The following is a 135,083-nucleotide window of genomic DNA, read 5'->3' on the forward strand; positions in this document are numbered from 1 at the left end:
GGGGGGATGCATTTGGGGCAACACTAGAATCTATGTAAACATAATAAACTAAAATCAATTAAAAAAAAACACATCGCTGCAGACAATGACTGCAGACGGCCTCTCCAGCCGCTTCACTCGTGTGAGGCTGGCACCGCTGTGATTTTAAATAACACTTTAATTTCTTCATCCCACCGTGAGAGAAGTATGCGTTTATGTCTGAAGATTCTTTATGACATTATGTTCTCAGAATTAGATGTGAATCAGGAACAAGTCTGCCCCAGAGCTGCTCCATTGGCTTGCTATTACCAAGTGAAAAATCTCACCTCTAATAATACATGTCTGAGTGGTACTGTTTGGTAAAGCTCGGAGACAAAAAAAACCTTTTGAAAGAAAGAAAAAATTTTAAAATCTCACTTTTAGAGGGCAAAGTAATACCAGAAGAATGTTAAGGGCAGGATTCTGAACTTTGTTTTTGACTCTTACCGTAGCGCTAAAATACACTCTTTTTTTAAAAAATATTTTATTTATTGATTTTTTAGAGAGAGAGGAGTGAGAGAGAGAGACAGAGAGAGAGAAGGGGGAGGAGCAGGAAGTTTCAATTCCCATATGTGCCTTGACCGGGCAAGCCCAAGGTTTCGAACAGGCGACCTCAGTGTCCCAGATCGACGCTTTATCCCACTGCGCCACCACAGGTCAGGCTAAAATACACTCTTGACGGGAAGGGGAAGTCATGATTTAAGGGAGCAAAGAAGGAAGCCCCCTGCTGATCGGCAGGGTGCTGGGAGGAGGGGAGGCAGGGTTGTGACTGCCTGACGTTTAAGCTGTCTATCTGTATTACACAGTTTTCTGAGTTTGTGTTATATTTAACAACTTTTAAAAGTCAGTCTGAGAGAGACCTACTATGGACAAGGCAGGGCGCCTACTCCATGGGTTGAAGATCCCTTGTATCTGCTTTTTCACTGATGAGATTCAGCATCTAGCACAGTCCTTGGCCCACAGCAGGGACCTGATGAACACTTGCTGAAGAAGACTGCACAGATGACGGAAAGGAAGTTCGTTCCCCCATTCCTTCACTGAGATGGAATACTTGATAAAATACAGATACCAATGAGAAGTTAAGGCTCCTTTGGCAGGTCTGGTTGGGGGCGTAGAAATAAGAATTATTTTTAGCTTTCTACACTGCTCACAAAAATTAGGGGATATTTTATTGCTTCATATTCATTTTGACATATCCCTTAATTTTTGCGAGCAGTATAGTAGGCATATTTTCAAACATATGAAAAAAGAGTGTAATGACCACCCATATACCCCTCATCCAGATTAATAGTTGTTAACATTTTTACCTCGTCTGACTCATCAACTGTTTTGCTAAAGTTTTTTAAGTAAATTACCATATTTTTTGCTCCATAAGATGCACCTGACCATAAGACACACCTAGGGTTTTAAGGAGGAAAATCAGAAAAAAAGTATTATGAACCAAATGTTATGTTAAAATATTTACTAAAATACTGTATTTTGGATTAGAAGATGGCAGTGGAGTAGGCGGATGCCCAGACACCCAGCTCTCACCACCAAACTAGAATACAAATCAATTTAGGAAAAACCAGCATGTAAAACCAACTCTGGACTATAAGAACAGCTCTCAAAAACCAAGGAGCAAAGAAGAAGACACAACAAACCTGGTAGGGAGCGCCTGAATCTCCCCTGTTTACAGGAATGGAGGGGAGGGAGAGGCTGAAAGCCCAGAGGGGATCACACCCCAAGGAAAAGAGCAGAAAATACTGCTCACAGCCACCTGCCTGGTGACCAGGGAGTGAGGTGTGTTCAAAAGACCAGCTTATCTCCCAAGTGGAAAGGACAGAGAGAGGGACAGACTGTGAGGGGCTAGGAATGCAAGAGATGAACTAAAAAAGCTGACTCATCCATGCTGGAGGCGGCCATAGCTGGGGGAGGGACTGAACCTTCCACAAAACAGTACTGAATTGCTTCCAGATCAGAGATCTCCAGACATCTCTCCAGCTCCAATCAGTGCAACAAGTCACAGCTGAAAACAAGAAGTGGGGAGGAGAGGCAGTAACTCAGGTCTCCATGGAGATCTGAGATACACTTCCCCCTACTGAAGCTAAGGAAACACCATGCCCCCAGAGAGATTAGTTGGTGGAAGAGGCCTTCAGAGTCTCAGGTTATACCCATCGCATTCCTGGATACAGTTTCAAGGAAGCCCCCTGCTGAGATCAATAAACAAGACTATCACCTGTTAAGAAAACAAACAAATCAAGACTTCAAAGCTGCCCAAATCTGAAACAGGATTACAAATAATAGCTGATACCATCCCAAGAAGACCTAGATATAACACAACTGAAAACTGGAGGCAGACAACACCAAGACTAGACTCAACCAACTCTACAAATAAAACACCCAAACACAATGAGAAGACAAAAAAGTGTAATCCAAATGAAACCACAAGAGATACTTTCAGGAGATGAACTGAGTGATATGGAAATAATCAAACTTCCAGATGCGGAGTTCAAAATAATGATTGTAAGGATGCTTAGGGATCTTAGAACAACAATGGATGGTCATTATGAACATCTAAATAAAGAAATAGCAAGTATAAAAAAGAATCAGTCAGAGATGACAAATACAATATCAGAAACAAAGACCACAATGGAAGGACTTAAAAACGGGATAGATAGAGCTGAGGATCGAATCAGCGAGTTGGAGGACAACTGGAATGAAGGCATGAAAGCAGAGAAGAAAAGAGAAAAGAGACTCAAAAAGTCTGAGGAAACTCTTAGAGAGCTCTGTGACAACATGAAGAGAAATAACATCCGCATCATAGAAGTTCCTGAAGAAGAAGAGAAAGAACAAGGGATAGAGACTTTGTTCAATCATATCATAGCTGAAAACTTCCCTAAATTAATGCAGGAGAAACTCTCACAAGTTCAAGAAGCACAGAGGACTCCATTAAAGAGAAACCCAAAGAAACCTACACCAAGACACATCATAATTAAAATACCAAAGCTAAGCAATAAAGAGAAAATATTAAAAGCTGCAAGAGAGGCCCTGGCCGGTTGGCTCAGCGGTAGAGCGTCGGCCTGGCGTGCGGGGGACCTGGGTTCGATTCCTGGCCAGGGCACATAGGAGAAGCGCCCATCTGCTTCTCCACCCCCCCCTTCCTCTCTGTCTCTCTCTTCCCCTCCCGCAGCCAAGGCTCCATTGGAGCAAAGATGGCCCAGGCTCTGGGAATGGCTCCTTGGCCGCTGCCCCAGGCGCTAGAGTGGCTCTGGTCGCAACAGAGCGACGCCCAGGAGGGGCAGAGAATTGCCCCCTGGTGGGCAGAGCGTCACCCCTGGTGGGCGTTCCAGGTGGATCCCGGTCGGGCGCATGTGGGAGTCTGTCTGACTGTCTTTCCCCATTTCCAGCTTCAGAAAAATACAAAAAAAAAAAAAAAAGCTGCAAGAGAGGCCCTGGCCGGTTGGCTCAGTGGTAGAGCATCGGCCTGGCATGCAGGAGAGGCGCCTATCTGCTTCTCCACCCCTCCCCCTCTCCTTCCTCTCTGTCTCTCTCTTCCCCTCCCGCAGCGAGGCTCCATTGGAGCAAAGATGGCCCGGGCGCTGGGAATGGCCCTTGGCCTCTGCCCCAGGTGCTAGAGTGGCTCTGGTCGCAACAGAGCGACGCCCCGGAGGGGCAGAGCATCGCCCCCTGGTGGGCAAAGCATCGCCCCTGGTGGGCATGCCGGGTGGATCCCGGTCGGGCATATGCGGGAGTCTGTCTGACTGTGTCTCCCCATTTCCAGCTTTGGAAAAATACAAAAAAAAAAAAAAAAAAAGCTGCAAGAGAAAAAAAAGCTATCACCTACAAAGGAGCCCCCATAAGGATGACATCCGACTTCTCAACAGAAACACTTGAGGCCAGAAGGGAATGGCAAGAAATATTCAAAGTAATGCAGAACAAGAACCTACAACCAAGACTACTTTATCCAGCAAGGCTATCATTTAAAATCGAACGAAAAATAAAAAGCTTCCCAGACAGGCCCTGGCCGGTAGGCTCAGTGGTAGAGCATCGGCCTAGCGTGCGGAGGACCCGGGTTCAATTCCCGGCCAGGGCACACAGGAGAAGCGCCCATTTGCTTCTCCACCCCTCTGCCACGTGCCTTCCTCTCTCTCTCTCTCTTCCCCTCCCGCAGCCGAGGCTCCATTAGAGCAAAGATGGCCCGGGCACTGGGGATGGCTCTGTGGCCTCTGCCCCAAGGCGCTAGAGTGGCTCTGGTCACAACATGGCGACGCCCAGGATGGACAGAGCATCGCCTCCTGGTGGGCAGAGCGTCGCCCCATGGTGGGCGTGCCGGGTGGATCCCGGTCGGGCGCATGCGGGAGTCTGTCTGACTGTCTCTCCCTGTTTCCAGCTTCAGAAAAATGCAAAAAAAAAAAAAAAAAAAAAAGCTTCCCAGACAAAAAACAACTCAAGGAATTCATTACAACCAAACCAATGCTTCAGGAAATGTTAAGAGGCCTGTTGTAAACAGATCAAAGTGGGAAAAGAATATAGCAAAAAAGGAATACAGCTTTAAAGAATAAAATGGCAATAAACAACTACATATCAATAACCATAAATGTAAATGGATTAAATGATCCAATCAAAAGACATAGGGTAGCTGCATGGATAAGAAAACAGGACCCGTACATATGCTGTTTACAAGAGACACACCTTAGAACAAAAGATACACATAGGTTGAAGGTAAAAGGATGGAAAAAAAACATTTCATGCAAATGGAAATGAAAAAAAAGCTGGGGTAGCAATACTTATATCAGACAAATTGGACTTTAAAACAAAGGATATAGTAAGAGATAAAGAAGGCCACTACATAATGATAAAGGGAGTAATCCAACAGGAAGATATAACTATTTTAAATATCTATGCACCTAATATAGGAGCACCTAAATATATAAAGCAGACTTTGATGGATTTAAAGGGCAAGATCAACAGCAATACTATAGTAGTAGGGGATTTCAATACTCCACTAACATCACTAGATAGATCCCCTCAAGAAAGAAACTTAACAAAGAAACAGCAGACTTATTGGACACACTAGGTCAACTCAATTTAATAGATATCTTCAAAACCTTTCACTCTAAAGCAGCAGAATATACATTCTTTTCAAGTGCTCATGGTACATTCTCTAGGATAGACCACATGTTGGGGCACAAAAGTGCTCTCAACAAATTTAAGAAGATTGAAATCATATCAAGCACTTTCTCCGATCACAATGGCATGAAACTATTATAGAAATGAACCACAACAGAAAAGCTCAAAAATTCTCAAACACATAGAAACTAAATAGCAGGTTGTTAAATAACAAATGGATAAAAAATGAGATCAAAGAAGAAATTAAAAAATTCCTAGAAACGAATGACAATGAGCATACAACAACTCAAAATTTATGCGACACAGCAAAAGCAGTACTGAGAGGGAAGTTCATAGAACTACAGGCACATTTTAAGAAGATAGAAAAAGCTCAAATAAACAACTTAACCCTGCATCTAAAAGAACTAGAAAAAGAACAGCAAGTAAAGCCCAAATGTAGTAGAAGGAAGGAAATAATAAAGATCAGAGCAGAAATAAATGACATAGAGGCTAAAGAAACAATACAGAGGATTAATGAAACTAGGAGCTGGTTCTTTGAAAAGGTAAACAAGATTGATGAACCTTTAACTAGACTCACCAAGAAAAAGAGAAAGAGGACTCAAATAAATAAAATTAGAAATGAGAGTGGAGAAATAACAACTGACACAACAGAAATACAAAATATTGTAAGAAAATACTATGAAGAACTGTATGCCAAAAAAATAGACAACCTAGATAAAATGGACAAATTCCTTGAAACATACAACCTTCCAAAAATCAATCTGGAAGAATCAGAAAACCTAAACAGACCGATTACAACAAATGAGATCGAAACAGTTATCAAAAAACTCCCAACAAAGAAAAGTCCGGGGCCTGATGGCTTCACAACTGAATTCTACCAAATATTCAAAGAAGAACTAACTCCTATTCTTCTCAAACTATTTCAAAAAATTCAAGAGGAAGGAAGACTTCCAAGCTCCTTTTATGAGGCGAGCATAATTCTGATTCCAAAACCAGGCAAAGACAACACAAAGAAAGAAAATTATAGGCCAATATTTCTGATGAATATAGATGCTAAAATCCTCAACAAAATATTAGCAAACCAGATCCAACAATATATGGAAAAAATCATACACCATGATCAAGTGGGATTTATTCTTGGGAGGCAAGGCTGGTACAATATTCGTAAATCAATCAATGTGATTCATCACATAAACAAAAAGAAGGAGAAAAACCATATGATAATTTCAATAGATGCAGAAAAAGCATTTGATAAAATCCAGCACCCATTCATGATCAAAACTCTCAGCAAAGTGGGAATACAGGGAACATACCTCAACATGATAAAAGCCATCTATGACAAACCCACAGCCAACATCATGCTCAATGGGCAAAAATTAAAAGCAATCCCCTTAAGACCAGGAACAAGGCAGGGATGCCCCCTTTCACCACTCTTATTTAACATAGTCCTGGAAATCCTAGCCACAGCAATCAGACAAAAAGAAGAAATAAAAGGCATTCAAGTTGGAAAAGAAGAAGTAAAACTATCATTATTTGCAGATGATATGATTTTGTATATAGAAAACCCCAAAGTCTCAGTCAAAAAACTACTGGACCTGATAAATGAATTCAGCAAAGTGGCAGGATATAAAATCAATACTCAGAAATCAGAGGCATTTTTATACGCCAACAATGAACAGTCAGAAATTAAGGATACAATCCCCTTCACAATTACAACCAAAAAAATAAAGTACCTAGGAGTAAACTTAACCAAGGATACTAAAGACTTGTACTCGGAAAATTACAAAGCATTGATAAAAGAAATCAAGGAAGATACAAACAAGTGGAAGCATATACTGTGCTCATGGATAAGAAGAATAAACATCATTAAAATGTCAATATTACCCAAAGCAATCTATAAATTCAATGCAATGACAATTAAAATACCAATGACATACTTCAAAGATATAGATCACATATTCCAAAAATTTATATGGAACCAAAAAAGAACACGAATAGCCTCAGCAATCTTATGAAAGAAGAGTAAAGTGGGAGGTATCACACTTCCTGATATCAAGTTATACTACAAGGCCGTTGTACTCAAAACAGCCTGGTACTGGCATAAGAGCAGGCATATATATCAATGGAACAGAACAGAGAACCCAGAAATAAACCCACAGCTCTATGGACAACTGATATTTGACAAAGGAGGTAAGGAAATACAATGGAGTAAAGACAGCCTCTTTAACAAATGGTGTTGGGAAAACTGGGCAGTTACCTACAAAAAAATGAAACTAGATCACCAGCTTACACCACTCACAAAAATAAACTCAAAATGGATAAAAGACTTAAATGTAGGCCGTGAAACCATAAGCATCTTAGAAGAAAACGTAGGTAGTAAGCTCTCCAACATCTCTCGGAGCAATATATTTGCTGATTTATCTCCACGGGGAAGTGAAATAAAAGACAGGATAAACAAATGGGACTATATCAAACCAGAAAGCTTTTGCACAGCTAAAGACAACAAGAACAAAATAAAAAGACAATGGGAGAACATATTTGACAATACGTCTGATAAGGGGTTAATAACCAAAATTTATGAAGAACTTGTGAATCTCAACAGCAGGAAGACAAACAATCCAATCCAAAAATGGGCAAAAGAAATGAATAGACACTTCTCCAAAGAGGACATACAGATGGCCAACAGGCATATGAAAAAATGCTCAACATCACTAATCATTAGAGAAATGCAAATTAAAACCACAATGACATATCACCTCACACCAGCCAGAATGGCGCTCATCAACAAAACAACACAGAATAAGTGCTGGCGAGGATGTGGAGAAAAGGGAACCCTCCTGCACTGCTGGTGGGAATGCAGACTGGTGCAGCCACTGTGGAAAACAGCATGGAGATTCCTCAAAAAATTGAAAATCGAACTGCCTTTTGACCCAGCTATCCCACTTTTAGGAATATACCCCAAGAACACCATAGAACGGCTCCAAAAGGAGAAATGCACCCCCATGTTTGTGGCAGCATTGTTCACAATAGCGAAGATCTGGAAACAGCCCAAGTGTCCATCAGAGGACAAGTGGATAAAAAAGCTTTGGTACATATATACTATGGAATACTACTCAGCCATAAGAAATGATGACATCGGATCATTTACAATAACTTGGATGGACCTTGATAACATTATACGGAGTGAAATAAGTAAATCAGAAAAAAACTAAGAACTATATGAATCCATACATAGATGGGACATAAAAATGAGACTCAGAGACATGAACAAGAATGTGATGGCAACGGGGGTGAGGGGGTGGGGGAGGGGGGATGGGGCAAGGAAGGAGAGAGGGGTTGGGGGAGGGGAGGGGCACAAAGAAAACCAGATAGAAGGTGACAGAAGACAATTTGACTTTGGGGGAGGGGTATACAGCACAATCAAATGTCAAAATAATCTGGAGATATTTTCTCTCAACATATGTATCCTGATTTATCAATGTCACTGCATTAAATTTAATAAATAAATTTTAAAAAAAATACCGTATTTTTTGCTCCGTAAGATGCATGGGCATTTTCCCCTCCACTTTTGGGGGGGAAAAGTGCATCTTATGGAGCAAAAAATACAGTATATGGACACCATGAAAATAAGAACATTGTTCATCTTAAAATCAATACCATTATAGAGCTAACAAAATTAATGATAATTTTTATCATTATCTAATGCCTGATCTATGTGTAAATTTTGCCAATTGCTCCCAATTGTGTGCTACTGACAGTGCAGTTCTACCAGGATTCTGCCCACATTTCGTTTGTCTCCTAAGTCACTTACAACTAGAACAGAGCGCCTCCTGCCCCTTTCTTTGGCATGACGTTAACTAGGCGAAGAGACCAACCAGTCTGGCTGTCCTGCAGAACAGCCTTCTCTCGGAATTTGTTCCACTGCTAAATTTGTAGTGTCATTACACCTATTCCACTCTCCCATGCAGTCTCAGTAACATAGAGTTTGGATCTAGAGACTGGATTACATTCTCTAGTAGGTTTAAATGTTTTAGGTCAGATATGATTACTGAGGCTGTATGATACTGCAACAAATCACAAGGTACATTATATCTAATTGACCCACTATCAGTAAGGCAAAGGCAGCTTTATTGCTCCATTGTAAAGTTCCATTTTTCTTTTTAAACCATTAGGTAATCTGTGGAGTAATACTTCAGCAGCACTAAAGTATCCAAGTGTTCATTACCTAATAGCTTTATCATCTACTAGCTATTCTTGCCTCAAAATGGTGACTTTTCTATTTCTATCATTCCTTCTACATTTACTGACTGACAATCTTTATAAGACAAAGAGCAAGATAAGGGGGTGATTTTATCTCATCAACTGCTACTGGAAAAGCAAGATAAATAATTATATTGAGTCACCTCTTTTCAGAGTAAGAAATAAGTAACATGGTGGTTTTTTGTTTTGTTTAGTTTGTCTTTGGGGTTTTTTCTGATGATTACTTTATAGATTTACAGAGTTGTATGTATTCACTGTGTTTCATTCCATTGCAGTCATCCTTTTTGAAGCTCAAATTGTCCCATTTTTGGCTCTTATTAGAGTCCCTTCAAACTGGCTCTTTTTCAAGCACAGCAAGATGTCCCAGCTCACCTTATACACTTGCTCACCCAGACCCAGAATCAGCCATTTCTTTAAGGAGCCCTGATTCCTTCCAGTGGGAATGGTACTTAGAGATCTAAATCAGGATGCTAAGGGTACTCACACATACTGGATTGTCAATGCTTTCAGGTCCTTCAATAGACAGGGTTGGGAGATATATACATGTATATATTTTTAAATAATTTGTTCTTATTGAAATTTTCAATTTATATTTAACAATATGAAGGTTTTACTTTAACATTTTTTAATATTTTTACTAACATTGCTTTTCTCTTACACGAATATCTTAGTTGTTAAGAACATTAACATATCGCTTATATGTGTTTTATCTTATAGTATACAGGGATGGGCAAAGGTGGTTTTATATGTGTTCATATGGAAAAAGACATGCAGGTTATGAGTATTACAACAGCTTCATTAACTCTGTTTCGTGTACTCACAACTGTAAATCTACTTTTGCCTGTATATTAGTTTCAAAATAAAAATATCATTATTACAACTTGCTTTAAATTCCTCAATTAAATTTGAAATTTCTTTTATCTTGAGAACGAATTCCATTAAGCATGTTAAAATAGAGTCTTCTAAAGCATTTGAAATAATTATTTCATTGGTATGTTTGTTACCAATTTGATATAATTACATTTATTTGTTTTCAGTTCTGGGAACTCTCTTTTTAAATACTAAAATATTTGTCAAAAACAAATCAGGCCCTGGCTGGTCAGCTCAGCACTACAGCATCAACCCAGCATGTGGAAGCCCTGAGTTCAATTCCTGGTCAGAGCACAGAAGTAACCATCTGCTTCTCCACCCCTCCCTCTTCTCTCTCTCTCTCTCTTTCTCTCTCTCTCCTTCTCTCCTGCATCCATGGCTCGAATAGTTTGAACAATCTGGCCCTGGGCACTGAGGATGGCTCCATGGTCTCTGCCTCATGTGCTGAAATAGCTCGGTTGCCGAGCAACAAAGCAGCGGCCCCAGATGGGCAGAGCATCACTCTGTAGTGGGTTTGCTGGGTGGATCCTAGCAGGGCACGTGCAACCCCCCACCTCCCCACCTCTCACTTAATAATAATAAAAAAAATCAAAATTATATAAAAATGTACATGAGTTTTGATTACATTTCTGTCTTCTAAGTCTTATAAATTTTTTTTGTGACAGAGACACACAGGAAGGGAGATAGATGAGAAGCATCAGTTCATCATGGCAACACCCCAGTTACTCACTGACCACTCTCCCATATGTGCCCTGACTGGGGGCTACAGCAGACCCAGCGACCCCTTACTCAAGCCAGCGATCTTGGGCTCAAGCTGAGGAGCCTTGCTCAAACCAGATGAGCCCACACTCAAGCTGATGACCTCGGGGTTTCGAACCTGGGTCCTCTGCATCCCAGTTTGATGCTCTATCCACTGCGCCACTGCCTGGTCAGGCTCTATCTTGTAATTTTTAAAAATGTTTACAAGCTTCTACTTTCTCACTTTCTTCCTTCTTCCCTTGCCTTTCTGAACTATTTAGTCCTAAAGCTCTCATGCAGGTCAGAGTAAAAGTAAGCAGCTATGGCAGAAGGTAGGGATTGCTGTAATCCAAAGTAAGGAGCCAGAGCCCAAGCCTAGTAAGGACAGATCCACAGGGGCAGCAGCCTGGCATGTGTCATCAGGGCCGGAGAAGGAGCAGGAGGGCATTCACCTTCAAGGGCTGTCAGAAACCCCAGCAAGGCTAGTGCTGATGCAAGAATCAGATGGAGTGAGGAGGGCCTCTGAATGGGGAAACGGAACAGGCAGTGATGGAGATTGGTTACATACAGGTAGATTGAATAAATAAGTGACTATATTAAGAAAAATTGGGGCCTGGTTTCTCAGTGTCAGAAAAAGATTATAAATAATAGAAAGGAGCATATTAGAATGAATCCTGTGGTGTTAGATAGGAATTGGAGATATCAAGGTAACTCGGTTTTCAAGATATATTCTAGACATGGAAGTCAATAGCCTGACCAGGAAGTGGCACAACGAATAGATTGTCAGACTGAGATGCAGAAGACCCAGGTTCAAAACCTCAAGGTTGCCGGCTTGAGTGCAGGCTCATCTGGTTTGAGCACAGCTCACCAGCTTGAACCCAAGGTCTCTGGAACCCAAGGTCACTGGCTTGAGCAAGGGGTCAGTTGCTTTGCTGTAACCCTCCCCCACCCCCATCAAGGCACACATGAGAAAGCAATCAATGAACAACTAAGGTGCTGCAATAAAGAATTGATGCTTCTCATCTCTCTCCGTTCCTGTCTGTCTATCCCTATCTGTCCCTCTCTCTGACTCTCTCTGTCTCTGTCACAAAAAAAGGAAATATAGATGTATACTTATATGCACATAAACACATACATATATTCATCTGTCCACTGAGATCTCCTGAAGATGAGAGCAGTAACACCTCAATTGTATTGAGCACAGCTAGCACATAGTCTGAGGTTTTTGTTTTTTTTTAATTTATTTATTTATTTATTTATTTATTTATTACAGAGACAGAGAGTGAGCCAGAGAGAGGGATAGACAGAGACAGACAGAAATGGAGAGAGATGAGAAGCATCAATCATTAGTTTTTCACTGAGCATTGCAACACCTTAGTTGTCCATTGATTGCTTTCTCACATGTGCCTTGACCGCAGGCCTTCAGCAGACCGAGTAACCCCTTGCTGGAGCCAGTGACCCTGGCTTCAAGCTGGTGGGCTTTTGCTCAAACCAGATGAGCTCGTGCTCAAGCTGGTGACCTCGGGTTCTCGAACCTGGGTCCTCTGCATCCCAGTTCGACGCTCCATCCACTGTGCCACCGCCTGGTCAGGCTAGTCTGAATTTCTAAACACCATTCTCCATTAAAAAGAACCAAGGATCCTTGGAGAAATGGTTGATTACAGGGTTGAAGCAGGGAAAGTTTAACATTAGAACATCTTGTGCCAGAAAGCAAGGATGTACTCTAGGAATAATGAAAACATTTCAAAAGGGCACAGAAACCAACTTGAAGATACTCCCACTAATTCAATCTGGGACAATTTGAGTCTCCAAATAAATGATTATTCATGATAATCCATGAATAAAATAGAAAATTATAATATTAATTAATTAAAATGTGTTCAGAAACAGAATATCTACATAGTTTCAACAGCCCTTCCCACAAATAGTTATTAATTACAAGGGAAAAAGAGTAACTACAGTGGACCACTTAATCAAATCAATCATCAATAATGAAACCAGGAAGAATTATGCGCCATCTGATAAGATGTAACAAGAACATGTATCATTTGTATGAATTATGTGCCATCTGATAAGATGTAACAAGAACATGTATCATTTGTATGATATTTTTGCAAAAACCACACAGTCATGAATGTCATAGGGAGGAAACACCAGACAAACCCAAACCAAGGGACATTCTTCAACATAGCAGGACTGCAATATTTAAAATCCTCAAAAGGTCCTGAAGTGAAGAGGAAAAAAAGCGAACAAATCAGAATACTCCCAAGGGGCATCTCATATGTCAGTTCAGACTACATAGCTTTATGGATATAAATCTGTTTTTATATCCATCACGTGCTATAAACAGATTTAGATTCACTTTTTCACTCCACTCCACACCCTAGCATATTAGTTCAGAGAAAAAATAACTATTTGGTTAATTAAACCAACCAACTGTTAAAAAATGACACAAAGCAGCAACTTGGAGATTGGATTGTAAAAGCTTTAAAATAAAGATGAGAAAGAAAAAAGAGGGAGAGCAGCTTACAGAAACCTGCAGCTCATGTTGTGTGTGGGGTGGGGGGATGCTCAGGGGCCATGGGGAAGGGGCTGGGGAGGAAGTCAGGGCTTCTGGTGACCTGAGGCCACACAGTCTAATGACTTCCTCACTTGCTTTTCTGTTCACTTTTCCGTTAATCTCTGAAGTTCCTGAAAAAGTCAACACTGATAGTACATAAGATGCAACTAAACAAATATTCATGGTTTTTTGTTTTGTTTTGTTTTGCATTTTTCTGAAGCTGGAAACAGGGAGAGACAGTCAGACAGACTCCCGCATGCGTCCGACCGGGATCCACCCGGCACGCCCACCAGGGGGCAATGCTCTGCCCATCCTGGGCGTCGCCAGGTTGCGACCAGAGCCACTCTAGCGCCTGGGGCAGAGGCCACAGAGCCATCCCCAGCGCCCGGGCCATCTTTGCTCCAATGGAGCCTTGGCTGCGGGAGGGGAAGAGAGAGACAGAGAGGAAGGCGCGGCGGAGGGGTGGAGAAGCAAATGGGCGCTTCTCCTGTGTGCCCTGGCCGGGAATTGAACCCGGGTCCTCCGCATGCTAGGCCGCAAATATTCATGGTTTTTGAACAAGCTCAAAAATTTTTTTAAATTGATGCTGCTGCCACCAATATCTAGTTTCTATTTCTACATTTCTGTTTGGTTACACTTTAACGTTTTCTTATAATAAAAGATATCCCAGCCTCCCCTGAAACTTCCCTGATAGGGGTTCTACTTGAATAATTCTTTTCTTCTCCCTCTGTGCTCAGGGATCTAGAGAAATCAGAGAAAGCCAGCTCACCATTCGCTAATACTGTGACCCAGAGCAGGCCTTTTTTATTTAATGAGCAGGAAGAGTTTTAGTCTCTGGCTAGCAATCCATGTAAGGCTGCAGTGAACTGGCATTTTGCCAAGGGTGAAATGTGAGCATCAGCTGTTGTGTTCTTCTGAGTTTGTAGAATGAATTTAGATTCAGAAAAAAATTTTAGTGTTTTCAAAATGCTCACCAAAGTGTTACTTCTGTAAGGTTCTTCCTCAGATAAACTTGGCAATTTCTGTCCCCTTTTGGTACAACTAATGGAAGAAGAAGATACAGCCCGTCCACCCTGAGTGTAGAGATAGCACTCAATGAACTGTGTTTGGTTCAATGCCTTGTTCCCAAGTCTCCTCCATTCACTTTGATAATGTTACATCATATCCGCACAACTGCGGTAGTAACTAAGTAGTATTTATTGAGCACTTACTACGTACCATGTTTAGCACTAAGTGCTTTACATTCATTAACTCATGGAAGTCTCATGAGATGCTGTTGGTCAAATAAGTTTGTAAATATGATATACAGGTTTGCTCGCTTATAGTTTGCATTGGGTGTGGGGACAGGCTGTAAGCAGGCAGTGTTGTTATAGCCTAAGGCTTAGTTTTAAGACTAAGCCTTTCCCACCCTAAGTGACTTTGTATCAGAGACTTCCTTGTTTGTATATTGGATTAAAGGTTTTGATTTCCACACTATAAAGTGGGGTAGACCGGAAGCTTGCTCTCTCTCAGTTCCTGAGATTAGCATTAGAGGAGAGAGCAGAGAAAGGCCATGTGGAGGAGAGAAGAAGCAACCAAGATGGTGGAGTGCTGAAGGAGAAGCCAGTTTGCACAGAGTTGGTACAGACAGAAGGAGATGGGAAACAGAGATGAATAAGGTTGGTGAGGTTAGAAACCTTTGATTCTAGGAAACTCAGATAAGTCAGTGGCTTTGGGAGCCCTGAATGGAAAGGGAAGTGTTTTCCCACTGTGTGTATTTCTTGCCCGCCAGGTGCAAGCTAGGATTAAAAGGTAATGGCCCACCAGTTCTTGGCTCCATTGTTTCATTACCATCTGTCCAAATCCAATGCGAACCTGCATGGGCCAGGCAGCTCTGATGGTGGCCGTGCCTACTGGCTTTACAGATGCTACAAGGTAGATATCATTATTATCTCATCCTATGGATATCCAAGAACACACATCTATTAAGCAGAAGAATTAAACCTGGATTTGCTGGCCCTGGCCGGTTGGCTCAGCGGTGGAGCGTCGGCCTAGCGTGCGGAGGACCCGGGTTAGATTCCCGGCCAGGGCACACAGGAGAAGCGCCCATTTGCTTCTCCACCCCTCCGCCGCACTTTCCTCTCTGTCTCTCTCTTCCCCTCCCGCAGCCGAGGCTCCATTGGAGCAAGGATGGCCCGGGAGCTGGGGATGGCTCTGTGGCCTCTGCCTCAGGCGCTAGAGTGGCTCTGGTCGCAATATGGCGACGCCCAGGATGGGCAGAGCATCGCCCCCTGGTGGGCAGAGCGTCGCCCCATGGTGGGCGTGCCGGGTGGATCCCGGTCGGGCGCATGCGGGAGTCTGTCTGACTGTCTCTCCCCGTTTCCAGCTTCAGAAAAATGAAAAAAAAAAAAACAAAAAAACCTGGATTTGCTGTACTTTACACATATTTAACTCTTATGGAACTAACTATTCCAGGAGTGCGCAGGACTACAGATTCTAAATCATTTTAACCATTGTAATAATGGAGTTCAGGACATGCTACCCAAGAATATGGCACCTTGGCATATTGACTATTTTGGCATATTGACTATTTTAAGCTGAAGGAGTGTGAGAAAACCAAAGATGCAAAAAGGTCACTTTAAGCCTGACCTGTGGTGGCACAGTGGGATAAAGTGTTGACCTAGAACACTGAGGTCACCAGTTCGAAACCCTGGGCTTGCCTGGTCAAGGCACATATGGGAGTTGATGCTTCCTGCTCCTCCCCCTTCTCTCTCTCTCTCTCTCTCTCTCTCTCCCCCCCTTTTTCCCCTCTCTCTTCCTCTCTCTCTCCTCTCTGAAAACTGAATAAAATCTTTAAAAAAAAAAGGTCACTTTAACACTCTTCCCTGAAATAAGTCATTAAACCCTCATGTAAGAGATGTCCTCCCTATAATGCAGGAGAAAGGCGCATCCTTATCTCAAAGACAAGGGACATGGAGAAGAACCCTAACAAACAGGCGGGGCTAAGCTCCCCCAGTTCATCCACTTACCGCCGCTTCCTTACCGCCAGCCCTCTGCGTCAGCCCAGCGTGAACATACTCGATTTGATTTCTCCTGGTCTTCAATTCCCCATGGAGGCTTGCATGTCATGTAAAACTTATACAGAATAAATTTGTATGCCTTTCTCTTGTTAATCATTGTCAGTTTAATTTTCAGACCCAGCAGAGACCCGAAAAGGGTGGAGGAAAACCAGCCTCATCCTGCCGTGACCCCCACTGGAGCAGGCACAGCCTCTAAGGTGTGTATCATTCCGCCTGTCTTTCCCATGAGAAAATGGAAGTTCTAAGAATTTAAGTAATTTAAAGTAGGGTTGCCACTGCAGGCTAAGAGGGGGAAAGTACAGGATACGCAGTTCAGTTTGGATTTCAGATTAAGTTTTAGACAATGTTTTAGAAGGAGTATGTCCCAGTTATTATTCATTACGCACAATTCAAATCTAAATGGGGGCCCTCTGTTTACCTGGCAGCCTTTGCTCAGTGCCACCATGGTGTGAGGCCATGTGGACTGTAAGATAGGGCTTCCCCTGGCCCAGAGCTCTTTCAGTCACCCCGGGGAAAGGAGCCTAAACTCCCCACCCAGATTTTAAATGGACGGTGACAGAAAACGGCTTCTATCAGATACTCAAATAGCTGTGTACACTACCATTTCTATCACTAACTCCACCTTGTAACAGGTATGAACCTCAAGCCATACACCCTGGTATCAAAAATGATAGCTTTCCAGTGATAAGAGGGAAGTTCATATCACTTCAGGCCTATATGAATAAACAAGAGAGAGCCCAAGTGAACCACTTAACTTCACACCTTAAGGAACTGGAAAAAGTAGAACAAAAACAACCCAAAACCAGCCGAAGAAAGGAGATAATAAAAATCAGAGCAGAAATAAATGAAATAGAGAACAGAAAAACTATAGAAAAAATTAATAGAACAGGGAGCTGGTTCTTTGAAAAGATCAACAAAATTGACAACCCCCTGGCAAGACTTACCAAGGAAAAAAGAGAAAGAACTCATATAAACAAAATCCAAAATGAAAGAGGAGAAATCACCACAGACATCATAGATATACAAAGAATTATTGTAGAATACTATGAAAAACTATATGCCACCAAATTCAACAACCTAGAAGAAATGGATAAATTCCTAGAACAATACAACCTTCCTAGACTGAGTCAAGAAGAAGCAGAAAGCCTAAACAGACCTATTAGTAGAGAAGAAATAGAAAAAACCATTAAAAACCTCCCCAAAAATAAAAGTCCAGGCCCAGACGGTTATACTAATGAATTCTATCAAACATTCAAAGAAGACTTGGTTCCTATTCTACTCAAAGTCTTCCAAAAAATTGAAGAAGAAGCAATACTTCCAAACACATTTTATGAGGCCAACATAACCCTCATACTGAAACCTGGCAAGGACAGCACACACAAAAAAAACTACAGACCAATATCTCTAATGAATACAGATGCTGAAATACTAAACAAAATACTGGCAAATCGAATACAACAACATATTAAAAAATAATACATCATGATCAAGTGGGATTCATCCCAGAATCTCAAGGATGGTTCAACATACGTAAAACGGGTAACGTAATACACCATATCAACAAAACAAAGAACAAAAACCACATGATCTTATCAATAGATGCAGAAAAGGCATTCGATAAAATACAACACAATTTTATGTTTAAGACTCTCAACAAAATGGGTATAGAAGAAAAATATCTCAACATGATAAAGGCCATATATGATAAACCATCAGCCAACATCATATTAAATGGCATAAAACTGAGGACTTTTCACCTTAAATCAGGAACAAGACAGGGTTGTCCACTCTCTCCACTCTTATTTAACGTGGTGCTAGAAGTTCTGGCCAGAGCAATCAGACAAGAGAAAGAAATAAAAGGCATCCATATTGGAAAAGAAGAAGTAAAGGTATCACTTTTTGCAGATGATATGATCCTATACATCGAAAACCCCAAAGACTCCACAAAAAGATTATTAGAAACAATAAACCAATACAGTAAGGTCGCAGGATACAAAATTAACATACAAAAGTCCATAGCCTTTCTATATGCCAACAATGAAATATTAGAAAATGAACTCGGCCCTGGCCGGTTGGCTCAGCGGTAGAGCGTCGGCCTGGCGTGCGGGGGACCTGGGTTCGATTCCCGGCCAGGACACATAGGAGAAGCGCCCATTTGCTTCTCCACCCCCGCGCCCCCCTCCTTCCTCTCTGTCTCTCTCTTCCCCTCCCGCAGCCAAGGCTCCATTGGAGCAAAGATGGCCCGGGCGCTGGGGATGGCTCCTTGGCCTCTGCCCCAGGCGCTAGAGTGGCTCTGGTCGCGGCAGAGCGACACCCCGGAGGGGCAGAGCATCGCCCTCTGGTGGGCAGAGCGTCGCCCCTGGTGGGCGTGCCAGGTGGATCCCGATCGGGCGCATGCGGGAGTCTGTCTGATTGTCTCTCCCCGTTTCCAGCTTCAGAAAAATACAAAAAAAAAAAAAAAAAATTAAAAAAAAAAAGAAAGAAAATGAACTAAAAAAAATAATTCCCTTCACAATTGCAACAAAAAAAATAAAATACCTAAGAATAAACATAACAAAGAATGTAAAGGACCTATATAATGAAAACTACAAAGCATTGTTAAGGGAAATCGAAAAAGATACAATGAGATGGAAGAATATTCCTTGTTCGTGGATAGGAGGAATAAATATAATCAAAATGGCCATATTACCCAAAGCAATATATAAATTTAATGCAATTCCCATCAAAATTCCTATGGCATTCTTTAAAGAAATGGAACAAAAAATCATCAGATTTATATGGAACTATAAAAAACCCTGATTAGCCAAAGCAATCCTAAGGAAAAAGAATGAAGCTGGGGGCATTACAATACCTGACTTCAAACTATATTATAGGGCCACGACAATCAAAACAGCATGGTGTTGGCAGAAAAACAGACACTCAGACCAATGGAACAGAATAGAAAGTCCAGAAATAAAACCACATATATATGGTCAAATAATTTTTGATAAAAGGGCCAACAACACACAATGGAGAAAAGAAAGCCTCTTCAACAAATGGTGCTGGGAAAACTGGAAAGCCACATGCAAAAGAATGAAACTCGACTACAGTCTGTCCCCTTGTACTAAAATTAATTCAAAATGGATCAAAGACCTAAATATAAGACCTGAAACAATAAAGTACATAGAAGAAGACATTGGTTCTGAACTCATGGACCTGGGTTTTAAAGAGCATTTTATGAATTTGACTCCAAAGGCAAGAGAAGTGAAGGCAAAGATAAATGAATGGGACTACATCAGACTAAAAAGTTTTTGCTCAGCAAGAGAAACTGATAACAAAATAAACAGACAGCCAACTAAATGGGAAATGATATTTTCAAACAACAGCTCAGATAAGGGCCTAATATCCAAAATTTACAAAGAACTCATAAAACTCAACAACAAACAAACAAACAATCCAATAGAAAAATGGGAAGAGGACATGAACAGACACTTCTCCCAGGAAGAAATACAAATGGCCAATAGATATATCATCTTCATTAGTTATTAGAGAAATGCAAAACAAAACTACAATGCAATACCACCTCACACCTGTTAGATTAGCTATTATCAACAAGACAGGTAATAGCAAATGCTGGAGAGGCTGTGGAGAAAAAGGAACCCTCATTCACTGTTGGTGGGACTGTAAAGTAGTGCAACCATTATGGAAGAAAGTATGGTGGTTCCTCAAAAAACTGAAAATAGAACTACCTTATGACCCAGCAATCCCTCTACTGGGTATATACCCCAAAAACTCAGAAACATTGATACGTAAAGACATATGTAGCCCCATGTTCATTGCAGCATTGTTCACAGTGGCCAAGACATGGAAACAACCAAAAAGCCCTTCAATAGAAGACTGGATAAAGAAGTAGTGGCACATATACACTATGGAATACTACTCAGTCATAAGAAATGATGACATTGGATCATTTACAACAAAATGGTGGGATCTTGATAACATTATACAGAGTGAAATTAGTAAATCAGAAAAAAACAAGAACTACATGATTCCATACATTGGTGGGACATAAAAATGAGACTAAGAGACATGGACAAGAGTGTGGTGGTTACCGGGGGTGGGGGGGAGGGGGGGAGGGGGAGGGAAGGAGGAGAGGGGGAGGGGGAGGGGGGCAAAGAAAACTAGATAAAAGGTGACGGAGGACAATCTGACTTTGTGTGATGGGTATGCAACATAATTGAATGACAAGATAATCTGGACATGTTTTCTTTGAATATATGTACCCTGATTTATTGATGTCACTCCATTAACATTAATAAAAATTTATTTTAAAAATTATAGCTTTTTTCTTTCTTTCCTTTCTTTTTCTTTCTTTCTTTCTCTCTCTCTCTCTCTCTCTCTTTCAACTCAGATTACTTTCTATTTTAAATCCTCTTTCTGCTGGGAGCTTAGAAACACTGCTTCCCGATCCTCTTCCTGGAATTTGCCTCGGAGCAATAATAGGAAATCTATGTATCAGTCTCTGTGGCTGGTTCCTGGCACAGAGCTCCTAATATCCTTGTAATCTCCTAAGTGATAAGAGCACTAGGAGCATCTTTTGTCCTAATATTGGTCGTTGACCCAGGTTCTTGACACAGAGCTCCAAAATATCTTACAATTTCCTGGATGATAGGAGAGTTTTCTGTGCTGATGAGTAACTCTGGCGGCTCCTGGATGAGGGCTGGTCACCAGGAAGACCAAGCCATGATTAGCAACTTGGAATTTTCAGCCGCATTCTCCCATTCTCCAGGTAGAGGGAGCAGGGCCGGAAGTGGAGTTGATAACACTGGAGAACAAAATTTTTGTTGCATCCACAAAAACACTTGTTCTTACCTAAGTCGAGTGTGCTAATCTCAAATCTGACATTAGTTTTTCTCTGTAAACTACAGGGTTTTTTGCAATTCAAGATTTTAGGTTTTCATCTTGTAAAATTTTCAACATTTAGTTTAACATAATGAAGTAGAATGTCTTCTTGGGCATCATCTTTGTGAAGATATAATCATTTATATAAAGCAGTAAATACACTAATACACTAAAAGATATGATTGCATTAGAATTTGTCTACAATTTCAAAATAGAACATATTAAAACACTTATTTTAATGATAAAATTTGCGCAAAACTTATTTAAATTCTATTCGGGCAAAAATTTGCATTTGTAGCTCTTGCGTTTGTGTACTTGTTGAGGACAATCTCGTTTGATGCTCCAGCAGTAGTCTGCTCATCACTAATAGCTCCAAGATTTATGGGAAACTTATCAGGTGACTGCTCAGGAAGTGAATCTTTTTTTTTTTTAATTTTTTGTTTGTTTTTAATTTATTCATTTTAGAAAGGAGAGAGAGAGGGAGAGGAGAGAGAGACAGAGAGAGAGAAGTGGGAGGAGCAGGAAGCATCAACTTCCATATGTGCCTTGACCAGGCAAGCCCAGGGTTTCGAACCGGCGACCTCAGCATTTCCAGGTCAACGCTTTATCCACTGCGCCACCACAGGTCAGGCCAGGAAGTGAATCTTAACGCTCATTATACATCCAATGTCGCGGAAAGCCAACAGCATCCTTTGAACCAGAAGTTCATAGTTTTCTACTTTTTTGTTGCCAAGGAAGTTCTTTGTCACTGACACAAAAGATTGCCATGCTGCTTTCTCCTCCTTATTCATCTTCCTTGCAAATTCTTTGTCACGTATGAGGGTTTGAATTTGAGGTCCATCAAATACACCTGCTTTTATCTTCTCGAAAGACAAGGCAAGAAAAGCAGAAATAATATGTTGAAAGCATTCACTTTCTCTATTCAAAGCCTGAAGAAACTGTTTCATTAAGCCAAGTTTGATGTGAAGTGGGGAAAAAATGATCCTGTCTCAATTAACTACAGGTTCATTCACAATATTTTGCATCCCTACTTCCAGAGCTTCACGTTTTGGCCACTTCCTCTGTGTCCAGTGTTTCTCCCAAGCTCGGCTGTCCCACAAACACAGAAAACAAGGATACTTTGTGAAACCTCTCTGTTGTCCTAGCAGGAAATTTACCATTTTAAGATCCACACAAATGATCCAGTTATGCTCCTCATACTTCAGAAAGTTGAGGACAATTTTTATGTCATTATAATCTTCTCGCAGATGAGTTGAATAACCAATTGGAACCACTGCATAAACATTACCATTGTGTAGGAGAACACATTTCAGACTCTGTTTAGAGCTGTTAAGAAATAGCCACCATTCTATTGGACTGTAAGTGGTAACACCTAGCTGGCTGAGAAGACTACTGATATCATGACAGTAAACAAAGTGTTTGTCTTTGGAAAGAAAGTCCACAAAAAAATTTTTCACGCTTCCTGAAATGGGATATGTTAGCTGACTGGTGAAGTATTGATATATTCTTTTCATGAAGCTGGAGGCTAATAACTCAGTTGCTTTCTTTGATAGGCCCAAACCTCTTACTAAGTCATTCAATTCAGGTTGGCTAAATTGCTGAGGGGTTAATGACTGCTTGGCATCAGAAGAAGACTCTTCAGATTCTACAACCATTTCCTCATGCATCTTATCAAAATACACTTGATCACCATGTTCACTTTCTTTGTCCTTAGAAGAAATAAAACCATTGAAAACTGGAACCGGGAGTGTCTCAGAGTGTGGGATAGGTCGTATTGCTGAAGGAATATTAGGACGTGTGATCATATGCCATTTTTTCTTGCCAATGCCCTTTGTATGGATCAGACAAAAATAACAGTCACTGCTGTGGTCCTTAAGTTCACGCCAAACCATGGGAATACCAAAAGGCATTTCTTTGCGTTTTCCTTTTGTTCAGTCATGAAGCATTTCCTCACAATTATGACACTCAATATGAGAAGCTCAATTCTTGTCTTGATTGCCAAGGGGAACTTGAATATAGGCAATATATGCACGTGTCACAAATGATGAAATATTGCACTTTTGACGTTGAAGTGTATAACAGCCACATGTATAACAGGTGTCAGGACTATTCTTACATTTACACCTACTTGAAGAAGCAATGATTCAATCTTAAAACAAAATAAGAGGGTGTTTTATCAGATAGTAATTTTTTTACATTTAACAACAACTACAATTATGTAAAAGTGATGTTTGTAAAATATTAATTGCCTTGTGATTATGTTCAATCCAAGAGTCATTGCCCTTTAACTCCAATTTAAAAACCAATGCATGCCATTAATTGTAACAAAAAGAAATTAAAATTGCATTAAAACTAGAGCATACAGCAAAAAAACGAATTTCAGATTTGGAATCAGCGATGCAGAAATAAATAGAAACAGTTCTAAAACCTCATACAACAGAAAATGAAAAAAAAATTGTTCCCCGGTGCATTGATCGTGCCTATGTGAGGAAGCCTCCAGGGAGAGCACAATTGTAGAGCATTTGGGAGCTTCTAGGTGGGTGAGCATATCAACATGAGAGGGTGCTGCATCCCAACTCCACAGGGACAGAAGCTCCTGCACTCAGAACCTCCCAGACCCCTGTGTATGCGTGTATGCTTTCATCTGCCTGTTCATCTGTATCCTTTATCATATCCTTTATTATAACTTTTTTTTTTTTTTTTTTTTTTTTTTTTTTTTTTTTTTTACAGAGGCAGAGATAGACAGGGACAGACAGACAGGAACGGAGAGAGATGAGAAGCATCAATCATCAGTTTCTCGTTACGCGTTGCGACTTCTTAATTGTTCATTGATTGCTTGCTCACATGTGCCTTGACCGTGGGCCTTCAGCAGACCGAGTAACCCCCTGCTGGAGCCAGCGACCTTGGGTCCAAGCTGGTGAGCTCTTTGCTCAAGCCAGATGAGCCCGCGCTCAAGCTGGCGACCTCGGGGTCTCAAACCTGGGTCCTTCCTATCCCAGTCCGATGCTCTATCCACTGCGCCACCACCTGGTCAGGCATATCCTTTATTATAAATTAACCAGGTAAAAACATGTTTCTCCAAGTTCTGGGAGCTGTTCTAGAATAATAGAATCCAAGGAGGAGGTCATGGGAACTCCGGATTTGTAGCCAAGTCAGACATAAGTGTGAATAGTCTGAGGACCTACTACTTGTGATTGGCATCTGAAGTGGAGGCAGTCACGTGGGACTGCTATCTCCAGGTAGATAGGGTCAGAATTGAGTTAAATAGTAGGACACCCAGCTGGTATCACAGAAAACTGCTTGGCATGGGAAATACTGCCATACATCCAAGGTCAGGAGTGTTGTGAGAGTAACAGAGAGACACACAAAAGTGTATGTTTCCAGCCACAATTCTGGAACCTTACCCAGTGCCGGGTGCTATGGGGACAGGGTTTCCTCTGGTGACCATGTCATTTGCTCATATTGGGTACTGTCCATGAAGCCCTTCAAGTCCCAGCCTTTTTTTTGGAGAGGGATGCCGAAGGCCAGTTTCCAGGAGACTCGCTGCCTCCGTGGGGCTGACTGGGGGGTTCCAGCTGGAAAGTAGGGTACACTCACCGTCTCCCTACCCTTGAGGACAAGATGGAGACTTCTTTTTCTAGCCTTGAAAAATGACACTTCCCTTCAGTTTCTGGCCAGAAACTTTTATCTATTCTTCATAATCTTTTTCCTGTTCCTTGTGGTTTTGACTTTTGAAAACAGAAATCTCTACCACATCCCTTTCCCTGTAGTAAGGAGCACAGGACCAACTAATTGCTTAAATGAGGAAGAGACAGAAGGAAATTCAGGGAGGGAAAAAAGTATCCGTTAGTATCTGAAAATATTCTCCTGCCACAACATCATGTAAAAATTATGCTTTTTATAAATAAAATAGTTGTATGTTATGGTTTCTTTATTCAATGCACTGCTGTCTACAACTCAGCAATTAAAATTAATGCAATCATCTTACACATCGTAGTCAAACCAATTTCCTAACGGCAGCCTCATTAGATTACTTCTGAGCTCAGATCCCTCTAACACCTCCTCAGCTTGGTGCTTGAGTGTATCCAGACCTGCCCCATTTCAATTCCGTCTTCCATCACTCCTCAACACAGACAGTCAGAGCCCTGCCTTATCCTGCCTGCAGTGCCCCTGTCTTCCCACTGCCTCTTCAAACTCATCACACCTAACTGTTGAGTTCAAGTTCCAGCACCCACAACTCCTCCACCCCATGCCAACAAGTTTCAGTTTATATAACCAACTCCTCCTTCAGCCACCTTACTTGGTGTCCCTTTAAGAAGGATACATTGCTATTTTATTTATTTATTAATCTTTATTTAAGTGAGAAGAGAGGAGATAGAGAGATAGACTCTTGCATGCACTCCAACCAGGATTCACCTGGTGACCCCCCTGTCTGGGGCCAATGCTTTGCCCATCTGGGATCATGCTGGAAACTGAGCTATTTTTAGTGCCTGAAGCAGAGGTTCCATGGAACCATCCTCAGCGTCCGAGGCCAACACACTTGAATGAATCAAGCAATGGCTGCAGGAGAGGAAGAGAGAGAGAGACATGGAGAGAAGGGGGATGGCAGAAGGGAGAAGCAGATGTTCACTTCTGTGTGTCCTGACCAGGAATTGAACTTGGGACTTCCACATGCCAGGTCAACACTCTGCCACTAAGCCAGTGGACAAGGCCACATTGCTATTTTAAAACATGAATAAAAATCACAAGTGCTAACACAGCGTAGCTAGCTATAACTAATATATCCAAGATTCCTTGCTTTGCACTGGAATCACCACCTCAATGTAATAACACTGGTTATGTGAACAAATAAATGGCTGACAAAGACCTGGATCAAAAAATAAAGTAACCACCATACTGTTGTCTCTATCTGAGTTTCAGTTTTATATTCCAAATATGAGTGAAATCACATAATTCTCAGCTTTTCCTGACTGACTTATTTTGCTTAGCATAATATTCTCAAGATACAGCCATGTTGTCACAAATGGCAGAATTTCATCTTTTCTTATGGCTGAATAGTATTCCATAATATATATGTACCAAACCTTCTTTATCCAATCCTCTATCAAAGGACACTTTGTCTCTGTGTCTTGGTGACTGTGGGTAGTGGACACACAATGCAATAAATAGATCATGTATCATAAAAATGTACACTTAAAATCTATGTGATCTTGGCCCTGGCCTGTTGGCTCAGTGGTAGAGCGTCGGCCTGGCATGCGGGGGACCTGGGTTCGATTCCCGGCCAGGGCACATAGGAGAGGCGTCCATTTGCTTCTCCACCCCCGCGCCCCCCTCCTTCCTCTCTGTCTCTCTCTTCCCCTCCTGCAGCCAAGGCTCCATTGGAGCAAAGTTGGCCCGGGCGCTGGGGATGGCTCCTTGGCCTCTGCCCCAGGCGCTAGAGTGGCTCTGGTCTCGGCAGAGTGATGCCCCGGAGGGGCAGAGCATCGCCTCCTGGTGGGCAGAGCATCACCCCTGGTAGGTGTGCCGGGTGGATCCCGGTCGGGCGCATGCGGGAGTCTGTCTGACTGTCTCTCCCCGTTTCCAGTTTCAGAAGAAAGAAAAAAGAAAAAGAAAAAAAAATCTATGTGATCTTATTAACTAAGGTCACCCCAATAAATTCAAATTTTTTAAAAAGTGAGAAAGTTGGCCCTGGCTCGTTGGCTCAGTAGTAGAGCATTGGCCCAGTGTGTGGATGTCTTAGGTTCAATTTCTGGTCAGGGCACACAGGAGAAGTGACCATTTGTTTCTCTACCACTCCTCCTCCCCCTTCTCTCTCTCTCTCTTTCCCTTCCACAGCCATGGCTCAATTGATTCTAGTGCATTGGCCCCGGGTGCTGAGGATGGCTCCATGGAGCCTCCACCTCAGGTGTTAAAAATACCTCGGTTGCAAACATGGCCCCAGATGGGCAGAGCATTGGTCCCAGACAAGGGGTCCCTGGGTGAATACCAGTCTGGGCACATGTGGGATTCTGTCTCTCTATCTCCCCTCCTTTCACTTGGAAAATAGAAAAAAAAAGAAAAAAAGTGAGAAAGTCATCTAAAACTTGTATAAAATAATACTGAATGTCAGCTGTAATTGAAAAATAATTTTTTTTAAAGAAAAAAGTGAGAAAGCAAACATTTTATTTAATGCAGTGTGTCTGGTAGAAAGACAATGGGCTCACTGAGATATGAAAGGTATAAAAGTCACTTTTAGGGGTAAAAATGCAGAAACCATCCTGGTCAGTGCACCCTTCATCTGAGGGTGAAGAAAGTACTTCCCCACCCTCTTATTCCCCAGAGACAGGATCCCACCCCCTGCAATGAAGGTGATATTTCTCACATGCCACACAAGGTGGAAAACCCACCTGCTGAGACGCTTATAAAAGCTCGAAGGCATAATTAGTGACAGAAATGTATTAAATGTGTGCATGTCATGAATGACACCAAAACAAAGACATGCTGAGAAGGATGTTGAGGAAAAGGGAAAGTGCTCCAAACTGTGTCTTTCTAAGCCTTCACTCTCTAAATTTCCCCCATTTAAATTTGCATTATTTATCAGAAATTCCTCCATGAAGCTTGGTGGGCAGTCCTTGAATGAATATTTTTTTAATTTGTTGTGTTTACATAGTTACAAGTGCTCCCCCAAATATATCTCCCTACCTCCCCCACTGTGTTCTCCTTAATACCCCCTTTGCCCCCTCCCCCACCACCTTCTCCCCTTCCCTCCATGATTTACTATCCTGCCCTCTATCTCTCTGTGTTATGTGTATATACTTTCACTAATGTCTTTCCTTTCTTTGATCCCCTCCCCTCACCCCCTTTCCCTCTGTCCGCTTTCCCTCTGGACTCTTTGACCCCTTCTCTGCCTCTCTTCCATTCCTCAGTTTACAATGTTCATTGGATTCCTCATATGACTGAGATCATATGATTTTTTTTTCTCTGCCTGGCTTATTTCACATAGCATAATAGTTTCCAGGTCCATCCATGTTGTTGCAAAGGGTAAGACTTTCTTTTTTTTCACAGCCGCATAGTATTCCCTTGTGTAAATGTACCACAGATTTTATTTATTTATTTATTTATTTATTTATTTATTTATTTATTTATTTATTTATTTGACTGTTTTTACATAGATTCTAGGGTCACCCCAAATGCATCCCCTACATATTCCCCTCAATATCTTTCTTGCCCCCCTCCCTATGGTGCCCCTGCCCCCTTCCCTTCAGGTTTATCCCATCCTATCATCCCCTTTCCCTCTGGCCTCTTTCCCTCTGGTCCCTTTGATCCCTCCTCTGTCTCAATTCCATTCCTCAGTTCTCATTATTCCTTGGATTCCTCAAATGAGTCAGATCATATGATATTTTTCTTTCTCTGCCTGGCTTATTTCACTCAACATAATAGTTTTCAGGTCCCTCCATATTGTTGCAAAAGGTGATATTTCCTTCTTTTTCATAGCCCCATAGTATTCCATTGTATATATGTACCACAGCTTTTTAATCCACTCATCCACTGATGAACACTTGGGCTGTTTCCAGATCTTTGCTATTGTGAAGAATGCTGCCATAAACATGGGGGTGCATTTCCTTTTTTCAGTTGGTGATATGGTGTCCTTGGGATATATTCTTATAAATGGGATGGCTGGGTCAAAGGGCAGTTCCATTTCTAATTTCTTCAGGAATCTTCAAACTGTTTTCCACAGTGGCTGCACCAGTCTGCATTCCCACCAGCAGTGCAGGAGGGTTCCCTTTTCTCCACATCCTTGCCAGTACCTATCGTGTGTTGTTTTGTTAATGAGAGCCATTCTGACTGGTGTGAGGTGGTATCTCATTGTGGTCTTAATTTACATTTCTCTAATGATTAGTGATGTTGAACATCTTTTCATCTGGTTATTGGCCATCTGTATGTCCTCTTTGGAGAAGTGTCTATTCATTTCTTTTGCCCATTTTTTTATTGGATTGTTTGTCTTCCTGGTGTTGAGTTTTACAAGTTCTTTATAAATTTTGGTTATTAACCCCCTATCAGATGTATTGTCGAATATGTTCTCCCATTGTGTGGTTTGTCTTTTTATTCTGTTCATATTGTCTTTAGCTGTGCAAAAGTTTTCTGGTTTGATATAGTCCCATTTGTTATCCTGTCTTTTATTTCATTTGTCCATGGAGATAAATCAGCAAATATATTTCTGTGATAGATGTCGGTGAGCTTACTGCCTATGTTTTCTTCTAGGATGCTTATGGTTTCATGATTTACATTTAAGTTCTTTATTCATTTTGAGTTTATTTTTGTGCATGGTGTAAGTTGGTGGTCTAGTTTCATTTTTTTACAGGTAACTGTCCAGTTTTCCCAACACCATTTGTTAAAGAGACTGTCTTTACTCCACTGTATGCTCTTAACTCCTTTGTCAAATATCAATTGTCCATAATGATGTGGGTTTATTTCTGGGTCCTCTGTTCTGTTCCATTGATCTATATGCCTGTTCTTATGCCAGTACCAAGCTGTTTTGAGTACAATGGCCTTGTAGTATAACTTCCGAGATCAAACGAGATCGGGTGCGTTCAGGGTGGTATGGCCGTAGACATTGTATTATAACTTGATATCAGGAAGTGTAATATCTCATACTTTATTCTTCTTTTTCAATATTGCTGAGGCTATTCGTGTTCTTTTTTGGTTCCATATACATTTTTGGAATATGTGTTCTGTATCTTTGAAGTATGTCATTGGTATTTTAATTGGTATTGCATTGAATTTATAAATTGCTTTGGGTGATATAGACATTTTAATGATGTTTATTCTTCCTAACCATGAGCACGGTATATGCTTCCACTTGTTTGTGTCTTCCTTGATTGCTTTTATCAATGTTTTATAATTTTATGAGTATAAGTCTTTAACCTCCTTGGTTAACTTTACTCCTAGGTATTTTATTTTTTTTTGTTGTTGCAATACTGAAAGGGATTGTTTCCTTAATTTCTCTTTCTGACAGTTCATTGTTCATGTATAAAAATGCCTTTGATTTCTGTGTATTAATTTTATATCCTGCCACCTTGCTGAATTCATTTATTAGGTCCAGTAGTTTTTTGACTGAGACTTTAGGGTTTTCTATGTACAGTATCCTATCATCTGCAAATAATGATAGTTTTACTTCTTCTTTTCCAATTTGGATGTCTTTTATTTCTTCTTCTTGTCTAATTGCTGTAACTAGGACTTCCAGTACTATGTTGAATAAGAGTGGTGAAAGGGGGCACCCCAGCCTTGTTCCTGATTTTAGGGGAATTGCTCTTAATTTTTGTCCATTAATTATGATGTTGGCTGTGGGTTTGTCATAGATGGCCTTTATCATGTTGAGGTATGTTCCCGGTATTCCCACTTTGCTAAGAATTTTGATCATAAATGGGTGCTGGATTTTATCAAATGCTTTTTTTCTGCATCTATTGAAATTATCATGTGGTTTTTCTCCTTCCTTTTGATTATGTGGTGAATCACATTAATTGATTTAGTTAGGAGTTAGTTCTTCTTTGAATATTTGGTAGAAATCACCAGTGAAGCCATCGGGCCCATGGGGTTTTGTTTTGGGGGAACTTTTGATAACTGTTTTGATCTCTTTTGTTGTAATTGATCTGTTTAGGTTTTTTGATTCTTCCAGATTAATTTTTGGAAGATTATATGTTTCAAGGAATTTGTCCATTTCATCTAGGTTGTTTAATTTTTTGGCATACAGTACTTCATAGTACTTTCTTACAATATTTTGTATTTCTGTTGTGTCGGTTGTTATTTCTCCACTCTCATTTTTTTTTTTTTTTTTTTTTTTTTTTTTTTCATTTTTCTGAAGCTGGAAACAGGGAGAGACAGTCAGACAGACTCCCGCATGCGCCGGACCGGGATCCACCCGGCACGCCCACCATGGGGCGACGCTCTGCCCACCAGGGGGCGATGCTCTGCCCATCCTGGGCGTCGCCATATTGCGACCAGAGCCACTCTAGCGCCTGAGGCAGAGGCCACAGAGCCATCCCCAGCGCCCGGGCCATCTTTGCTCCAATGGAGCCTTGGCTGCGGGAGGGGAAGAGAGAGACAGAGAGGAAAGCGCGGCGGAGGGGTGGAGAAGCAAATGGGCGCTTCTCCTGTGTGCCCTGGCCGGGAATCGAACCCGGGTCCTCCGCACGCTAGGCCGACGCTCTACCGCTGAGCCAACCAGCCAGGGCTCCACTCTCATTTTTAATTTTATTTATTTGAGTCCTCTCTCTTCTTTTCTTGGTGAGTCTTGTTAAAGGTTCATAGATCTTGTTTACCCTTTTAAAGAACCAGCCCTTGGTTTCATTGATCCTTTGTATTGTTCCTTTAGACTCTATGTCATTTATCTCTGCTCTGATCTTTATTATTTCCTTCCTTCAACTACCTCTGGGCCTTACTTGCTGTTATTTTTCTAATTCTTTAAGTTGAAGGGTTGGGTTGTTTATTTGAGCTTTTTCAAGCTTCTTAAGGAATGCCTGTAGTGCTATGAACTTTCCTTTCAGGACTGCTTTTGCTGTGTCTCATAAATTTTGAGTTGTTGTATGCTCATTATCATTCATTTCTAGGAAATTTTTATTTCTTCTTTGATCTCATTGTTAACCCATTCATTATTTAATAACATGCTATTTAGTTTCCATGCGTTTGAGTATTTTTCAGTTTTTCTGTTGTGGTTGATTTCTAGTTTCATGCCATTATGATCAGAGAAAATGCTTGATATGATTTCAATCTTCTTAAATTTGTTGAGACCGCTTTTGTTCCCTAACATGTGGTCTATCCTAGGGACTGTACCATGAGCACTTGAAAAGAATGTATATTCTGCTGCCTTAGAATGAAAGGTTCTAAAGATATTAAATCAAGTTGATCTAGTGTGTCTTTTAAGTCTGCTGATTCTTTGTTAATTTTCTTTCTTGAGGATCTATCTAGTGATGTTAGTGGGGTATTGAAATCTCCTACTATTATAGTATTGCTGTTGATCTCGCCCTTTATATTCATCAAACTCTGCTTTATATATTTAGGTGCTCCTATATTAGGTGCATAGATATTTATGATGCTTATATCTTCCTGTTGGATTGCTCCCTTTATCATTATGTAGTGACCTTCTTTATCTCTTACTATAGCCTTGGTTTTAAAGTCCATTTTGTCTGATATAAGTATTGCTACCCCAGCCTTTTTTTCATTTCCATTTGCATGAAATATTTTTTTTCATCCTTTTACCTTCAGTCTATGTGCATCTTTTGTTTTAAGGTGTGTCCCTTGTAGACAGCATATGTATGGGTGCTGTTTTCTTATCCAAGCGGCTACCTTATGTCTTTTGATTGGATCATATAATGCATTTACATTTAAGGTTATTATTGATATGTAGTTGTTTATTGCCATTTTATTCTTTAAAGCTGTATTCCTCTTTTGCTATATTCTTTTCCCACTTTGATTTTAATCTTCTTAAATTTGTTGAGACCACTTTTGTGCCCTAACATGTGGTGTATCCTAGAGAATGGGGACCTTTACAACAGGTGCTTAATATTTCCTGTAGCATTGGTTAGGTTGTAATGAATTCCTTGAGTTGTTTGTTTGTTTTTTTGTCTGGGAAGCTTTTTATTTCTCCTTTGATTTTAAATGATAGCCTTGCTGGATAAAGTAGTCTTTTTTGTCGGCTCTTGTTCTGCATTACTTTGAATATTTCTTGCCATTCCCTTCTGGCCTCAAGTGTTTCTGTTGAGAAGTCTAATGTCATCCTTATGGGGGCTCCTTTGTAGGTGATAGCCTTTTTTTCTCTAGCAGCTTTTGATATTTTCTCTTTATTGCTTAGTTTTGGTATTTTAATTATGATGTGTCTTGGTGTAGGTTTCTTTGGGTTTCTCTTTAATGAAGTTCTCTGTGCTTCTTGAACTTGTGAGACCCTTCCTTGCATCAATTTAGAGAAGTTTTCAGCTACAATTTGATTGAATAAAGTTTCTATCCCTTGTTCTTTCTCTTCTTCTTCAGGAACCCCTATGATGCAGATGTTATTTCTCTTCATGTTGTCACAGAGCTCTCTTAGAGTTTCTTCAGACTTTTTGAGTCTCTTTTCTTTTTTCTGCTCTGCTTCCACGCCTTCGTTCATCTTGTTCTCCAACTTGCTGATTCGAACCTCAGCTTCATCCATCCTGCTTTTAATTCCTTCCATTGTGGTCTTCATTTCTGATATTATATTTGTCACCTCTGACTGACTCTTTTTAAATATTTCAATGTCCTTTTTTATACTTGCTATCTATTTATTTAGGTGTTCATAATGACCATCCATTGTTGTTCTAAGATCCCTAAGTATCCTAACAATCATTATTTTAAACTCTACATCTGGTAGTTTGGTTATTTCCATATCACTCAGTTTATTTTCTGGAGGTTTCTCTTGTGGTTTCATTTGGATTGCACTTCTCTGTCTTCTCATTATGTCTGTATGTTTGGGTGTGTTGTTTGTAGGGCTGGTTGAGTCTAGGCTTGGTGTTGTCTGCCTCCAATTTTCAGTTGTGTTATTTCTAGGTCTTCTTGGGTTGGCATCAGCTGTTGTTTGTAATCCACTGTCCAGTTTGGCTTTTCTAGTAGAGTGCTTGGAAATCTTGATTTGTTTTTTTTTTCTTCTCAGTTATCTTTTCTCAGTGATAGTCTTGTTTACTGATCTCAGCAGGGGCTTATTTGAAACTGTATCTAGGAATGTGCTGGGTATAACCTGACACTCTGATGGCCTGATCTGCCAGTTATTCTCTCTGAGGGCGGGGTGCTTTCTCTGCATCAGTAGGGGGAGGTTTATCTCAGATCTCCATGGAGACCTGAGTTACTGCCCCTCCTCCCTATTTCTTGTTTTCAGCTGTGTCTTCTTGCGCTGATTGGAGCTAGAGAGATATTTTGAGATGAGTCTGTACCACAGCTTTTTAATCCACTTGTCTACTGATGGACACTTGGGCTGTTTTCTGATCTTGGCTATTGTAAACAATGCTGCAATAAACATGGGGGTGCATTTCTTCTTTTGAATCAGTGACTTGTTATTCTTAAAATATATTCCTAAAAGTGGGATAGCTGGGTCAAAGATAGTTCCATTTTTAATTTTTTGAGGAATCTCCATACTGTTTTCCACAGTTGGCTGTACCAGTCTGCATTCCCACCAGCAGTGCAGGAGGGTCCCTTTTTCTCCACACCCTCGCCAGCACTTATTATGTGTTGTTTTGTTAATGAGTGCTACTCTGACAGGTATGAGGTGGTATTTCATTGTAGTTTTAATTTGCATTTCTTTAATGATTAGTAATGTTGAACATTTTGAATGAATATTCTTAATTATTCCTTCATCGTTGGACATGTTAAGGACAATCCTGCTTTCTTTAAGCAGAGAAAGGATTGCACCTGAAATGCACCATCCTTTTGGGTGGCTAGAGAAAGATCCATCTAATTCAGACAAGCATTTAAAACTCAGTGAGCAGTCCTTACATGAGAGGCAGAATTAGCATTTTTCCTTGGCCTTGGCCTTGACCTTGAAGAACTGGAAGTGTGAGGGAAGCCAAGCGCTGACATCTGGGAAACCAGATTCTGGCTAAGGGAAGCATGAATGTGCTCTCCACATGGAGGCAGTCTAGGAGCTGAGACCAGGGGACACTGGACTGAATGGTGCAGACTACTCATTGACATAGGGACCTGAACCATGTGAGCTAAACTTTTTATTCCTCTAGTATCATCTTCAGTTATAGTCTGTTCTCTCTTAGAGCTTGATAAAATCCTCTTGAAAATGCCAGTTTGTCCATGTTCTGCTGAGGGGAACCAAAGTAATGAGTTTGCATCTGTTTGTGGGCCTCAGTTTTCAAGTTTAATCCCTTGACCCTGGGAGCCAGGCCTAGTGGTAGCAGTGGTTATTCTAGGATAAGTGCTCCAAGGGAAAACCAAGCCATAGCCCCGTGGTCCCACCACACTTCCCCGTCTGACAGGTCCCTTCAGCCCTGTAAGAGAGACCTCCATATACTTGGCCCACAGTAGCACCATCAGTTACCCTCATCCCCACCCCCAGCTCTACCCAGAAGTGTTACTGAAAAGAGCAACAGTGCCCAGGACTGTTCACAGCTGGCCTTCGGCAGTGTTCTCAATCCAGTACGGAAGTCTGAGCTTCCAGGTTCACTTCCTTGACCTGTAGATCTCTAGCTTGCTATTTCATGTCACTTTTTCCCTGGGAGTCTATCTGTTCATCCAAAAAAAGAGCCAGGCAAGCATGAGAGGCAGAACCTCAATGCTGTCGTTGGGACTCTGACTTCAGAGCCTGTGAGGGACGTTCTGGAACTGGTGGACAAGGACCTGACTTCATGATAACACTAGTGTCACTGGCTGACAATTTCCCAGTGGCAGAAATAAAAGGAAGCACTAACCTTTAGAGCAGGGGTCCCCAGACTACGGCCCGCGGGCCACATGCGGCCCCCTTAGGCCATTTATCCGGCCCCCGCCGCACTTCTGGAAGGGTACCTCTTTCATTGGTGGTCAGTGAGAGGAGCATAGTTCCCACTGAAATATTGGTCAGTTTGTTGACTTAAATTTACTTGTTCTTTATTTTAAATATTGTATTTGTTCCCGTTTTCTTTTTTTTTACTTTAAAATAAGATATGTGCAGTGTGCATAGGAATTTGTTCATAGTTTTTTTTATAGTCCGGCCCTCCAATGGTCTGAAGGACAGTGAACTGGCCCCCTGTGTAAAAAGTTTGGGGACCCCTGCTTTAGAGCCACTGTGGTCTGGCTGAGTATGCAGAACAGTCAGCAGGGAGCCCAGACTAAAGTAGGAGCCCTAGGGGCACTTGTTTTTGGAGATGCAAGTCTTGACTACTGTTTCAAAAATAAAAGCTGATAGCCAAAGGGCTCCCCAGTGAAACAGAGATTTAATTTAGATAAAACATGCAGAGGGAAACATGAAATCTGAACAGACAACAGATAAAGGCCTAATATGTTTCTTTCAATACATGACCCCAACTCTAAATGAGAGAAAGGGATCTCAAACACATCCGATTATTCAGGTCGCTCATTGGCACCCCTAACCACAGAGTGTTGCTGGAGGGCTGCTGCCTCCACCATGATGAAGACCTCGATTCTTGGGCTAGTGTCGAATGGACAAGAGCCAGCAAGGGCCAAAAAAACCTTGGGTATAATTCCTCCAGTACTAGGATGCCAACGAGGATTCTCAACAAAGTGGTTTGTTGGTTTGGGTTATGGGCATTACCAGCTGGATATGGCTCTTTAATGAAATTCACTGGGGGCAAGCCTGCCCTCTACCTCCTCTCATCCTATTTACTACCGTTTCTTACATGCTGCTACATTTTATTGTATTATCATTAGATTCACTCCCAGTAATAACAAAACATAAATTTATTGTCACTATGTTGCACACCCAATGCCAAGCACTTTAGATGAAAATTCTTATTTAATGATCAAACCAACTCTGTGAAGTAGATGTTTTATTATCTCCATTTTAAAGATGCAGAATCTGAAGCTCAGAGACTTTGGATCATTAAACTCAGAGCTGGTATTCAAACCCCTGGCTGTCTGACTCTTATTTTTAAGTTCTCTACACTGTAAGCACATAGGCAGGAACAGTGCCATTCACTCATTCATTCATTCATTCATTCATGCAACAGAATTTATTGAACAACTACTCTAGATGCTTCTGAGCTATTCAAAGTGCCAGCAGTATAGTAAACAGGCAAGTTTCCTGTTTGCAAGAAGCTAAGATTCTAGAGGTTAGAAAACAAATAAGAAACAAGTAACATATAAATAAAAAAGATAAATCAGGTAGTGATCGATAGTAAGACTGCAATAAAAGAAGCAGATATGCTGGCTAGAGAATGACCAGTGTAGGTATGTGGCTGCAGAGAGAGTGTAGCTTCAGTCTGGATGATTGAAGAGGACTCTCTTAGGAGGCAACTTTTTGAGCTGAGACTTTCAAGATGAGGAGGGAAGAGAATCTCAAAGAAAGGTCTCAGGCATGTTCAAGAAATAGAAAAGACTATACTGGCTGGGCAGCTCAGTTGGTTAGAGCATCATCCTAATAGACCAGGTTGTGGGTTTGATCCCTGCTCAGGACACATACAAGAATCAACCAATGAATGCATAAAATAAGGTAACAGCCTGACCAGGCAGTGGTGCAGTGGATAGAGTGTAGGCTGGGGATGCTGAAGACCCAGGTTCAAAACCCCAAGGTTGCCAGCTTGAGCACGGGCTCACCAGCTTGAGCCCAAGGTCACCAGCTTGAGCAAGGGGTCACTGGCTTGGCTGGAGCCCCCCCCCCCCATCAAGGCACATATGAGAAAGCAATCAATAAACAACTAAGGTGCCACAATTAAGAGTTGATGCTTCTCATCTCTCTCCCTTCCTGTTTGTCTCTGTCCCTGTCTGTATCTCTCTTTCTCAGGAAAAAAGAAAAATAAGTAGAACAAATTGAGTTCTCTCTCTCTCTCTCTCCCCCTTGCTCCCTCCCCTCCCCCAAAGTCAATCCATTAAAAAAGAAAAAGAAATAGAAAGGAGTGTCTGGAGTAAAATAAATGAGGAGAGTCAACCTGATACTGCAGGTGAGATTTTATTGTTATTGTAATAAAGAGCCACACTGTCTCCTTTACCACAGAATTTAGTGATGTGTTCAAGCTAAAGGTAAGAGTCACTGAATAAAATATTTGTTAACTAAAGGCATAAAAGAGTGAACAATATCCAGCTTCCAGCTGTAAGGAAGAAGGTACAGAACAATGTGTCCTACAGGGGACTGAGTCTGACAGTGACCCAAGGTGCACAGGGAGAGCCTGCCTCACTTGGTGGCATTTTGTTGCACACCTATACTATAAGGAGTAGGAGATGGGTGGGCCATTTGTGTGTGTGTATGGTGTGCCCCTACTCACAACAATCACAATAGCTTCCTTGTTTGGCTGTGTGTACAATCACCTTTAATCAGTGCTGGGATTCATATAATTTAACAACTGGTTCTCTGCCCTAATAACTGTTTTAAGTATAAAAAAATAAAATACTGAAAGGTAGGTTATTATTTCACGCATTTAATACTTAAATAAGAACAATAAAATAGGTACACAAAACTAGATAAGAGATTTAAAATATTAATGAAAAAAATATTAAATAATACCTGACAAAAAACAATACAATTGTTATTTAAGATATTTCCATATTGCTTCTTGATTGGCATCCGCACTTGCAACTTTTTTCACCTGTGGACGGAATGAACATTATTACTACAGGCACTTAGAATATGCTGTTGTGCAGATGAGTGTTAAAAAAGAGTAAGGAATATAAATTTGTGATTTCCATATTGGGCGGCTGCCCAGGAACCCACCTTAGAGAGAACTCTGATTACAAGTGCCATTTTAACAACCAGTTCACTGAACTCAACATAAAATAGATACTAGTTCTGACAAACTGGTGTGAACTGGCTGAATCCCACTACTGCATTTGATCGTCATCCTTGTTCTCTCGTCACTCCCCCACAACCAAGGACCCATTCCCTTGCCATTCTCCTGAAGATGTTAATATCCAATATTATTTTTATGTGTTTCCTTTCCTGGTGATATTTGTGCTCCAACCAGTAAGATGAGTTCCACAGCAAAAATTTCTAGTTAAGGATTTCATGCTATGTGGACATATTGGCAAGGTTAGTAAGAGAGCCTTCCCTCAAGCCAGCACGTCCCCCTGAACAAGACCGGGCTATTGGTGAGCTGACCATACCCTTATCCCCACTTCTACATGGTGCAACCTAGTCCATTCAAACAGCAGAGGCCAATTGAAGAAAAACTATATAGAGCTTTAAAAAATACTTACACAAAGCAAACTTTAATTGACTCTAGGAGACAGGTCAAAGGTCATTCACTCAGAAGAATGAAAGTCCATTCATAGTTTTTCAGCCAGAATTCACTTTAATGCTGACTTTAATAAAAGTGTGAAAGTCCAGTCTGCTTTCAAATCATTAACTAGCTGGGATGAGCTCTTTCAAGCCTCTCTGCTTTCACATCTCCTCTTTCTACCTGGAAGCTCTTATCACCCCTTCTGCACTCGGCAAAATCCTACTCCTTTTTGAAGGCCTAGCTCAACTGCCATCTTCTCTGTAAAGCTTTTTAAAATCCACATCCAACCATCTCGCAAAATTAGCCACACAATTCTTTATCTTTTAATGCTTTGTTCCTACCTTTTGAATAAGGTTTACCACTGGCTGGTTCACACATCACCTTGTAGTACGATGAGTGGTTTGTGCTCAGACTCCCACGCCAGATTGAGCAATCAGAGGGCAGGAGCCTGGCTTCATTCCCCTCTGTATTCCTGGTCTCATGCTCTGTGCCTGGCATATAGTGTGCCCTCAGTAAGTGTCAGTAGAATTGAATTCATTAACATCAGGGGAGGTACAGAATCTCCCCAAGCCTCAGTTTCCTCCTTAATAAGAAGTGAGAATGATATTTGTAACAAAAGGTCAATGTTCAGGTTCAATGATATGTCAGATATGAAATTCTGTCTTGCATCCAACATAGACCCTTATATATAATTCACTCAATACTTGATTAAATTCATTCTTTCAGTAAAAATGATTTAGATACTGTGTCCCCCAGTGCATCTCAGTAGACAGAGTAGGTAATGACCCTGATCTCATAAAGTTTATATGTCAGAGGGAAAAGAGAGTTGATGAGTAGTAAGCAAATAAACAGACCAGAGATATTAGTGATAGATACTTTGTAGAAAATTAAGCAGGGTGTTGATACAAAGTTATTTGAGTAAGGAAGGTGGTAGGGAAGGCTTCTCAGAAGAGGTTGTGTTTAAGCTGGAATTCACACGAGCAAAAGGAACCCCGTGAAGAGCTGAGAGAGCACTCAGGGCTCTGTAATAACAAGTGCAAAGGCCCTAGGGCAGGTACAAGATAGAACTTGGGAGAGAAAAATGAGGTAAATATTATGGGAACATTTTGATTTAAGGAAGGAATAGAGGAGATGCAGTTGGAGACATAGGCAAGGGGTAGATAGATTATTTTGAGGCTCTCATAAGGTGCTCCGGCACCCAGAGGAGATATAAGTGAAGTCCTGTAGGGAGCCAGGAATTTTATCCCCACTGGCCAGTAACTAGCATGCCTTCCCTTCCTGGTACCACTGGAGACCACTGGACTTTGTCCCCACCCAGCAATAAAGACATGCCCATCCCCCTCCCTGCTGGGGTGGGGTCAAAGGAGGCCTCATGGAGAGTCAGGGCTTATACCATTGGCTGATATGGTTCTAAATATGTTTAAAAAAAATGTTTAAGACTTACAAACATAAAAATCTCCATGCCCAGATTGTTTCACTGGAGAACTTAATTTGATATTTGAAAAATAATTAGTACCAATTGTACACAATCTCTTCCAGAAAATAGGAAGTAACATTTCCAAATTCATCTGATGAAGCCAATATTACTCTGGTACCAAAATCAGACAAAGACAGCCTCAAAGAAGAAAACTAAAAACCAGTAGCCCCATGGATATAGATGTAAAAAAATCCTTAACAAAATATTATCAAAAAATTCAGCATTATATTAAAAAAAAATCTATACCTTGACCTGGGTATATTCCCTGGTATAAGATCCTGGGGCTTATTCCAGGGGTGTAATCCTAGTTTATTATTTGGATATCAATCAGTGTAACCCACCATGTTAAAAAGCTAATGGAGAAAAAAAATCACATGATCTTATCATGTACAGAAAAAGCTTTTGAAAAAATTTAACATTCATTCTTAATATTTTTTTAAAACTCTCAGAAAAAGCTTGACCAGGTGGTGATGCAGTGGATAGAGCGTTGGACTGGGATGTGGAGGACCCAGGTTCAAAACCCCGAAGTCACCAGCTTGAGCATGGGCTCATAGACATGACCCCACGGTCGCTGGCTTGAGCCCAAAGTCGCTGGCTTGAGCAAGGGGTCACTCGCTTTGCTGCAGCCTCCCAGTCAAGGCACATATGAGAAAGCAATCAATGAACAACTAAGATGCTGCAACAAAGAATTGATACTTCTCATCTCTCTTCCTGTCTGTCCCTCCCTCTCTCTGACTCTTTCTGTCTCTGTCAAAAAAACCCCAAAAACAAAACCAAAAAATCTCTCAGAAAAATAAAAATAGAAGGACCTTTACTCGACTTAATAAAGAGCACTTACAAAACAAAGAAACAAAAAACTCCAACCAGTATTATACTTAATGGTGAATGACTGCTTTCCCTGAGACTGGGGGCAAGGCAAGGATGTCTGCTCTTCTTCAGCATAAGATGGAAGATCTGGCCACAGCAGTTTTCACAAAAATCAACTCGAAATGAATCACAGATCTAAATGTAGAACACAAAACTTCCAAAACTGAAATGCAAAGAGAAAAAAATATAAAGACAGAATAGAATATTCAAGAACTGTGGGACAATTACAAAAGGTATAACATACATATAATAGGAATACCAGAAGAAAGAGCGAAAGAAATTTTGAAGCAATAATGACTAAGAACTTCCTAACATTAATGATAGACACCTATTGAACCTGGTATCCCGTAGTCCAGAGCCTCTCAAATGTTCAAAGTAGAGTACCTTCTGTATTAGCTTGCTAGGGCTGCCACAGATAAGTACACAGACCATGACTTAAACAGTAGAAATGTATTTTCTCACAGTTCTGTCAGCTAGAAGACTGAGATCAGTTAAAAGGGTTGGTTTCTTCTGGATGCCTTAGCTTACAGATGGCCCTTCTTCCCAGTATTCATGTGCTCTTCCCTCAGTGTATGTTGTTTCTTTTTTTTTTTTAGATCTAGAAGTTTCCAAACCTGTCTTATGAGGACAACAATTATCTTGGATTAGAGTTGTCTTAATTACCTCTTGAAGGACCCTATCTCCAAATACAGTCACATTATGAGGTGCTGGGGGTTAGGGCTTCAACATATAAATTTTGGGGGTGGAGCCCAATTCAACCTGTAACACCTTCCTAATGCTCCTTCATGCAAATCCTTTCTAGAACTAACTCCACCATCATACCAAAATTTGTTATCTCATTTCCTAATGTTCTATTGCCTTTCTGCTGTTGATAATTTTCTCATTTTTAATCCTGTACTATTACTTTAGTGGGATCTGAGGAGAAAAGAGGAATAAATGTGCTTACTCCCCCATCTTTATCCAGAAGTCTCTATCCATCCTTCAACTTACCACCTCCCTCTGAGAAGTCTCTTGCCAGTGTCAGGCCATAGCAATCTCCCCTTTCGGTTAATGCCTAACTTAATATAAAACTGCTTTGTTTCATTTGTGAGTTCACAAATTCCTATTTTACCCAGAGTATCCAGTACATTATTAAGTGTTCACTATTTGATTGATAAAGAGGTAATTTTATAAATCTATAATATAACCCCATTCTTATCATTGAGATTCAATTTTTTATTAATGTTTTAATGTAGATCAATGAACACATTACATCATGATTTAACAATGTCATCCTATCATACAGGACATCTTACAGGAGTTTCACGTCCAAATTCTAAAATAAAAGGTATACCGCCATCTCCTGGATCAAAGCTAATAAAGCAGCCCTTTAAAGGACAATAAACCAGGTAGGTCCAAGTCAAAAACAGGTCTAAGAAAATTATACACATGAACTCTTTGCTTTCCTTCTAACAAATTCTGGAGGTAATGTAACTAAAATCAATATTGATCTCTATAGTAATGAAAACCTTAGACCTGAATGCAAGTGATTTACAGAAAATTAAGTTGACCTGTTAACAAGTTCATCTAAGGAGCCTCACTCCCCTATGTGATTTTCTGAATTTCTTTCAGGCCTGTATTCATAATTCTCTGGTGGTTAATGTTTTTGCTTGCCTGGTTAGCGAGAACTTTGTTCTGCTTTGCTCAATCAAATGCAGTGACAAATCAAGTATGGTGAAAACTGAGGTAGTAAACACGCCGCGCAGCCCGAGATCATCACATTTCAGACTTGGGCTGGAGTCAGCCCGATAGATGATACACCCATGGTGAGGATTTTGACTGACTGACTCTTATTCTCCAAATCAGGCTTTTCTAGCTGGAAAAGAAGGGAGAGGCTACGTAAAAAGGGCAAAGTCAAATCCCACCTATCGAATATAACAGACATGAAACAAACAAAAAGTTCAAGTCACCTTTGGGGAATCACAGCACCTTCTCCCTTGGAAGATTCTCCCACTGTTCTGAAAACACAATTTATGTTTTGGTCAAGCATGTCTAAAGTTAAGTGCCCACTCATTCTTTGAGGGAAGTCCTGACAGCAGGAGCGATTCAAGTGCAAGAGCAGAGGCTGCAGACTGAGATGCTGAGGAGTTTCTAATGAAGCCCATCTCCACGGAGCTCAGTGAGCCTCTGCGGGGACTCGGGACGGTAGCTGGCTTTTGCTTCCTCTGCCTTAGGCCAGCTGGTGGAGAATTCAGGACTGGAGGCAGGAGGGACATGAAAAGAAGCAGGGGAGCACAGACGCCTTTCCTCTTCTCTGTCCCATAATCGGACAGCATCAAGTATTTGGTTATGCTGCATCAGACTCTGCCTTCCAGTATAACCTGTGAATGGGAGGCGAGCGGCGAGTCCTGCGCCCATGGCTGGGGTTAACAGGTCTGTGCAGGCGCACAAGCAGGGAGAAAATAATACCCGGTGGCCACGGCAGGGAAGCCTGCAACAGCAGTCCAGAGAGCAGACAAGGGACAGTCAGGATGAATTTGTGCCCTGGAATCGGTGCTTCTGGGACCCAGTGAGACTGATCTTCCAAGGACACAGGAAGGAGGTTCAGGTTGTTTTGTGCCACCAAAGGGATGAAAGACCCCTAGAGCTGGAGTCCTGGAGGCTGCCAGGTGACAGTTATATATGTATATAAGTCAACCTGAATCTGATGCTCTCTGGAGTCTGCATAATGGGGGCTTCAGACAGCTTTGCTATTTGGTTTACAGAAAGGTCGAAGGCAGTGGAGACCACCCCACCTTTCCCCTCAATCTAGTCATTATCGAGTTAATAATAACCAGAGCTCTAAGTTAAGAGTGCCTGGCTCTGAATCAACTCAGAAGGCTCGCCCTAGAGAGCCACAGATACTCTCTTATCAAGTTGTGAACCTGAATTCTCAGCATCACAGGCCCCACTCATGCAAAACTCAGCCTGTGGGAAGGGGAACAGGATTTACCTTCCTCTTCTGTTTTCTCAGATCACTCCGCTTTCGCTCTGGATTACGGTAAACTCCACTTTGGCTTTGGCCTCCCACAGCCTGCTATGAACTCCTTCAGAACTTCTTCTCCAAAGCATGAAGGCGGCATGGGCGTTATCAGATAAAATGACCTCTGCTGACCAATTAGCTCATGTTATTACTTCTCACATAATCATATTATTTAATAGTAGTAATTTGCCCGGGCCAAGGTAAATCTGTTGTCTCCAAGTGGTCTACAATAGGTTTTCAGGCACTGCAGCCTGCCAGAGGGAGGATATAACTGGCAAGGGGGTGTCTGATCCAGGACCGGAGAACAGGATGTGGTCAGGTCTAGAACACAGCAGAGCTTCCAGCCAAACTTCCAGGATAACACTGACCTGAATTTTGAATTGAAGGCTTTAAGGATAAACTCAGGTCAGCAGCTAGAGAACCAGAATAACATGTCAGTTGTCTCTATTTATTGCTGGGTAATAAATAGATGAGTCCTTTCCTTTGGTCCTCTCGCCATCCTAATAAGCTACCACCTGCCCAATGAGCAGTAACTAATCAGAAAAAATTCAAGGATGTTTAGCACTCACAAAAGCTCAGTACAAAAAGTAGAAAAGAGAGGATTGAACATGGCATAATCTTTAGAGTATCAAACCAATGACCACAGAACTATGACAACTTCTTGGTCTCAATCTGGCCTTGTGCCATTGCAAATGCACTATTTTACCCTAATTTAGGATCTGCCTTGACGTCATACTTTTTGCTCTGATGTTATATGCATAGTCAATTATCCCACTGAGAATAAACACCAAAATCTCCATATTTTATTACTTAAATGGATTTCATAAGGTAAACATTAAAACAATTTATTGATGATGTAAATAGGGAAGACACAGGAAGTAGGAGAGAAACAGACCCATGTATCCTGTCCAGGCTCTTAGCCATTTTCCTCCGACATAACCACAAGCCTGTGGACAAGCACACATGCCACCGCACACCTCCTCTCTGCAAGGAAGAACTTGTGCAGTCTTTTGTGACTGCCTTTCTGTGGCCTCTCTTCCTCTTCAAACTCCAGTCTGACATTTACTTTAGATCTAGTAAAGTACTCAAGGAAGAACTTCCCTCACACACACCCTCCAAGTCCCGGTGATGCACCAGAAAAGGGGCCTCTGCTTGGTGTAGGAAGATGGACTTTCTGATGTGGCCATGGCTCGGCACTGACTTTGAGGGGTCCTCCCTGCCTTTGAGGTGACATCCCATAGTGATCTCAAAGCCTCCCAGTGTGCCCGAAGGCACAGAAATCAGGCAACTATGGCAGGACAGAGTGAATGAGACTGAGAATAGAGCCCAGATAAACACTAATTCCTTTCCCATGTTCCAACTACCAATCCAACCACTGCAGTGATGGGCATGGGCAGAGGCCTCCAGGACCTGTGATTGAATGGACTACAGAACTCTTTCTTGCAGGACTGTCAGCCACACTCCCTCCTCTCACCATCTTTTCTTCTCAGGTGTCAATATTGGACAACAGGACCAAAGATTACACCTTCAAGTTTGCTGGATGCACTGGAAGAATTCTACAGACACGGAACAGCCTTGCTAAGAAAATTCACTTTCACTTTCTAATCAGCATGCTTTCAGCCATGTACATTCTATTTTCAAAAAAGCCAGTGGGTGGCAGTAATACCAAAGACATGCCAGCTGCCAGCCTGCTTCTGTTACCATGACTTACTTGTAGGAGAGCCTGAGAGTCTGCAGACTCCTCTGCCTGACTCCCAGCTTTGCAGGACAACTTACCTCTCAGAGCCTGTTTCTAGGACTGAGATGATACATGCAAAGCCCCTGGCACAATGCCTAGCACACAACAGGGTACATATAAGTTAAGTGGCAGCTACATTAATCACTAAGCTTATTTGAACTATGACCAATAAGAGAAATAGAAAATTCCCATTCCCTTTAAAAGCCATGGGGGGGAGGGGGGAGGAACACAATCCTGTAAAAGAATTAAATTACTCCCCAGTGATGATGAAAGTCTTCAATATTCAGGCAAGTTCTTTGGGCCAAATTTTGTTTGGAGACTTCCATCTTTCTTTTGTGCTTGAACTCATTCATTCATGTATTCAGCAGATATTAACTTTGTATTATATGCCAAGTAACATGCTCTGGAAAGTCATCTGGTGAAAACGCACTGTTTATAATTCCACTGCTGATATGAAGACTTATCCTAGTTCCCACTGAATCCACTCAGGTCATCCATGCATACAACCTTCAGGACAACTTGCTTGTTGTAGGACAGTGACAGTCTTTAGAACTTAATCTTGGAATACATGATGGTATGACAAAGGTCTTTCAGATTTGTGGACTGAATTTTAAATTCAGCAACATATATTATACACCAGGCACTGTGCAAACTGTTGCAAATATAAAAATTAAAAAGCTATAGCCTCTGCCTTCGAGGATCTCAGGGCCCAGAGGGGAATCAGCAACTATGATAAAGGGTGACAAATGCAATGACAGAAGCCCAAGATGCAGGACACAAAGCTCACCTGATAGGATGGAGGAAGGCATCCCCAAAGAGGAGACATCTAAGTTCAGACATGGAGATTTAGAGAAAATAGTCCAGGTGAATATGTATTATGCTCTGCATGGTCCAGGCAGAGAACAGCCTGAAATGGAGGGGCATGTAATAGGACACAAGCAGGGATTTGCGGGCAGCAGGATGCTTGTGGGGACTTGGCAGTGGGGAGATGGGGGAGCCAGATCATGAAGGGTCTTCTATGTAGTAACAAAGCCAGAAGTGACATATAATTTGAGTCTTAAGATCATTCTGGTAGCGATGGTGATGGGTGGGTGAGCTGGGAACAGAGACCATATACAGCAGGAATGGAGGAGTTAACTAACGCACATTTTAACTAGCAATAATGAAAAATAGACTAACATTAAAAAAATTTTTAATGCAAATTCTAAAGCAAGTCTTAGAATTTATTCTTCTTCAGGCCAGTCCCTACACAGTAACACAACATAAATAATGTAACTGGATTAGTTAAAAAAGCTGTGGATGGCCTGACCAGGCAGTGGCGCAGTGGCTAGAGCATCGAACTGGGATGCAGAGGACCTGGGTTCGAGACCCCGAGGTCGCCAGCTTGAGCGTGGGCTCATCTGGTTTGAGCAAAAAGCTCACCAGCTTGGACCCAAGATCGCTAGTTCCAGCAAGGGGTTACTCAGTCTGCTGAAGACCCACGGTCAAGGCACATATGAGAAAGCAATCAATGAATAACTAAGGTGTTGCAATGTGCAACAAAAAACTAATGATTGATGCTTCTCATTCTCTATTCCTGTCTGTCTGTCCCTATCTATCCCTCTCTCTGACTCTGTCTCTGTAAAAAAACAAAACAAAAACAACAACAACAAAAAAACTGTGGATGAAGAGTTAGAAGATAGCATGTTCTGAACCTGCTGTGTCTTTTTAAAATTTATTTTTACTAATTTTTAGAGAGAGAAGAAGGAAAAAGGAGAAGGAGGGAAAGAAAAAGAGAAACATTGATTTCTTGTTCCTTTTATTTATGCATTCACTGGTTCTTCTATGTGCCCTGACCAGGGATTGAACCAACAATCTCAGTGTATCTGAATGACACTCTTAACTAAATGAGCTACCCAGTCAGAACCATGCTCTGCTATTTTTAAGCTTCGTAATCATGGAAACATTTACTCTAAAGCTTTTCTGACATTAAAAATGGCAATAACACTACTATCCTATCTTATAAGTTTATTAGAAGGATCACATATGAAAATATAAGAACTTTTTTGCCTTTGGGGTACTTTTCTATTCATCTAAATCAGCAATTGTCCAACCAATGGGCCACAAGAGTTTTTAAAACATGCAATACCTGACTATTTAGTCAAGGGTTCTGACCTTTTTTTCCTTAGAATGTCAAATTAAAAAATGACAACAGCCAACACAACAGCCACGCAGTGTGACTGAATTATACCTATTTTTTTGCCAGATAGAGAAAAATATATATTTTTGGTGTGCCACAGAATTTTAGTAATTAGTTTGTGTACCATGAGATAAAAAAGGTTGAAAATCACCTATCTAAATCAATTTCTTATTAATGACTTGAGAAAAATTCATGTAATTCAAAATTCAATACACATGTAGAAGCTACATATAAAAGGCTAAATAAAAGGACAATACATTTAGCAATGTATAACATTAATAAATTCTATCTTAAATGTATTGCAAAACACTGAGGCTATAGAAATTATGATCATTTCAATAATTTATACCTGGAGAAATTATCTTTGTAAATAGATTTTGATTGTTCAGGCAATTGTAAGCATAGTAATTTATAATACAACAAAAATTATCAACAGTATAAAATAAAGTTTTAAATTTGATTGTATTATTGATGCTGAAAACAGTTATAAGATGGTGATGCAGTATTTTTTTTTTTTTCTGAAGCCAGAAACGGGGAGACAGACAGACTCCCGCATGCGCCCAACCGGGATCCACCCGGCACGCCCACCAGGGGCGAAGCTCTGCCCACCAGGGGCGAAGCTCTGCCCACCAGGGGGCGATGCTCTGCCCCTCCGGGGCGTCGCTCTGCCGCGACCAGAGCCACTCTAGCGCCTGGGGCAGAGGCCAAGGAGCCATCCCCAGTGCCCGGGCCATCTTTGCTCCAATGTGAGCCTTGGCTGTGGGAGGGGAAGAGAGAGACAGAGAGGAAGGAGGAGGAGGGGTGGAGAAGCAAATGGGCACTTCTCCTATGTGCCCTGGCCGGGAATCGAACCCGGGTCCCCTGCACACCAGGCCGACACTCTGCCGCTGAGCCAACCGGCCAGGGCCGGTGATACAGTATATTTTAACAACTTGAATTAAGTTGATTTTAACATATAGGATGCCCAATTTGCTAGGCTGCTACTTTAAACATTTACTAAAATTAATTCTTGCTGTCAAATTAAATTAAATCATAAATATCAACTGAGCACCTAAGCACATAAAATGGACTATGCCAGGTACTGTACAGAACAAGGGAGATTAGAACCAGCTTTGCTTTCACAGGCTCAGAGATGCCACACTCACACATAACACATGTGTGCAAGCTATATGCTAATTACTATTTACACTTACGGGACACTGAAAAATGTGTACATATCTAACACAATGACTTATAAAATACTGATCTTTACACGTATACCTCATTATTTATATTTTTATTTTCAGTAGAAGACATAAATACTACAGTTCACTTGAATACATTTCTCACTAGTTAAATCACAAGTCACTTTGTAATTAACTGATATAAGATAGTACTTTTCCCTGCATTTCACTTTCTTAAAAGCAAAACAAAACACTTTTATTTCAATAGGAAAAAATTTACATGTAAAAGTCAAAGACAGTAATTTCAGTAAAAATGGAAATCAACCACCATATCTTTTCTTGAGTTCTTCAACAGAATTACCCTTCAATCCTGATTTCTCTAAGTGATTGAATAATACATGTGCAACTGAAAAAGAAAAAAAAAAAGTATTCATTTTTAATCTCAATTTTTAAAAATTTAGTGAAACAAAAATTAAAGGGAGTAATTTGATTTGACAGATAAAACTTCACATATGAAAGCAATAATCATTAAGAAGATTCTTAATAAATTCTAACTCAAATGTTTAAAAAGCCAACCCAAGAACAGAAAATTATACAGCAATCCAACGATGTTTCTTACCAAAATATTTTGCTTCAGAGGTAAAACATTTCCCCTATACCAGTGGTCCCCAACCTTTTTTGGGTCACGGACAGGTTTAATGTCAGAAAATATTTTCACGAACCAGACTTTAGGGTGGGACGGATAAATGTATCACATGACCGAGACAAGCGTCAAGAGTCTTAAGACGGATGTAACAGAGGGAATCTGGTCATTTTTTAAAAATAAAACATCGTTCAGACTTAAATATAAATAAAACGGAAAAAATGTAAGTTATTTATTCTTTCTCTGCGGACCAGTACCAAATGGCCCACGGACAGGTACAGGTCCACGGCCCAGGGGTTGGGGACCACTGCCCTATACCCTCAATGACATTAATCTTGCAGAATAAACTTAACTCATTCTGAGCTTCCAAATTTTTTTACTCTATTTAAAAAGTAGACTTTTAATTATTATAAATTAACTGTTTTTCAAACTTGTCATTTTATTTTAGAAAAATTTTATTACTCTAAATTGAAAATTAGCAATAACATCTACAAAATCATGTTTGATGGCTAAAAATACACTTTATAGTATATAATAAAATAAAATATATATTGAGTTAAAAGATCTTTCTATGAACCATGTAAAATCTCCCTAGGCCCTGGCCAGTGGCTCAGTGGATAGATGGCTGGCCTGGCATATGGACATCCTGGGTTCGATTCCCAGTCAGGACACATAGGAGAAGCGATCATCTGCTCCTCCATCCCCGTCATCTCCTCCTCTCGCAGCCAGTGGATTAAATGGTTCAAGTGTGGCCCCAGGCACTGAGGATACCTCCATTGGAGCATTCAAGCCTCAGGCACTAAAAATAGCTCATTACTCCAGTATCAGCCCTAGATAGGGGTTGCCTGGTGGATCCCGGTTGGGGTATATGTGGGAGTCTGCCTATCTCCCCTCCTCTCATCTAAAAACAAAACAAAACAAAAACAAAAAACACTCTCTAAATTGCCTGACCTGTAGTGGAGCACTAGATATAGCATCAGCCTGGAATGCTGAGTTCACTGGTTTGAAATTCCAGCCTTGCCCGGTCAAGGCACATATGAAAAGCAATCAATGAACAACTAAAGTGAAGCAACTATGATCTTGCCTGCCTGCCCCGAAAATCAATAAATAAAATCTTAAAAAAAAAAACAACTCTCTAAATTATATATTTACTTGCCTAAGTACAACATAAATTTAGTTTTTTTAGTTACTGAGACTCATTCAATGTCACTGCTAGAAACATAAAAAAGAAGTAAGAATAGGAGTCCAAAGTATGTTTCTTCTAGGAGGCCTGAAAATGGTGTGAGTTTTTGCTATCTTTAAAACAAAAAGAAAGGCCCTAGCCAGTAGCTCAGTGGATAGAGCATCAGCCTAGTGTATGGATGTTCCAAGTTAGATCCCTGGTTAGGACACACAGGAGAAGCAACCATCTCCTTCTCCCCCTGTCCTCTCCTCCTTCTCTCTTTCTTCCCTTCTCTCACAGCCAGTGGCTCAACTGGTTTGAGCACTGGCCCTAGGCGCTGAGGATAGCTCAGTTGATTCTAGCATTGGCCCCAGACAAGAGTTGCCAGGTGGATCTCGGCTGAGACACAGGCGGGAGTCTGCTTCACTACCTTCCTTCCTCTCACCTAAAAAAAAACCAACAAATAAAAACAACAAAAATACCTGGTACTCTGGTATTCTAATGATTTTCCCCCCTAAAACTACAGCATAACCCAAAACTCTTAAGTGAATGAAATTTCTGCAGAGTTCGATCTTACTTATACTAGGGTTTCCCTCCCCAAAAACGGGCATTCTGCCAAAGACTGAGGGAGATACAGAAGTAAGGGTCTAATTCTTCAGGCTCATCACCTGCCACTCTTTCCCCCTAACTCTACAATCCAGCCACACTGCACTTCTTTTATTCTCTAAACTCAATTGGCTTTCCGGCCTCAGAGCCTCAGAACACATCACTTCCTCAGTCTTAAACTCTTCCCTAACCCCTTCATCTAATTGAATCCTGCATTTGAGCTTAAATCAAACAAACTCCAGGAAATTAGTTCTCTCAGAACCAGTTAGATTTCCAGTGTACCCATGCCCAGTTCCACGCCCCTTGTGGCAGAGGGAACCTTTATAAGTTCCATGATGGAAGGAGCACACAAATTCTGTATTACTGCATTTTCAAGTACAGCAGCCTAGACCCCAGAGCAGGACTGCCTGATTTAAATCCTGCGTCTGACTCCTAGCTATATAAAATTGATCACATTACTTATCTCCCTTTGCCTCAGTTTCCTCCTTTGTAACAGCTGAATGTCATCATACCAATACCTCAAATTGTCATTGTCAGGATTAAAAATTTTAATTTTATTTAATTTTATAATTAATTTAAATTTAATCATATGTACTTTGGACATAATAAACATTCAACAAATGTTTATCATTTGATTAAAAAATAAACAATGTAAGAATAAAGAGATATGGAAAAGCTCTCTACACAGAACTTACTCTTTTTCTCAGGTTCTGACATAAACATTACTGCCATTTCAAACCTTTTCAGTTCAGAAAGCCTTTGTAAAACTTCCAAGATGAGTGATGGCTTTTCTCGCCTGAAATAAACCAAATGTGAAACAAATGGCCCATTAAAAGTAGCTCATTTAATTCTTTACTAACACAATATTACTAGTTATATATAAATAAGGTCTTTGTCTTCTTCCTGAATACTATCTTTAAGTGCCCAAATGAAGAAATGTATCAAGTCAACTAAAGAAATTATAATATTCTCATATGTGGGGCTTAGCACAGATGTTATTAATCTGCTCTACCACTTGCCACTTACATACCCTACTTTTTTCCAAAAAAAAAATATCAAAGTTCGCCCTGGCCGGTTGGCTCAGCGGTAGAGCGTCGGCCTAGCATGCGGAGGACCCGGGTTCGATTCCCGGCCAGGGCACACAGGAGAAGCGCCCATTTGCTTCTCCACCCCTCCACCGCGCTTTCCTCTCTCTCTCTTCCCCTTCCGCAGCCAAGGCTCCATTGGAGCAAAGATGGCCCGGGCGCTGGGGATGGCTCTGTGGCCTCTGCCTCAGGCGCTAGAGTGGCTCTGATCGCAACATAGCGACGCCCAGGGTGGGCAGAGCATCGCCCCCCTGGTGGGCAGAGCATCGCCCCATGGTGGGCATGCCGGGTGGATCCCGGTCGGGCGCATGCGGGAGTCTGACTGTCTCTCCCTGTTTCCAGCTTCAGAAAAATGAAAAAAAAAAAAATATCAAAGTTCTTTTTCCTCCTAATCATTTCCCTTATTACTGCTTGCATGCATCATCTCTTTCCAACTTCTGCAACTGTAAAATTTACTAGAGAGCTAATTTTGCTATATAGAAAGTAGTAATAAAATGAATTTCCCATACCACTAGAAATAGAATAGCACAACAAAATGAAAGTATAACTAAAAAATTCAACTTACTCAATGTAAAAGTCATGCAGAATTTTAATGATTTGGTTGAATACATCTGGATCTAAATTTTTCTGAAACAACTTAGGATACAAGGATGGTTCAATTTTCTTGGAAAAAATAAGAGTTAGAAAATTAAATTATGGCAACATTCACCTATAAATTACTTATATAATAATTGCTTAGGTGAATAGTAATGAATAACAATAAGCATTAGTACATAATGAATAGGGGGAGGGCCACACCGAAATGTAATTGACAGAAGAAAGAAGGTTCAAAGAACTACAAGATAATCACTCTGTACAAGTCAGAAAAAAACCTCATGAACAGATAGATAGTGGTCCACCGCCCTAAGAAAGACTGGAAACTTGAGAGCTCTCAAGGAGCAATAAAAATAGAGTTTAAAAAGTAAAATTACATAAGATACTGTATTTGGAAATAACTGTATACTGCATAATTATAAAGGATTATTACTATAATTATTCCAGAGAAAAACTATGTTAATTCATTATTTGGTAAATTTCATATGATTTGATTCTTAAAGCAAATGAAAGCTCATTTTCAGAATGACTGCCTAAATATTGCAAGCATTACTTGACACAAAGAAGGCAGTCAATGTATTTTAACTTCTTTCCCCATCTTCTTTTCCCCATCTTGAAGAGGAAAAATTAAGTTGAGGCCCTGGCAGGTTGGCTCAGTGGTAGAGCGTCGGCCTGGCGTGCAGAAGTCCCAGGTACAATTCCCGGCCAGGGCACATAGGAGAAGCGCCCATCTGCTTCTCCACCCCTCCCCCTCTCCGTCCTCTCTGTCTCTCTCTTCCCCTCCCGCAGCGAGGCTCCATTGGAGCAAAGATGGCCCAGGCGCTGGGGATGGCTCCTTGGCCTCTGCTCCAGGCGCTAGAGTGGCTCTGGTCACAACAGAGCGACACCCCGGAGGGGCATCGCCCCCTGGTGGGCAGAGCGTCGCCCCCTGGTGGGCGTGCTGGGTGGATCCCGGTCGGGCGCATGCGGAAGTCTGCCTGACTGTCTCTCCCCGTTTCCAGCTTCAGAAAAATACAAAAAAAAAAAAAAAAAATTAAGTTGAAGTTATGATATATGAAACCAGGTAAATTATCTTTAGAGAAGAGAATTTAAAACAGAATCTATTTACACAGGTTCCCTGGCTGTAAATATTTAAAATGTTCTGGCTAGGCTGATATATGTGTCAGGCAAAGGATAAGAGCATTTTCTATAATCATAATATACAAAAAAACAAGTAAAACACTATTATCACATAATGACAAAGATGTTCTTTAACCTTTTATTTACAATAGAACTACTAGCTTCCTCTTTCTTACCTTCAAATACTGATATAACATATCAGGACAACTTTTCAGTTGTCTGAAGTCAGATTCAAGCTGGAATGAGTTGGCAGGAACTAGAGGAAGAGCAGTTGGCATAAACTGAGCAGGTGTTCTGTCTACCTCTATAGAAATCTTCTCACTGAAATACTGACATACATCCTGTTTCAAATTAACTTGAGGGCTGAAATATTTCAGAGACATCAGTCAAACAACTGAAAAGAACCAAAATCAGTCAAAGCTTACATAAGACAACATCAATGGAGATTTTTACTTTTCTGATTTTACTAATGTTGTATTATCTATTTATATTGAAAACAACAGGTTTATAAAAAAAACAATATACACATATGTGTATTTCACAAGACAGATTATGTATGCCTCTGTAAATTTTCACATGCTACACATGACTATTCTCATCTGTGGGCTATTAACCTGGCCACATTTTGAGCACACTATTTCTATACCAGGGGTTCCCAAACTTTTTACACAGGGGGCCAGTTCACTGCCCCTCAGACCGTTGGAGGGCCGGACTATAAAAAAAAACATGAACAAATCCCTATGCACACTGCACATATCTTATTTTAAAGTAAAAAAACCAAAATGGGAACAAATACAATATTTAAAATAAAGAACAAGTAAATTTAAATCAACAAACTGACCAGTATTTCAATAGGAACTATGCTCCTCTCACTGACCACCAATGAAAGAGGTGCCCCTTCCGGAAGGGCGGCGGGGGCCGGATAAACGGCCTCAGGGGGCCGCATGTGGCCCGCGGGCCGTAGTTTGGGGACCCCTGTTCTATACACTGCATTTACATCACATATACTTCCAATTCAGCCTTTCAGAAATCTCAATTATGAATTTCAAGAAAGATATTCTGAGAAGGAAGAAATGCTTCCTCCTTAAAAATAAAACCAAAACAGCCTGCCTGACCAGGTGGTGGCAGTGGACAGTGTCGGCCTGGGATGCTGAGGACCCAGGTTTGAAACCCCGAGGTTGCTAGCTCAAGCACAGGCTCACTGGCTTGAATGTGGGATCATAGATATAACCCCAAGGTTGCTGGCTTGAGCAAAGGGTCATTGACTTGGCTGGAGCCTTTCCCCACACCCAAAACAAGGCATATATGAAAAGACAATCAAGGAACAATTAAGGTGCTGCAACTACAAGGTGATGCTTCTCATTTCTTTCCCTTCCTGTCTGTCTGTCCCTGTCTGTTCCCTCCCTCAAAAAATAAATAAAAACAAAACAAAACAAAAAAACTACAACCTAGTTTCCCACAATCCATACTAACACTTTAAACAGAACTACTAAAATTCAAAAATTTTTTAAAACTACCTAATAGGATTATTGAGTGCAATGCAAGAATATATGAATCAAGTTTCAATACTCTAAAATAAAATCTAGTCAATATCTTTTATATTCTCATCATTAAGAAAATATGTGAATATTTTTTAAAATTCCAAATAAATTTAAACAGCCCACAAATCATCTTAAATATGAATGACTGGAATAATGTTAATGTCTGAATTCTACATTTTTAGATGCTTCCTTTTAAAAAATCTTTTTTTGCCAAATTAACAATGAAACAATACACTGATGTTCTAAGAAACTGAACAAAATCAGTTTGTTAAAGACAATGTCTTATCCTCTTTCAATTCCCTCTATGGTAAAGAATTATCATTTCTTATGTAAAACATCTCTGAAGAGTAAGAATAAATAAAATAGAAAAATTAGAATATGAAGGTTGACAATTCAAAAAAATTATAGTGATAAATACAAACCCAAACTCTCATTGATAATAACAATTTTCTAGTGGAATTAACAAATCCTACTTACTGCAGGGCTGAAGTATCACTGGTTTCTTCTATTTTCAACACTTTTGCTTTTGGAATATCACTTGTAGGCAAAAAGTCATCCTGGCTTGAATTCTTCTTACTTGCAGTGCCTGCGGTTGCTATGGCATTTGCCAGATTAACAGGATTACTCTCCGGGGCAGCAACAGTAGTGCTATCTGGCACATCAATAGTCTGTATCAAATTACCAGTTTCTTCAATAATAACCTTCTTGAGTGGTTTCTAAAATAATTAAAATCAATTCCTTAAATCAACACATACAGGTTTTCTATTTTAGGGTTGCAAATTAAAAGATTGCAGTGTTCTTACAGCCAATATTCCATTTACAAGTAAAGTCAATTTGACGGCTAGACAGACTTAGGAGTTGTACTCAGAGAATACAAATAGAAAGATGCATAGTACTTAGTGTATGCAGTTCTAAATGGGGGGAGAGAAGATGTACATATATATAAATAAATACAAGGCAATGGGATACACACCACAAAAGGGGAAAGCACAGAACTGTAAGAGAACACGGAGGAAGGTAGATCATCACTGGCCTCAGCAGACTTCCCAGAAAGAGCACACAAAGATGGCAGTGTGGAAGAATGATTATGGTCAGTGAAAAGCAGGTGAGTCCAGTGGGGCTGGTGCAAGGGGAGAAGTGATAGAGACAAAGCCTAAAAGGCTCCTTAAAAACAGCGTGTAAAGGCACCTGTGAGCCAGGTCAAGGAGTCTGGACTTTGTCCTAGAGGCAATCAAGCCAAAAAAAAAAAAAACAAAAACGACCAAACTTACTACAATATTGTGGGCTGACTGAAGGCAAGAAGAACAAGGTCAGGTAATAACCAAAGTTCAGTATGAAACAGACCAACATTCAAACCTAAGTATGTTTTCTATATAAATAGTAACTGGATAAAACCAGCCCAGGATTAAAGGTTTGCCAAACAATATTCACAAACTCAGTAAGTACTTGGCCAAAATAATGGTTTATAATTTAATAAAATAAATTGCATCCCCATTTCAATCATTACAAGTGTCAAACATTTTCAATTTCTTCTAAACTTTATATATAGATAGTACTCTTATTTTTAATGAAAAACTTTCTTCAGTATGCTCTAAGTGTTCAATTCAGTTGTAGAGCTGAAGTGTAAATCAGAAAGTTATAAATATAAAAACTTTTGATATATATGAAATTCAGTGTTAAAACCAGACATTCTATTGGCATAGCTAACATCCGTTGGGAACAATTGTTACTGGATCAGTACACATAAATAAGAAAGCCATTAGCAAATTTGTTAAAAGAATCCTGTTAGCAGTTGTATTTTAAAGGACAGTCATATTAAGCTAAGACCTCTACTTTGTTGATAACTATCATCAATAGTTTTCTATCAAGATATTGATCAAGACTAAAATTTGACAGACAGGCAATAATTACTAAATAATATCAATACAGTATCATTTAACACCAAATCCTTTCACTGATAAAAGATATGTAAGCATGATCCTAATTAACAAGTTTCCTAGTAGATCATCTCCATTAATCACAGAGCAGTGGGTACTGAGAGCTGCTGAAGGCTACTACTGATGTCTGGGGGGATGGGAATGACAGTGTGCTGCTAACAGGAGGAAAACTCAAAAGATAACACTACAGAGAAATTCACAGAAAGATATGACAGGTTCAATTCATTACTTTTTAAAAATTAAAATTTGGAAGAATGACATTTTACTTAGCTCTTTATTACGGCCATTTCAAGAAAAAAAAAGAAATAAGAATAAAGGGAAAGAGGGGGGGGAGGCTAAGGATCAAATAGAAAGGTGAAGTTTTTATTTATTTGTTTTTTGAATTTTTCCCAAGTTAGAAGCGGGGAGGCAGTCAGACAGAGTCCCGCATGTGCCCGACCATATCCACCCCACATGCCCACCAGGGGGCAATGATTTGCCCATCTGGGGCGATGCTCTGTTCCTGCAGGAGCCATTCTAATGCCTGAGGCGGAGGCCATGGAGCCATCCTCAGCGCCCCAGCAAACTTTGCTCCCATGGAGTCTTGGCTGCAGGAGAGGAAGAGGGGGAAGAGTTGAGAAGCAGATGGGCGCTTCTCCTGTGTGGCCTGACTGGGAATCAAATCCCAGACTTCCACATGCCAATCCGACACTCTACCGCTAAGCCAACCAGCCAGGGCCAGAAAGGTGAAGTTTCAATATGAGAAAACAGAAAAATGAAAAATTATTTTAGCGAGACCAAGAAAGCTGGAAAAACTTGCATTAACTACCACCCTATCAGGGAGTCCCCGGCCCTACCTTAGCTGATACACTTCACTGGTCTCCCACACACTCTCTGCAGATTTGCAAAAAGTACTCCCAGGCTGCCAGCCCTGAAGCACAGGCTACCCTCTGGCCTACCTCCTGACCAATTTCCTCAGTGATAAGAGAGACTTACAATTATGTAACTAGAAAGAAAAGTAACATTTGTTTCATCAGACACTGCCTTAGCATTAAAGGACATTATTCCTTTGATCTCAACTAATCTGTGAGGTATTCTCAATTTGAGAAAAAGTAAGGTATTCTCAATTTGAGAAAAAGTAAGGATCACACAGGGATTGGGTAATTTGCCTAAGATTTCAAAATTTATAAAGCAGGGCTCAAATCAACTTTAAAAAGTATTATGACAAACTACACCTTCTATTTTTGAAATAAATACCCATATTTTTATAATACAAACTTATAAAAATAAACAGCCTTTCCCCTTCTCAGTAGGATAACAACTTTTGTTTGTCATGAATCATTTATAGAGTGGTTTACCCAAACCTCTCATTTCATAGAGGTGTTCTATTTTAAGATTCTGTCACAAGAGACTAAAATTCATGTGGCATTTTCACAACTATTAATATAAGTTGATTTTTAAAGTGAGGGAGAAGAGAACCAAACAATTTTATAAAAGCTGCTAAAGGTATATGGCCTGAAATATTACTGTACATATACCGATATCTGATTTAGGCAATTATAAAGGTAATGTCTTTATAATTATGACAGCAAAATCTGGTAAAGGTTTTTTTAAAACCTGTGAATTAGTCATACAAAGATGTAGAAGTCTCAGTGATATGTAATTAAATATTTAATCACTTTTATTTAAAAAAGTAAAATTACAAATAAATATAATGTATGAAAGCAACTAGATTTATGCCTGGCACATGAAACAAGTAATAGAAACAAGTAACAGAAAATTTAAGAGTAATATCACAAGAACACTGGAAGTACTAAACCAAGGATTCCTCCATCTGCTACTAACCTGAAATATGAACTTGGCAAAATAAACATTATTTCACTTTCTATGTAAAAAAGAAGAAAAAAATATCTGCTCTGATTTCTTATAAAATTGTTATTTCTGTCAAAGCAATATCCATGCATAATAGTTAATTATAGGGCACAGGGAGGGAATCATAGTCAGTGCAGGGCATGCAGGGAAATTTTGGGGTGCTGATGCTTTTCAATTTTTTAACTTGGTTGATGGTTTCACGGGGATTCACTTTAATTATTCTCTAAATCTTTTTTTTTTTTTTTTTTTTTTTTTTTTTTTCATTTTTCTGAAGCTGGAAACGGGGAGAGACAGTCAGACAGACTCCCGCATGCGCCCGACCGGGATCCACCCGGCACGCCCACCATGGGGCGACGCTCTGCCCACCAGGGGGCGATGCTCTGCCCATCCTGGGCGTCGCCATATTGCGACCAGAGCCACTCTAGCGCCTGGGGCAGAGGCCAAGGAGCCATCCCCAGCACCCGGGCCATCCCCGCTCCAATGGAGCCTTGGCTGCGGGAGGGGAAGAGAGAGACAGAGAGGAAAGTGCGGCGGAGGGGTGGAGAAGCAAATGGGCGCTTCTCCTGTGTGCCCTGGCCGGGAATCGAACCCGGGTCCTCCGCACGCTAGGCCGACGCTCTACCGCTGAGCCAACCGGCCAGGGCTATTCTCTAAATCTTAATTTATCTTGTATACTTTTCTGTATGTATTTTCTTTCAAAAATTTATATATATAAAAGCATGCTCCAGTGGCGCAATTGGTTAGCGCGCGGTAGTTATACAAAAATTTATATATTATATAGATACATATATTTTTTCATTTATATATGTTTTAATATACCAATGTTGGAAACTACCTTAGAGTCACATTATACATTTGTCTTAAATTAATTCAATTTTTAAAGTTTAGCACAAAATAAACTGCTGAATTCATGCCAGCTATTCTTTTTGTTCTAATATTAGCAGGAAAAAACTTGGCTTTGTTAGATTTAATGAAAATCAGTATGGTATACCAAAAACAATGTACAGCACATATAATCCTGCCTATACAAGATTTTAGATGTAACCTCACACAAGATCCAAGACTATTATAATCCTAACTCTTGGCCCTTGGCGGTTGGCTCAGTGGTAGAGCGCTGGCCTGGCATATCGACATTCCAGGTTTGATTCCTGGTCAGGGCACACAGGGCCCTTCTCCCTTCTCTCTCTCTTCCTCTCCTGCAGCCATGGTTACATTGGAGAAAGTTGGCCCCGTGGCCCCAGGCGCTGAGGATGGCTCCATATGCACCATGGTCTTGCCTCTGGTGCTAAAAATAGCTCAGTTGCCGAGCAACAGTCCCAGGTGGGTAGAGCATAACCCCCTAGTGGGCTTGCCATGTGGATGCTCATTGGGGTGCATGTGGGAGTCTGTCTCTCTGCCTCCCCACTTCTACTTAAGAAAAAAATTTAAACATAGAATTAAAAACAATCCTAATTTCAAATAAGAATAGTAATAGAAAATTTCTAATTACCACCAAAAGTAAAACTCCTTCAAATTCCTTTATCAGAAAATAATGTGGAAATATTTAGCTTTATAGTTTAAATTGAAGGCACTTAAAAAGATCCTAGTGCCTGACCTGTGGTGGCGCAGTGGATAAAGCGTCGACCTGGAAATGCTGAGGTCACCAGTTCGAAACCCTGGGCTTGCCTGGTCAAGGCACATATGGGAGTTGATGCTTCCAGCTCCTCCCCACCTTCTCTCTCTCTCTCTCTCTCTCTCTCCCCCTCTCTTAAATAAATAAAATTTTTTAAAAAAAAAGGTCCTAGAACTCTACATAGCTCAATTTTCCCCAATTTTGTTCCAATACTCCTAAAACATATTTTTAAAACATTCTAAAAATGGCCTCAGGAAGAGTTTTTTGTTTTTGTTTTTTTCAATTTTTCTGAAGCTGGAAACAGGGAGAGACAGTCAGACAGATTCCCGCATGCGCCCGACCGGGATCCACCCGGCACGCCCATCAGGGGCAACACTCTGCCCACCAGGGGGCGATGCTCTGCCCCTCCGGGGCGTCGCTCTGTTGCGACCAGAGCCACTCTAGCGCCTGGGGCAGAGGCCAAGGAGCCATCCCCAGTGCCCAGGCCATCTTTGCTCCAATGGAGCCTTGGCTGTGGGAGGGGAAGAGAGAGACAGAGAGGAAGGAGGGGGTGGGGGTGGAGAAGCAAATGGGCGCTTCTCCTATGTGCCCTGGCCGGGAATCGAACCCGGGTCCCCCGCACGCCAAGCCGACGCTCTACTGCTGAGCCAACCGGCCAGGGCCAGGAAGAGATTTATGAGATTTTTTTCCCTTTCTTTCATTTATCAGAGCTAAGTTCAGAACCACTCCTTCCAAGTCCAAGTGTTCTTGAATTCTTCCTCAGGATTTGTAACCTGTTAGGTTGTAAGCATGGTGACAACGGTATACCTTGCATAGACCTTGAATGCATGAAGGCTACATCATTTTGCAATTTGTCAATTTTAGTTTCAATAACTCGAAGCTGCATTTCAAAAGATTTTTCCAAGTTGCTTATTGATCCCTTTAATTTATTTACTTAAAATTTTTGAGTGAGAAGTGAGAAGGCAGATCCAACATGCATCCCAACTGGGGTCCACCTGGCAAGCCCCCTATGTGGCGATGCTCTGCCCATATGGGGCTGTTGCTCCAGTGCTCAGCAACCGAGCTATTTTAGTGTCTGAGGCGAGGCCATGAAGCCATCCTCAGCGCCTCGGACTAACTTGCTCCAAACCAAGCCATGTCTGTGGGAGAGGAAGAGAGAGAGAGAGAGAAAGAGAAGGGAGGGTGGAGGGGTGGAAAAGCAAACAGTTGCTTCTCCTGTGTGCCCTGAATGGGAATTGAACACAGGACATCCACATGCCAGGCCGACGCTCTACTGCTGAGCCAACTGGCCAGGGTTCCTTTAATTCTATAACATACTATAAATACTCATTGGCTGAGTGATTACACTATTCCTTACTGCTGGACACACTCTCAGGTGAGGCACTGGATTGCTTGTGCTTGGTATCAGTGACTCGTAAGTGTTAGTTCTTCTGTGTATGTTTCTTCAATCATCATTTTTGGTTCAGGAATCATAAGGAATAATGCCCCTTTGTGGTCATCATCCACTTGGTGGCATATCATGGCCAGTTGGCAATGCAGGTGACCTGGGGTATACAGGTAGAAGGGGAAAGTTTGTTGGGTGTGGCTTCCTTAGCACTGAAGATTTGCTGGGTAATCACCTTGTAGGGCTGCTGTGTGGTAGGCTTGCCATGGTGGGTGTGAATGTGTTGTTCCTCTTTTAAGAGATTATAATTCAGTAATTTGTTTCCAACTCTTATTCATATCACAGACACTAAAATAGCAAGGAAAAAAACAAAAATGTTTACTTACAGTTGAACCAAGATGAGGTGGATTATCAGTGGGTTTTATCACGTTTTGCCTTTGAGTAGAATCAAGAAAGACATCATCCCAGTGCCCTTTCTCAATTAATTCCTTAAAAATAAATTTGTAACTTTGACCATAAAAATATTCTCAAGTTAATTAAGCAACAAACAAATGTGTTTATGTTGCAAAAATAAAAGCATATTTTGGTGAAAAAGAATATTACCTTTTTAATTTTGGAAAGTTCAGTTACCGCTTGCTTATTTCCAGGTTCCAAAAGTAAAACAGTTTCAAAATCTAAGGTGAATTTTTAAGAAATATAATAAATTAATGAAAATACTTTATAAAGTTCAGGATAATATATTTAGTTAGTTTAGTAACCCCATGTTTATCTCAAGAAGTTTTACTCAGATGCTTGGAAACAATTGGGCAATAATAAGGACTAACATTTACTGAATGCTATTCTTTGTAAGAATTCTCAAGTATCCTTCATTATAACCCCACTTAACAGATGATACAACTGAGGCCTAAAGGTCATCTAACCAACCAAAGCTACACTCTTTTAACAAGTGACGGTATAACTCACTAAATGTCAAACAGAATGAAGATAATTCCATATAACGGAGTTATCCTTCAATAGCCGTAAAAAGGAACTGAATTGTGATACATGTTATAGCAGAGATGAACCTTGAAGACTTATACTAAGTGAAATAAGACAGACACAAAAGGTCAAATTACTGTATGATTCTACTTATATGAAGTACAGTCGTCCCTCGCCATATCGCAGTTCACTTTCTGCAGTCTCACTGTATTCTGGAATTTTAAATTGTATATATCTAATTTTGTATTGTGGATTTTTTGCTATATTGAGTGATTTTGTAGTATATATAGGTATTTTATATTTATAATTTTAATTATTTTTGCAGTAAAATAAGCATTTTCTAGCCTAAAAAACTGAACATAAAAATATTAAAAGATGCCCTGGCCGGTTGGCTCAGCGGTAGAGCGTCGGCCTAGCGTGCGGAGGACCCGGGTTCGATTCCCGGCCAGGGCACACAGGAGAAGCGCCCATTTGCTTCTCCACCCCTCCGCCGCGCTTTCCTCTCTGTCTCTCTCTTCCCCTCCCGCAGCTAAGGCTCCATTGGAGCAAAGATGGCCCGGGCGCTGGGGATGGCTCTGTGGCCTCTGCCTCAGGCGCTAGAGTGGCTCTAGTCGCAACATGGCGACGCCCTGGAGGGGCAGAGCATCGCCCCCTGGTGGGCAGAGCATCGCCCCATGGTGGGCGTGCCGGGTGGATCCCGGTCGGGCGCATGCGGGAGTCTGTCTGACTGTCTCTCCCTGTTTCCAGCTTCAGAAAAATGAAAAAAAAAATAAAATAAAATAAAATATTAAAAGATATTAAAATATTAAATTGAAATAAAATACGAAGCATATATGTTGTTAAAATTACGTAGGTTTAAGAGAGTAGAAAGTGTTTAAGAGCATAGGAAGTGTTTATAAGAGTGTGGGAAAGGTTTATAAGAGTGGGGGGAGGGTTTATAAAGACTTAAAATACATATAAATAATAAATATAAGGTCGCAACTTCACAGCTTTCGCCTATCATGGGGGGTTCTGGAACCTAATCCTCGCGATAAGATGAGGAACGACTGTACCTAGAATAGTCATATTCTATTCAAGGACAGAAGGTAGAATGGTGGTTATCAGGGCCTGCAGAAAGAGGGAAATGTGAAGTAACTGTTTAACAAGTAGTTTTCAGAATAAAATGATAAAAAGGTTCTGGAGACAGATAGTGGTGATGGTTGCACAACAAGGGAAATGTACTCGATGCCACTACACTTAAAAATGGTTAGAACAGTACATTTTATGCTATGTGTGGTTTATCATATGAAAAAATGCATGGGCTACAGCTGAAGCCAGGCTTAGAGAGAAACTGACAGACTTAAATACATGTATCAGGAAAGTAAAAAAGATTGAAAATCAACTATCTCAGTATTGATGTTAAGAATTTAGAGGGCCCTGGCCAGCTGGCTCAGTGGTAGAGCGTCGGCCTGGCGTGCAGGAGTCCCGGGTTCGATTCCCGGCCAGGGCACACAGGAGAAGCGCCCATCTACTTCTCCACCCCTCCCCCTCTCCTTACTCTCTGTCTCTCTCTTCCCCTCCCGCAGCCGAGGCTCCGCTGGAGCAAAGATGGCCTGGGCGCTGGGGATGGCTCCTTGATCTCTGCCCCAGGCGCTAGAGTGGCTCTGGTCGCAACAGAGCGACACGGGGGGGGGGGGGGCAGAGCGTCGCCCCCTGGTGGGCAGAGCATCGCCCCTGGTGGGCGTGCCGGGTGGATCCCGGTTGGGCGCCTGCGGGAGTCTGTCTGACTGTCTCTCCCCATTTCCAGCTTCAGAAAAATACAAAAGAATTTAGAGGTAACTCAGTTGGTTAGAGCACTGAACCGATATATCAAGGTTGCAGGTTCAATCCCTGGTTAGGACACATAACAAGAATCAACCAACGGACCTGGCTGGTTGGCTAAGTGGATAGAGTACTGGCCCAGTGTATGGATGTCCTGGGTTCAATTACCAGTCAGGACACACAACAGAAGTGACCACCTGCTTCTCTCCCTCTTCCTCTCCCCTCCCGCAGTCAGTGGCTGGACTGGTTTGAGCATTGGCCCTGGGAACTGAGGATAGCTCAACTGTGGTTTGAATTTTGGCCTTAGGCACTAAAAATAGCTTGGGTGATTCAAGCATCAGTCCGAGACGGGTGTTGCTGGGTAGATCCCAGTCAGGGTGCATGCAGAAGTCTGTCTCACTATCTCCCCTTCTCTCACTTAAAAAAAAGAAAAGAAAAAGAACCAATGAAAGCATAAATAAGTGAGACAAATCAATGCTTCTCTCTCTAAAATCAATGAACTAAAAAAATAAAATAAAATAAATAACTTCAAAAAGCAACAAATTAAACCTAAAGACAATTGGAGGAAGAAAATCAAGACCAGAAAAAAACAAAACAAAACATGCAATAGAGACAAACTGGTTCTTCAAAGACTAATAAATACCTAAAAGAGATTATGGAAAAGTAAAAAAACTAGTATCAAAAAAAAGATGGGTGCATCATTACAAATTTCACATTATCCTCTATCCCTAGTTGCTGATTTCCCTTCCTTATCATTCTTGCCTCTTCTTGCTTTTTTCATTTTCACCTACAATTCAAATCTTTCACTAATTTTGATTGGCAACTAGCCAGATTGTTCTATATGCTATCAAAATATAATCAGGTCTACTACGGAAACTGTATTCCTTCAAATCTACAAACCTATTCATGATCTAAACCGTGGAAGAAAATATACTTCTCTAAGTTGTGTATGTATCCCTGAACCATGAGAAGGCTACACAAATCTCTGCTTTATAAATTGGGAGTCTTGTCAGGAGAAATAGGTGCCTACTGTTATAAAAAGTCATACCTTGTTTGGCCTCATTTAACTTTCCCAAAAATGTTCTTGCAGTTCCTCTTCTGGCAAAAGCTTTAGAATATGAGCCATCTAGTAAAATTGCTTGTGTGCAGTCTTTTTCAGCCTCTTCATATCTTTAAACATAATACAATTACCAACTGCAAAAATGCGGCCTATAAAAAAACTTGATATAAACTGAATTCCTAATAAAAAAGCATGCATATAATTTCAATTACCAACCCCCAAATCTGTGTTTGAGGGAAAAATGATTGTAAAATTTTATATTCTCACCAAATCTTGGAATCATCTGCTAAGGAGGGAGAAGGTACCAGATTAAGGGACAGTCAGAAGAGGGTGGCACTAGGATGGTAGAATATGGGCAGGGCAGAGAAAAGACCAGCACTGCTGGCAGTCTACCTCCTGTCCATCTCTCAATATGCACGTGCACTACATTAGCAATCGTAAGTGGCATTAATTTTCTAATAAAACTTTGTATTTATCTATAGTCCATATCACTTAAAGAAAAACAATCCACACATAACATTGTATATGTGAGGATATATATAAAATACATTACCTGACGCTTTTCATAAATTCTACTCAGGCATGCAACCAACAATCAGCTCAGTCTGACCTGGTACTGCTCTCAAATCACAGAGCTAAGCTAAACCACAGAAAATTGAGACTTTCCTATATATTGACAGCATTAATGAATTACTGTGAATTTATTCAGTATGATAACAGTACTGTGCTTTACAAATTATTCTTTAGGGATGAAATGTCATGTCTACAACTATTTACAATAATTCAGGGGGAAAAAAACCTGAAACAAATATGACCAAAATAAGTATGGCTTTTTGAAACAAGATGACTTGGTACATGGACCATATTATAATACTTTTATGGAAGTCTGAAAAGTTTCATAATAAAAGTACTTTTTTTAAAGACTTCCTGGCCCCAGACAGTTGGCTCAGAAGTAGAGCATTAGCCTGGCATGGGGATGTCCCAGGTTCAAATCCTGGTCAGGGCACACAGGAGAGGCAACCCTCTGCTTCTCCACCCCTACCCCTCCGCCTCCTCTGTCTCTCTCCTCAGTCCTGCAGCCATTGCTCAACTAGTTTGAGTGCATCAGCCTTAGGTGCTGAGAATGGCTCCAAGGAGCCTCAGGCATTAAAAATAGCTCAGTTTTTGAGCATGTGAGCATGGCCCCAAATGGGCAGCAAATTGGCCCCAGATGGGGGCTGCCGGGTGGATCCAAGTTGGGCTGCATGCGGGAGTTTGTCTCTTTATCTCCCCACCTCTCACTTGAAAAGGAAGAAAAAAATAAAGAAAAAATCTCCTGTGATTACCATTCTCCCTAAGGTCTAAATCAGGGGTCCCCAAAATATGGCCCGCGGGCCACATGCAGCCCCGACGCCATTTATCCGGCCCTCGCTGCACCTTTCATTGGTGGTCAGTGAGAGGAGCACGTTGACCATCTCATTAGCCAAAAACAGGCCCATAGTTCCCATTGAAATACTGGTCAGTTTGTTGATTTAAATTTGCTTGATCTTTATTTTAAATATTGTATTTGTTCCCATTTTGTTTTTTTACTTTAAAATAAGGTATGTGCAGTGTGCATAGGGATTTGTTCAAAGTTTTTTTATAGTCCAGCCCTCCAACGGTCTGAGGGACAGTGAACTGGCCCCCTGTGTAAAAAGTTTGGGGACCCCTGGTGATCTAAATGAATACCACCCCCATCCTCAAAACAAGACTCATTGATTTTCTAATGAACTTAAACATCTATGAATTAATTTATTTTCAACAAGGAAAAGAATATGTCTGTGTGTATATGTTTCTATGCCTTTACCAACATATTTCCTACCTGACTGATTGATCCTTCTCTCATTCATGACACCTGCATAGCCCCCACACTTCCCAAGATAAAGTCAAGCTCCTTTGTAGAACCAAGTCAGGGGCCTGACTGACCCTCCAGCCTTGTCCTTGTCATTATCCCTTGCATAACAGCCAAAGTATTGACCACCTGCCCTCTCCAGAAGTTACTATGAAATTTTCCACCCCGAGACTTTGAACCTCCAGTGAGCGGGACACTTGACCTGTTTTCTCACCTCTCTAACAGACTAACCCTTTAGATCTCAGTTCAGTTCCAATTCCTGTTTGGAAAGCTGCCCCTTTTGATATTCCTCAGCTAGTCTGTAATGTCTGAAAAGTCACCATATGGTAGAGAAAACTTCTGTATTAAGTGTGAATCTAAAAGATACACTAGAAAAAAATACAAATAAGAATCACATGTAATTTAAAACACCATTAACTTGCTATAATATCCTAATGTGATTATCAATTAAAAAAATGAAATATTACAGTAAACTAGAGCTCTCAATGTAGATTTTATCTCTCACCTATTAGAAGGTTATTATTCTTAGCATTAGTTAAACCTAAGAATCCAGGTCTTACAATTTTTAAATCATACATAGTTCTTGAATAGCAAAAAAAAAATTCTTTACTCTGACTAATCAAAATAGTGTATCTCTAGTTATGTCTATTAGTTTCAATGAGGTTTAATAACCAAATTTTACTTCTACGACATGGGTTCCTAACAAGACCCTGTGAGATCTAAAAACTTTGGTGGAAAAAATATTACATTCTTATTTTCACTAACTTTTAAATTAAACTTCACTGGTTTTTTGTTTGTTTTTTTACAGAGACAGAGGGATAGATAGGGACAGACAGACAGGAACAGAGAGAGATGAGAAGCATCAATCATCTGTTTTTCGTTGTGGCACTTTAGTTGTTCATTGACTGTTTTCTCGTATGTGCCTTGACCGTGGGGCTGTACAGCAGACCGAGTGACCCTTTAGTCAAGCCAGCGACCTTGGGTCCAAGCTGGTGAGCTTTGCTCAAACCAGATGAGCCTGTGCTCAAGCTGGTGACCTCAGGGACTCGAACCTGGGTCCTCCGCATCCCAGTCCGACGCTCTATCCACTGCGCTACTGCCTGGTCAGGCAACTTCGCTTCCTTTCAATTGTAACTGTAGATCAGTGGTTTTCAACTACCGCTGACCACTGCCAATCCACCAGAAATTTAGTGCTGGTCTGAGAAAGAGTTAACCACCCTGATGCTATATAAGATTATAGGCCCACAACAACAGGATGGTTAACTCTTTCATGGACCAGCACAAAATAGGGTCTCCTCTGAAAGAGCTAGCCAACAACTGGACAACTCTATTTCTAGTAGTCACTCAGATGCCAAACAATGAAGTCATATACTATCACACTTGTAATATAATCATCAGTGTTTCTTTCTGAGCACTCTTTATCCACACTTAATACTTAATCAGTATGTAGAAGATGTGTCAAAGATCACCCCAAAGTCTAGTGTCCTTATTAAAACCTTTATGTTAATGTCTTTAAAAAAATTTTAACTTTATCTTGCCTATATTTTAAATGTAGTCTCTCATTATGTAGTGTTTTAAAAAAAAGTATATAGGGGCCTGATCTGTGGTGGCGTAGTGGGTCAAGCATCAACCTGGAACGCGAGGTCACCGGTTCAAAACCCTGGGCTTACCTGGTCAAGGCACATATGGGAGTTGATGCTTCCTCCTCCTCCCCCCTTCTCTGTCTCTCCTTTAAAATCAATCAATCAATAAAAATAAAGTAATGTGGACTGATTCATTAATCAGAAGACCAAAGATTTTTATAAAAAGGTATATAGGCCCTGGCCGGTTGGCTCAGTGGTAGAGCGTCGGCCTGGAGTGTGGAAGCCCCGGGTTTGATTCCCGGCCAGAGCACATAGGAGAAGCACCCATTTGCTTCTCCACCCCTCCCCTTCTCCTTCCTCTCAGTCTCTCTCTTCACCTCCCGCAGCCAAGGCTCCATTGGAGCAAAGATGGCCCGGGCGCTGGGGATGGCTCCTTGGCCTCTGCCCCAGGCGCTAGAGTGGCTCTGGTCATGGCAGAGAGATGCCCCAGAGGGGCAGAGCATCGCCCCCTGGTGGACATGCCAGGTGGATCCCGGTCGGGCGCATGCAGGAGTCTGTCTGTCTCTCCCAGTTTCTCGCTTCAGAAAAATACAAAAAAAAAGATATAGGTATAGAACTATATCAAAAATTTTAATATTTTTAAAACTAATTTCAATATAATTAATTTCCAGTATAATCCTAAAAGTAAACATTTAAAAATTATTTTGAGAAAGGTTCACAATGAAGCCAAAAGGGGTCCATAGCACAAAAAAGTTTAAAATTCCAGCTCTGGCCGCTTGGCTCAGTGGTAGAGCATCGGCCTGGCGTGCAGGAGTCCCAGGTTCAATTCCAGGCCAGGGCACACAGAAGCGCCCATCTGCTTCTCCACCCCTCCCCCTCTCCTTCCTCTCTATCTCTCTCCTCTCCTCCCACAGCCAAGGCTCAGAGGCGCTAGAATGGCTCTGGTTACAACAGAGCGTCGCCCCTGGTGGGCGTGCCGGGTGGATCCCGGTCGGGCGCATGCGGGAGTCTGTCTGACTGCCTCCCCGTTTCCAACTTCAGAAAAAAAAATAAAAGTTTAAAATTCCTATTTATAGTATTTTTTTTTTAAATTTTGTCACTAGTGTGTGAAGTATTATTACAAGATAGAAAGAAATATAAGAAATAGTTTCTGCCATCAGGTATTATAATGCTGACTGCCCAACCTAGAGACCCTGAGTGCGTCCAGAAGCAGCTGGTGAATATCACAGGACCAAGTTTTAGTTGCATAGTCACAGTTAGCAATTTCAAGGATAGCAACTTCCTTTTGTTATATGTGTGTGTGTGTGTACACATATAGAATACATGTAATATAAAAGTATACAAAAAAATACTTCCACATAAGACTTTCTCCAAAGGATTCTAATAGGTTAAAAATAATTTTCAAGTCACTAAATTCAGAATAATATGCATAAAGCAACTTAAAAAGTGTTAAACTGTATAATGCCTGACTACTGGGAGTGGACAACTATTACAAGAGCTAAATGTACTTAAAAGGTACTATAATAAAAAACATACACGCTCTCTTTCTGTCTCTCCTTTTAACTTTAATGCTTAAGAGTAAATATTTAGCCATATACCAATTTATGGTAAATTTAATTTTCAACCTGAAAAGCACTATATGTATTCAATACTTACTTCTGAATCTTCAGATAGGCCATTGCTCTGTTAGCTGGAAGAAGGGCATTAGCACCATCTGCTGCTATCCCTCGAGTATAGCATTCAATTGCTTTTTCATATTTTCCCTCTTTGAAAAATCCATTCCCCTATCATTTTAGAAAGAAGTGAAGAAGAATAAAAACATATGCACAAGATTAGTTAAAAAAATTCAAATCTTAAGAAACACTGCAAGAATACTCATCAATTTAATATATAAATAAAGTATATTTTAATTGTTGAAAATCTAGTCCATGATATATCTTTTAGAATCTGTTAGTTTGGGTTGTTTTATAAAATGGTGTTGTTCTCTTCAGTACTAAAAAAAAAATGTATACTACTCTTATTTTCTAGCTTAACCATGATTCTAATTAAGAATTAAATAAAACAAATTTAAAAGCACATTTTAATAAATACAGGCCCAAATGTTGTAATATTTAGTTATATTAGAAGCTGTAAAAATAACTTTTGTAAAAGAACTCACTCCTCAGTAAAATGCGTATATCTAAACACAGGATAATTTTAAATTGTATTAAAATGTGTATACTAGATAGCCCTGACCAGATGGCTCAGTGGATAGAGCGTCAGCCCGAAATATGGATGTCCCCAGTTTTTTTATTTTGTTTTGTTATTTTAACAGGGACAGAGAAAGTCAGAGAGAGGGATAGATAGGGACAGACAGGAACAGAGAGATGAGAAGCATCAATCATCAGTTTTTCGTTGCGACACCTTAGTTGTACATTGATTGCTTTCTCATATGTGCCTTGACTATGGGCCTCAACAGACCAAGTCATCCCTTGATCGAGCCAGCGACCTGGGACCAAGCTGGTGAGCTTTTTTTTTTGTTGCTCAAGCCAGATGAGCCCGCGCTCAAGCTGGCGACCTTGGGATCTCGAACCTGGGTCCTCCACATCCCAGTCAGACGCTCCATCCACTGCGCCACCACCTGATCAGGCTAGATGTCCCCAGTTTGATTCCTGGTCAGGGTACACAAGAGAAATGACCACCTGCTTCACTCTCACCCTTCTCTCTCTTCCCCTCCCACAGCCAGTAGCTTGGTTGGTCCAAGCTCATCAGCCTAAGGTGCTAAAAAGAGCTCTGTTTATTTGAGCATATGGGGTCAATAGGTAGATATTGCTCAGGGCGCATGTGGGAGTCTGTCTCACTATCTCCCTCCTCCCCTCACTAAAAAAAAAAAAAAAAAGCTGTATACTATATTTCACTGTAATATTTATAATTAAAGTGAGGTATAATCGCAATCAATAATCATTCCATGACAGTATTTATTAGCAGTCCTCTGTGGACCCATGAAAAGATATATATAAAAAATTGAATCTCAACTCAAGATTTCTATTGGAAATTTTGATTAGAAATAGTTCTGTGTAAACTAATGAAAAAAATTATATAAATAATAAAATATAATTTCTGTTCAATTTATAACTACATATAAATATGTATACATGTTAAAATGCTCAAAATTAAATTTTTCCCTACAATTAAATTTTTATAAAATTATGTATTAAGTCACCAATTACTCTCATTTTGAATTAGTAGGCTCCAGATGTTTTATATTTAATTTTCAGTTCCTACTAAAAAGGAATTTTAATATAAAAAACAGAAACTTAACTGATACATAAGAAAATAAAAGTAAGCTCAGCAAAACACATATATGTTGGAATTCCTCTGGGTTACCAGATCTTTCTCTGAAATGGCCTGCTGCTTATTCCGTTGCTCTTCAGTTTGTTTTTTCTGTCCTTCAGTTGACATAATCACTGTGTCAGCTTCCTTTGGGTGTGAGTTTTCTTTGGATGTTAAAGCCTAGAAGACAAAGCAGCTAAACAAATACAAGTAATGCAAGATGCACACATAATTTAACTCTAAAATATTAAATTACTCAAATATACTAGAATTTCTGCCACAATTCACAAAATATATTTACCAATTCAAAGTCTACTTATTAAAATAAAAAGCAAAATACTATAATAAATTTAATGTGCATCTTATTCCAATTAAAATAAATAGTATCCACTAAAGGTAGGTGTTCATTTATTTATTCAACAGATCTTTACTGAATTTCTACACAGGCCAGGTACTGTTCTAGGAACTATTTCCAAAAGTGAAATAGGTAATTAAGACCACATCACCAAATTTCGTAGATTTAATACTCATAGTCATTATCTGTAATAATTTAGGACAAAATAAAAAAATACACAATATAGCTCACAATTATATTCAAGTTGATACATTTATCAAAAGTTTTTATGTGTGGCCCTGGCCAGTTGGCTCAGTTGTAGAGCGCCGGCCTGGCGTGCAGGAGTCCCAGGTTCGATTCCCAGCCAGGGCACACAGGAGAAGCGCCCATCTGCTTCTCCACCCCTCCCCCTCTCCTTCCTCTCTGTCTCTCTCTTCCCCTCCAGCAACCAAGGCTCCATTGGAGCAAGGTTGGCCCAGGCGCTGAGGATGGCTCTGTGGCCTCTGCCTCAGGCACTAGAATGGCTCTGGTTGCAACAGAGCAACGTCCCAGATGGGCAGAGCATCGCCCCCTGGTGAGCATGCCGGGTGGATCCTGGTAGGGCTTATGCGGGAGTCTGTCTGACTGCCTCCCCATTTCCAACTTCAGAAAAACACACACACACACAAAAAAAGATTTTATATGCAATAAATAATAGCAATATTTAAAAGATTTTCCACAATCAGTGTCACTTTTTTTCTCAAAGTTTCTTCAGATGGCAAAATAATTATAACTGATTCAACAGAAAAGTGAAAGAAATATGTAACTGTTCAGTACCATTTGATAGCAAATTTGACATTTAAATAATAAATATACTCTTACTGTTATGAAAATTAGTAGCCCTGGCTGGCTGGCTCAGTGGACAGAGTATTCATCCATCATATGAACATCCCAGGTTCAATTCCCAATCAGGGCACATAGGAGAAGTGACCATCTGTTTCTCTCCCCTTACACCTCCCCCTTTACTCCCTCTTTCTCTCCCTCAGCCAGTGGCTTGATTGGTTCTAGCATTGGCCCCGCGTGCTGAGGATGGCTTGGTTGGTCTGAGCACATTGGCCTCAGGTGCTAAAATAGCTCCATTGATTCAAGCACCAGCCCCAGTCGGGGGTTGCTGGGTGGATCTTGGTTGGGGTGCATGTGGGAGTGTATCTCCCCTCTTTTTACTTAAAAAAAATAAATAAATAAGAAAAATATCTATGTTAATCTATAGTACAGTCTTTTTTAAAAATAAAAAGCCTTACATCATCAAATAAGGTAATAAGTAATTCACCTAATTTAAATAACTAGCTTACCTGATTAATTTTCCTGAGTTCATTTGTTGCCTCAAAGTTATTTGGTTCTAGTTCTAATACTTTTTCATAATCTGAGTAAAACAGAAGAAAAGAATTTTTGAAAAACATATATTTAAAAACAATAATCATTTGCTTCCATATGTAACAAATAGGCAACTCTCCTACAGCAAAATTAAAGGGAACTAAGATATACTAACATTAGACTACTGGGTTCTCTTCACACTCCCCTAAGACAGAAAAATCCTGTTAGATCACCTTCTTCTACCAGCCCCAGGAAGGACACTTGCTATTGTAAGTCGTACATCATAAAACCAAAAAGCAGCAGAATCTTTTACATATCAGCCTTACTCAGACTATATAACACAAACCAATTATATGGAATAATAAAATGCTTACAAATTACAAATAAATAAAAATGTATTAAGAGCTGTGCATGCATTACCTCTAGCCTCACAAGAGCCAATAAGATGTTTTCATCCATATTTTACACATGAGAAACTGAAAATCAGAGAAGATACATAACCTTCCCTTATCACACAGCTAATACACAGTGGAATGAGAGCATGAACTAAAGTCAAACAGGTGGCAAATAATGTATTCTTTTCTAAAGTATCAATATAAACTTTAAACTATAAAAATGAATTTTATTCAAATATAGAAAGCTCTCTGAAGCTAGTAACTGTGATTGTCCAATATTCTTTTATAACAGCTATTAAATTAAATTATTAACAAATTTCTTTAGACAACGATGACCTAGAAAATATTAATACCATTTTTGGCATCTTCTAATTTTTGCAAAGCAAATCGAGCAGCACCTCGTCTTGCATAAGCCTTTGTATAACTTCTATTCAAGGCAATTGCTAAACTATAATCAGATTCAGCAACAGCAAACCTGTAATTTAAAAAATTAAAGTTAATAAAAATAATTTGTTAAGCTAAAACTTCAAAATTTTTCTAAAATTCCCAAAAAGAGGATTAATTTCCCAACTGAAGTAATGTTTCCCACCTCTCTTTTACGTAGGTAAGCCTATTAAAAAACAGTAATGTTTGATGGTGAAATGTTAAGTAGCAGTACCTTTAAAGCAAAGAACAAGAATGCCCACCATCACTGTTTTCTCTCACTTTTATATTATAGGTCCTGGTAATTTAGTTCCATAAGAAAGAAAAACAGCTACAAAGACTGTAAAGGAGGAACAAAACTGACATTCTCAGATGATATGATGGTCTACCTAGAAAACTCAAAACAGTCTAGAGACATTGCTAGAAATAACTTGTTTAGCAAGGTGGCTACTTTATTAGAGATCAGCACAAAAAACAAATCTAACAAAAGATGTACAAGTCCCAGATGCAGAAAACTGCAAGACTGTCTTCAAAAATAGTAAAGAAGACTTGAGCGGAGATATTTCACATTCATCTATATGGCAAAAAACATAACAATAAAATTCTCTTCAAACTAATTTATAAATCCAAAGCAATTGTAGTCAAAATCCCAACAGTATTTTTCAAGGCATTTCACAAGATGATTCTAAAAGTTATTTTGATAAGAAAAAGATCAAGAACACCCAAGACATTCCTGAATAATAAGGTAGGGATAACAACAGTCCCTACACCAAATACCAAGACTTATTATAATGCCAAAGTAACTCAAGATAGTATGAAATGGTTACAGTAATAGGCAAGAAAAAAATGCAAAGAATAGAGAGATGTGGCCCTAGTCAATGGCTGAGTGGATAGAGCACAAGCCAATGTATAGATGTCCTGGGTTCGATTCCAGGTCAGGGCACACAAGAAAAGTGACCTTCTGCTTCTTACCCCTCCCTCTCCCCTTCTCTTCCACTTCCCCTCTGGCAGCCAGTGGCTTGAGTGGTTTGAGTGCGGCCCTGAGCACTGAGGATGGCTCAGTTGGTCCAAGCACATCAGCCTTAGGCACTAAAAATAGCTCAGTACTTGAGCAACAGCCCAAGAGAGGCGTTTCTGTGTGGATCCCAGTTGGAAGCATGCCGGAGTGTCTCACTAGCTCCCCTCCTCTCACTTAATATAAATAGATAAATAAATAAACATTAAAAAAAAAATAAGAGTTTCATGCAAACTTGACATATGACATGATGCCACTTCAGACCCACGGAGAAAGCATGGATATTCAATAAACAGGGCTGGAACAAGTGGTATCTTCATATGAAAAGATATGAAATTGGAATTCTACCTTTTGCATACATAAAAAGAATGAAACGTGAAAAATAAAACATAAAAACTTTTAGAATATAGGAAACTAGCCTAAGCAGTGGTAGTGCAGTGGATACAGCATCAACCTGGGACTCTTAGGGTCCAAGGTTCAAAATCCTAAGGTTGCTGGCTTAAATATGGGATCATCAACATGATCCCACGGTTGCTGGCTTGAGCCCAAAGGTCACTGTCCTGAGCCTCAGACTGCTGGCTTGAGAGCAGTTCACTGGCTCAGCTGGAGCCTCCCAGTCACAGCACATATGAGGAGCAATCAATGAACAACTCAAGTGATGCAACTATGAGTTGATACTTCTCATCTTTCTCTCTCTTCCTGTCTGTCTCTCACACACATATACACACACAAAAGAATATAGGAGACTATGCTGAGCTCAGGAAAGGAAACTAACAAACTATATATTTAAGTGCTTACATTTTTAAAAAAATCAAAATATTGGAATACAGTAAAATTATGAATCTACGTTTCTCAAGACTCTAGAAGAAAAGGAAAAAAGATATCTACAAATTGGGAGAAGATAATTACTATAAACAAACACTAGAGGATCCATATCCAGAATAAAGACCTCTTAAAAAATCAACAGCAAAACAGCCTACAGAAAAATGACCAAAAGACAAAACAAAAAACACAAGTGATGAATAAACATATAGTAAGATCCTTAGCCTTATTAGAAACTAGGGAAATGCAAATTAAGACCACAGTTAAGAAACCCTATTATATCAATATTGGTAAAGATTTAGAATAAGCATTCTTATACACTGCTAACAAGAAATGTAAACTTGTACAACTACCTTTGTAATAACTGGTCATCACCATTTTTTTTTTTTTTAAGTGAGAGGAGAGGAGGTAGTGAGACAGACTCCCACATGCACCCCAACTGAGATCCACCTGGCAACCTCCAGCAGGGACCAACTGAGCTATCCTCAGTGCCAGGGGGCCATGCTCAAACCAATCAAACCACTGGCTGTGGGAGGGGGAGAGGGAGAGGAGACTGAAAGGAAGGAGAGGAAGAAAGAAATAAACCAACAATTCAGCAACAGGAGATTGAATATATAATGGCATATTACATAAAAAAGACTTTTTAAAAACTGTATTTAACAGTGAAAATGAGAGTTCTACATTTATATGTAAAACATGAATCAGAAAAATATTCAGAGAAATTTAAGATTACATTCAGTATAATATATATAATAGTGAATATAATACTGAATATATTCAGTAGGCAGTTATGTATTATGTAAGGTACATATAAATGAACATTTTAAATCAAAAGAACGATAACTATACAACTCAAGATAATGGTTAACTGAGAGGGAAAGGGTCAGGATATGGAAAGGAGTATCAAGGTAGCCTCAAAAATAATAATGTCCTAGGCCCTGGCCGGTTGGCTCAGCGGTAGAGCGTCGGCCTGGTGTGCGGGGGACCCGGGTTCGATTCCCAGCCAGGGCACATAGGAGAAGCACCCATTTGCTTCTCCACCCCTCCCTCCTTCCTCTCTGTCTCTCTCTTCCCCTCCCGCAGCCAAGGCTCCATTGGAGCAAAGATGGCCCGGGCGCTGGGGATGGCTCCTTGGCCTCTGCCCCAGGCACTAGAGTGGCTCTGGTCGCGGTAAAGCGATGCCCCGGAGGGCGTGCTGGGTGGATCCCGGTCGGGCACATGCAGGAGTCTGTCTGACTGTCTCTCCCCGTTTCCAGCTTCAGAAAAATACAAAAAATAATAATAATAATAATAATAATAATGTTCTAGTTCTTAAATTGTGAGTTCATCTAAGATTTTTTAAAATTCTTCATCACTTATATATATTATAGATTATCAAATATTATAAAAGGTAAATATTCTAATTTGTCAGATATTAATAGCATAAATTTCAAAGATCTAAAAATATGATGTTAAAATAGTAAAAATTCAGACACCAATATAATTATTTCCAAATCATAATTAAAACAGTAAGAATACTTTCCTTGATAGTATTTTTTTTTCATGTGGTTCCGTTCTCTTGTATCTTTATTTTTTAAATTTAATTTATTGGGGTAACACTGGTTAACATAATTACACAGGTAACAGGTGCCCAATTCTACAACACATCACTGTACTCTGTATTGTGTTCACACACACCCCCATGTAAGTCAAGTCTTCGTCCATCACCATTTATCACGGTCAGTCCTATACCCTCCTCCATACCCCCACCCCCACCCCGGGCGATCACTACACTGTTGTCTATGTCGTGAGTCTTTCTCTCTCTCTCTCTCTCTTTTTTGGTCCTTTTCTGTTCAATCTCTCCATCCTCTTCACCCAGCCCCCACCACCGACACCCGTCTGCCTGCTCTCTATGTCTGAGTCTGTTCTACCTTGCTTTTTAGTTCATCATTTTGTTCATTAGATTCCACATGAGTGAAACTGATATTTATCTTTTAAAAATTCTTATGATAGCTCAGTTCCCTGCGTATGATAAGACCATAACTCATTTACATTCTTCAACAGGAAGAATGTATTTTAAGAGGCAGTATGACTTAAAGATCAATGTTGGAACATAATTTTAAGTTACCACAATGAAAGTTCTCTAGGTTAAATAGTGGATAACTTCAAAAATAACAGAGGAAATTGAATTTCTAAAAATTTTTATCTAGTTAACTTCTTTCTTCTTTTGAGAATTAGGTAAAGAACATCATTATTTGATTTCTGGAGTAGGACACAACCAGTAAAGTGATAAGGCATGGTTTGAGCACCTGAATGTCTTACAATGGCTTAAATACCATATTTTTCACTCCATGAGACGCACTTTCTTTCCCCAAAAGTGGAGGGGGAAATGCCCGTGCGTCTTACGGAGCAAATGTTCATTTTTTTTAGCTGCTGCGGGTTCCCGGACAACTAGAAGAGTATTTGAACATTAAAGTCTCTTCTCATTTGTTAGTAACAGTGCTAATGGTTGTTAATACTGCTGTTGAGTTTACATTGTTGAAATATTGTGGTATATTTTATTAAATATTTTAACACACCATTTGGTTCAGAATATTTTTTTTCTTATTTTCCTCCTTAAAACCCTAGGTGCGTCTTATGGTCAGGTGCGTCTTATGGAGTGAAAAATATGGTACTACAACTCAGAAAGAGTACGCTATAAGAACGTACAGCTGAAAAGAAGTGTTGTACTTTTTCAATCTTTCCCACACTGTTTATCATGAAAATATTTTTAAAGTATCAGTCTCCATATATACATACATATGAAGGCATGATGGAAATTCCTTACTTTTTCATTCTAAAGTATGCTGATGCTCTGTTTGTTGGCAACACAGGATTATATGGATCGGCATCCATGCCTTTGGTGTAGCATTCAATTGCTTCATCATATTTTCCTTGTTTGAAATACTTATTGCCCTGAAAAAGCACATACGTCAGATATACACTGGCACAGAATTACAGAACCAATTTTTTTTTATTATTTCCCATCTCTTTATAACTCATTAGCTGTGTGATCAAGGCTGACAGGAAAGGAGAGGATAAAGCAAAAAAACGGTCTTTTTTCAAGTGCTGAAATTCATTATAGACATAGTGTGGGTATAATCTGAGAATTCTGGCGGAAAAATGAGTAAAATACTTAGCATTATATACTTTTTATTGACAATAATAATCCAGAGAAACATAACCAAAAAAACCTATCAAGATGGAAGTTTAATCTGAAAAGAATGCCACCTTTTTGAAAAGCAATATAACTAGTTTTAAAATGAGGCATTCATTAGGGACATGAACACTCCAAAAAATAACACAGATGGCCTGTGTTATGGAGGAGTGGAATATAATATTCATGTTAAGAAGTCACACAATGATTTTAAGTTACTTCAGTCTACTACTAAAACCCTAGAACAACAACTCTCTATATCAGGGGTCTCAAACTCGTGGCCCGCCTACCAATTTTGTGCGGCCCGCAGACTAATCAAACTTCGTGGATTAGTTTGATTAGTTTGCCCACAAAATTGGTGGGCAGGCCGCGAGTTTGAGACCCCTGCTCTATATGGTCCAAGCACTTCGAAAGAAAGAAAAGGAAGGGAGGGAGGGAGAAAAAAAGAAAGAAAGAATTTTTATTTATCTATCTGTTTATTTATTTAGACATAGATAGAGATAGATAGGGACAGACAGACTGGAAGGGAGAGAGATGAGAAGCATCAGCTCTTCACTGTGGCACCTTAGTTGTTCAATAAATCCTTTCTCATATGTGCCTTGACCAGGGGGCTACAGCAGAGCGAGTGACCCCTTGCTCAAGAAAACAACTTTGTGCTAAAGCCAGTGACCTTTGGGCTCAAGCTAGTGACCATGTGTACACGTCTATGATCCCATGCTCAAGTTAGTGACCCTGTGCTCAAGCTGGCAACCTCGGGGTTTCAAACTTGGGTCCTCTGCGTCCCAGTCTGAGGCTCAATCTACTGTGCTGCCGCCTGGTCGGGCCATGTAAGAATTTATATAATACTCAGCGGTAGAGCGTCAGCCTAGCGTGCGGAGGACCCGGGTTCGATTCCCGGCCAGGGCACACAGGAGAAGCGCCCATTTGCTTCTCCACCCCTCCGCCGCACTTTCCTCTCTGTCTCTCTCTTCCCCTCCCGCAGCCAAGGCTCCATTGGAGCAAAGATGGCCCAGGCGCTGGGGATGGCTCTGTGGCCTCTGCCTCAGGCGCTAGAGTGTCTCTGGTCGCAACATGGCGACGCCCAGGATGGGCAGAGCATCGCCCCCTGGTGGGCAGAGCGTCACCCCTGGTGGGCGTGCCGGGTGGATCCCGGTCGGGCACATGCGGGAGTCTGTCTGACTGTCTCTCCCTATTTCCAGCTTCAGAAAAATGAAAAAAAAAAAAAAAATGAAAAAAAAAAAAAAAGAATTTATATAATATTCACAACCCATTGATATTTATTAAAAATACTAATCTTAAGAAAAAGTTAATACAGGCAATTTAAAGAATTGTCACAGAATTTGAACCCAGGTAATCTGGTTTCAGTATACTCCTAACCACTAAACTAAAGCCTCCCAATAAGGATATAGCCAAAAACAACTTCAAGTATGAACATCCCCCCTAAACTATATTGAAGAAATCTTGTGATCCACATGATTTCCTATATACATTGCCTAGCAATGCTGAAGAAACCTAACGCTAACCTAAAGAGTACCTTTTCTTTTAGAGCAAGGGCCTTTTGTGAATCTACACGAATTCCATCTTCTTCTGACTCTGATTCCTGAGACACAGAATCATGAGTACTCTCTTCTTTGTCAAGTTCATCAAGGATACTTTCCTGAAATCATAAGTAGAACAGTGCTCATAACTAAATAAACATTAAAAAAAAAGACAAAAATATAAATTCAACAGAACTTAAGTTGTTATGCTCTAAGGACCTAAAGGCATATAAAAGCAACCCAAATAATCTCTCACTTAAGATTACATCTAAAAAAAAGGTACCAAGATCTATAAACCACTTAAAGAATCTGACTTTGAACTCATAAAGTGAACTAAGTCAATAGTTTACAAACCACCTCTAAATAACACTCAATCAGCAGTGAGGTATTATGGTTAGACGTAAGTGAAATTTACAAATAATCCCACACTAACATAAGAGCAACCAACATCAAAGAAAAGGTTTTTTCTAAAAACATTTTTCCTGGTTTTTTCTTCCTTATTTTTAAAACAACAACAACTGTTTAAAGCACCATTAACAACACCTATGAAGTAGGTATCATTACCCATGATTTTCAGTTGAAAGATCTGAAACACAGAAGTTAGTTAACTCACTCCAGGTCTCTCAGCTAGTAAATGGCCAAGTCAGAATTTGAAACCTGGCAGTATGCCCCTCCAGGGAGCTTTCAGCAACCATGTTACACTGTACACTGTCTTTCAGAGTATTACGAAATATAGCTGACTCTACCAAAGAAAATATGTAATATGCTCCAGCAATTCCTAATCTTTTTTGACCCACATATTCCTTTTATGGTAATAAATCATTTCATGAGCCCCATCAGATTTTTTATCATATATGATAGAAGAATCATTTTTTTTGTATTTTTCTGAAGCTGGAAACGGGGAGAGACAATCAGACAGACTCCCGCATGCGCCCAACCGGGATCCACCCGGGTGGGCGACGCTCTGCCCACCAGGGGGCAATGCTCTGCCCCTCTGGGGCGTCGCTCTGCCGCGACCAGAGCCACTCTAGCGCCTGGGGCAGAGGCCAAGGAGCCATCCCCAGCGCCCGGGCCATCTTTGCTCCAATGGAGCCTTGGCTGCGGGAGGTGAAGAGAGAGACTGAGAGGAAGGAGAAGGGGAGCGCAAATGGGCGCTTCTCCTATGTGCTCTGGCCGGGAATCGAACCCGGGACTTCCACACGCCAGGCTGACGCTCTACCACTGAGCCAACCGGCCAGGGCCGAAGAATCATTTTTAGTAAGAGATTTTTAAACCAATAAGTATAAAAAAGTTCACTGAAGCTCACTTAAAGTAAAAACTTTATCATATAAACAAAATCCTTTTTGCATTTAACAAATAACATGCTATTTAAAATAATTTATGTAAGAAAAAACTGCTAATAAATTAAAACAATATATGTATAAAATCTATACTTAGCTTCACTGAATGAACATTAAAAGATGGACTGAAATTCAGCTATGTGTTTTAGCATAAAGATTCTAGAAATACCACCAGCCTAACAACATTAAAGCCAAACTGTCCAACCCTGCTATGCTGACATGTATAGAAAACTTGTGGTAGCAAAGCACTGATGGAGCTGCTGAGATCTGAACTTGAATGGAATGGTAAGTAAACATCTATATCTTGTCAAGCAGTACAGTACAACCATGATATATTGGCCACACAAAGCTGGAGTTCAATTAATATCTGTTGAATGAGTACATGACTGTAGAAAACATCTAAGATATCATCTCAGATGGTACCTTTCAGGACAAAGCATAAGAAGACATCAACTTAAGAAAAAGGCTATATAAGAAGGGGTAAAGTTACAAACAAATGAAAGCAGACTATATAATACTAAGCAGAGAATAAATCCTATGTTCAGAAAGTATCATTTCCAACAGACCCAAAATCATACTTCTCTTACATTGGGACAATACTGAAACAGATGGCAAACTACTTAAATACCACTGCCAGCTCTCTCTTGAGTTAATTCGCCTTGCTTGATTTCATTAAGAAAAATACAACTAATTTGGAAAACCACTTTGCAGTATCTTCTAAAGCTTAATGTATATATAAACTATAATCCAGCAAATTCCACCCCAGGTGCTTATATCTATCCAAAGACGTGTATAGAAATGTTCATAGCAGGTTTATTCATAATAGCTCAAACTGAAAACTCAAACGTATGTCAACAAAATGGATACACAAATTGTGACATATCCACACAGTGCAATTCTAATTAGCAATAAAGAAAAACAAACTACTGATACTCAGTACAGATCAATCTCAGACAATGCTGGCAAAAGAAACCAAACACTAAAGAGTGCATACTGTATGATAAATTTACATGAAATTCCAAAACTGGCAAAACTGATGTATAATATAGAGATCACAATAGTGGTTATCTTGGAGGTAACCAACTGAAAAGGGAGGTTGGTGGGATGCTGGAAATGTTCTGTATTTTGATCTGGGTGGTGGTTTCTCAGGTGAATACATGAGTAAAAATTCAGGCAGCTATACACTAAAGATTGTTGGACTTTATGTATGTTATATCTCAATAAAAACAAACAAAAGTGCAAAGAAAACAGTAAACAGAAATTAGAACAGTGGTTCATCTGGGGGTAGAAGAGAGAAAAGATGGGATAGGGAAGGAGCAAACTGGCAGCTTCAACAGGTTTGGATAAATTCTCTTTAAATTAGATGATGGGTTCACATATTCATTTTATTATGATTTAGAACAGGGGTCCCCAAACTTTTTACACAGGGGGCCAGTTCACTGTCCTTCAGACCGTTGGAGGGCTTGACTATAAAAAAAAACTATGAACAAATCCCTTTGCACACTGCACATATCTTATTTTAAAGTAAAAAAACAAAACGGGAACATATACAATATTTAAAATAAAGAACAAGTAAATTTAAATCAACAAACTGACCAGTATTTCAATGGGAACTATGGGCCTGCTTTCGGCTAATGAGATGGTCAATGTCCGGTTCCATATTTGTCACTGCTAGCCGTAACAAGTGATATGACGCGCTTCCGGAGCCGTGACTCGTGCGTCCTGGTCACCGGAAGTAGTACTGTACGTGAGCAAAGCCGCGCTTTGCCACCACATACAGATGCATCCTGTGCTCCTCTCACTGACCACCAACGAAAGAGGTGCCCCTTCCAGAAGTGCGGCAGGGGCTGGATAAATGGCCTCAGGGGGCTGTAGTTTGGGGACCCCTGATTTAGAACATGTATCTCCATGTGCTCTTTTGTATGAATTAAATATCACATAAGAGACATTTTAAAAAAAGACTAAAAGGGAATGTATAGTTCAAAACAACTCTTAAGATGGGTCAGACTCTAGAGGCTAGCCAAAAGGTTCCCTTTCACAGGTTCCCTGACTTGACAGTGGCTGCCTGGAGACTGGGTAGGGGGTTCTGAGGCAGCATACAGTACTGGTTTGTCTAGTTACACTGTGTGCCACAGTGGGGGAAGGGAACCATGCACTACACTTCTGCTATCCCTGGCCTAAAAAGATGAAGCCCACCTTCCTGGGATCAAGACAGGCCTACTTTAATAGTCATATAGCCCCAGCCCTAAGACTAGACACAAAGACATTCCCTTTTACTCAGTATTCAACAAGTCCTTCAAGTCAAAACCAGGTATGGGCAGTTATTTTCTGAATTCTACCTTAGAATTCAGGCTGTTTGGAAATTAGAGATTGTGAGGAGGAGGGAACTGGGTGCAACTACAAACTGGTAACACAAGAAATACCTTGGTAGCAATACAAAATTTCTGTATCTTCATTGCAATGGTACCCAAATCTACACATGATAAATGGCACAGAACTATATATACATTGTACCAAGATCTATTTCCTGGTTTTGACACTATACTATATAATTAAGATGTAGCCACTGGAGGAAAATGGGTGAAGAGTACACAGGACTTCTCTTTGTGCGATTTTTTTTTTGGGGGGGGGGGGTTAATTAGGAAAAAACAAAAGAATCCTGGCTGTTTTAGCCATTGTTTACTAAAAGAGGGCTGACAACAAGAGAAAAAATAACCTGGTTAATTGAAGAGCCATTTAATTAAATTTTTATTCCACATACAATGTTTGTAAGACAAAGACACAGGCTCTAAGAACTTGACATTTTTCATTTAATCCATGACTCTTAGCTAATGCAAAGAAAATTTTACTCGAATACTAAGAAGCCCACAACTAGATTAACTTACCACATCAAGTTTTGCCCATGCCTCATAATCATAAGATTTTATCCTGTTTATTGTGTTTTCATCTTTGGTTTTTTTAGAAGACTCTTTGGCTTTACCTTTCTTCTTTTTCCTAAAATTCCTATTTCGAATAGGAGGAAAATTCTAGGGAGGAAAAAAAAAAGATGTTTTGAGCACTGCTCTATTCCTTTTTTGTATAGCTAGACATCTTTAAATTTTCACAAATTATTTCATGTAAGAAGTATTTTTAAATTTAATTTTCAAGTACGCATTTCCCCATGTATAAGATACATCCTCTTCCAAAAAATTTGGGGTCTCAAAACTGGGTGCGTCTTATTCAATGGTTGTAGATTTTTCTACTTGCATTTCCTACTTTTTTGAGGTTGTTAAGTTGTAGGAATTTTATGATTAACATACTTAAGTTCAGTAACATTATATAATTCATTTTTTTTCAAATTTCAGGCCCCAAAATTAAGGTGCGTCTTATACATGGGAGTGTCTTATACATGGAGGAAATATGGTTACTTAAAAATGCCAATTTACCACCTCCATTTAGAATAATTTATACTTGAAAAGTTTAATTCATCTTTTGACAAATGTTGAACATTGTCAGTGACAAAAACCATATAACCTAGAAATTTTAATTACATATCTAATTTGGAATCCTAAATTCGAATTTCAAAAACTACCTCATCTTCAGCCTTAGTACAATGAACTAGTGGTAGTACACAGCAAACTGAACCGCCTCCACATCATTGCAGACAGTATGAAAATGCAGTCTTTAGAAAAACATTTGATGGAACAGGTACCATCTATATTTTTATGGCAATAGTGCAGGTTAATGTCATTAGACATATAATTATACATGCTATATACACCTACATATTTTATGATTTTATTTTTTTTTTGTATTTTTCTGAAGCTGGAAACGGGAGGCAATCAGACAGACTCCCCCATGCGCCCAACTGGGATCCACCCAGCACGCCCACCAGGGGGAAATGCTCTGCCCATCCGGGGCATCGCTCTGTCGCAACCAGAGCCACTCTAGTGCCTGGAGCAGAGGCCATGGAGCCATCCCCAGCGCCCAGGCTATATCTTTTGCTCCAATGGAGCCTCAGCTGCGGAGGGGAAGAGAGAGACAGAGAGGAAGGAGAGGGGGAGGGGTGGAGAAGCAGATGGGCGCTTCTCCTGTGTGCCCTGGCCCAGAATCGAACCCGGGACTTCCGCACGCCAGGCCGATGCTCTACCACTGAGCCAACCGGCCAGGGCTATGATTTTTTTTTTTTTACTTTAAGAATTATCATACGTTCGCCTGACCAGGCAGTGGCGCAGTGCATAGAGCGTCGGACTGGGATGCCTGGGATGCCGAGGACCCAGGTTCGAGACCCCGAGGTCGCCAGCTTGAGCGCGGGCTCATCTGGTTTGAGCAAAAGCTCACTAGCTTGGACCCAAGGTCGCTGGCTCCAGCAAGGGGTTACTCCGTCTGCTGAAGGCCCGCAGTCAAGGCACATATGAGAAAGCAATCAATGAACAACTAAGGTGTCACAATGTGCAACAAAAAACTAATGATTGATGCTTCTCATCTCTCTGTTCCTGTCTGTCTGTCCCTGTCTATCTCTCTCTCTGTCTCTGTAAAAGAAAAAATTATCATAAGTTCTTCCTTTCAGTAGCTATTCACTAAGCCTCAAAATGTCTTTCTATAGTTAATACAATTATCACAAAGACTTTGAAAGCAGAATTTTCCCAAAATGTAGGCAGAAAGCAAATCACTTCAATTTCAGTATTTTCACAAGCCATTTTAAAAAGTGCTTTATTTTAAAATAAATAGCTTTGCTAGATTCTGAAGTAGACACTTAATTAATAAATTTAATTAAGAAAGTTACCTCTTCAGGAACACCATTCTGTTTTCTTAGGTCCATATCCTTTTGTTTGATATCTTTCTCCCAGTTTTCTAAATCCCTCATGAAGTTTTGTAATTCTTCTGCATTTTGCTTCACTTGTAATTGTAATTCAACTGCTTTATTAGTTGAAGTCATTATGGCCTGCAGAGTTTTGATCAACCAACACCTGGTAGGAATTAAATTGAATTATTTACTTTGGTTTATTTTTTGAAACCTAGCTAATTACTTTTTACCTCTTTATAAATGCCCAAGATATCTGGATAGAAGAGAGTTTAAAGTGATGCTGAAGAAAGAAAATATAGGTCAATCAACATCTGCCGAATAAAAAATATATTACAAGTTTCGGCATCCCCACAATGCAATGTCAGTGAAAGACAACAGGGAGGGAATCACTAAGATTAGCAAGTAGCTCACAGTAGCAAATTGGCTACTCCTCTCTAGAATAAATTTATCCTAATTACTTCCTTTCCTCCTTTTTCTTTCACCATTTATTGAACTGCTGCTATGTGACAGGTCGTGTTTCAAGATTTAAGCATTGCAAAAACAAGAACAAGTCCCCTATATAGTGAAGAAGAAAACAAGACAATCAAATTACTGAGTAACAAAATACTATGCTAGGCAGGGTTTCCCAACCTTGGGACTACTGACACACCATGGGCCGAATCATTCTTTGTTGGAGCAGGACTGTACTGTGTGTTGTAGGATGGCTGGCAAGATCCCTGGCCTCTACTAATTAGATACCAGTATCACCACTTCCCCTCCCGACTGTGACAACCAAAACTGTCTCCAGACATTGTCAAATGTCTCCTGGGAGTCATAATAACCCCTGGTTGAGAACCACTGTTCTAGATACATACAATTGCTATGGACTGACCGCAAAGGACTGGCATGAGTCAGATGGTAGGTTCAGGAGAAGAATTCCCAGAGGTGCTGCAACTTTAGCAGTTTCAAAAGGTGCCAGCCAAGTGATTTACGTGAAGAAATGGGCAGGTAGAGTGAGGGACTACAAGGGACTCTACTCAGAGAGAAAGCTAACAAGGTGGGAAATGAAACAGATCTTGAAATGCCAGAAAGTGATGTGGAAGTATAAGGTGGTAAAATAAAAGAAATATGATGACTGATGACACAGAGGGACTGGGAAGCACAGAAGACTCAGTGTCTTAGATGTCTTGTTTGGGAGCCTGGTAAGAAAGTGGTGACCTTTTGAGTCAGGAATCACAGTTTTAAAAGGATAAGAGGTTTCATGATTGTAAACAAAAGACAGACATTTCAGTTGGGGTATGTTTTGAGTGCTTACGGGACATCAGGACATATCTAGTAGGTAGTAACAAAAGTGTAGAGTTATAAATTTTGGATGTCTTTGGCATCAAGATGGAAGGAAGCCAAAATCATGAGATTTAGACTTTTTAAATAATTTTTAATTTTACTTTTTATTGATTTTTAGAGGGAGGAGTGAGAGAAAGAGGGGAAGAAAAGCAAGAAGCATCAACTCGTAGTAGTTGCTTCCTGTATGTGCCTTGATCAGGCAAGCCCAGGGCTTTGAACTGGCAACCTCAGCTTTCCAGGTCAAGGACATGCTTAATCATTGTGACTACTGAGAGGTGGAGTTGGAGAACACTAATATTTAGGAAACAAATGGAGGAAGAGATGCCGATATAGGAAAAACTAGGCAGTAGTATCTGGGAAGCTGGGAGGAAGACCAGGAGAGCACCATCACAGCAGAGCACTTTCAAGAGTGCAAGGAGAGGTGTGTCAGCAGTGCCAAATGCCAGAGGTCTATGGGGGGAAAGTATTTTAAAGATTAAAACATAATCTTTGTATTTAGTCATACAGAGATTATTGAGAGTTTTGTGGGGTTTTTTTAAAGAATGGAAATAAAATGAGCTGAGTAAATGAGATTATTATATGGGGATTAAGACAATTCTGTCTTTGACAATGTAAGATTGTTCATGAGCCACATAACCACGTTTGGGTAGACCACGAACTACACATACAAACATGGTCCCATAAGATAATACTGGAGCTGAAAAGTTGCTGTGTGTGTCTTCACTGCTAAGCGCTGCACGACTCCTGGAGGGGTCTGGGAGAAACGCCTGATTAAGAAGCTAAGTGATGGGGCAAGGTCACCAAAGCTTAACGGGGGAGGGGGGCGGGGAAGTAGGATGGGAGCGAGAAGCGATCAGAAAAGGAATTCCTGGGGGGAGGTTGGGGGGAAATAAAAACAAACAAACAAAAAAAAAAAAAAAAAAAGAAAAGGAATTCCTTCAGGGAGAGAAAGATGGTTGTAAATGCAGATAGGTCTTCTGACTCCCGGCCTAGACTCAGAAGCCAAGCTCTCTAAACTCCTTCCGGGCAGTGCCCATGTCTGATCACACATTATGTATAGCTCACTAAAACAACAACAAAAACTAGCACAATGCTTTGCTGGGGACTCAAAAACATGAACAAACGTGCAGCACGCCACAGAGATGCTGTACTGCGGGGTGGGGGTGGGGATGGGTGTCAAAACCTTTTCCATTTCACCCATCACTTTCTGCCACTCCTGCCGGCGCAACTACTCCCACGGAACCAGCGATGGGCCGAGGGAGGTCCAGCCAGCTACCAGGAACTTCCAGCGTTTCCAATGCCCGGGAGAGCACTGCACACCCACGCCGAGAGGCAGCGGCCCCACCGCGGTCTTCCCGGCGGAGTGAAGCTGCGGTCCGACTACTGCAGACGGCCCGGCGCCCCGGACGCTGGGTGGAGGGACTGGCCGAAAAGCAGAGTCCGGACCCAGGCCGCGCGGGGCGAGCCCCTAGCGGAACGTGCTCCCGGTACGCCGCTCCCCGGGACCCCGCCGCGCCCCTGCCGCCCGCCCTCGCCCGCTCCGCCTCCCACAGCACCCACAGCCGCGCCCCCAGGCGACCCCAAAAGCCTCCTAAGCGATAGCGGCAAACGCGACTCACCTCAACAGGCCGTTACAGTGCGCACCTCCGCCGCGGCCCGCTGCAGCGGCTGGGCCCCGCCTCCCTGGGCTTGCCCACAAACCCCCGCGCGCCCTCGCCCCGGCGCTGGAGCGTGCGCAGAAGCGCAAGTACGACGCGCGGTCTCCGCCCATATACAACCTGATTAGGTAATTGGCGGGTGGGCAAAAGCAGTCTAATGCTTTTCCGTTTCCAATATGACTAAAACATCTCAAGTGTTTAAGTCTTGTCACCCGGACATGTTCCCAAGATAGTAACGCCTTGACTATTTCTTTGAACGTCCCTCATACAATTTAGTCCCTAATATATGTCTTACTGGTGTCTAATGATATGTCAAGATCTTTGTTTGAAAATCATTTGAGAAAGTGTTTCTCTACCGTGAACAAAGTATGTAAACTTGTAACTGGCAATTTTGCAAGGCCTTTTTTTCCCCCTGCAGTAAGTACTTGTATTTGGTAAAGCAGTTCTTCAGTCCGATCCCCTGAACCTTTCCATTCTTCTATCCTTCAGTCTTTCTAAAACGTGTGTAAATTAAGGTCTGTCTCTATAGATACCCTGGCTTATACAGCCGAAAGAATATGAAGTTTGTAACATTTCTTGCTTCTGCTATTCATGAGTGAGCTTTCTCTCATCTTCATGAAAACTAATAAAATTGTAAAGCAAAAATAATTTTTAAAATCCACGAAAACAAATGGGCAAAACTTTCCATCTGAAATAGCTCTATGATTTCAAACATTAGCTCATAAATTCAGCTCAGTGCTTCTCAAGCTTAACTGAACTTTGGAATTACCTACAGAGCATGAAGAAAAAATTATTTTCTGGGTCTCATACCCAGAGATTTGGTTTAATTAGTGCACCCTGGGCATCATGATTTTTTAAACCTGTGCAATTGAGACTGGGAACCACTAATCCAGATAATGATCATGAAAAACTACCCTGTGGCCTTCCCATACAAAGTCATGTCATTAACATATCTTTTCCACGGTGTAATTATTTGGTATCTTTGTATTTTAAAGTTATGGTAGTCAAATCATTGCAAGACAAAGATTTTACTGTTTCCCTGCATATTTCTAATGTGTATCTTTTCTCTCTTTCCCATGTGGACATGTTTGAATTTGGGAATCCCTTCCAGTCTCCTCCATCCCCCTCCAGCCCAGAGCAGATAGCACCTCCGTCCTGTATGAGCTCTCACTGCCCTCATGCCCCTTTCTGGCTCCAAAGTCTGTTGGGTAGAAGACACCACATAGGCTATAGCGATGTACTTCTTGCCATTTCCATAGGTGGGCTTGTCCCAGGGGTAGGTCTTGGTGACCAAGGGATGTCCACCCAGGCTTAACTGGTACCTGTGAAGAAAGATCATCAAATCATGGGGCCCTGTTTCACTCTGCCTCTGTCCCCAGATAGGAAGGACAAGCCCAATTCATGCAGAAGGACTCCACTGTTTTTTTGGGGGGGTTGTTTTTTTTTTTTGTTTTTTTTTTGGTGACAGAGACAGAGAGAGACATAGAGAGAGATAGACAGGAAGGGAGAGAGATGCGAAGCATCAATTCTTCATTGCGGCACCTCAGTTGTTCATTGACTGCTTTCTCATATGTGCCTTGACTGGGGGGGGGGGGAGGCTATAGCAGAGCGAGTGATCCCTTGGTCAAGCCAACGACCTTGGGCTCAAGCTGCTGAGCCTTGCTCAAACCAGATGAGCCTCGCACTCAAGCTGGTGACCTCGGTGTCTTGAACCTGGGCCCTCTGTATCCCAGTCCGATGTTCTATCCACTACTCCACCGCCTGGTCAGGCTCCACTCTGGGTTTTTTTTGGGGGGGGGGGGGGGTTGTGGGATTTTTTTTTGTATTTTTCTGAAGCTGAAAACTGGGAGGCAGTCAGACAGACTCCCACATGCGCCCGACCGGGATCCACCCGGCACGCCCATCAGGGAGCAATGCTCTGCCCATCCAGGGCATCGCTCTGTTGCAACCAGAGCCAGTCTAGTGCCTGAGGCAGAGGCCATGGTAGCCATCCCCAGCGCCCGGGCCATCTTTGCTCCAATGGAGCCTTGGCTGCAGGAGGGGAAGAGAGAGACAGAGAGGAAGGAGAGGGGGAAGGGTGGAGAAGCAGATGGGTGCTTCTCCTGTGTGCCCTGGCCAGAAATCGAACCTGGGACTTCCGCACACCAGGCCAACGCTTTACCACTGAGCCAACCGGCCAAGGCCTCCACTGTTTTAAAAGGCCTCCAAGAAAGCCATCACAGCTTACTTCGTCTACTGCCCCACATGGATGGAGCCTTTTCAGAATCTATGCCTTATTTTCTATCTTAAAGAACACTGCTTCTCATCTTCCCCAGAGCAATATTCTAAAATCCCAAACTCTAGAGCTGAACCCCCACTAGAGTTTTAGAAGTAGCAGGACCCAGAGTCCTCAAATGTTAGAGTACATGATGCCCAGTGATTTCAACTACTCTCTAGGGCTCTAAGGTTCCCCCAACCAGACTCAGGGAGCAATTAGAGAGGCTTGGAGCACAGGGGCAATATTTCCCACTGTTTTACATATTAAGGTTCTGTATAAGATTTCACTTGGGGGAAAGAGGGACAGTGGTTCTGCTACTAAGAGGAAGTTTGGCAGCCACCTACCTAACAGCTTCATTACCCAAGTGAGAAAAACTGAGGCCTGGAACTCTGGTTTATGCCCTCTGAGCCACCGAGTTGCAAAATATAAGTCTCCTGCTGGTCCTGGCTGAGGACAGCCTGTGGCCCCAGCCCCAACCTGCTCCCCACACCTGGCTGGCCCAGTACTTATGTTTTTCCCGGCCTGGCAATGAAGCACAGGGAGTAGAGCGCAAACTCAAATCAGGGCTGCTGCCGATGGAAGCCGAGCCCACTTCCTTATAGTAGCCGTACCAGTTGAACTGCATGGCTAACACGTCGGGGTAAGCTTCTCACTGAGGACAGAAGGAGAGTATGATGAATGCCATGCAGTGGAGGCTGGTGGGGGGTTGGCAAATGGCGGCAGTCAGCGAGGATTTGTGGAGGGCTATTAGGTGTCTGTGTGAGCTTTCCAGGGAGGCTGGATTCTTTAAGTCAACAGAGTAAACAGTCTCTGCTGCTATGGAGGGTAAGCCCCACTGAGATGCTGTCTGGAGCTGCCAATACGTGTCTCCCAGGGAGGTCAGTGTCAGCATCCATGTGCCTGGCACCTGGGAGCAGGGACAGAACTGTTTCCTGTGGTCACACATGGAGAAGAAGAGGGCTGTTTATTGCACCCAAATAATTTTCTGGCACCAGGCAGCAAAGGGTTTATTTTTATAAAATATAAGGAGTTTAACCCAGACTAGCCAGATTGAAACTTCCATTAACACCACAGTCTAAGCAAGTTCAGGCAGGAAGTAACTGCATGTCTGGTGTTCCCTCTGAGAATCCTCCCCTGACCCCATCCCCATCCAGAGATGGTGCCCTCTGCCTCCTGCACCTTCAGTTGTGGAGCCTTCTGTGTTTGGAAAGGAATCCCAGTGTCCTGGCTGGCTAAACCCTCTGTCCAGCAGATGGAGAAGTCATATTCACAATCCCCATTGGCTGCCGGTGAGGGTCAGGGTGAGAGAGAAGTCTGACTATTCCATTGAGGGCAGGAAGTCTGGGCTTTCCAGCCCCGGGGAGTCCGCACTCAGTACTCACAGGCCCGTCATAGATGTAACTGTAATAGTCAACCAGGCCCTCCTTCTCTTACATGTAGAAGCGGATCCAGTTTTGGAAGCCAGTGATCTTGCCTTTTTAGACTTCACCTGTAATAAAGAGTCCAAGGTGGGTGATCTGGGCCTCCCTTTAACCCCTTGCCCCCTGCCGTGCCAGGGCTGTCTCCCTTTTTGAGTCTCTGACTCCTAGATTGTCCACCTGCTCAGCCCCTTGCCTAGACTTGTCAGAGTCCCTTGCATCCCTTACTTTCACCTCAGGAAGGCCCCCCTTTCAGTCAAGCCATTGGTAGGATTCCTCCTCCTGGCTGATAATTTGAGATACTCCTCTCAGTCATTTCTCCAAGAGCAAGCCAGACTTGCTAGGAGCTTTATGGGCTAGTGCAGTGGGAAGACCAAGGCCCTCTTGGGAAACAGCTGACCAAGACCTGGAAGCAGAGGACTCCAGAGGTACACAGCCATGGCCCCAAAGACGTGTCCCTTCCTACATGTGCCCCCTTGGGAGCCCCAGCATCTGGTCTTCTTTCTCCCTTGGATGCTCCAGAGCAGGGGTCCCCAAACTATGGCCCCCAGGCCACATGCGGCCCCCTGAGGCCATTTATCCGGCCCCCACCGCACTTCCGGAAGGGGCACCTCTTTCATTGGTGGTCAGTGAGAGGAGCATAGTTCCCATTGAAATACTGGTCAGTTTGTTGATTTAAATTTACTTGTTTTTTATTTTAAATATTGTATTTGTTCCCGTTTTGTTTTTTTACTTTAAAATAAGATATGTGCAGTGTGCATAGGGATTTGTTCATAGTTTTTTTTTTTTATAGTCCGACCCTCCAACGGTCTGAGGGGCAGTGAACTGGCCCCCTGTGTAAAAAGTTTGGGGACCCCTGCTCCAGAGAAACTGCTCCCCAACAGTGGCTCCTCCGACCCCGCCCTCCTGCCTGGGGGTAGACTGCCCCTCCCTGCTAGCTGGTGTGGCTGCTGGGTTATCAGTGCCCAGTGCTGCCCTGCTCCTGACTCCTGAGGGAAGCTGTATCTCCTTCTCTGTCTTTCCAAGCAGAGTGATCCCATGGGCTTATCTTTGGGTGACATCATCTTCCAACATCCACCTACCTGCAGGCCACAGGCCTGATAATTCTACAGGGAAGGGGCTACAGACTGGCTTTATCTTTGAATTACTGGTACTTCACGTGAGGAACATAGTAAGATGATTGTTAACAAGTTTGACAAACAGCGAGCGCTCAGGCAAGCGCTGGGGTTAATGGAAGGAGAGATATAAGAGGCGTGGGTCAGGAATAAAGGTTGCGCTCACTGCCATCAAACCGCATACAGATAAATCACCTGAGAAATATTACACAAGTGGGCCTGTGACTCTGACCGAGTCAGCATCTCAGCTCTCACGTGTTTCATGTGCTCATGGGCTCCAGGTTTATGAGGTCGGAAAGAGTAGGAGGCCTCTTAAAGGCAGCCAAGGGACCCACCCTTCCTCTTCTGGGAGCCCAGGGCCTCATTTCCTTTTTCCTCTCCTCACACCCCTCTCTCCCGAAGACCCTCCTAGGGGGAGATGAGGCCCCGCAGGGCTCCTTTCTTCCTAAATCTGGGAACAGAGGTGCAGCCCCTTGGGGCTGCCAAGCTTTCCCCTCTTACTAAAGGTTAAACCTGCCATATAAAAGGCCCTTTCTGGCCTGACCAGGCGGTGGCGCAGTGGAAAGAGCGTCAGACTGGGATGCAGAGGACCCAGGTTGGAGACTCCGAGGTTGCCAGCTTGAGCGCAGGCTCATCTGGTTTGAACAAAAGCCCACCAGCTTGAACCCAAGGTTGCTGGCTCCAACAAGGGGCTACTCGGTCTGCTGAAGGCTCGTGGTCAAGACACATATGAGAAAGCAATCAATGAACAACTAAGGTGTTGCAACGTGTAATGAAAAACTAATGATTGATGCTTCTCATCTCTCTCCGTTCCTGTCTGTCTGTCCCTGTCTATCCCTCTCTCTGACTCACTCTCTGTCTCTGTAAAAAATATAAATAAATAAATAAATAAATAAATAAATACATGCCCTTTCTGGAAAGAACACTGCATGGGGATCCTCAGCCCTCTCAGAAAAGAGAACTCTCATTTAAAAATGCAAGAGTTATGAACAACTGAAGACAACTCTACAGTGATTTTTTTTCCTTTGTGGTGGGGGTGGCACGTCCCCCTCAGCCAGTTTAACAGTGTAACATTCCCCCTCTCATTTTCAGTTTTCTCTTCTGTGAAAAGATGGGGTTGGGTCTGACAATCCCTGCCAAGTTCTCAGACCATCTTTAGAGGCTCCCTGCCCATGCCCCAGGTCAAGCTGTTGTCAGAGGGTTAAGGAGAACTTCCGAACCCCTTGCTGTATGGAGATGAGATCAAATACGTCATGGTCTCAGGAGTGGACAGGAGAGCCCGGGCAAGCCACCTGGCAAGGGACTTGCCCCAGAAGCACAACTGAACAGTAAGCCTGGGCCTGTTCTTAGGAAGGAAGCCTGGTCAAAGGAAGTAGGAGCAGAGATGCAGCTTTGTTTGCATGAGTTTCGTTTGCACAACCTGAACACAGGTGCTGAGCTGCTGCCCGCCAGACTTCTCATGCTCCCTAAACTACAGCACGTGAACATGGCTCAGAAGCTGGTTAGTTTAGGGAACAAAGGAGAGTGTCACTGGCTGAGCCAGGAAGCAGTGACACATCAGAATCTGGGATTGGTCTGTTCCTTCCAAAGGCCCATCTGGGTGGATCCTGGCTGAGGCCAAAGCTATTGGAGTGGGAGTGCGTTTTGGCCAGCATTGCCCTGATGTCCAACTGAACTGACTGTGGGATGGAGCTTCTAGAGTGGGCACGCTGCCCTCCATCAGGGGAATTTTAGGTCGGGAGCAAGGCTGGAGGCTGGGCAGACAGGCTGTCCCCCTAGAGCCGTACTGGGTCTTCCAACAAGAGCCAGAATGTCGACTTAACAACCACCAGCAGCACTGATGGAATCCTTACCACGCGTGCACACGGAGAGCCTCCTGTGCTTTCATTCTCACTACAGTCTGCGCAGGCGTTCTTGTCATCCTCAGCTCACATATGAGAAAACTGAGCCACAGAAGGTTTGGGAGATGTGAGTTAAGCCTAATACAGAGGGACCCGAAACATTGAAGACAGAAACAAGGTCCATCGTTTACACATCAAAGCTTTATTGTCTAGCTTGGCCAAGCGGCAGCAACTCCGACAGGAGAGTGTGCTGGCCCTTTGTTCTACTTAGTTTTTATAGTTTTGTAAGTGGGAAGTACAGAAGCAAAAATTGTAATTAGGAGCCCCTTACCACTATTGGTTATAGTCATATGTCCTTCAACATGATAGGACCATGTTCAATTTGCAAGCCATACATCCTTTTGGAGAAAACAAATTTACAAGCCAACACAATGGTAGAAAGATGTCTCTTTACATATTAAAAGGCATTCCCATATTATCTAGTGTTCATCTGCTATCTCTCTGTCCAGAGTAACACGTGTTAACCACACGCATTTACATAGGAGAGGTAGTTTCTGTGGGGACAAATGCCTGCAAATGGCTCATTGCTATAAGAAAAGGTTTATTTTGGCTTTTCTCTCCCTGTACCTGGCTAGCTATTCACCCTTTTCCCCACAGACGTGGTGGAATATCTGGGGAATCTATGTTTTCCTCCCCTTTGCATTTACAATACAATGCCAAGGACCATCCTGACTATGCCAATCACACAGTACAGAGACTATTCTCACAATTTCTCTGCACACCTTAACCCAAATTAATAAAATGTTCTCCAAGCCTCTTAAAATATTAGTATTAATTCTGTAGTTTTTGGTACCTTACAACACTTGCGGGTAAAGTGGTTCATTGGCTCCTCAATGTGCCCGGGAGCACACAATTATAACTAAACTATGCAGTCAGGTCTCTGATCAAAGTTGCCAGTGGTGAGCACCGAAACCACATCGCCCCCAAACACCACACCTTCCAAATGCAGCAGCAACCGTTCTGTGAGGTCTGCATTATTGTGAAAAGTGGCCTGGAATCAGTCAATGGAATTACAGGTCACCTATTTTCATTTCTTATATGATGGAGCAACACTCTAAACAGTCCAAGGTAGCCACAGTGCCTCCACTGGGATACTTGTGTGCTAGGGAACCCCACCCTCTCCGGGCTGCTCATGCCCCCTCTCCAGATCTTATTTCTAAACCCCAAGATTTTGCAACCCAAGACATGCTGACGTAGATGACAGTAGATAGAAGAATAGGAAAAAATCCATTCAGCCAATAAATGAGCACACAACCCTGCGTACATTCATGCAAAGATGCCTCATAAATACATGTATTTGTATATACGTGGGTGGGCAAAAATAGGTTTACAGTTGTGAGTATGCGAAATAGTTTATTCTTGTGTTCCTATTTATTAACCTGCATGCCTTTTTCCATACAAACAACTGTAGGCCTACTTTGCCTACCCCTGTGTGCATAGAAAGACACATTAAACTGTATGGCAGCCAGTTTCTTCTTGTCTGGCCTGATCTGGATGGAAAGCTCTGCTGCTTATCTTTCTGAGTTCTCCCCCATTTAGGTCCTCCCAGGCACTTTCCACCTTGACTGAAGGCTCTTCCCAAGGAGCCACTATGGCAGGTGGCCAGCGAGGTGAGAGTCCTGGAAGATTGGGTGTGGGAGACTGCAAACTGACAAAGAACCTTGCAGTTTAAGGATTAAGCCAAAGGCTAAACTCTTCTCCACACCTCCATGTTAGCTGTGATGCTGATTGTTTCTACTCATCCCATCCTCCCACTTTACTTGCTTGATTAAGTTGCTAGAGGCAATTTACATGCCCTTCCTCTCACCCTTTGTTTTTTCAACTGTTGGTTGAAATGTTTTGCATGGTGGGGGATTCCTGTTTATGCCTCAGATTATGTGACTTTGTATCAAAGACTTCCTTGTTTTGCAAATGGCTCTGCACTATATAATAAAGCAAACCAGGGATTTCTCTTTGCTCTGGCTCACCATCAGCTTGCAGAGACCTCCTGATCTCATGCTTTTTCTGAGTTGACTTCTTCATTCTTCACTGTTCTCACTCAGGATGACCTGGACAATTATAAGTTGCGCTGATCCACGGCAACTGGGCCCCGACACTGGGATGTGGAAAGGGTGGCAAGAAGTGCATGGAGGTGTGAAAGTTCAGGAGCCACGGTCACCATCACAGCCGCCTGGCCCGTGCAGGTTCGCATTGGATTCGGACAGTTGGTAAAGAAACAATGGAGCCAAAAACTGGTGGGCCATCCTCTTTAACCCTAGCTTGCACCCGGCAAGCAAGTAAAAACACACACTGGGCTCCAAAACCCACTCATTCAGTGCTCACAAAGCTACTGATTTATCCGAGTTTCCTAGAATCAAAGGTTTCTAGTTCACCAGACTTACTCATCTCTGTTCCCCATCTCCTTCCTTCTCTCTGCCCAAACTGGCTTCTCACTCAGCACTCCACCATCCTGGCTGCTTCTCCTGGCCTCCTCCACGTGGCCTTTCTCTGCTCTCCTCTCTAATGTTAATCTGCTCTCCTCTCTAATGTTAATCTCAGGAACCAAGAGAGCAAACTCCCGTTCTGCTCTCATTTTATAGTGCAGAAATCAAAACCTTTAATCCGATATACAAAATAGGGAAGTCTCTAACACAAAGTCTCTTATCTGAGGCATGATGGGATTACACCACCCCACATCAAAAAGGGTGGGAAAGGCTTAGTCCTAAAACCAAGCCCCAGGCTACAAGGATCCTGCCTGCCCACAGCCCGCCCCCAACACACATTAATATCACCTGGGTGACAGGCTTCCATGTGGGCAGCACCATCTTTAACAAAGTGAGCATAATATATTTTATCTGCTCAACAAGGTGGCAGACCCATGATGAGAAAGAACACTGATAGTAGAGGCCTAGAAGGTGGGGACAAGGGTGAAGCTGCCTGGAAAGGCTCTCGGGGTCAGTCAGCGGTCAGCGATGTGGGGAGCGGGAACTCCACCAGTAAATATTTATGGGGTGCTCACTGTATGCCTGGTTTCTGCTGTTACTGGACTGACAGTGTTCAGACTGGGCTGGAAAACGATTCTTGAAACTGATTGGTTTCAGGTGGGACAGAGGACAGTGAGGCCACAGCATTTGGCCACTGTTTGATGTAGACCTCATTCATCTCTGGGCTACCAAAAGTGTCAAGGGTCTGTCAGGACCAACAGGCTATGGGAGAGACTGACATTAGGGGCATATGCCCCAGCCAACCTATTTCACCACCCTTGTCTTCTGTAAAACCAAGACAGAGTCTTTTCAGCACAAGACTGAGACTGGGAGGACTCTGCAGCTGGTGCAGCTCCATCAGGCCTCGAGTCACCTCCCAAGGGGACCCTGGCACCTGAAGACGCTGGGCCTCCAGCCTCCATCCCACTGTGGCACGTGGGTGTCCCAGGATGGAGGCCCGGGACAGTCACCCACAGCTGGTCACTTATGAACCACATCATTCTGTCATGTCCTCTCACTGAGTGAGTCTTGGCCCGGCTCCATGTGTGCTTTTCTCCCGCACTGGTGTGTGTACTGTGTACCACATGTGGGTTTACAGGCATTTCTTTTTAAGTTTGCTGGCAGCGCTGACATTCAGCATCACACTCATGGCCTACCCTGGGCACATCTGTCAGACACGCCGCCTAAGCCATTCATCACAGAGTCCCAGGCTGTGCTTCTAGTCCTGCTGGCCAAGCCCCAGGCCAGTCCTCTGCCTGGAATGCCATCCCCTCACTGTTCTCCTGCTACTCATCCCCCAGCCCCAGGGCAAATTCACCCTTCCACAAAGCCTGACTTCCTCCCTGCAACCCGCAGGACCCCTCTTGCCTATGGACTCAGTTCTTGCTATCTGTCCTGTGTGTGCCCCGACATATCACAGCCACTGCTGATGGATGTTGCTGCCAACGTGCTGTCAGTTAGCCCGTGCACTGCCATCTAACTTTTCATTCATACAGGTATTTTTTCAGCTCACCTCCTTGAGACTGATACCTGCCTCATGGGTCCCCTCTACTGCTTTGTATTGTCATCTAACTTGTGTTAGATGTCAACATGTGCTTGGGACTAGGAATGAATGAATGAATGAATGAACGAACAAATGAACTAAGCCTTCCAGCCCCACTTGTTATAAAGAGAAGGTGATGAGCAAAACAGAGAAAGCAGGTACATCCCTCTAGGAGACCTAGAGGCTCCAGTTTGTTTATGGGGGAAGAGAGGCTCAAGGGTAGTGGGTATAATGGAGCCCAGGGATTCATGTGTGATTTATAGTACAAACCTCATTTTTAGCTATATTATATGTTTACTTGGGACTAATGAAAGCTTTGGGGGACCTAACCCTCACACCAACCCTTGGCACCACCAGTGTGAAGGGTAGCCACCACAGAGATCAGAGAGAATGTGGGATTCCAGGGGGTTCCACACCCACAACGTTACAGATAACTCAGCTTGATCTAGTTTCTTAGGATCCCACAGTAATCACTGCCTCCACATTTTGCCAGCTATGCTAACGTTTGTTTCACATTGCCTGAAAATGAAATTCTATCTCATGTCCTCAAACCCCAGTGGCTTTGGAGAGGGTCTGGAAGCACAGATGGGAACAAAGGGAAGAGGATGAGACAGGCAGACAGTGACAAGATGGCTCAGAGAGACAGAGAGGGCATGAGCAAGGGCCGGATCAAGACAGAGAGCCTGGCAGAGCCCAACCAAGAGCCAGGCGCTGGTATGAGGCACCCCCTGGCTGCTTGCCCCAGGTGTGTTGGCACAGCCAGCTGTTCTGTCCTCACAAAGATGATGACAGGACTGGCAGGAGCCGTTCCTGACCATGGTCTGAAGATCTGTCAAAATTATTATATGTAATTATTGTGCTTAGGTAGTTGGGTTGTGGGCAATTTCCCCCTTTCTCATCCACTCGTTCATTCACTGGACTGTGCTATGCCAAGTGGATGCAAGGGCGAGGAGCTCCGCATCTGAGGGTGGAGGGGAGATGATGGACAATGAAGATTGAAATCTATGCTTGGGGCAGAACACCATGCTGAGACCACCAGTTCTAAAGGCAGACCGCCTGTGTCCGCATCCTAGCTCTGCCACTCACCAGCTCTTCATCTCAACCCTAGGCAATTTTCCTGACCTCTATGCCTTAGTTTCTCCCGTAACTTAAAATGAGCAAGAGGACTTTACAGGGATTTTGTGAGGATTGAATGAGTTAAGACTTGCAACGCTCTTAAAACAGTGCTTGGCACAAAACAAGACCAGGTAAGTGTGTATTAAACAAACAAATAAAATAAAGCTACATAAAATCCAATTTAGATAGGATGGTTAGGGAACTACTCCCTGGAAAAGTGACATTTAAAACAGAGACACAAAGCAGCAGCTTCTTGAACCTCTCCATAAAGTGATTTTTAAAAAAATATTCCAAAAATAAATGTACATTTAAAATTTTTTTTGAGTCCTGGGGTTGAGTCCTTCAGAATTACACTGTCTACTCACCTGGTTTGGTTGTCAAAGGTGACCACGTACTTACCAGGGTGCCTGCAGCCTGGGGAGTTGAGCCTTGCCCTGCGGGAGGCCAAGAGCATCAGCGGGGAACTAATCTGCAGCTCAGCCTCCTGCACCTTTCACTGTATTTATGACGTTACCAACAGCTGCCTGGCACAGAAGCCAAGAACCAAGAGAGAAGAGAAACGGAGAAGGCTGACCTCCTCCATGGCCAGCAGAGCCAGTCTCCCTCCAGCGTACAGGTTGTTGCCCCTGCAGAGTTGAGTGGGCTCCCTCTAATTCTCTCCCTCGGGGGCCCTGTGCTCCCCAGGGCCACCACAATGTGCCCCGAGGAATACTCTGGACTGGCCCCTCGCCCAATGTCACCACTCCCCCAGTGCCATTGCCTTAAGGCTCTCCTTTCCCTTTCTCCCCCTTAAAGGGACCATTAGAATCCTCCCAAGGTATAGCTCTACACAACCCGGGCCTCCTACAGACAGGCAGGGCTCAGGCGAGCTACAGGAGGCGACACTTAGGGACAGGGAACTCTCTGAGAACCTGTCTAATAACAGTGCTTGCAGCTGGCCCTCCCTCCCGAGGGCAGTCTGGCTGGAGGCCACGCTGGGAAGATGCTTGGAGGGGTTGCCAGCCTCGTGACCAAGAGGGGTCTGTACCCTCACAGCCCTTTAGATGCCTTGAGCTGCCCAAGTCAGAGACAGTAATTGCAGGAACACATCCCCAAACCCTCCTAGTCTACATCTGTTTATAAATAAGAAAACTGTAATTTCTCCATCCCTCCTCTAATAAAAATTCCATATGGAATATCTTCCTTCCATCCCTTTATCTTCAGTCTGTGTGTATCGTTTAATCTGTTGTGGATCTCTTGTAGGGACCATGGGTACAGGCCTTTTCTTTTCTTTTTATCCTTTCTATCTGTTCAATTACCCTATTTCTTTTCATTGGAGCACTTAGTCCAGGGGTCCCCAAACTTTTTACACAGGGGGCCAGTTCACTGTGCCTCAGACCATTAGAGGGTCGGACTATAAAAAAACTATGAACAAATCCCTATGCACACTACACACATCTGATTTTAAAGTAAAAAAACAAAACGGGAACAAATACAATATTTAAAATAAAGAACAAGTAAATTTAAATCAACAAACTAACCAGTATTTCAATGGGAACTATGTTCCTCTCACTGACCATCAATGAAAGAGGTGCCCCTTCCGAAAGTGTGGCGGGGGCCTGATAAATGGTCTCAGGGGGCCACATGCGGCCCGTGGGCCGTAGTTTGGGGACCCCTGTTCTATAGTGTCCTACTTGGATTTCTTTCTATTTCTTGTATATCTCTTGTCAATTTTTGGTTTGTGGTACTATAGGCTATAACAAGCTGTGTTTATAGCGGTCTAAGTTGATGGTCACTTATACTGGAATATATTCTAAAATCACAAAAATTTTTACTCATCCCTTCTATATGTATGTTCTTGCATTAATTTTAGTTCTTGTGTGTCCCTTAATTTCTGTTGTATTTATACATGATGTTCTTCTGTTTACCTTTTAACCTTTGTATTAGCTTTATAGTTGGTTGATTTACTGCCTATTTATTTATTTATTTATTTATTTATTTATTTATTTGTATTTTTCTGAAGCTGGAAACGGGGAGGCAGTCAGACAGACTCCCGCATGCGCCCAACCGGGATCCACCCGGCATGCCCACCAGGGGGTAATGCTCTGCCCATCTGGGGCATTGCTCTGTTGCAACCAGAGCCATTCTAGTGCCTGAGCCAGAGGCCATGGAGCCTTCCTCAGCGCCCGGGCCAACTTTGCTCCAAAGGAGCCTTGGCTGCAGGAGGGGAAGAGAGAGACAGAGAGGAAGGAGAGGGGGAGGGGTGGAGAAGTAGATTGGCGCTTCTCCTGTGTGCCCTGGCCGGGAATCGAACCTGGAACTCCTGCACGCCAGGCTGATGCTCTACCACTGAGCCAACTGGCCAGGGCCAAATTTTGCTTTCTTATATTTTCTTACTGATATATACTGCTCACAAAAATTAGAGGATATTTTAATGCTTTATATTCATTTTGAAATATCCCCTAATTTTTGTGAGCAGTATATTTTGGATAGAAAAGATAGAGAGAAAGGGGGGAGGAGCGGGAAGCATCAACTTGCAGTAGTTGCTTCTCGTATGTGCCTTGATTGGGTTCCCAGGGTTTGGAACCTGCAAATTTAGCATTCCAGGTCGGCACTTTTTCCATTGCGCCACCACGAGTCAGGCACTCATATTTTTTATTGTTTCTTTTCTCCTTAAAGAAATACCTTTAACATTTCATGTAATACTGGTTTATAGCTGATGAACTAACTCCGTGAGCTTTTTTGGGTTTACCTTGTTGAAGTTGTTTACACTTTCTGGACTTGTATGTCTATTTCCTTTGCCAGAATTGAAAAGTGGCTGGCTTTCTTTCTTTCTTTTTTTCTTTCTTTCTTTCTTTTTGACAGAAACAGAGAGAGACAAAGAGAGGGAAGATAGGGACAGATAGGAAGAGAGAGAGAGGAGAAGCATCAATTCTTCATTGCGGCACATTAGTTGTTCATTGATTGCTTTCTCATATGTGCCTTGACTGGGGGGCTACAGCAGACCAAGTAACCCCTTGCTCAAGCCAGCAACCTTGGGCTCAAGCTGGTGAGCCTTGCTCAAACCAGATTAGCCCACAATCAAGCTGGCAACCTCAGGGTTTCAAACCTGTGTCCTCTGCATCCCAGTCCAACGCTTATCCTCTGTGCCACCGCCTGATCAGGCTTGAAAAGTTTTAAGTCATTACAGTGGTACCTTGAGATATGAGTTTAATTCGTTCTGTAACCGAGCTCATAAGTCAGTCAACTCATATATCAAACAAATTTCTCCCATTTAAAATAACTGAAATAGATTTAATCTGTTCCAGCCCTGTGAAACATCCTCAAACCATCCTAAATTATGAAAAAGGACATGTTTTTAATTAAGAAACACACATGTATACTTTACCAATGCATAACAAAACATATGAAATAAAAAAAGTGTTATTTAGTACTCTATTCTTACCTGGAGACAGATGAGTGCGGCTAACAGAGGTGAATGGTGGATGAGGAGGGAGGGAAGAAGGGATGCAGGCACTGCAGACACAAATTAAAACTGCACTTTCTTAACACTAAATGTAAACTAAAACTGCATTTTCTTTACTTAAAATGAAACCACAAAAACTTAATTGTAAAAAAATGCACTTTCTTTACTTTAAACTTAACCTAAGCTTAACATTATGTATTTTTCATTTAATCATCACCTGTTTTTGCCTTTTTGGCTGCACTTTCAGCACTTTCACTTGCAGGACTTTTGAATAAAAATCTATCCAAAGAGGTTTGCTTTTGCCTGCCTTTTAAAATGTTACAGAAATGTGACAAACAAGTGTTATTAAAAAGTGCTGAAGCAGGACCAGTTGAAACTTTTTCTGGGTGTTTCTTTTCAATGTAACTTGAAAGCTTCTCCCATATTGCCAGCATTTCTTTAATTTCACTTGCAGAAATCACTTCCTCTGACTCTACCTCCTCCTCACTACTAATCTCTTGCAGAAGCTCGGTATGTTGCATCATCTGTAGCTCCTGCAGCTCCTCAGTTGAGAGTTCCTCCTCATGTTCCTAGACAAGCTTGTTTATGTCACCCTTATCTACCTCCAGACCCACTGACTTTCTGAGGGACACAATCTTCTCCAACGCTTCCACCTCGGCTTCGGTCTCTGGTTCAAATCCTTCAAAGTCCCTGTCTGCAACACATCAGGCCATAACTTTTTCCATGCCGAGTTCAAGGTTCTCCTTGTAACCTCTTGCTATGCCACGTCAATAATGCGTAAACATATCATGATGTTATAGTGATCTTTCCAAAACTCTTGAAGGGTTAGATTTGTATTCTCAGTAACCTCAAAGCAGCAGTGGAACAAGTGCTTTGTGTAAAGCTTTTTAAAGTTGGAAAGGTGCCTGACCAGGCGGTGGCGCAGTGGATAGAGCGTCGGACTGGGATGCCAAGGACCCGGGTTCAAGACCCCGAGGTCGCCAGCTTGAGCGCAGGCTCATCTGGTTTGAACAAAAGCCCACCAGCTTGGACCCAAGGTCGCTGGCTCCAGCAAGGGGTTACTCCGTCTGCTGAAGGCCCGCAGTCAAGGCACATATGAGAAAGCAATCAATGAACAACTAAGGTGTTGCAACGCGCAATGAAAAACTAATGATTGATGCTTCTCATCTCTCTCCGTTCCTTTCTGTCTGTCCCTGTCTATCCCTCTCTCTGACTCTCTCTCTGTCTCTGTAAAAAATAAATAAATAAATAAAGTTGGAAAGGACCTGCTGATCAATAGGTTGCAAGATATTGGGTGGGAAGTAGAGGACTTTCATGAATTTGAACTCATCCAGAATGTCATCTTCAAGACCAGGTGGGTGGGCTAGAGCATTATCAAGGATTAGTAATGCTTTCATCAGGAGTTTATTTTCTTTTTTTTTTTTTTTTTGTATTTTTCTGAAGTTGGAAACGGGGAGGCAGTCAGACAGACTCCCACATGCACCCGACTGGGATCCACCTGGCATGCCCACCAGGGGGTGATGCTCTGCCCATCTGGGGCATTGCTCTGTTGCAACCAGGGCCATTCTAGCACCTGAGGCAGAGGCCATGGAGCCTTCCTCAGCGCCCGGGCCAATTTTGCTCCAATGGAGCCTCGTCTGCAGGAGGGGAAGAGAGAGACAGAGAGGAAGGAGAGGGGAAGGGGTGGAGAAGCAGATGGGCGCTTCTCCTGTGTGCCCTGACCAGGAATCGAACCTGGGACTCCTGTACGCCAGGCCGACGCTCTACCACTGAGCCAACCGGCCAGGGTAAGAGTCTATTTTCTTGAAGATATTTCTTCACTGCAGGACCAAAGATGAGGTTTACCCATTCAGTAAAAAAACTGCCACATAACCCATGCCCTAGCATTGGCACACCACATAACCTGCAGTTTTTCTTAAAGAATCTTGTGAATTTAAAGGCTTGATGATTTTCGGAATGATACACTAGCCGTGGCTTTACTTGACAGTCACTGCTAGTATTTGCACACAATGCAAAGGTCAGATGGTCCTGCATGGGTTTATGGCCTGGCAGCTTCTTCTCCTCTGCAGTGATGAAAGACCTCTGGGGCATATTTTTCCAAAACAATCCTGTTTCATCACAGTTGAACACTTATTGGGGGATGTAGCCTTCCTTTGTGATAAGCGCAGCAAAATGTGTGATGTACTCCTCAGCTGCCTTAACATCAGCACTCGCAGCTTCATTATGCATCACCACTGAGTGGATGCCAGATCTCTTCTTGAAATTTTCAAACCAGCCGTGACTTGCCTTAAACAAATCTTCTATTGCCTCTTTCGAGGTTGATGGTACTTTTATCTTCAAGTCGCCATAAATAATATGTGCCTTTTTGCATAGTACAGTCTCCATCACTGTATCTCCTGCCAGCTCTTTCTCTTTTACCCATACCAGCAGAAGCTTCTCCATTTCTTCATGGATATTTGTCCTTAATTGGGACAGAACTGTAGTTCCTTTTGCTGGATTTGTGCTTTTGATGGCATCCTTTTGTTTAAGGATGGTACAAATTGTAGATGTATTGCAGTCGTATAGCCTTGCCAGTTCAATCACTCATCCACCATGCTCATGTTTCTCTATTATTTCTTGCTATACTTCTATCGACATCATTCTCTTCTTCTTCTCACCACTGTCCTTTACACTGACTTTCTTCGGCCCCATGATAGCACACAAAAAAAGTTAGTAAAAAATGCAAAAATCATGCAAGAACGAGTATAGCACATGAGATTCGACTTGGTTCTGTGGGTAACATGTGAGAAAGAACGAGATGCTGGTGTTGTACTGCCGCTACTGGACTCGTGCACCAACGCATCAACTAGCAGCAGCTTCCTGAATCACAACTCGTATCTTGGAATTTTGCTCGGATCTCAAACAAAAATATGGACTGAGTCGCAGCTTGTGTCTTAAAAAAAATTGTATGTTGGTCTGCTCATATCTCAAGGTACCACTGTATTTCTTCAAGTAGGTTCTCAATCCCTTGTTCTCTCTCTCCTTTTTCTGGTACCCCTATTTTGTGAATGTTGATACACTGAATATTGTCCCAGAGGTCCCTGAAACCAGTAGGTTCTTTCCTTTTCTTTGGGGTGGGGGGAGAGAGGGACAGACAGGAAAGAAAAGATAAGAAGCATTAACTCGTAGTTATGTCACCTTTGTTGTTCATTGCCTTCTCATATGTGCTTTGACCAGGTGGGGGGTAGCTCCAGATGAGCCAGTGACCCCTTGCTCAAGCCAGCAACCATGGGGTCATATGTATGACCCCATGCTCAAGCTGGCAACCCTAATCTCAAATTTGTGAGCCTGTACTCAAGCTGGCAACCTTGGGGTTTTGAACCTGAGTCCTCAGCATCCTAGGCTGATACTCTATCCACTGCGCCACCACCTGCTCAGGCTAAACCAGTGTTTCTCAATTGTCAGTCTACATACTAGTCTGCCAGATTTTATGCCAGTTTGTTAAATCATTAACCACCTTGATGTTGTATGAGGATTATAGACCAAATGATGTTAGTCATGTTCACTTATATTCAGGGTGATTTCTGCCTTTGTGGTCCCTGAAATAATTATCCTGTTTTTACTGATCCTCAAATGTAAAAGGGTTAAAAATGATTGCCTTAAACTATCCTGGTTATTTAAAAATTCCTTTCTCCTTTTTTTTTTTCCTGTCCTAGTTAGGTGTATTCCGTTACTTCGTCTTCCAGATCACTAATTGCATCTTCTTGTTCATCTAATCATCTGCTGATTCTTTCTAATCTATACTTCATTTCAATTATTGTAGTCTTCATTTCTGACTGTATTTTTTTTTTTTTTGGTTTCTGTTTGTAGTTGGTCTCACTGAGTTTACCTCTTTTTCTCCTAAATTCCTTGATCATCCTAATAACCTGTGTTTTGAACTCTATATCTGGTAGATTGCTTGTCTCCATTTTATTAGTTCTTTTTCTGGAGTTTTGTTCTGTTCTTTCATCTGGAACATGCTAGTTTCCTCAATTTGGCTGCCTCCCTGTATTATTCTCTATGTATTAGGTTAATCTGTTATGTCTCCTAGCCTTGGCAGGGTGGCCTTATGTAGTTGGTGTGCTTTGGAACTTAGTGGTGCAGTTTTGTTGTTCACCTGAGCTGAGTGCTCCAGGAAGGCCTTTGTGTGGGCTGTGTGTGCCCTCCTGTTATGGTTGAGCCTTGATTGCTGTTGTCAGTGGCTGGGATTGACCCTCAGGTTAATGAGAGCTGTCCGTGACTATAGCAGACAAGTTGTGCTGGGGGCTGACCTCACAGTGTAGGAGTCACTTTAGTAGGGCTCCAGCGCCAGCCACGTTTACCTTTTTAGGGTGTGTTGTGTGTAGAGCTGGTTGGGTGGTACTCTGGTTTGGTCTGAATTTGGCCACTGGATGCCTTGGTTCTGAAGCCTCTTGGGAGAGGCCCCAGTGTAGAACAAGGATAGCTGCCATTTGTGCCCAGTGGGTCACCTGGTGGGAGCTACAAGTGATCTGTAGTTGGTTGCCACTTGTGCTGGGCTTGGAGACTCGTGGAAGAAAGCATGATATTAATCAAGGCTGGAAGGCACTTGTACCGATTTTGTGGTTGCTTATTTGAACTTACTTCTGAAGCCAACACTATATGTAGCTTATGCCAGGTTTTGATCCACCTGGTGGAAGATGAAGGCAAGTTGAGAATGTTCACCAGTTTTTGTTTTTGTTTTTTTGTTTGTTTGTTTTTTCCTTCATTTTTCTCAAGCTGGAAACGGGGAGAGACAGTCAGACAGACTCCCGCATGCGCCCGACCGGGATCCACCCGGCACGCCCACCAGGGGCGACGCTCTGCCCACCAGGGGGCGATGCTCTGCCCATCCTGGGCGTCGCCATATTGCGACCAGAGCCACTCTAGCGCCTGAGGCAGAGGCCACAGAGCCATCCCCAGCGCCCGGGCCATCTTTGCTCCAATGGAGCCTTGGCTGCGGGAGGGGAAGAGAGAGACAGAGAGGAAAGCGCGGCGGAGGGGTGGAGAAGCAAATGGGCGCTTCCCCTGTGTGCCCTGGCCGGGAATCGAACCCGGGTCCTCCGCACGCTAGGCCGACGCTCTACCGCTGAGCCAACCGGCCAGGGCCTGTTCACCAGTTTTGCTGGGTGTGAAGCCACTTAGCAAGAGGTAAACCAGACAATGCAGTGGGGCCTTGAACCTTGGGTGGCGACAAGAATGGAGGGGATGAAGAGAGTTATCTAAGCTATAAACCCTGATCCTGTTCTGCTATCTTCTCCTTATCCTAACCCCAAGGTTTATATTTTAAAAAGTGACACTCTTACCATAACACTCTGGGCTTTGTCCCAAGAGAAAATCAAATCAGAAATAAGGCCTATGTAGGCCCTGGCTGGTTGGCTCAGTGGTAGAGCGTTGGCCCAGAGTGTGGATTTCCTGGGCTTGATTCCTGGTCAGGGCATACAGAAGAAGAAACCATCTGCTCCTCTATCTCTCCCCCTATCCCTTGCCTTTTTCTCTTCCCCACCCACAGCAATGGCTTGATTGATTCAAGTGCATTGGCCCCGGATGGTGGGGATGACCCCATGGAGCCTCTGCCTCAGGTGCTAATAATGGCTCAGTTGCGAGCATGGTACCAGATGGGGGTTGCTGGGTGGATCTTGGTCAGGCACATTCAGGAATCTGTCTATCTCCCCTCCTCTCACTTGGAATAGAAGAGGGGGGGGGATAAAAAAAAGAAGTAAGGCCTATGTGGACCACCCAGCATTTTTTATTAGAAGCACTATATGAGCCCTGGCCGGTTGGCTCAGCGGTAGAGCGTCGGCCTAGCATGCGGAGGACCCAGGTTCGATTCCCGGCCAGGGCACACAGGAGAAGCGCCCATTTGCTTCTCCACCCCTCCACCGCGCTTTCCTCTCTGTCTCTCTCTTCCCCTCCAGCAGCCAAGGCTCCATTGGAGCAAAGATGGCCCGGGCGCTGGGGATGGCTCTGTGGCCTCCGCCTCAGGCGCTAGAGTGGCTCTGGTCGCAACATGGCGACCCCCAGGATGGGCAGAGCATCGCCCCCTGGTGGGCAGAGCGTCGCCCCTGGTGGGCGTGCCGGGTGGATCCCGGTCGGGCGCATGCGGGAGTCTGTCAGACTGTCTCTCCGTTTCCAGCTTCAGAAAAATGAAAAAAAAAAAAAAAAAATGAGAAGCACTATATGAGCCATTCAATGAATTAACTCAAAGTCTTTCTTTCTTTTTTTTTTTTAATAGTTGAATTTTATTTCAGGCCAAACCCCCTCAACTCTGAACTAAATGCCATGACAGTCCCACAGCACAGACTGGTCATAGAAGAGCCCAGGGATGGCCAGAGGAGGGACAGATGGACGCGCAGAGCCGCACCCGAGCCTAAGTGCCGAGCAATGCAGACACCGGCGGCTCCGTCTCCTACCAGGCTCGCTCTCTTGCTCTAGGTGGAGAGGAATTATGGCAGCAGGAGGGCAGAATGCCTCATTGTCTGAAGGCATGTTGTTCCTCATCTCCATCCCTACAGAGCTCTCTCCAAAAAGAAACAAAGCCCTTGTGCCCCACTGGACTGAACATACGGCTGCCTGCACCACAGCAGAGGGACACTGTAGTGACTGAAGCCCCAGGGGCAGGGAGCTGTTTGTTACTAAGGGAGAAGAAAAGCATTCAAAAAAGAAAGGAGCCCATTCCACCCCTGCAGAAAAGATGGTCCCGTCTCTGCTTTATAAGTGGAAGAGACAGTGACAGTCCAGGACAGCCTTGTCCAAAACAAAGCCCCCGGAGCTGTCTGCCTTTCCTCGGGCTGTGAACAACCATTTCTCTTTCATGGGTGGCCATGCCCTGTTTTGTGGGTCTCAGGCCCCACACAGCCATGCTGAGGTCTTGGGATATGCAGGAAGCCCCAGCGACAGGAGCCACAGCACCATTCATTCAGAGTGATTAGTGGAGGAGACACCAGGAGGTGGGGAAATAAACACCCGCCACCCTGTCCACGCAAGGAGGGAGACAAGAGGCCAGCCTCCCAGAAACAAGTGCTCCAGGGCCTGCAGCAAAACGGAGCCAGTGGGAATACAACTATACAAGCATTTCTGTTGAGATAATATTCAATATGGTAGCTTAAAATCTGCCACTTAAGGGTCCCCAAAACCAGTCAACTAAGACAGTGTTCCTGGGCCCATTAACAAACATCTAAAGAAACTCAGCTCTCAAGAGAGTAAACATTGGATTCTGTTCAAAACCAACAGCCCCTGGACCTTATGCTTAACTTACAAACATCTGCAGTGTTCATTCCTATGAAGGAAGCTTGAGGAGTAGTCGTGACTAACCTCTGCAATCAATCTGAGCAGAGGCAACTGTAAAACACGAAGTAGCCCAACCTCCCAACACCTGTGCTGTACCCAATGCCACCCAATGTCTCCTCGCCTGCATCTTCTCGGTCTGCCTCAGAGCAGAACCCAGAGCTCACTTTTCCAAAACGGTTTCTAACTGACTAGGATCCAAAGGCACAGCACGGTCCCCTCCCCAGGACCTCCTCACAGGCTCGGGAGCAGAAGGTCCCTCATCAGATCTTGCAGAATCACAGCATGACGGTGAGGTAGCAGGTGGGAGAGGGAGGAGGGAGGCTTTCTGAGGAAGGAGCCTCAGAGTCAACCACAGGAGCCCACACCTCAAAATGACCCTTTTCTTCCTCAGGAGCCGGCCACGGAGAACTCCTCCGACCCGATCTTGGGAAAAAGCAGCAACTCTTAGGCTGGTCTTCTTTAGCCAAGTGAGAAGAGCCCGGCCTCTCCTCCTGGACCCAGCTACAGTTTGACATCGCATAGCGAAGAATGGCATCAGAAACGGTCATGTGGCTTTGGCCCTGGACACAGGCTTCTATCTCAGGCACTGAGAGCTGGCTTGGCAGAAGAGGTGTAACTGGCTGTCTGATAGGAGTACAACACTCTGCAGGACCTTTTCAAGGAAGTGCTGCAGACCTTGTCGTCACTTCTCAATGAACTCATCGGAGCTGCCAAAGAAGGTTGACTTCCCAGGAAGTTCAGGGACAGGCACTAAACCAGCATTTCTCTGTAGCTGCTTCCTCAGCCACACGAACTCACAGTAGCAGCGACGCACACAGGATGTCTGGGCAGTAAAGGCCTTGCTGTTGGTATGGAGGAAGATCTTATAATCCACATAAGAATTCCAGGAGCCTTCATTCTGCACACGGGGGTCCTGAACACGCACGGTGATCACTTCCTCCTGTTCTTGGTTCGCCAACATCCTACACCAAAAGCCCACTGGAAGAAAACATCTTGAAATGAAAACTGACTTCAGCCAATATTCACTGCAAACAAATGATCCGGCTGGCTCCTCCTTGTGTTCTCAGCGAACCAGCTCTGCTCCGTTCTTTGATCCGTCTGTAATTTGCCATTCCTTCCATTTGCAAGGTTAGTCACAAAGGCGACCACAGTCTAGCGCAAGAGCCTCCTATATCCCTGCGAGCTGCACCCACTGACCACAGCGACACCGCCGGAGCCCCACCATATAGCCAGTCTCGGCTTCTTCCCGGTGAGTGGCCGGCGCCCCAGTGCACGACGGGAGAGAGCTCCCGACACTCCAATCCCGGTTGCCCAGGGCTCCCCGCCTCTGCAACCTCCGACTTTTAGTGGCGATCCCGTTTCCCCCAAGGTGCGCGGGGCCCCACCCAGGCCCTGGCGGCAGTTGGGCTGTCCCACCACTGGCTTCGGGTGCTGGAGAGTGGACGCCGGTGAGGGGCCAGCAAGGTGCTCTGACCTCAAAGTCTTTCTTAACAAACTTTTAACTCAAGGCCAGGGAGAATTTTCTACACAGGTACAAAAATGATTTCTATAACTTGACAGTGAGAGTATTTAAACCTGTTATGTATTCCTCTTTGCCTTATCTGCAGTAATCTCAGAGCTAAATGTTGTGTGTTGCTTTAGTTTTTCAATGACCAGTATTTTTTATAATTATTTTTAAATTTTTTTAGAGGGAGAAAAAAGGGAGATAAGGAACATCAACTTGTAGTTGCATCACTTTCATTGATTGCTTCTCATCCATTCCATGTTGGAGAGGGGGCACTGCTCAAGCCAAGCCAGTGACCTCTTGCTCAAGCCTCCAACCATGGGATTCAAGCCAGTGATCTTTGGGCTCAAGCCAGTGACCTTTGGGTCATGTTATGATCCTGTGCTTAAGCTACCAACCTCACACTCAAGCTGGTGAGCCTGTGCTCAAGCCGGATAAGCCCAAGTTCAAGCTGGCAACCTCTGTTTCAAACCTGAGACTCAAATGTCCTGGGTTGATTCTCTATCCAATGCACCACCCTGGTCAGGCTATAAGTGTTTATAATACATTTGATTGATTGATTGATTATAGAGAGAAAGGAAAAGGGAGAGAAACATTAATTTGTTGTTCCACTTATTTATGCATTCATTGATTGATTCTTGTATGTGCCCTAAGGCTGAATCCTGCAACTTTGGCTTTATGGGATGATGCTCTAACCAACTGAGCTACCCAGCTAGAGTTTGGCCAATTTTTTTTTGATACTTTTTGTCTGTTTTCATGACTTCTTGCTAATTTTAAGTACATGCCCTAGTAAAATCAGACTGCCTGGATTCAGATCCCCACTCCACTATTAACTTGTTGGATGGCCTTGAAAGGTTGTTTATACACTCTGAACCTCAGTGTTCTCAGTTATAAAATGGAGATACCAGGACCTATCCTGTAAGACTCTTGTGAGATCAATGAAATCATCTTGGTAACATAGAGGGCTTAGACTTTGCATGCCACATTCAAAGGCCTAAATAAAAGTTAGTTATTACTAATATTATTTGGGTTCAGTTGTCTTGTTCTTATGCTTTTAAGTTTCCTTAGATCTCCTGTAGAAATAGCTGTAATATAATTTTAACAATAAATACATACAATCTAATAATAAGTAAAGTTGAGTCCTGACCTTGGATCAAATTTTGAGATTTAGGTTTTTGACAATTGGAATAGCAGAAATAAGTCAGAAATTTTACTGCACTTTAGAGGAAAAGTATGGCTATTCTGTGTCTGAGATATTTAACATTATGCAGTTTGATGGGGTACACAGTGTGTTTGTTGTTGGGAGGGGGGAGGTCATTTACTTTACAGGCAGGACAGGACCTCTCAAAAGCATCTTATTCCTGGGGATAGCCTAGCCTTGGCATTCATTCATTTAGTAATAGTAACTGAGCATCAGTCCAGAAGCTGAATTATCCTACTAAACTCAGAAAGTATCAGGCTCACAGCAGATGCATAGTCACTAAATTTACATTTGTCAATGGACATACATCCATAAAGGAGCCATTCCAGCAAGCATAAGCTAATTTCTTTTTCTATTTGGAAAGCAGATGTGAACTGGAAGACTATTTGGTGAGTATAAACTCAAAACAAGGAAAACACAGGAATTTGAGTGAGAAATATTACCTAGGCACCAAGAGAGTCCCATGAAATGCACCTGTCCTGTAAGAGAAAACACCCTTCTAGAGACCAGTAGCTCTCAACCTCAAAACCCTGTGTGCCTCTCCCAGGAACAGTATAAGACACACCCTAATATATGCTTCTCTGAACCTTACATTCCTTATTACTCCACCCAGTATGCATCTAGATATATTACTTTTTCTTCTTAAGTCGTAGTCTAGTGGGCATAAGACCTTTTCTGCAAGAGGACACAATGGAGGTGTAGGCAGCATGGGAAGCAGCAGATGCTGTCTGTCCACTGGGGGCTGGCAGCACTCAGCCAGCAGCTTTACAACGTGTGCCCCAGCCGGGTGAACTCAATTTCCATCTGGGGAAAAAAGCTGGAAGTCACAAGTCATCCCAGTCATTCCCTTAGGCTGCGTTATTCCAGGAAACAAAGTAGGGGAGGGAATACAGTCAGAGACAGGAAAGGTGAGTGTTAGGTCACTGCAGGAGGGACGCACAAGGCCTGGTGAGTTTTATAAGTAGTTTATTTTTGCATCTGCAAAACAGATGGGCTGAGACTCTAGTACAGAGGTTCCCAAACTATGGCCTGTGGGCTGCATGCAGCCCCCACTGCAATTCCGGAAGGGGCACCTCTTTCATTGGTGGTCAGTGAGAGGAGCATAGTTCCCATTGAAATACTGGTCATTTTGTTGATTTAAATTTACTTGTTCTTTATTTTAAATATTGTATTTGTTCCCGTTTTGTTTTTTTACTTTAAAATAAGATGTGTGCAGTGTGCATAGGGATTTGTTCATAGTTTTTTTTATAGTCCGGCCCTCCAACGGTCTGAGGGACAGTGAACTGGGCCCCTGTGTAAAAAGTTTGGGGAACCCTGCTCTAGTGGAATCAACAGAGAGAGGCAGGAAGGGGGTGTCTGATCGAGGGACTACACAGGCATTTGCTGATGTAGGGGCTAGACATGCTCAGATTAGCATATCCTGGTTTATGGCCTTGGTCACAGACTGTTTCCCTTCCCCAACCCTCAGGTCCCTCCGGAAGGCCTTGTCCCAAGGACACTTTCCAGAAGCTTCCCAGGGTGGGGGGACTTGCTTAAGGGGAAGTTGAGGTTGGGTGAGGAGAATTGAAGTTTAAAGGGGCCTTGAGTTGAGTGACATCAGAGAAATGGTGCCGTGAGGAGTGCGACCGACAAATCTCCCCAAAATTTCAACAAGTTCATCAACCAGAGACAGAAAAATCTATCCTTGGAGTGTCTGGGAGTTCCACACACTGAATGCGAAGGTAGGATCGAGCAAAAAATTGACTAAATATATAATCAACCCTGAAGGAAATAAGTCGGACAAAAACACACTCTGCCTTCCTCACTAACCTGAGCAAAGGCTGCTTTCACTTGGAACTGAAAATCAGGGAGCTAAGGGTGTGGAGGAAGCTAGGCTGTGGCATGGACGTTTGTTCAAGCCAAGGAAAGAGTGTGCCTGTGGTGAATCAGCCCCCGCGAGCAAATGCCCGCATGCCACAAGCATCCCAACCGCCCGTGCGCCGTGAGCAACCTCCGGCGCCATGAGCAGCAGCTGTCAGCGGTGCACAGGGAGTGCACCAAAGCGAACTTCCCTAGGCCCAAGCTTCTCTGGGCGGGTGGGGCGCCTTACCCAGCCATTCAAGCTAACAAGTAAGCGTTGGGGGAGGGGTGTGCGGGCAGGTTGCAGTCCTTTCTGTAGCAGATGGTTGGATCCAATCGCTGAAATTAGCTTAACCCACAGTCTGCTCACCTCCCAACTAACCTATGCGGCTCTAATTGACAAGATCTCTCTTAGTTCAGCGATCCAAAAAAAGACGCATGATACTTTTTAGTGCCTCTTGCTAAAGGGGTGGGGGCAACTTCTGATTGGCAGAGCTTTCATACTCAGGGTTATATGCTAAAAAGAGGGACTTGGCAGATGTTAAGACCTCCTGTACTGCAGGCAGCGACTAGGGCATCTTCTTTGCAGCCTAAACAGGTTACAAAGTGTGGAAAGCCTGGGGAGAGTGCTCCCACAGAGTGCTAGGCATGCTGAACAGGCCTGGAGGCTCATAGAAAGTCACCTTGAAAGCAATTGGCTCCCAGCCCTGCCTGATTAAGCTGGCGGCTCTGACTGCCAGAGCCTTACCCAGAGCCCTGTGTTGAGTGGGGAGAGAGTGGGGATTTGCCAGCTCTTTGAGCCTCTTAATCCCCAGGCAGAGGCAGCGGCAGCCTCATAGCTGGATCATCAGGCTGCTAATTCAGGAAGGAGAGACTAGGAGAGAGGCTCTGGGAAAACGGACTCTCTCATTGTCAGAGCCTGCAAACGCTAACAATCCTTGACTACCAATGAGACTGAGCCTAATATATGACATCGCCGTAGAGCGGTGTTTCCCAACGTGGGGCCCACACCCCACAGGGGGGCAATTCGATAGTTAAGGGGGGCAATTTGAAAATGGACTCGACACGACTTTAACTCTTTCGCCCTGGGCCATTTAAATGCAATGCTAGATATCAGTGCCAAATTTAACAAAAAATGCAATTCTTAAATAATTGCGGTAAATAATTATTAAGTAAAATTTCGTTTGACGAGACCAAAATATCAACTGGGTGATTGGCGTCGTCAAGTAAACTTCGTCCTGGGTTCACCGTGGAGTGTGCTGTCTGCCGCGGGGAACCCCGGACGTTTTAAAAACTCGCTAAACAACGCAGTTATTCTCACCTAATTGGCCCATCGCAACTTCTGTAGTGTTTCACATCATTCAGTTGGTGTTAATTTGAAATAAGTGTCAGTCAAAACTGTTGTAAAAGCTCGTTGATTTAATAATCATACATATATATAGTATATAGATATAATTGGTAAGTATTTGATTTTATTTTTATCAATATTAAACTCTTTATTAAGTACTTCTTGCATCGGGGCTAGAAAGCACTAATATTTTATAAATATTATTGGGGCTATAATAGTGCATGCATGACAATTTTAATTTTAGAAGCATAACTTTCCAGAAAATTTTGTCAAGTGGAAAAAATATAGATACCTTTTGATTTGCGGTGGTAGTGTAGTAAATGTGTTATATACATTTAAATAAATATGAATTTTTAGTATACGTTTACTCTATGTCACATTGAATATATTTTAACACATATTTTAATATTAGTTTTTAATTGATCTTATTTTTATTTCTTATAGCCCATAGTAAAATGAGTGGTGCAAGCAAGAAAAAAACTCGTCAATATTCAGAGGAATATTTAAAATTTGGGTTCATACCCGCTGTTCACGATGAGTGGATTCCTTTTTGTCTTTTATGCCAGCAATGCTTGACCAATGAATCAATGAAACGAGGTCGTCTTGAGGCGCATTTGAAGGCAAAACATAGTGCTCATATTAATTCAGATTTGAGTTACTTTAAAACTTTAAAGAAAATTTTTGAAAAAAGAACAACATTAATGTCTCTATTTACTGCTCATACTTCAACTAATAATCGTGTTCTTGAGGCTAGTTATCAAATTTCTTTATTCATCGCTAAAACTGGAGAAAATTACACTATAGGAGAGAATTTAATAAAACTGTCAATATCAGCATTTCTTAAAATGGTTCTTGAAAAAGATGACAAAGATGTAAAAGCTATGCCACTCAGTGACAATACTGTTAGCAGAAGAATAGACGAAATGAGTGAGGATATTGAAAAACAACTTATTGAAAAGCTGAAAACAAGAAAATTCTCCTTGCAAATGGATGAATCAACTTTGAGAGACAGTGAGGCAGTATTGATAACTTACGTAAGATATATTGATAAAGGACATTTTGCTGAAGAAATGTTCTGCAAAAGATTAGAAAGCACCACTACCTCCAAAAATATATATAATAAGCTAAAAAACTACTTAGATGTCAATGATACACCAATGAAAAATATAACATCTTGTGCTGCAGATGGTGCTCCCAATATGATGGGCAAGAAAAATGGCTGCTTAAAAGTGATGAAAGATGCGAATCCAGAAATGATTCTTGTGCATTGTGTTATTCATAGGGAAAAGTTGGTAGCTAAAAACATCTCGCCTGTTCTGAATGATGTATTACATACAGTAATAAAGTGTGTTAATGCTATTAAAGCTAGTGCCAAATGTGAGCGTCTTTTCAAGCTATTTTGTGAAGAACAAAATGAAGACCATGTGAGACTTTTACTTCATACTGAAGTCAGATGGCTATCTAAAGGAAACTGTTTGAAAAGATTTATGGAACTGTTTGATACTCTTAGTGATTTTTTAAGCGACAAACCTGAAATGAAGTATCTGTTAACAATAGATGGTAAAGCATTTGTGAGTTATTTAGCCAATATCTTTGAAAAACTAAATATATTAAATAAGCAACTTCAAGGAACAAATAAAACTCTTGTCGATGCAAAAGCAAAGATATTTGGTTTCATTACCAATATTGAGTTATGTCAGAAACATATTAACAACAAAAACTTTAAATAGTTTCATTGGCTCCAAAAATGTGAAGTAACTGATACCGCTTTACTTGTTATTGTCAATCATTTGAATATTCTATCGGCTGATTTAAAAGAAAGATTTTCTGATTTAAAAAAAATTTATTTCCCAACATGGATGATTCAGCCAATGTTAGTGGATTTGTCTGATATATCAAATATGCAGTGTCAGGAAGAACTCGCAGAATTGCAAAATGATGAGTCAGTTAAAGCTTTATTTAATATCAAAGGAGCGATGGCATGGCTTTGTGAGGAAACAGAAATCAAATACCCAAATTCAACCAAATGTGCAAGAAAACTATTGCTACCGTTTCCATCTTCATTTTTAGCTGAATGTGGATTTAGTGCTGTAAATGATTTACTGGTAAAAAAAAGAAATCGGCTGGATATAACACAACGTGGAGACTTGAGACTAAAGCTAACCAAATTGGAACCTAATATAAAATCTCTGTGCAGCAAGCATCAAGCACAAGGATCACACTAAATTAAAATAATAAATTAATATAGAAAAATCTGTATTAAAATTATTTGGAATTTAAATTTCTGTTTTTCATTATGTTTTGAAATTTTATTTACTGTGTTTTGTTAACAATTTCATAGTGATTTCTTCCTAGAACCTATCATTTATGTTTATTAAGTGAAGAAATCAATTTTTTAATGTTAAAAATTATGTATGTTACATAGGGGGGGACATAAAAATTTTAGAAAGGTTAAGGTGCGGCATGGCACAAAAAAAGTCGGGAAACACTGCCGTAGAGTCTCATCAACTGCAAATATCTACCTAAGCATGCCACAGGGGCAGAGACTGGGGCACAGAGTCACCAACCAGGAAGAGGGAGAGGAAAGAAAAAGGAAGAAGTTAACCTCTCAAAATCAAGAAAAATCCACAGACTTTATAACTTACTTGTTCCACTATTTTTTTATTTCTTTCATCTTCTTGCCTTTATTATTATTATTTCTATTTCCTCCACCTTGGTCCTTTTATTCTCTGCCCATCTTATTCTTTCCTCTCCTTGAACTACACTACCCATAAGTGTTACATTTTATTTCTTTTCTTCTTCCTTACTCTCCATGAGGGTTACACTCCAAAACCTTTAAATTTCTCTCTCTCCCTCTTTTTGTTTTTTTTTCTTCTTTTCCTTTTTCCCTTTTTCTTATTTCTCCCTCTCTATTAGTTTCTTCTTTTCTCCTTTTACTTTTCCTCTCATTCAATCTTCAATCACGAACAAATTATTTAATTTGGGACTCAAGTTTTTTTGTGTGTGGCATTTTGGGTGCTTTTTACCTTCGTTTTTGAAATTTTTTTTTTTTTTTTTTACATAGGCAGAGATAGACAGGGGCAGACAGACAGGAACGGAGAGAGATGAGAAGCATCAATCATCAGTTTCTCGTTGCGCGTTGCGACTTCTTAGTTGTTCATTGATTGCTTTCTCACATGTGCCTTGACTGCAGGCCTTCAGCAGACCAAGTAACCCCCTGCTGGAGCCAGCGACCTAGGGTCTAAGCTGGTGAGCTCTTTGCTCAAGCCAGATGAGCCTGCGCTCAAGCTGGGGACCTCGGGGTCTCGAACCTGGGTCCTTCTGCATCCCAGTCTGACGCTCTATCCACTGCGCCACCACCTGGTCAGGCTACCTTGCTTTTTAATTTATTAGCATTCCTCCTAACCCAGGATCTTCATTCTAATCATTTTTTTAAATATTTTATTTATTGATTGATTTTTTTAGAGAGAGAGAAGTGAGAGAGAAAGAGAGAAGGGAGGAGCAGGAAGCATCAACTCCCATATGTGCCTTGACCAGGCAAGCCCAAGGTTTCGAACTGGCAACCTCAGTGTTCCAGGTCGATGCTTTATCCCACTGTGCCACCACAGGACAGGCCCATTCTATTCATTTTTTGCTCCACTTAATACAATAGTTTTTTTTTCCTTTTTCCTGTTTCCGACTTATCCCTCTCATTATATCTCTTAGTCGACCATCACTTACAAGCAAATCACTTTATATTTGACCCAAATTTTTTCCTTTTTTGCATTTTGTGGGTTCCTACTTCCTTTTTTTCCCCTTGAACACTTCCCCCCAAATCAGGCCCTCTGTTATACACAGTTTTTGTTCCATTTAACATAATATAATTCACAGTTCATCATGATATTTTCCTAAGGAGGAAGGGAGAGGAGGGGAAGAGAAGAAAAAAAGGGGGGGGAATAATAAATTATTATTGGGATTTTTTATGGGTTTTTTTCCTCCAAATTTTTTTTCCATTTATTTTTTACTTTTTATTCTTTTTTAATTTTCATTAGAGCTATTAAGAAGATCACCCTCAGATGCCATTAAGAAAGAGGAAATTGAATATAATGGATACAAAAGATAGAGAAGTAGCACAGATAGATATGGAAAAATCTATGGAGAAAAAATTTAATATATTGGAAACCTTGGAGCTAAATGACAGAGAATTTAAAATAGAAATCCTAAAAATACTCAGAGATATACAAGAAAACAGAGAAAGGCAATTTAGAGAGCTCAGAAAACAACTCAATGAACACAAAGAATATATTACCAAGGAACTTGAAACTATAAAAACAAATCAAACAGAGATGAAAAACTCAATTTATGAACTGAAAAATGAGGTAACAAGCTTAGCGAATAGAACAAGCCAGATAGAAGGTAGGATTAGTGACATAGAAGACAAGCAACTTCAGGCACAACAGAGAGAAGAAAAGAGAGACTCAAAAATTTTAAAAAATGAGAAAGCCCTACAGGAATTGTCTGACTTCATCAAAAAGAATAACATAAGAATAATAGGTATATCAGAGGGAGAAGAGAGAGAAAATGGAATGGAGAATATATTCAAACAAATAATAGACGAGAACTTCCCATGCCTGTGGAAAGAATTAAAGCCTCAAATTCAAGAAGCAAACAGAACACCGAATTTTCTTAACCACAACAAACCTACTCCAAGGCACATCATAATGAAAATGGCACAACCCAACGACAAAGAAAAAATTCTCAAGGCAGCCAAGAAAAAGAAGATTACAATATATAAAGGGAAGCCTATTAGATTATCATCATATTTCTCTGCAGAAACTCTACAAGCTAGAAGAGAGTAGACCCCAATATTTAAAGCCCTGAAAGAGAGGAACTTTCAGTCACGAATACTATACCCATCAAAGTTATCCTTCAAATATGAAGGAGAAATAAAACATTCACAAATACAGAAAAGATGAGGGAATTTATCATCAGAAAACTCCCACTCCAGGAAATACTAAAGGGGGTTTTCCAACCAGATTCAAAGAACAAAACAAAACCAAAAGTAAAAGCTCCACCAAGAACACAATAAAACCAAACTTAAACTGTGACAACAAAAGCAAAAAAAAGGAGAGAGGATGGAGATTAACAGTAGCAAAGGACAATGAAGTACAGAAACACTCATAAGATAGGGTATTACAATGAATATGGTAGGTACCCTTTCTATTACTTAATGTTAACCACCCATGAAAAAACCACCACAGAAGCACATGACTTAAAAAAGGTAGCAACAGAGGAAAGAAGTATGGAATACAAACAAACAAAAGCAAATTATAGAAAAACAAAAGAGAAGAATCAAACAAGATACAAAATTAACAGAAAGCAATGTATAAAATGGCAATGGGGCTCTGGCCGGTTGGCTCAGCGGTAGAGCGTCGGCCTGGCGTGCGGGGGACCCGGGTTCGATTCCTGGCCAGGGCACATAGGAGAAGCACCCATTTGCTTCTCTACCCCCCCTCCTTCCTCCCTGTCTCTCTCTTCCCCTCCTGCAGCCAAGGCTCCATTGGAGCAAAGATGGCCTGGGCGCTGGGGATGGCTCCTTGGCCTCTGCCCCAGGCGCTAGAGTGGCTCTGGTCATGGCAGAGCGACGCCCCGGAGGGGCAGAGCATCTCCCCCTGGTGGGCAGAGTGTTTCCCCTGGTGGGCGTGCCAGGTGAATCCCGGTCAGGCGCATGCAGGAGTCTGTCTGACTCTCTCCCCGTTTCCAGCTTCAGAAAAATACAAAAAGGAAAAAAAATGGCAATGGGGAACACACAAGTGTCAATAATTAAACTAAATGTAAACGGATTAAACTCACCAATAAAATGACGCAGAGTAGCAGAATAGACTGAAAAATAAAATTCAACTGTATGCTGCCTACAAAAAACACATCTAAGCAACAAGGATAAAAACAAATTCAAAGTGAAAGGCTGGAAAACAATACTCCAAGCAAATAACATCCAAAAAAAAACACAAGTGTAGCAATACTCATTTCTAATAATGCTGACTACAAGACAGAAAAAATACTCAAAGACAAAAATGGTCATTTCATAATGATTAAGGGGATACTGAATCAGGAAGATATAACAATCCTTAATATATATGCACCAAACCAAGGAGCACCAAAATATATAAGACAGCTACTTATTGACCTAAAAACAAAAACTGACAAAAATACAATCATACTTGGAGACCTCAATACACTGCTGATGGCTCTAGATCGTTCATCCAAACAGAAAATCAATAAGGATATATTGACCTTAAACGAAACACTAGAGCACCTGGATATGATAGACATCTATAGGACACTTCATCCCAAAGCGACAGAGTATACATTTAACTCTAGTGTACATGGAACATTCTCAAGAATTGATCATATGTTCGGCCACAAAAATAAAATCAGCAAATTTAGAAAAATTGAAATTGTACTAAGCATATTTTCTGATCATAAAGCCTTGAAACTAGAATTCAACTGCAAGAAAGAGGGAAAAAACCCCACAAAAATGTGGAAACTAAACAACATACTTTTAAAAAATGAATGGGTCAAAGAAGAAATAAGCGCAGAGATCATAAGATATATACAGACAAATGAAAATGACAATATGACATAACAGAATCTCTGGGATGCAGCAAAAGCAGTAATAAGAGGGAAGTTCATATCACTTCAGGCCTATATGAACAAACAAGAGAGTGCCCAAGTGAACCACTTAACTTCACACTTTAAGGAACTAGAAAAAGAAGAACAAAGACAACCCAAAACCAGCCGAAGAAAGGAAATAATAAAAATCAGAGCAGAAATAAATGAAATAGAGAACAGAAAAACTATAGAAAAAATTAATAAAACAAGGAGCTGGTTCTTTGAAAATATCAACAAAATTGACAAACCCTTGACAAGAATCACCAAGGAACGAAGAGAAAGGACTCATATAAACAAAATCCAAAATGAAAGAGGAGAAATCACCACAGACATCATAGATATACAAAGAATTATTGTAGAATACTACGAAAAACTATATGCCACCAAATTCAACAATCTAGAAGAAATGGATAAATTCCTAGAACAATACAAACTTCCTACACTGAGTCAAGAAGAAGCAGAAAGCCTAAACAGACCAATTAGCAGGGAGGAAATAGAAGAAACTATTAAAAACCTCCCCAAAAATAAAAGTCCATTCCCAGACGGTTATAGTAGGGAATTTTATCAAACATTCAAAGAAGACTTGGTTCCTATTCTACTCAAAGTCTTCCAAAAAATTGAAGAAGAAGCAATACTTCCAAACACATTTTATGAGGCCAACATAACCCTCATGCCAAAACCTGGCAAGGACGGCACAAAAAAAGAATACTACAGACCAATAACTCTAATGAATACAGATGCTGAAATACTAAACAAAATACTGGCAAATCGAATACAACAATATATTAAAAAAATAATACATCATGATCAAGTGGGTTTCATCCCAGAATCTCAAGGATGGTTCAACATATGTAAAACGGTTAACGTAATACACCATATCAACAAAACAAAGAACAAAAACCACATGATCTTATCAAAAGATGCAGAAAAGGCATTCAATAAAATACAACACAATTTTATGTTTAAGACACTCAACGAAATGGGTATAGAAGGAAAATATCTCAACATGATAAAGGCCATATATGATAAACCATCAGTCAACATCATATTAAATGGCATAAAACTGAGGACTTTCCAACTTAAATCAGGAACAAGACAGGGTTGTTCACTGCCCCCACTCTTATTTAACGTGGTACTAGAAGTTCTGGCCAGAGCAATCAGACAAGAGAAAGAAATAGAAGGCATCCATATCGGGAAAGAAGAAGTAAAGATATCACTTTTTGCAGATGATATGATCCTATACATCGAAAACCCCAAAGACTCCACAAAAAGATTACTAGAAACAGTAAGCCAATACAGTAGGGTTGCAGGATACAAAATTAACATACAAAAGTCCATAGCCTTTCTATATGCCAACAATGAAACATTTGAGAATGAACTGAAAAAAATAATCCCCTTCACGATTGCAACAAAAACAATAAAATACCTAGGAATAAACATAACAAAGAATGTAAAGGAAGGACCTATATAACAAAAACTACAAAGCATTGTTAAGGAAAATCAAAAAAGATACAATGAGATGGAAAAATATTCTTCGTTCTTGGATAGGAAGGATAAATATAATCAAAATGGCCATATTACCCAAAGCAATTTATAAATTTAATGCAATTCCCATCAAAATTCCTATGATATTTTTTAAAGAAATGGAACAAAATATCATCAGATTTATATGGAACTATAAAAAACCCCGATTAGCCAAAGGAATTCTAAGGAAAAAGAATAAAGCTGGGGGCATTACAATACCTGACTTCAAACTATATTATAAAGCCACGGTAATCAAAACAGCATGGTATTGGCAGAAAAATAGACACTCAGACCAATGGAACAGAATAGAAAGTCCTGAAATAAAACCACATATATATGGTCAAATAATTTTTGATAAAAGGGCCAACAACACACAATGGAGAAAAGAAAGCCTCTTCAATAAATGGTGCTGGGAAAACTGGAAAGCCACGTGCAAAAGAATGAAACTGGACTACAGTTTGTCCCCTGGTACTAAAATTAATTCAAAATGGATCAAAGACCTAAATATAAGACCTGAAACAATAAAGTACATAGAAGAAGACATAGGTACTAAATTCATGGACCTGGGTTTTAAAGAGCATTTTATGAATTTGACTCCAAAGGCAAGAGAAGTGAAGGCAAAGATAAATGAATGGGACTACATCAGACTAAGAAGTTTTTGCTCAGCAAGAGAAACTGACAATAAAATAAACAGACAGCCAACTAAATGGGAAATGATATTTTCAAACAACAGCTCAGATAAGGGCCTAATATCCAAAATATACAAAGAACTCATAAAACTCAACAACAAACAAACAAACAATCCAATAAAAAAATGGGAAGAGGACGTGAACAGACACTTCTCCCAGGAGGAAGTACAAATGGCCAACAGATATATGAAAAGATGCTCATCTTTAGTTATTAGAGAAATGCAAATCAAAACTACAATGCAATACTACCTCACACCTGTTAGATTAGCTATTATCAACAAGACAGGTAATAGCAAATGCTGGAGAGGCTGTGGAGAAAAAGGAACCCTCATTCACCGTTGGTGGGAATCTAAAATAGTACAACCATTATGGAAGAAAGTATGGTAGTTCCTCAAAAAACTGAAAATAGAACTACCTTATGACCCAGCAATTCCTCTACTGGGTATATATCCCAAAAACTCAGAAACATTGATATGTAAAGTCACATGTAGCCCCATGTTTATTGCAGCATTGTTCACAGTGGCCAAGACATGGAAACAACCAAAAAGCCCTTCAATAGAAGACGGGATAAAGAAGATGTGCACATATACACTATGGAATACTACTCAGCCATAAGAAATGATGACATCAGATAATTTACAACAAAATGGTGGGATCTTGATAACATTATATGGAGTGAAATAAGTAAATCAGAAAAAAACAATAACTACATGATTCCATACATAGGTGGGACATAAAAATGAGACTCAGAGACATGGACAAGAATGTGGTGGTTACGGGGTTACAGGGGTTTGGGGGTGGGGGAGGTGAGGAGGGAGAGGGGAAGGGGGAGGGGCACAAGTAAAACTAGATACAGGGTGAAGGAGTATAATCTGATTTCGGGTGATGGGTATGCAACATAATTGAATGACAAGATAACCTGGACATGTTTTCTTTGAATATATGTACCCTAATTTATTGATATCACCCCATTAACATTAATAAAAATTTATTTAAAAAAAAAAGAGGCCTTGAGTTTAAAGACACCGTTGACCCAAAGCTAACATTCTAGCCTTTTGTTTTTTAAGGAAAAAGGGTGAAGGTCTATTCTTCTGTAGCTACTTCCTGCTGATTAGGGTCAGTGAAATATCTAGGGGTAGGGCCTGGTCTGGGGTTGGGCTCAGTGGTATGAAGTTAGGTGGTTTGAAGTGGGGACTTGAAGCAACATAGTATCTGCGATGGACTGGTCTGTGAATGTCCTAAGGCGGTCCTGGAGAAAAGAGGAAAGAAGGTGTATGAGACATGGTCTGAAAATTAAAGCAAGTTTGAAGAGGGATTTAGTACCTATGAAAGGGAGTAGCCATGCGGAGCAATCGCACTTGTTTAACTAAGCATCCTAGGTGCTAGATGACATTCTCTTATCTTAGTGGCTCTTCTAGTTAGCTTATGAGCCATTTCTCTAAGTAGGCCTGATTGGCATAGAAACAGCATTTCTCTTCTAGGAAGAGGCACAGTCCCTCTTTTGGCTGTAACGAGATCCAATTCTCACCTGTTTTGTAAAGTATTGGCTGTGAGTCTATTTGGTCCTGTAAATTGACTAAGCTTTTTGCAGTATTATCTAGGCTCTCTTGTAGACTCTCCGATAGGGTTTTGAAGTACTGTAGAGATGTGACTAGTCCCCCTATATCTGTCCCAACTCCCGAAGTTATGTGGAGAGTTACTGAGAGAGGGATGAGCTGCACTGCCCTCCTCTGCTGGACTTGCTGAGTCACTGGACTAGGCAGGAACTGGTTGTTGGGGGCTGGATCAACACTGGGAGAGAGGTATGCCAGAGAACAGGTTTCTGTCCAGTTCGTAGGAATGCAGAGGTAGGCATCCTTGCTGCAGAGGAAGAATATTCTCTGTTGTGTTAGGCAGGGAGAGAGATGAACTGAGAAGAGATGAGAAAGAGGATACCTGTCCAGACTGATAATGCAGATGTCTTTGTAGCCACGACTAAGGGGTGAGAAATAGGTAGTTGTGTCAGGTGCAGTGAAAATGAGAGGGAACAGAGAGGTGGGAGGTGATACAAGGGAAAGGGGGGGGGGGGTAACAGCAGTTAAAAGAAGAGGCTTGTAATGTGGGAAAGGAGGAGAACCGGACTGGCTGGAGAAAGCGGCTGTTTGTCTCAGGAGAGAACTGGTAATTTATTCATTGAAACCAAAGTGTGCTTGGAAGTTGCATGCTGTTTTTGGCAGATGGCTAACTGAAGTGTTCCCTAAAGTTCTGGAAAAGTAGAAGGGGGCTTGTCTTAGTAGGGGAGTGTGTAGAGCAGTGGAGTCATTTTTATGGGTGACATTAGGGGTGGGTGTTTTTAAACGGCTGTGTGAGTGTATGATGGGAAAGGTGCACTCTCAGTCAGTGTATATGTTAATTTCACATCCCTGGGAGAGGGTGAGTGTTCTGGTGAGAGCTACTAATTCAGCTTGTTAGGTTGTGGTTTCTAGGGGGAAGGATTTGGCCTTGATAGTTTGGTGGAGGAAAAGGCTTGAATTCAGGAGGGAGGGAGAGTTTGTGTAGCTTGTAAGTCAGAAAGACTGGGGAAGGAACGAACTGTTATTGGTTGTCCAAAAGTGAGTTTTTTGCTGTCTTATCTATCTCATCCTAGGATGGGGGTAGTCAGCTGGGAATAATGAGGAAGGAGGAGGTAAAGGGGTGATTTCCTAGATGACAGAGGAAGGGGGTGATCAGTGCTTTGGAGGAAACACCATGGACCTCAACAATCGAGATGGAGGAAGGAAACAGCAGTTCTAAAAACAGAGGGGGAGCCATATAGTGGCCCTCGTATCTAACAGGAAAGAAATGGCCTTACCGGTGACCTGAAGAGTTCCCCGAGGCTTCACTGTTCAGATGGTGGAGATGAAGGTCTGTGGTGAGGCCAGGCCCCTTCAGGTTTCCTCTTTCCCCCAGGAGGCCAAAAAGTGCTGCTGCATCCAGGCTGGTGCTGGCAGCACACCACATGGCTCATTCTGGCTCGTGGATCCTCTGTGAATTAAGCCATTTATCCAGAAGCTGGAAGGAGAAGAGGAAAAGGAGACAGGCCTGTTCAGCTGCATCCCAGAGGACAGAAAGGTATTCTTGAACCTGGCACCAGAGGCCTTCAGTCCTCCAGTCCCCAGTTTTTCTCTTGTTGAGCAGCATGGGCACGACGGTGTGGGTGTTGCTGCCTGCCAGCGAGCACATGGCCCGAAGGGTCTCCTCAGTGTCGTGCTCCAGCTGCAGTCTGAGCAAATACAGGGTGTGCTCCACAATTTCCTTCACCTACCGGGTAGAGCCAGAAGAACCTCAGTCACTCCTTCTTTACTTCCTTTCCTCCCCCTCCCTCTTTACCAAATCCTCAAACTCAGGGGGCCTACTGGCCAACCTGTCCGTGACTCTTCTTAAGGCCAGTTCTGGGGTGCCAGAGGCCAGAATAGCAGAAACCACAAAAATAACTCCAGAATTTTGTGCCAAAATACCTCGGCAAGGCAATTTTAATAACTTTTGCAGAAGGGCGTGCTGCTGTTAGTGAAAGCTGGCCAGCAAGCGCATGGGCAAGGGGTAGATTTTTTTTTAATTTTGTTCATTTTTTTATTAATACAGAACATACTAACAGAAAGTTATCTTTAAACACAGTCAGAGTTACAAATAAACTTACCAATAAATAATATTCACTTGACTCTCCTCTTGATTGAATAATTCTCTATTTGATAATAGTTATTTTGCTTGACCAGGTGGTGGCGCAGTGGATAGAGCATCGGACTGGGATGCAGAGGACCCAGGTTCAAGACCCCGAGGTTGCCAGCTTGAGCGCAGGTTCATCTGGTTTGGGCAAAGCTCACCAGCTTGGACCCAAGGTCGCTGGCTCGAGCAAGGGATTACTTGGTCTGCTGAAGGCCCATGGTCAAGGCACATGTGAGAAAGCAATCAATGAACAACTAAGGTGTCACAATGAAAAATTGATGATTAATGCTTCTCATCTCTCTCTATTCCTGTCTGTCTGTCCCTATCTATCCCTCTTTCTGACTCTCTCTATATCTCTAAAAAAATAAAATAAAGTAAAAGACAGTTATTTTTACCAATTTTTTAAAACTGCCTTATTATTTCAATGAAATTTATTTGTTCATTCCTTCAATTGAGAGATTTCATATATCAAAATACTTCCTGCAAGTTAAGGCATTCTTCAATACTTTCTGTTTAATCTGGTTTCCTTACATTGTAACATGATTCTTTGAAAAGTTGAATATTACATTAATGTTTTCAAGAAATGAGCACAAAGCCCATAAGCAAGAAATATTTTCTACCCCCTCATGCTTCAGAGGCTATATGAATGTTCCACATTCTTCATATTTACCAACAGGAATCCCTTAGAGCTCAAATGGCAGGACACAAGGAGAAACTGAAGCCATCAATGTATTTATAAAATAAATGAAACTCCAATAGATTTTAAGATTCCACCTTCACCACAGATGAGGAAGTGTAGAAAAGGCTCTCCAACTTCTCTTTAGCAGCTCATGTGGTCCCCCAGTCAGAAAAAGGGATGCAGGATGGAAGTCCTCCTTAAACAGCACAAACTCAATCTGGAAAACTGACAAAAACCCCTCTCCCCCAGGGACGTGTCCCAAAAGAGAAACTGCCATGTGTAAGAGGCTCACTCAATTATCAGAGTAATAATATTCTGAAGGACTGACAAAACAAAAAATATTTTTAGTCAAAGAATACCCTACGTACTCAGAACTTTCAGAATAATCATACTTTAACTACCTCATGCAAGTAATATTCTACCAGTTAAAAGTCACATTATACAAAACTTAAGAAGTGTGGCACATTTCTACTATTAACCATTGTTATTTTTTTAAAAAAATTAATCAAAATTGATACATTGCTCTGACCTTTTCATTTAAAATATAACCGAAGGAAACCATTATAAACTCTAAATAAACAGGCATTTGTGGGTGGAGTGCAGAGCATGTTCCTAGCAGCTGTGGCTGATGCAATGCTGTGAGAATACTCCAGCTCCCAGAAGCCTCCTGGGCATACCCAGGAAGGAAGCTCACCCCCTATAAGGAAGTGACTTAGCACCAACCACACAGCTCCCTGATCTTTTCAGCCATTGGCTATGAAGGACACGCTGTAACACCCTATAGGCTGAACCTGTGTATATAAACTAGCTTACTTCCTGAATAAAGTGGATCTGCGTCACTGAACCTGGTCCTTGGAGTTGGGTCTTTGCATCTCCGTCGTCCTCACCCCTGGCAGGACTTGTCCACAACTGGCGCCCAACGTGGGGCAGGGACCTAACCAGCATCCAAGGGATGGATGAGTGACCCTCTGCAATGGGAATCCTTCTCCCCCACTCTCGAGCCCCACAGGCTCGAGCCCTGCACGCCCTATTGCAGAGTAGGTGAGTTGAAGTTTGTGAAAAGGATCTCTGTATTTACTGGGAGACCCTCTCTGTTCTCAATCCCTGGATTAGGGACACGCCTCTCTGGGACCCAGATACTTGGGCCCGAGCTTTCCGGCACATCCGTTCAGCCAAAGAACATGGGGGACAAACTTTCCCTCTCGGCCTCACTCCTGCCTTATTGGCAATGCACGCCTGCTTGACTGGTGCAACTGCTAGGGACCCTCCTCCTCTTTCAGAGGAGCCTCTACCTCCCTATTCGCCCCACTCCACTGAGGAGAAAAGTA

At 41.8% G+C, this 135,083-nt stretch overlaps 1 protein-coding gene and 1 pseudogene across 1 annotated transcript; both read right to left on the bottom strand.

The window, feature by feature from the left end:
• Positions 1–50,002: 50,002 nt before the first annotated feature.
• Positions 50,003–92,086, bottom strand: RPAP3 (RNA polymerase II associated protein 3). Its single transcript, XM_066369041.1, has 17 exons — positions 92,039–92,086; positions 89,076–89,259; positions 87,196–87,336; positions 82,967–83,089; positions 81,064–81,191; positions 76,351–76,472; positions 75,581–75,651; positions 73,970–74,095; positions 72,260–72,387; positions 67,139–67,260; positions 63,916–63,986; positions 63,699–63,800; positions 57,006–57,244; positions 55,164–55,350; positions 53,840–53,937; positions 52,885–52,985; positions 50,003–50,184 (listed from the first exon to the last, which is right to left on the bottom strand). Exons 2-17 carry the CDS (start codon positions 89,226–89,228, stop codon positions 50,099–50,101), a joined length of 1,998 nt encoding a protein of 665 aa, XP_066225138.1. The 5' UTR covers positions 89,229–89,259; positions 92,039–92,086; the 3' UTR covers positions 50,003–50,098.
• Positions 92,087–114,799: 22,713 nt separating this feature from the next.
• LOC136393167 (sorting nexin-11 pseudogene) lies at positions 114,800–115,865 on the bottom strand (annotated as a pseudogene).
• Between the last annotated feature and the right edge of the window lie 19,218 nt (positions 115,866–135,083).

This window comes from Saccopteryx leptura, chromosome 2 (assembly GCF_036850995.1).
Source record: "Saccopteryx leptura isolate mSacLep1 chromosome 2, mSacLep1_pri_phased_curated, whole genome shotgun sequence".
NCBI lineage: Eukaryota > Metazoa > Chordata > Mammalia > Chiroptera > Emballonuridae > Saccopteryx > Saccopteryx leptura.

Bases quoted from the DNA above. Each gene is read 5' to 3' on its own strand.
- RPAP3 (XM_066369041.1), bottom strand. From the start codon at position 89,228: ATGACTTCAACTAATAAAGCAGTTGAATTACAATTACAAGTGAAGCAA. The intron at 83,090-87,195 runs GTAAGTTAATCT...TTATGATTTCAG, and splicing joins CATGGGCAAAACTTGATGTG to GAAAGTATCCTTGATGAACT. The intron at 55,351-57,005 runs GTAAGTAGGATT...GAAATATTTCAG, and splicing joins AGTGATACTTCAGCCCTGCA to CCCTCAAGTTAATTTGAAAC.